Here is a 144,179-nt window from a genome sequence, read left to right as displayed (position 1 = left end):
CAAATATGCTCATGAAATTGTCTCTTCTACCTTTATAGCTAAGCCACTGACCAAAGTATTTAATAAGTCAGTGGCAAAGTGCATGTTCCCGCAAAGCCTAAAAATTGCAAGTTTAATACCACTATTAAAAAAGGGTGATGCAAGAGAACCATAAAATTACAGACCTGTGAGTATTTTACCAACAATAGCAAAAATATTTGAAGTATTCTGTACAACATGTTCATCAGGTTTTCCACAACACACATAATATTATCGTGAAGTCAACGTGGTTACCAGAAGAATAAGTTCACCACAACTGCTGCACAACATCTCTCTGACTATGTGCTAGATGCTTTTGAAAAGGAAGAAACTACAATAGGCATATTGGCGAGACATCTAAAGTATTTTACCTAGTAAATCACGAATTACTTCTGGAGAAATTAGAATTCTATGGGATGAGAGGTACTGCACTTCACTCGTTAAAACACTCTTTGACAAACAAATGTCAGAAAGTGGAAATATCAGTGAAAAAGGAAATAAATTTTACTTAGGTACAAAGAAAGTTATGCATGGTGTTCCACAAGGAAGCATGCTAGAGTTATTACTGTTCTTGATTTATGTAAATGAACTCCCAAGAGACATCCAAAATAAGACCATCCTTTATGCTGATGATACCAATATTGTGATAAAGGGTGCAAATTTAGAAGAATATGTTCTAAACAGTGAAGGAGTTCTTTGTTATTTGATAAATGGTTTTGCAATAATAGGTTAGTATCAAATTACAATAAAACCAATTTTATCTGTTTTAAGAACAGCAAGACCAAACAAAACTGCTATCAGAAAGTTAAGTGAAATTGTCAACATGGAAAAACTGATAAAATATTGCTATGCACAGTTTTATTTCATTATGTCCCCTATGGGACTGAACTTTAGGGGAGTGCATTAAATATGACTAAGATCCTAATTATACAGAAAAAGGCCATCCACATAATGACAAGGCAAAAGAGGCATACCAATTGTAGGCCAAAATTGAAAGATCTGAACATCCTAACACCAGTAAATGCCTACATCTACAGAACTCTAACACTCTCAAAAAAACACAGTAATCTCTATCAAACAAATGAACAGCTACACCAATACGAGTTGCTGCAAACTAAGGTCAACTGAGCATTGAACCAGCCTATGTGAGAAAGGGATTACATACATAGGAATGCACCTCTGTAACTTTCTTCCAAATGACATTACGGAAAAAGAGAACATAAAAAATGGTTCAAATGGCTCTGAGCACTATGGGACTTAACATCTATGGTCATCAGTCCCCTAGAACTTAGAACTACTTAAACCTAACTAACCTAAGGGCAGCACACAACACCCAGTCATCACGAGGCAGAGAAAATCCCTGAGCCCGCCGGGAATCGAACCCGGGAACCCGGGCGTGAGAAGCGAGAACGCTACCACACGACCACGAGATCCGGGCTAAAAAGAGAACATAAATGAATATAAAAATGGTATTAGACAAATACTGACAGAAAATCGATTTTATTCAATTCAGGAATTTTTTGATCAAAGCAAAGTTGTGAATAAATGACTAACATGATTATAAACCTGTGTGATTTTAACATGTATGACTATTAATCTGTATAATAGTATAAATTTGTAATTACACTGAATGGCCAAAGAAACTGGTATAGGCATGCATATTCAAATACAGAGATGTGTAAACAGGCAGAATACGGCACTGTAGTCGGTAACATCTATACAAGCCAAGTTTCTGGTGCAGTTGCTAGATCAGTTACCGCTGCTGCAATGGCAGTTCATCAAGATTTAAGTGAGTCTAAACGTGGTGTTATAGTCGGCGCACGAGCAGTGGGACACAGCACCTCTGAGGCAGTGATGAAGTGGGGATGTTCCCGTATGGCCATTTCACGAGTATACTGTTGCGGCACCACCGTTTAGGATAGGGAAAGCTAGTTTTGTGCAATATTCTGAGTACAAGTTACAGGCAGGTGTGGACCGGATTGCAGTGAGTTACACGTACCAACAGTTGCGAACTAGAATAGTGGCCACAGGGCCATAACATTGCTGAAAGAGTATATGTAGCTGTTTTGCATGTCGCAAATCACAGGCAGAAGGGGGCCACTGGCCAACCTAGCATGTTATAAGTATGTGATGTGAAGCAGCGCATATGGCAAAACAGAGGTGCACAGTTGCATATAAATATGTGCGGGTTTCTAATGAGATTAATTCAAGTGTGGCAGCTCTACTGGATGGCAGAGCGTGTCACACCACCAGCTACACGAAGCAGCAGATGGGGCGCCAGCGTTCTAGTCCGTGGCGCGTCGCTGGTTCGACCCTCTGAGATTGACACGAGGTCCGTAGCCAGCCAGAGGCGGGCCAGTCCGTGGCTTGCTACTGCGGGCAGGTGTCCTGGCTTCCAACACATGCCAGAGGCATCCCGAGGCGAGGGCTACAAATTTGGACGCTGGATTGCGGTCACTTGTTGTAGCCATGATCTCAGCCACACCGGCGAGAAGCCCGCAGCTGGCTGCCTGCAGCTCACACATAGGGGCACTGAGTCGGCAAGGATGCAGACCGCCAAGTCAACTGCTGGCATCCTGAAGACGCAACTCCGCTGGCGTACAAGGCCGATGCACAGTGCGTGCACGGGTTACTGAGGCAGCCATTCCGCGCCAAGCTGTTTCGCAGACAACAAAGTGGTGTCCTCAGCATTGCAGGACCTGGTGACGCAGACCGAAGGGTACAAGGCATTTTAGTTGGAAACAATAAATCACTTGGAAAGCTCAGACAAGTCTTTTACATCTTTTCACTGCGTCCGGTCATCCTGATACATTCAGTGTCATAAGTTGCCACTACATTTGGTGTCAGAATAGCGGATGTCCTCTGTCCAGTACGACGTTCGAGCCCACCGCCTGCATTACATTCACAAGATGTAATGAGTTTTGACCAGTTTTCTTTTGAGTATTGGACGTTTTCTTGCCTTTGTGTGTTTTTGAGTATGGCTCATGGTAGGCCATTTTAGATGTTTTGCATAGGCATATCATTATTATTTTTATGTCAGAATAAGTGTTAGTGTATTTGGGGCAGTAAGATTTATTTTTTTCTTTCATGACATTTAATTACTTTTGTATTGATTTCAGTATGATGCTACCGAGTATGATGATACTGAGGTGTAGGGAGTCAGGTTAAACTTGTACTTAAATGTTTTGTTTCGGGAATAACTGGGAATGAAAGCAACACAATGGCAGAGTCAGGGACACGAGGTGTGTCGGAACCAGATGCGGTACGGATTTTTTTTTGGAAAAGGTAGCACAATTGACAGTGGACAGTACACAGTTGAGATATGAATTGACATCTAGAAGCGAGTGGGAAACCGCATGTGATCAGTCGTTGTTGCCTAGGGTGCAGGAGACTGATCCAGCTGCAGTGGGTGTGATTATTCCATTTTCTGGCAAGGCGTCTGAGGATGTACGTTCATTTGTGGAGGACATGGAGACTTCAGCGGTGATGAATGGTTGGTCTGATAAGCAGTTGTTACATACAGCCAAGATTAGATTAACAGGTGAAGCGAAAACATATGTAAGGTGTTCTGAGGCCTTAAGGAAGGAGGACAGTTTAAGCAGTTGAAGGAGGGGCTTTTACAAAGATACAAAAAAAAAGAATAGCACTCAGTACTTTAGAGAGAGGTTAAGTACAATGTCAAAGAGACAGGGGGAGGCGATGGAGAAATTTGCGGCCGGGATAAGGGAAATTAATGAGTATACTTACGAGTTGGGTCAGAGCAATGAAGCAAATAGTGTTCTGTTGTAGGCGGCTGAGCAGAGGGCACTTGATGTATTTGTGAGAGGGTTACCAGCACATATGTCACGGAAAGTGCGTGAAGGGACTCCGAAAGATTTGTATTCAGCCATTCAGCTGGCAATTCAATGTGAGAAATAGACGTGACATCAGGGGTACGCGAGAGGCAAACAGTGTTTACAGTGGGCGTGAAATGTTCTAAGTGTGATCGTATGGGACATGTGCAGAGGCAATGTACCCAGTCACCGAGGAATAAAGGAAGGGGTAGAAATTGGCAGCAGGGAGGATGGAGAAGTGGGATTAGGAAAGGTGGACAAGCGTTAAACGGCAGAGGGGGCCCAAGACCCACCTAAAGGAGCTCCCATTTAATTTCAATGCTACGAATACGTATGCAGAGGTGGAATGTTCAGTGGTAGGATCCATAGGAACTAAAAAGTTTAAGATTTTGTTGAACACAGGGGCGCAAGTGTCAATTGCTACTAGTGAGCTCCCTACCGCCGTTGGATTAGAAGCAGCCAGCAGTAAATCGTACTCTGAGCTCACTTATTTGTTTCATAGTTTAATTCTTAATTTCTTTGCGTGTTGTTGGGTACTTGCATACTTTAATTCATAAATTTTGGGCGTATTATAGTATTTGAGAGTTGTTTCACCGCGTTTTAGTACCTGTATAGTGTAAATTCGCCTAGTCATCAGTCATCTGTTTGTTTTGAATGGCTTGTGAGATAAAAGAGAGGGAAACAAATTGTTAGGGATGGATAGGGTCTGCGCCTGTTGTGTACGGATTCAGGGGGAAGTGGCCACCGTCCATAAACAGCTGGAAGCTGTGTTGGCCGTGGTCGACAGGCTCCAGGCTTTTGCCCTGGGGCGCGGTGACATTGGGACACCTGAGGTGAGCGCTTTGGCGCCTCTGGAACCTGTAGCATCGCCTGGGATCTCTGATGCCACTGCGCCCTCGGATTCGGACGTCCCTGCCGGTCGACACTTGTCTGACGGTGACTGGCGAACTGTGGCGGGGTCACGAATCCCTGGTCGGAAGGCGAAAGTTGGTGCTGGCCGCAAGGCTGTACCCTTACGCCTCCGTAACAGGTTTGAGGTGCTGCCCACTGCTGAAAGTACTTATGAGCCAGCAAGAGTGGCCTCACCTGTTGTGGCAGTAGTTGGTCTTCCTGAGAGGTCCGGACAAGTGCAGACGTGGAATTGCTTGTTGTTGGGAGCTCCAATGTTAGCCGGGTGATGGAGCCCCTTAGGGATGTGGCAGCTAAGGACGGGAAGAAAGCCAATGTGCATTTCGTGTGCATACCGGAGGGGAGTCATCCAAGTTGTGGAAAGGGTCCTCCCGGATGCCATGAAGGGTACAGGGTGCAGCCAACTGCGGGTGGTGGTTCATGTCGGCACTAATGATGTGTGTCGCTGTGGATCTGAAGAGATTCTCTCTGGTTTCCGGAGGCTATTTGAGTTGGTGAAGACTGCCGGTCTTGCTAGCGAGATGAAGGCAGAGATCACCATCTACAGCATCGTCGACAGGACCGATTGCGGACCTTTGGTACAGTGCCGAGTGGAGGGTCCGAATCAGAGGCTCAGACAGTTCTGCGACTTGCGCCATTGGGTGATGGGGTTCCGGGTTCCGCTAAATAGGTCAGGTGTCCACTACACACAGGAGGCGGCTACGCGGTTAGCAGGGACTGTGTGGCGTGGAATAGGCGGTTATTTAGGTTAGACAGTCTCTGGAAAGATCAAAAAGGGCTCCAGTCTCAAAGGGTACAGGGCAAAGAAACGACGAGAATCGACCAAGTAACAGTCGGTATTGTAGTTGTAAATTGTCGTAGCTGTGTTGTTAAAGTACCAGAGCTTCAAGCGCCGATAGAAAGCACTGAAGCTGAAATCGTTGTAGGAACAGAAAGCTGGCTAAAGCCAGAGATAAATTCTGCCAAAATTTTTACAGAGGCGCAAACCGTGTTCAGAAAGGATAGATTAAATAAAGTAGGTGGTGGTGTGTGTGTGTCTGTTGGTAGTAATTTATCTTGTAGTGAAGTTGAAATAGATAGTTCCTGGGAGTTACTACGGGTAGAGGCTATACTCAACAGCCGTACCAAAATAATCATTGGCTCCTTCTACCGACCCCCCAACTCAGATGATATAATAGCTGAACGCTTCAAAAAAACTTGAATCTCCTTACAAATAAGTACCCCACTCATACTGTTATAATTGGTGGAGACTTCAATTTACCCTCTATTCGTTGGCGAAAATACATGTTCAAAGCCGGTGGTACACAGAAAACATCTTCCGAAATTGTACTAATTGCTTCCTCTGAGAATTACTTTGAACAATTAGTTCATGAGCCCACACGAATTGTAAATGGTTGCGAAAACACACTTGACCTCTTAGCCACAAATAATCCTCATCTAATAGCGAGCGTCATGACGGATACAGGGATTAGTGAAAACCACTAAAAATAAATGTAAAATATATCTATTTAAAACAGCAGATAAAAATTCGCTTGATGCCTTCCTAAAAGAGTGTCTCCATTCTTTCCAAGCTATTTATGTAAGTGTAGACCAGATATGGCTGAAATTCAAAGACACAGTATCGACAGCAATAGATATATTCATACCGCATAAGTTAATAAGAGACGGGACTAATCCACCATGGTACACAAAACGCGTCAGAAGACTGTTGGAGAAGCAACGAAAAAAGCATGTCAAATTCAGAAGAACGCAAAATCCCCAAGATTGGCTAAGTTTCTTGGAAGCTCGAAATTTAGTGTGGAGATCAATGCGATTTGCTTTTAATAGTTTTCACAATGAAATATTGTCTCAAAATATAGCTGAAAACCCAAAAAGGTTCTGGTCGTATGTAAAGCACACCGGTGGCATAAAACAGTCACTGCGCGATAGCGATGGAAATGTTATTGATGATGGTGCCACTAAAGCGGAGTTACTAAATACAGTTTTCCGTAATTCCTTCATGAAAGAAGATGAAGTAAATACTCCAAAATTCGAAACCAGAACAGCTGTTAGCATGGGTGACATAACAGAAGATATCACTTAAGAAAGGCAAGTCTTCTGGTCCAGATGGTATACCAATCAGGTTGCTTTCAGGGTATGCAGACACAATAGCGTCTTTCTTAGCAACCATATTCAACTGCTCACTTGACGAAAGGTCTGCTCCTAAAGACTGGAAAGTAGCACAGGTCACACCAATATTCAAGAAAGGAAATAGGAGTAACCCATTGAATTACAGACCCATTATCACTGACCTCAATTTGCAGTAGGATTTTGGAGCATATACTGTACTCGAACATTATGAATCACCTTGAAGAAAATGAAGCCGGCTGGAGTGGCCGAGCGGTTCTAGGCGCTACAGTCTGGAACTGCGGCGACCGCTACGGTCGCAGGTTCGAATCCTGCTTCGGGCATGGATGTGTGTGATGTCCTTAGGTTAGTTAGGTTTAAGTAGTTCTAAGTTCTAGGGGACTGATGACCTCTGATGTTAAGTCCCATAGTGCTCAGAGCCATTTGATGAAAACGACTTATTGATACATAACCAACACGAATTCAGAAAATATCGTTCTTGTGCAACACAGCTAGCTCTTTGTTCCCACGAAGTAATGACTGCTGTGGAAAAGGGATCTCAGATCGATTCCATATTCCTAGATTTCCAGAAGGCTTTTGATACCGTTCCTCACAAGTGACTATTAATCAAATTGCGTGCATATGGAGTATCGTCTCAGTTGTGTGACTAGATTCATGATTTCCTCTCAGAGAGGTCACAGTTCGTAGTGATGGACGGTAAATAATCGAGTGGAACAGAAGTGATATCTGGCGTTCCACAAGGTAGTGTCATAGGCCCTCTGCTATTCCCGATTCGTATAAATGATCTAGGTGATAATCTGAACAGCCCCTTTGGATTGTTTGCAGGTGACGCTGTAATTTACCGTCTAGTAAAATCATCAAGACAGTGCTGACTCTTGACATGCTGACAGATAATGCGCCACAACAGAGCAAACCCACAGCAGAGTCAGTCGAAGTTTTGAAGAATATTGGTGGGTAGGTCATCACAGAGCAGACCCACTGTAGTCCTGGTAGAGATGGCCAGCAGCCATCTGTTGTGACTGTGCAGGTGCACAATCACCACTGAAGAGTCTTGCGGATAATGTAGCAAGTCCATAAACCACCACTTGTGCACTCACAAAGTTTTTGGAATTGTCCTTAGAACCAGCAATGCTGTTATCCAGTCCCTTGCTGAATTATTAACACACGTGCAAACACTATCAACCCCAACTTCTTACATATTGTGCATTACTATGACCAACAGAAATGTGTGCAGTGAAATGAATGCTTACAAGTTACTTAATTTGATGAACTGGTGTCAATTACAATTTTATAACATGAGAATACAATAACAAAGGTACAGAATACATCATTAAAAACATAACAATACAGATAACATTTGTAGTACAGGCTTTACAAAAGAATCGAACTAACATATACATCAATGGAATTATGACATGAGTACATACATAAAAGATCACAATAACTTTTGAAACATCAACTTCACACATGAGCATTAAACAGAACAGAATTAATAATGTCTAACATCTTTATAAAGTAAATAACATATTATTAATGCCAATTATATTCGAGGATAACAGTATTCCTCATCATAGTGAATGTAGCTTAATATTAAAAGAAAAAAAAATTCTATGAAACTACACAGAGACAGGAAGAAAACAAATACACAAGGGTACACAAACACATAGTGGGATAACACCAATAGGAAAGGACAGGGTTCGTTTTCAGTGTAACATGTGGTACTGCAGTCCAACCCAAAACTTCATATATCTTTCCTCTTATTTCATCCTTTGTTTCCACCAAAAAAAATTCTATCTAAGCATGCTTTCTGTATTTATATGTTCACACATTTCTTACCACAACATTTATTTCCAATAAAATCCTACCTAAACCTGTTTTCTGTACTTTTTTTCGTATAACTTCTCAATGCATTTCTTCCAATTCATCGCAACTCATTCTCTTAGAGGCTACCCCCTCTTAAGCTAACTTAAATCTACTGAGCTCATATGCTAAACTAAGGGACGAGGCAATGCAGCAGCACAAAATAAGTAACACAAACAGCAATGACCAAAAAAATGGAAAATTGCAAAGCAAGCTACAGTAAATCTAAATTGTCAAGCAATGCGACATTACAACTAATATGAGCCAATGTGCAGCAACAAGAAAAATAAATCAGTAGTAAACTGGCTTAGCAGAGTAACACAAAGTCAAATTCAGTAACACTATGCCTGGCAAACAGCAGTAACTTACCCGTATACCTAAACATGACATAGCTCAAGCAGAAAAAATATTACAGTAAAACAACAATGCAGATAAGGGAAATGTATATTCACATCTTAATGTCTATGTAATTAAAGTTGTGCACCACCAGAAGTTATTCTACCAAAAAAGTTACCAAGTACTTGAAAAGAAAATTATGAATGCAGTTCCTGTGAAGGTAAACGTCTTTTTGTGCTCCCTCATTTTTTTTGAAAAAATTATTATTTACTCGATCTGTAGACAGAAAATATTTATATTAGTACATCTATAAAATTTTATTTTAACCAATGCTGCAGTGCAGCTAGAAGCTAGATATTAAACAAAATGAGTAAATAAATACATAAAGGCAAGCCATATGGCATTTCTCTCAATTAGCAAGACAATAGCCGTGAAATGTTTCTCCGTTTCATTAGGCATTTTAGAAAATATCATAAATTAAGAGCTCCACAGTGTAATCATGTTTTCGAGTTTGAGGGTGTCGTATTTACGATGCTTTCTACAAAGGAATGTCAATAGCGAGGCTAATGGCCTCCCTTTTTTTTTTCTTCTCCACCTGCGCCTCTGGCACACACTAATGGCTTTTTTTTTTCCAGGCGTCTGTCACGCAGCTGGGTGCTTACAGAGACCTACCTTTCAGCTGGGCGCCAAAAACGCATTACGCCAAGGTCGCTTACCTTTCTTAACGAAACATTTACGACAGCAGTTTCCGCTACAGTGACAGTCTCATATAAAAATTTCATAGGTCGTGAATTTGCGTTACAAATGTAGAAATAAAATCCTGTAAATATAACATTGTCCAAAAAATTTTCGCTGGCATTGTGATACATTCACGCATTTACACACATTTCATAACTCTTAAAGTACGATGCTTGGTTTCCAACATCCTTTTTCACAAATCAGCGTCCCTAACCACTACTCATTATTCCTTACCTTATTCGTCGACACTTCTTCAATATTTCATCATAACAGATGCGTAGCATATTCAAATAACTCATATAGCATCAGCTTATTGATCATAACCATACCGCAACAGCATAATACACATAGTCATCGTAATAATAACATCATAACACCTCAGTCAACTCTCAAAATCGTCGTAACTTCCTCCAATAATTTCTAAGCCTAAAAAAAATTCTCTGCTCATGTCAAAAGTGTCAGCTGCCTCAAAAGTACTTTAAAAATCATGATCTCATACCAAATACATCATTCATAGCTCTCATAGTATCACAATGGTTCTGAAAAAATATGAACAGTTCACAAAGTACAAACAACATACAATTTCGTAAGTGTGAAGTTATCCAACTGTGTAATTACGTAAACATCTGTCACTGATGTAGTAAAAAAATGTTTATCTCTCAGTTAAATGATCAGATAGCTGTGTAATTTGTGTGTTAGAGAAATATGGTACCGATGTGTAAAGTTGTATAAGCAAATACTATATTAGCTAGGGCTCCTTGTGCTTGCCAAACACATGGTACACAAAGTGAGCGTGTACCCCCCTGAGGATTAATGTAATTATACCCTCAGGTGTTACAGATTACAGCAATGGAATGAAATGTAGCACGGAAAACTTTCTTTGTAATTCAAAAATCTTTAAAAATAAATGTTTTAAGTACAAAAGTAATCACTCAAATACGTGTACTGTAGCGCTAAATGTGCGTCTTGTTGCAACATAATCTGTGTGGAAGTGTCGCAGTTATCGTCCTCCGAAAGCTAAGTTCTACAGAAGTCAATGTACTTACCTCATGATAAACAAAAGTGAAATGCTTTGCGTATAGATATCTTAGTTATTACGCTTATTGCCGTGATGAAGAAAGTACTGTCCTGTAACGTATTGTTGTGCTACGGAAAAGGCAGTCTCATTGTAGCTATACCACAAAAGTTACTACTAAAACATGTTTTACTTTCCAGAAGAATTCAGAAAAACTGTGCAGATATAAAACAGATACACCGCACAAGCAACAATGTAAATTGTGTCACACATTAGTAGCGTCGTGATATAATTGTGTAGCTGTCAAAGAAACCAAGTGCTAAGTCATCTTGAATCCCACAGAAAGTACTTCAAATAAAGAATGTCTTTTCAAGTAAACCAAAATGTTGCATGAAAATCTCATTAGCAGTGCCGGTATATGTTCTAAGTATGTGAGCCTTATAGTCATTATGTAATCGTGCAACTAACAAGCAAGAATGTATACACACAATAACACTGTGTCGTCTGTTCGCAATAACAATGCATTCGTAATTTCTGTTTAAAAATGTTTCCTAGGTTCTAGACTGGATATTTAACTTCAAACATTGTTGCATGTTAACAGTTTCTTAAGTCTGACAAAGCATACTAGAAATGTGAAGTGAAAAGTTTTATGCAGATTATCATTCAATAAACGGTTTTACATGTGAAATGTGGTGTAAACCTTTACTCTTCCTAGTATGCAGAGGTTCAACTTGAACGGAATTATCATGTGGTATACGTCGGTGGGGAATGCTAAAATTTTTCTCAAGGTTAGCGTCTATGTTATTTTTCTCTGAGCCAGCCGGCGCACGTGGCTGCCTGCGGTGCGAGTCATTGTCTGTTCCTTTGTTGGCGCGCGGCGTTATTGGGATTAGGAGACCTAACTTCTACAAATTCACCTTGCCCAGAGGGCCCAGCCCTGTTTAAATCCCGCCAGTTCTGATGAAATTCAGGTCTGTCGTTATGATTATATCGTCTGTCGTCATGTCGGTAGTTCCTGTAGTTTCTTTCTTGTCGGTTAAGTGGTGGAGAATTTCTCCCTGAATTATTACTGCATGGTGGACCGTTGCGTCTAAAGTTATTCTGTCTCCTTGATAATATTTATTTTGGTTCCCATATTGTCTGTTTCTCTTATTGTCTCTGTGATAGTCATTACCACGGAGAGGTGATCTTTCCCTGTAGTTATTACTACTCTGCCAACGGTTGTCATACGGGTGGTGTCTGTTTTGGTCACGATTTGTGTTGTGAGAGTAGCCTTGTCGTGTCAAGTTATTACTTCTTTCATTGCGGAATTGCGACGGATGTGACCTGTAATTGTTGTGTTCCTGGTTTCGCGTTCCGTGATTGTCAGTGTCAATTTCTAATTCTTGTAAGAGTCCCTGAAATGCTTCAATGTCATCTTTGCAACGTCCTGCCAAAATAATATGTCGTAAATTTTCAGGCAGTTTGATTAAGCAAATGCCGATGAGTTCTGAGGGGCTGTATGGGTTTGAAAGATACTGATTCTTATGCAACATGTCTTCAAAATATTTCATAAGACTGGAAAATTCAGATTGTTCGAAACGTTTCATCATTATGATGCTATGTTTTACTCGGTCTTGTGTGGCTTGAGGCCAATATGCTGAGAGGAAGGCATGGTAAAACTCTCCTTCACTGTGGCAATCGTGAATGACCGATCGCATTCTTACAGCTGGTTCATTCTCTAAGTAGCCACACATAAATTCTAATCTGTGCTCTAATGACCAGTTGGGAGGAAAACAATGAGAGAATTGATGGAGCCACGCTTGTGGATGAATGTCGTTGCCAGAATTCTTAAATGTTTTGAATTTACGTGTAGTAATGAACAGCCTATAGTCAAAGTCATCATGTCGGCGAGTCGTATATCGGTCATTGTTACGTCGTTTCGGCGGTTCCATTTCAAAATTCGGTGCACCTTGCCAATTTCTTTCATAATTTCCGAAATGCCCTGTGTTATTATTTTGTGGCTTTTCCGTATTTCTAAGTTCCTCTTCCCGTGTTGGAGCGCGAGTGTCCTCTGAAATATGAAATTTTTGTATTACTTGTGCCAACTGATCTTGTACTTCCCGGATTTCTCTTTTGTATTGCGTATTAATTTGATTCTGATTTTGTTTGAATTTCCTAATTTGTTTGCACTCTTCTGTGTCATTCAGATTATCATCTATCTTCGTAGATAAATTATTGAACTGATCCGAAAGTTTGGCTACTTTCTCCGATAGTGAACACATTTCCTCAGTGTGTTTTTCTGAACCAAGTTTCAGAGTGTCCATTTGTGTTGAAATCGAATCTACTGTGTCCTTTAAGTTTTCCTGAGTTCTTGCAAGTTGCGTAACCGAATCGGTAGATGCAACTGAGTCAATTTTAGCTTGCAAGGTCTCATGATTTTCATGAACAATAGTTTGCAGTTCTTTTATGGCTGCTTCGTGATTCTGTAATACATTTTCATGACGCGAAAAAATAGGTTGGAAATGCTCACAAATTTGTGTTTTTACGTCATTACAGACCTTTTGACATTTCGATTCAATGTTATGTAACTCAGTAGTTAAATCTTCACCTGTTTTTTCAAGTGTGGTGTCTAACTTTTCAAGCTTTTGCTGTGTTTGTCTCTGATTTTGTTCCAGTGTGTCTAACTTTTGAAGCTTTTGCTGTGTTTGTCTCTGATTTTGTTCCATTGTGTCTAACTTTTCAAGCTTTTGTCCCATTTGTTGCATTAATTGTAATAACAATGCACTGGTGTCCGAAACATGTTCCTTAGTGCTTTTCGGCAGTGAAGTTGCACCGGCAACATTCACATTTTGACAAGCGGAAAATGTGTCTTGACTCATTTGAGAAAACGGTGAGAACCCAAAACCTGAGTCTACAGTATTTGCAAAATTGTGTCCTGTCATTCCCGATTCCTGAGGCGAGCTGTTGCCGACCGATCGATCGATAATGCGTCCCTCTTCACTAATTGTTTCACTGTCCACGTCATTGTTTGCCGCCCGCTCCATTTCCCTATGCACAGTTACCAAATTACTACTTTGAATGTCTGTTAATTCATTACTCTGCGGCGCTAACACACTGCTTTCGTCTTCACTGTCATTTATCAGTTTACTTTGGAGCCTAGTATTACGTTTTTCACACGCCATTATTGTCACAATATTTCACACGACAACACAGAAAAGCACAATTTGAAGAGCAAAAATAAGAGAACACATTAACATAACACTGAAAATAATATCTAGTTAATTGCAGCTGCGAAATACTTGGTGCAAATCTACATGCATGCCACAACTGTTTTACTGTACAACAATGAAAGACTGCAACTACAAAGGAGATTTTCTCTACAATTGCGCGCTAGCAATAAACAAAGGCTACACTAATTACACAAACTACAAGAAAAAAAAAATCAGAAGATTCCAGTGAGGTATCCTAGGCCAAGGGTCGACATATGAAACGTCCCCTTTGAACAATTATACACGACAGTCCTTAAACTGACATACAATATTTTGTTAGCGCAACGCAATCTGACTTTCAATAATCCCTACAAAGGAATGGGCCCTGACTAACAGTAAACTATACCTTTCACAAATCACTTACCTCACAAAAATCTTCGCTGCTCAAGCTACTGCAATACAGCGAGCGCCACTACTGCCAGCTAAATAAAAGATTCAAACTACTGAAGGCACTAATTACTGACAGGGATAGTTAGCAAATGAAAGATATTAATAGAGAACAAACAATGTATTTACCTTGGTATCATCATATATAAATATAGCAGTTTATGACAACTTTCAAAACTCCGCCATCTCTCTCCCCACATCCACCACTGCTGGCGGCTCACCTCCAACTGCGCAACGCTACGCGCTGTTCACAGCCAGCTGCCTAACACTACAATGGCGAGTATTACAACAATGCAAAGCAGCCACAGACTGCACCCAGCACAGCCAGTGATTTTCATACGGAGGTGGCGTTACCAATAAAAAACCTAAACAGCCTACTTACACCGTGTAGATGTAGAGTATAATGAGACGAAGGAAGCTAGACCCACCATGTTGTAGGTTGCGTGGATTGGGGGGATAAGGAGGTCACGACTTTGGGGTCGGTGACAGTTGACTTTCGAATAGAGAAAGTCCGATTTGATGCATGCATGGAGGTAATACCATGGGTAAGCGAGAGCTACGACATGATCCTAGGAGTAGATTTCTTGCATCAGCTTAGTGCCAAAATTGATCTTGGACAACGAACTGTGGAACTTGGTGGAATGTTATTTGCGCTAGGGGAAACTGTTGTCAATGCAGAGCTGTCGCGAGGGGCGTTCAACGTAATGAACAAACCAATTGAACTGCGTACATTGGCATTAAGGCTTAATTCGCATGAGTGTATGTCCAGTGGCACCAGGAAGTCGCTTTGGGTAAGTGTGGAGCCAAATCTACCTGTGGATACAGTATGTGTTATTGAACCATTAGAGAATAATGAAGTTTTGGGTCCATTGGGTTGTTTTGTGAAACGTAGTGTTGTACGCGTACAGGAGGGAAACGACGGGCGAGTAGTTCCCGTAAACGTGGATAATTTTAGCGCTGTAAACGCGAATTTGAGGAAAGGGTTTTAGTTGCAAATTTGAATGTGCCAGATGACGAAGAGCGGTGTTCGAGAGGTAGGCGAAGTGATCAACCACTAACTGCCGATAGAACTGCATTGGGTGACAAAATTAAGCATTTGAAAGGAGAAGAAAGAGAGCATAGGGAAGAATTATTGTGGGTATTTAAGGATTTGTTTTTTCCACAAGGGCCGTTACCAGCAACTCCATTAGTTCAACATAGGATACCAACAGGGAATGAAGCACCTGTTTACCGTAAACCATACAGAATGCCGAGGTATTTGCAGCCGATTGTGGAGGATTTCATTGATCAGCAGGTTGCAGACAGTATTATAGAGCGCAGTAATAGTTGCCACGGAGAGGACATTGTCGTTGTGCCTAAAAAAATCCATGGATGGAACTAAGAAATACAGGTACTGTTGTGACTACCGCTACCTCAGTAATAAGACAGTAACGGACACATATCCCATTCCAGACATTTTGGAGACATTGGATGACTTAGGACAGTGTCAGTACTTTTCTACGATGGATTTGACAAGTGGTTATCATCGGTTACAGGTGGCTCCAGAGGATCGTCCAAAAACTGCTTTCTCTTCTCCTGGAGGCCATTACCAGCACATTAGAATGTCATTCGGTTTGAAAAACGCTTCGGCAACGTTTCAGAGGTTGCTAGACAGTGTCCTGATGGGTTTGAAACCACGGCAGTGTCTGGTCTATTTGGATGACATTATAGTATTTTCAGATAGTATGGAGTGACATAGACAGCGGTTAAGAAAATTCTTTATGAAGTTAAGAGCAGCTCGTTTGACGTTGAGCCTGGAGAAGTGTCATTTTGCACAAGAAGAAGTAAAATATTTGGGTCATATTATCAGAGGTTGGTACAGGCTGTAAGGGATGTTCGGGAACCGAAAACAGTTAAGGAAGTGCAGTCATTCATTGGAATTTGCAATTTCTATCGAAAGTTCGTGAAGGGTTTTGCAGATTTAGCACAGCCGTTGACGCGATTGTTATGGAAGAGTGTGAAATTTGAGTGGACAGAAGAGTGTCAGAAAGCGTTTGACAAAGTGAAAGAAGTGTTAACATCAAGTCCAGTCCTTGTGTTTCCAGATTTTGAAAAGGAGTTTATACCAGCATGCGATGTGTTCTTAGTCAGGAAATTGATGGGAAAGAACATCATGTAGCCTATGAGTCTAGGCAGTTGAATGCAGCAGAGAGGAATTACTCAACAACTGAGATGGAGATGCTTAGCGTATCTATGGAATCACATATTTTAAGTGTTATTTATATGGGAGAAGATTTCGGGTAGTGACAGATCAAGCTGCATTGAAGTGGTTGTTGGGGTTGAAGGACTCGTCCAATAGACTCGCTAGATGGGCTGTGAGGCTTAGTGAATTCGACTACGAGGTGGTGCATAAGCCTGGGAAGAAGCACGGTAATGCGGATGCACTAAGTAGGAAGGTGGCAAAAGTAGAAGTCATAGGTTATGACGTAGCAGTATGGCAAGAATTACAGGACATGGACAACGAATGTAAATTGTATTGGACACAGCCACAATTTAATATTTATGACGGTCTTCTGTGCAGGGAAACGAAGTTAGGGCCAAGGGTAGTAGTGCCAGCGAAGTTGAGAGATGAGGTTTTAAAGGAAGCACATGATCACATGTTATCTGGTCATGGAAGGTGTAGAGCGACGAATAGGAGAGAGGCGGAGAGGTATTGGTGGAGAGGTGGGGAAGTAGATGTGGATCAGTATGTCAAGACTTGTACACCACGTTCGCAGAGAGCAGATTTGAGTCGGAAACAGATACAGCTACAACGATTACTGGAAGCGACATGTCCATTTTCCTTGCTAGGGATTGATGTCTTAGGACCTTTCAGGCGAACACTATCGGGGAATAGATTCGTTCTGACAATAATAGACCATTTTTCGAGGTATGTGGAGATGATGGCTATGCCAAATCAACAGGCACCACTGGTCGCGCAAACGTTAGTAAACAACTGGATTTTGAAGTTTGGTGTGCCGGAGACAATAATTACTGACCAAGGGACCAACTTCATGTCGGATTTAATGAAGGAACGGTGTAAATCGTTGAACATAAAGTGGTTGAGAACGAGCACGTTGCATCCACAGGCCAACGGAAGGACAGAACGGGCACACAGAACATTCGGTAAGATGCTGAGTTTTTATGTGGATTCTCGTTACCATCAGCGTCCACCCCCAGTAGCTGAGTTGTCAGTGCGACGGACTGTCAATCCTAAGGGCCTGGGTTCGATTCCCGGATGGGTCGGAGATTTTCTCCGCTCAGGGACTGGGTGTTGTGTTGTCCTAATCATCATCATTTCATCCCCATCGACGCGCAAGTCGCCGAAGTGGCGTCAAATATAAAAAGACTTGCACCAGGCGAGCGGTCTACCCGACGGGAGGCCCTCGTCACACGCCATTATTATTATTATTATTATTATTATTTATTATCGCCATCAGTGGGACGAGTATTTGAAGCATATTGTATGCACATGCAATGCAAAAATCCATACAAACACTGATTTGGCTCCATATGAGGTAGTATTTGGTGAGGCTACAGAAAGGAAGGCTTTGGAAAGGCAGGAAGATGCAGTAAAGAGGAAAGGAAGTTTACCGCAGTATAGAGTGGGGCAATGGGTAATGCTGTCCACCCCCTATATGCAAAAAAGGGAAAACGAAGAAGTTCCTCACGAGGTATCAAGGGCCATACCAAGTTGTTGGACGATAGTACACACTGGGCAGTTACGACCATTTAAGGGTTGCCCGGATGTGATTCCAGGCGTGTCACAGGAAGGAAAGAGGAAGAAAGAGAGAGTGAAGAGATGTGCTAAGCACAGAGAAAACCAGAAACATATAGTATAGCATGATGTACTGTATCCTTTGCGATCCAGAAAGTAGTAGAGTATTTATAGTTTTTTTTTGTTTTCGTGTTATTTATCATTGGGTTTGCGTAGAGTAATTAGGCATTGTATTTTCGTATGTTGTATGTATTTTCGAATATAGCCTGCTGAGGACAGCAGTCCTTTTGGAGAGGGAGGAAGGGTGATGGTCATCCCTGTCCTCAGGTCACTGAAAAGGGTCTGACGTATGTGGAGTGTTGTTGGAGGAGAAATAAAACGCAGTCCTGGAGAAATAAAGGCGTCGAAGTAAATTTTGCGGGAAAGATGCAATAAATATGCGTTGAACCATGTCAGAATCGTACGATTTCCTGTTTAAATTTTTTGTTATCGACAGTGCTGGGTCAGGAAAGTCGTGTTTATTGCACCAGTTCATATAAAGTAATTTAAGGATGAAAGTAGTCACACAATCGGTGTTGAGTTTGGATCAAAAATAGTGAATGTTGGAGGAAAATCTGTGAAGCTACAAATATGGGACACATGCACGGTGCAGTTATTTTTAGCCAGGGGGAGAGCAATAGACTGTAGAAGGGACATTGTGGAGCCAAAATTGAGGTTGCAGCGGATCGGGATGCATTGGATCTTCTCCACCTATTAGAATTTGGTAGTAGTAGCAAGTTGTTTTGAACGGGGAGTATTCGCAGAAGCGAAACATATAGAGCTCGAGGGGAGCGGAATGTTAATCAGTGGAACTAAGTGTAACATTATAGGACCAACCTTCCACCTGGCAGCGTCAATTTCAGGAGTCACGCAGTTGAATGTTACCCAGCCACAGCTGTACTGGCCAGAAGCTACTTTAGAGTTTTTGCCAAGGCAGAATCTGACCTTGTTAAATCAAACTCTGGAGCCAGGTCTGTTGATATCCGTAAACCAGTTCATTTTAGAGCAAGAGGGGCGCATATCAACTGAACAGCTTGTGCAACATGTCACTCAGTATAGGGAAAGGCAACAGCAAATAACGATCATTTTGAGCACCTCTGTGCCAAGAGTGATTGCAGCCTTAACTTTGTTATGTGTTGTTCTCTGATCAGGCGGAGAGCTAATTCCAAGAGGGAACCAAGGTCCCAGTGGAATGGATACCGCGGGCATGAGACGAGTAGATAAGGTTGCATGGGAGCTTAATTATTGAATGAATGCAAAATTTTTATTTGATTTTAGTAGCTGACTGTACAATTATGAAGTCTCGTAACCGGTTGGCCCTGACCAGTATTTGTACACAATCTGACTGCATAGAACAACAACAAAGAATGAAAGAAAACTTCCGTTAACACAATTAATTAATTAAGTCCCCAGCAACTATAAAACCTAGGAAACAACAAAACACAAGTGTAGCTGTTCTATGTGTGGAAGTGTGATTCAACATACACATCTGGCACGGTTCTTCCTCAATAAGACCAGATATTTTAAACACCATTTATACTGAATTAATTAAAAAAACAGAAATACTATAATTGCACATAGAAACCAGAAATACAGTCTAATACAAGAACACGAGCCAGATGCTTTGTTGACTGAACCTGTGACCAAGAGGCATTATTGTTTAAGACATTGAAATAATAAAAAAAAGGAATTTTCTTTACCTTCATATATATTGACGAAAAGCACAGTCTGATCATTACAGCATCCCCAATCCAACAATATCTGGTGTGTAGCCCATCAAAACAATATGACAAGCACTCTCCATGGGAACTTCTCAACAACGACTCACCACTGCTACATCTCAATAGTACTCTCCACCACGACTTCTCGACAAGAACTGCCCACTATCACATCTCAACAAACACTGCCAGTGGAGGCGGCGGAATAAAACTCTTTGGCGCAATCTCTGGCGCTGTGGCTCAGTGTAGCCACCTTTCAAGGTGTTGATCGAGCAGTGGTCATCCAGTAAGGAATTTTTACATTTTGTTTCATGTCATGGTTTCAAGTGGCGCTAGTTCACATTTAAGTTTTCTAATAGTAAGGAAATGTGCAATAGGTGCAGATCCAAACAAGTTAAGAGCTAGTTAAAGATCGATCCAGGGACTGGGTCTTTCCAAAGAGGAGAATAATATAGCGGCACCACCATTTAGGATAGGGAAATTAGTTTTGTGCAATATTCTGAGCACAAGTTACAGCCAGTTGTGGGCCGGATTGCAGTGAGTTACGCATACCAACAGTTGCGAACTAGAATAGAGGCCACAAGGCCATAAAATTGCTGAAAGAGTATATGTAGCTGTTTTGCATGTCGCAAATCACAGGCAGAAGGGTCCCACTGGCCAACCTAGCATGTTATGGGTCCATGACGTGAAGCAGCGCATATGACAAAACAGAGGTGCACAGCCGAGTATAAACAGGTGCAGGTTTCTAACGAGATTCATTCAAGTGTGGCAGCTCTACTGGATGGCTAGGAGTGACACACTACCAGCTACACGCAGCAGCAGATGGGGCGCCAGCGTTCCAGTCCATGGTAGGTCACTGGTTCGACCCTCTGAGGCTGACGCAGGGTCTGTAGCCAGTCAGCGGCAAGCCACTCCATGGCTCGCTACCACGGGCAGACGTCCTGGCTTCCAACACAAGCCAGAGGCATCCTGAGGCGAGGTTTAAAGATTCGGACGCCGGATCGTGGGCGCTTGTTGTAGCCGCGATCTCAGCCACACCGGCGAGAAGCACCCAGCTGGCCACCTGCAGCTCACACCGAGCGGCACTAAGTCATCAGGGAAGCAGACCGCAGAGTCAACTGCAGGCATCCTGATGACCCAACTCCGTTGGCATACAAGGCCGACACACAGTGCGAGCACATGTCACTGAGGCACCTATTCCACGCCAAGCCGTTTGCAGACAACAAAATGGTGTCCTCAACATTGCGGGCCCCGCTGACACAGACCGAGGGGAACACGGCACTGTAATTGGAAAAAATAAATCACTTGGAAAGCTCGGACGAGTCTTAATATGGTGCCTTTTACCTCTTCCCACTACATTCGGTCATCCTGATACATTCGGTGGCAGAAGTTGCCACTACAATACCGTGAATATCAAGAATCTGGAAAAACATCAAATAACCGACATCGCTGCAGCCAGAAAAAGATCCTGCAAGAATGGGAGCAATGATGACTGAAGAGAATCGTTCAACAAGACAGAAGTGCAGCTCTTCTGCAGATTACTGCAGATTTCAATGCTGTGCCATCAACAAGTGTCAGAGTGCAAACCATTCAATGAAACATCATTGCAATGGGCTTTTGGACCTGAAGGCCCACTCGTGTACCCTTGATGAGTGTATGAAACGAATTTTCATGCCTCGCCTGGTCCTGTCAACACCAACATAGGACTGTTGATGGTGGGTAACACGTTGCTTGATCAGACGAGCTTTGTTGCAAATAGTATCGAGCAGATGGACGTGTACTGACATGGAGACAATCTCGAGAATCCATGGAGCCTACATGTCACCAGGGGACTTTTAAATCTGGTGGAGGCTCTGCAATGGTGTGGGGCGTATGCAGTTAATGTAGTATGGGACCCCTGATACACTATGTGATCAAAAGTATCAGGACATCCCCCAAAAACATACGTTTTTCATATTATGTATGTTGTGCTGCCACCTACTGCCAGGTACTCCATACCAGCGACCCCAGTAGTCATTAGACATCGTGAGAGACCAGAAGAGGGTGCTCCGCAGAACTCACAGACTTCGAACGAGGTCAGGTGATTGGGTGTCACTTGTGCCATACGTCTGTACGCGAGATTTCCACACTCCTAAATATCCCTAGGTCCGCTGTTTCCGATGTCAAAGTGAAGTGGAAACGTGAAGGGACATGTACAGCACAAAAACGTACAGATCGACCTCGTCTGTTGATTGACAGAGACTGCAGACAGTTGAAGAGGGTCGTAATGTATAATAGGCAGACATCTGTCCAGACCATCACACAGGGACTCCAAATTGTACCAGGAACCACTGTACGAACTATGACAGTGAGGCAGGAAGTGAGAAAGTTTGGATTTCATGGTCGAGTGGCTGCTCATAAGCCACACATCACGCCAGTAAACGCCAAACGACGCCTCGCTTGGTGTAAGAAGCGTAACCACTGGACGACTGAACAGTGGAAAAAAGTTGTGTGGAATGACGAATCACGGTACATAATGTGGCGATCCGAAGGCAGGGTATGGGTATGATGAATGCCCGGTGAACGTCACCGGCCAGTGTGTGTAGTGCCAACAGTAAAATTCGGAGGCTGTGGTGTTATGGTGTGGTCGTGTTTTTCGTGGAGGGGGCTTGAACTCCTTGTTGTTTTGCGTGGCACTATCACAGCACAGGCCTACATTGATGGTTTAAACACCTTCTTGCTTGGCATTGTTTAAGAGCAATTTGGGGATGGCGATTGCATCTTTCAACATGATCGAGCACCTGTTCATAATGCACGGCCTGTAGCGCAGTGGTTACCCTACAATAACATCCCTGTAATGAACTGGTCTGCACAGAGTCCTGACCTGAATCCTATAGAACACCTTTGTGATGTTTTGGTACGCTGACTTCGTGCCAGGCCTCACCGACCGACATCGATACCTTTCCTCAGTGCAGCACTCCATGAATAATGGGCTGTCATGCCCAAAGAAACCTTCCAGCACCTGATTGCGAGAGTGGAAGCTGTCATCAAGGCCAAGAGTGGGCCAACACCATACTGAATTCCAACATTACAGATGGAGGGCGCCACGAACTTGTAAGTCATTTTCAGCCAGGTGTCAGGATACTTGTGATCACATAGTGTACGTTTACATACAACTCTGGCAGGTCACATGAATGTCAGAATCCTGTCTGGTTACCTGCAGCCATTCAGTTCCATTGTGCATTCTGACAGACTCCGGCAATTCCAGCAGGAAAATGTAGTACCCCAAACGTCCATAATTGCTATAGAGTGGCCCCAGGAACACTCTTCTGAGTTTAAACACATCCGCAGGCCACCAAACTTGCAGACATGAGTATTATTGAGCATATCTGGGATGCCTTGCGACCTGCTGTTCAGAAGAGACTCCATCCTCTCGTGCTCTTACGGATTTATGGACAGCACTGCAGGAATCATGGTGTCAGTTCCGTCGAGCACTGCTTCAGACATTAGTCAAGCCCAGGTCACGTTGTGCTGCAGCACTTCTGCTTGCTCGCGGGGGCCCTACACAATGTTAGGCATGTGTTCCAGTTTCTTTGGCTCTTCAGTGTATGTATTAATTTGGAACTATATATGCAAAATTTAATGTGCTGTCAACTTTAGTTTATAAGGCCTGACAGTGCCTACATGTAAACACACAACATGGATAAACCGTATTACATCAAAATGGCTGCTGAATAAATAATAATAATTATAATAATAATTATGAGTCTCCGATTTTGCTAAGCAGTTCTTCTCTGATCTCAAGGGTGGAGAGGGGGGAGGGGGAGCAAGGGTTCCTCTAAGCCAAAAAACCTCCACGTGCAAGACATACGTACTATGCTACCCCAGCAGGCGCTACGTGAATATAGTGCACGCCTGACCTGTAATGAGAAATCATAAAATTCTCCATCCAACAGCAGAGATGAAGAAATTCACATCCGATTCCGTCACAAAATCATCTGAGACTCTGGTTTCGACTTTGGACTCCATAGCAAGCCACAAGTCCAAGATCAGCCCTTGGTATGACGCTACAAGTTGTCAACTTAGGCAAGTCAAGTTAGCCTTCATCCCACACGCAGTGTTGGTTGCGTTCACCAAATCAGCCATCCACCACAGGGAACTGAGGATGACCTCAGAACACAAGTGGGAGACATCATTCATGATACATGTGCCACTAATTTTAGCCAGTTGCATCCGATGTGCTCAACAGCCGCCAGCAGAGCCTCCTCCACATCTCGGACGAGACTCCATTGGCAAACAAGCTGAGTGCATACTGACATTCTTTTCTGTCCTGCCTGCTATTTCCCTAAGGGGTTCCACTACCAGCATACATTGGAGCTCCCATTTTCTAGTATAGCTGCCCTCTGCACTTGTGTGAATTGGTAAGGGAAATCGGACAGTATCCCAAAAGGAGAGGTATTCTGTGCTGGCTCAGATGTGTTATCAGCTCTGGGTAGCACCTCATACTTGTTGCTAAGGCGAAGGAGCCAGCCATACGAACTGCTCACCTCTTTCACCTTCCGTACAATGACATGTGTATGCACTACAGTCTGCACTCACTATGTAGTGATGATGGTGTTGCATTTCTTTTTGCTTTTGGGTGGCACTTAAATACTGCACTCACTTTGTAACGTAACATGCTCAATGAAATAAAACAGTCTATGTGGATGGTGTCATTCAGTATTGAATAATACTTAGTTTGCGATCTGCTCATTGTTATACAAATGAATAGTAGCTGTACATGAGATAAGTAAAACGTTCTCTGAGGTATTTTGGCTGACAACTGAAAATGAGTAACTCGTAAAAACAAAATTTCATGATCTGCTAATTACAACCGAATGTAGCAATTTCAGATGTTCCTACCAATTAATTGACTTCTATAGACTTGGTGCATTGCTGTTTCAAGATCATATGCATTACGTAACATTCACAAGGCAGGGATTACAGGTACTGATATTTTATTTACCCTGCAATTATACTGTTAATTGAAATCTGGGTGACTACAACAAATCCTAATTGAACTATGAGCTGTTGTACTGAAACATTCGGTTTGCTATCTAAGCTGTTTTGTTACGTTTCAATGGACCGGCATGACGTTGCGTATCTGAAGACACAGCGACAACAAGGTCCCCAGGAATCCGGAAGGTGTCACAGGCCCCATCACTGGCGCCCCGATGTCGCCGCAACATCGAGTCGTAGCTGGAAGCCTGTCCATTGTGGCCAGTGCAGCTTCCATCTGTTTATGGACAGCAGCCTTCTCCTGGTGTCTGCTCAGAACAAGCATAGTCGCTGTCCATATTGTACTGTATTAGAAAACTGAATAAGATCTCAAAAAATACAAACAAAGCGAACAATGTACACAAACTGTTCACAACAATGCAAAGTAAACTCACTCAGCACAAATGATCGAGAAATACACCAACTCATATAACAACAACAACAAAAAAGAAAGCACCACTAGAAATAGCTAAATAATCAGCTACTGTTCACTTTTACTCATACGTTAGTAACGATGTCTCTCAATTTGCGACCGAACCCTCACGATTTTAAAGTTAATCTTTAATTGACCAAATTCCACTATCTAAATGGTCATTTTATTAAATTTGGATAAAAACCTTTCCCCTTATAATTTGTGTAATAGCGGGCACTTCTCTTTGCAACACTTTAGAAGATGTTCCTTCGTTAAATAACTTTGTGCTTTGTACTCCTTGTTTAGAGCGAGACCCTGCTAAGAGCGTTGCACAGTCTGCTCGACCCCCCCCCCCCCCCCCTCGCCACCAACGTGCGTAAAAAAAAAAACTGAGTGCCCCCAACAATGGCCTACGGTTGCTACTGTTCTCTCGCTCGCATTTAAAAATGTGTCTCAACAAGACAACAATAATACTTTTGACAAAACTGTCAAATTTCGTATTCATTGAAACTGTTTTAATCTATACAGGGCCTTGAAGAGATGATTCTTTTGACCTGTGACACCTTGACAACCTTCATGTATACATCATCATGTAATTCCCCATATAGAAAAGCATTTTTGATATCCATTTGCATCCTACATAAATCCTCTTCAAAGACAATGAAGACGATTTTTCTCAACATAGCCAAACATACAACAGCAGTTCATGCTTCATCATAATCATAACTGTTCCTCTGAGCACAGTCTTTGATTACAAGCCTTGCCTTATATCTTTCAATTTCTTTATCTTGACTGCATTTAATTTTGAAGATCAATTTTCTGTCAGTTGGTTTCTGCTCTGGACAGTGTTTTGTCAGCTCCTATACATCATTAAGTTCCAATGACTACATCTCTTTGTTGACCGCTTCCTTCCAGTCGTGTTCATCATATCTCCCTTGAATATCTTCATTGTCTTCAGGAAAATCATCAAAAAATGATTCAGAATGCATGGTCAGTACTGCATAATTGTCAAATTGTGCAGGCATCATTCGTTCTCAGTTGCTTCATTAAAGAGTTTGTACCTTTTCTGATGTCTTGACAAATTCTCTTGAATTACCCAGCTAGCTGACAGGGAGAATAAGTAGAGAAGTAGGAAAAGAAGAATTCTATATGCCAACTGTAGGAAGGCACAGTTTACATGATAATAATAAATGTCGTGTGACTAGGGCCTCCCATCGGGTAGACCGTTCGCCAGGTGCAAGTCTTTCGGTTTGAGGGAGGTGAGAGCTTAGACTTAGAGATATATAAACTGATCCAGTTGATATGGGAGAAGGAGACACTGCCAGAAGAATGGAAATTGGCTGTAATATGCCCAATATACAAGAAGGGAAGCAAAACGGAATGCTGTAAATACAGAGGAATCAGCTTGTTGAATGTAACGTACAAGGTGCTGTCCATCATTATCCTCAGAAAACTGCAACCATTCATGGAGAACAACGTACAGGAGTACCAAGCTGGCTTTTGACCAAACCGATCGACAATAGGTCATATTTTCACACTAAGACAACTGTTTGAAAAACACTGCTTCCAAATGGTTCAAATGACTCTGAGCACTATGGGACTTAACATCTGAGGTCATCAGTCCCCTAGAACTTAGAACTACTTAAACCTAACTAACCTAAGGACATCACACACATCCATGCCCGAGGCAGGATTCGAACCTGCGACCGCAGCAGTCGCGCGGTTCCAGACTGAAGCGCCTACAACCGCTCGGTCACAGCGGACGGCTGAAAACCACTGGGAATATGATAAAAATATCTACAGCCTGTTCGTCAATTTTCAACGTGCATATGACAGCATCCACGGAATAGCCTATACAATGCAATGCGTGACTTCAGAGCCCCTGATAAGTTAGTGAGAATGGTGCACGCTTGTATGGAAGGGTCAAAGGCAGCAGTACAGTGTGTTAACTGTAAGACGGCTGAGATGTGAGGGGAGTGCGGGGAGAGCACGAAGCAAGCATTGGCTGGCGAGGGGAGAGGAGCCGTTGGGAGGAGGGGGGGGGGGGGACAAGGCACGCCTACCAGTTGCAGTGCTGGCACTACAAATTGCGTGTCATGCTTACACGAAAGCAGACCAAAGGCTTATATATATATATATATATATATATATATGTATATATGTATATATATATATATATATATATATATATATATATGTGTGTGTGTGTGTGTTTGTCTATTATGCGCTCACAAACCATTCATCCGATTGCAATGAAACTTTGGTGAAACTAACCGTAGGCCTACCGGTAGGGGTTGTTGGCGACTCCCGAGATGAACCAGCAACTGCCTCTTCACTCATTTTGATAATGTTTAGCAGAACTGCACAGTAAAAACACGCAGAACAGTACAGCGCAAAAACAATAACGAAGCAGACGACAATGTCTACCTCGGACAACACAGTCAGCTACGTAATGTTGGCAGCAGTCGCAACTGCGTGCCTACCGAAGTCTCCCGACGTTTACCGACTTCTACCGATCCAGGACTAGGGAGAGGTCTGCCATCTAAAAGTTTACACACTGTACGTTTCCGAGGAGCCACATCAGAAACATTCAAGATTGAGACATGCCTCAGACAAGGGGATGCTCTCTCACATGTTCTGTTCAATGTCATCTTAAAGAAAGCACTAGGTCTCCAACTGTGCTTCCGCCGTTTTTTCTCGAAGTTCGGGGCTTTATTGTGAAAAACTTACAAAAAATTATGATTCATAGTATTGCCCATCGCCGGCCACTACATCTCCCATTTTTCGGATAGAATACGAATCCCGTGACGGAAGACTTGGGCGTCTTTTGTGGGGATCCATGAATCGATTCAATTGTGCACTTGTTCATATGATAGGAAGTGCTGGTCAGCCAGACTGTATGCCATGGATCGAAAAAGGTGGTAGTCAGAGAGAGCAATGTATGGAGAATACGGCGGGAGGGATAGGACTTCTCATTTCAACGTTTCCATGTATATTTTGATGGGTTTTGCGACATGGGGTCGAGCACTGACTGCTGCAAAATTACCTTTACGTGTCTATCGCTGTATTGTGGCCGTTTGCGTTTCAGTGCTGGGCTCGAACACATAAACTGCTTTCGATAATAATGTCCTGTGACTGTCTTCATGTGTTTCAGTAGCTACGAAAACGTTCTGTCTTCCCCCGCCATGCCGGTCTTCGACATCAAAATCACCGTTCTTAAGGCGTTGAAAACATTCTTTGCATGTTCTTCCACTAAAAGTTCCCTCACCATTGGTCTTACCCAGCATTTTAAGAGCCACAGCCGCAGATTTCATGTTAAAGCAGAAAATTAAAACTTCCTGCAAATGGCGAGAAACGGGTACGTAAATTGACGTACTTAATCGAGAACAACCTTATGATGCAAATCGCAAATCGATTACTATTTTGATGGCATTATGTTTACAGATGTCTAAACTTATTGTATTACACCTATGACCAACCACCTGAGCCCCTATGCCGCTACTGCCATCTATTGCAAAACGGCGGAAGCAGAGTTATGGACTTAATAACGAAAAAGTGTAGGCAACAGGAGTGGGCTGGAGTAGAGATGGACGGTAACTTCAATTGTCTCGCATTTGCAGATGACATAGTACCACTGGCGTAGCGTGAGGGGAGACTTTGAGACTTAGTCTCCCCTGTATTCGTGCTTAAAAAAGATGCAACAGTAATTGATAACAAAAATATTAACAACTTTCTACTAAGAGCACTAAATGTGCGAAGACATCAGTTCTGTAGCCCGCGCCGCCGCACCCTGAGTATTGGTGTATCTGCCTGCTTGGGCCTCGACTGCTCTCAGTCTCTGCCCCCCTTCCCTTACCTGGCTGTGGTAGTGGCATTCTCGGGTCCCCTCCACTTTCCCTCTTCCACGAGGCTGGTGCGCTGCACTTGCTAGCAGGTATCGAGACTAGTCTCTGCCGCTTCTATGCTGGCTTTTAACACGGAAGTGAACAGTCGCGCGGCTTGTGTTCATAGTTATTCTTGAGTGATTTTAGTGCATATTTGCGTTGTGTCGCCAACATGAGTGAGCCAGCAACTGAACACCTTATAGAACTTTTTATAAAAACGTCTTTTTCTACATTAATGCACGAAAAAAAGTGCGAATTGAAGAACAAACGACCTCCTGTAGTTTTAAGTGAAGCCAAACAAAAACGCGCTTTTCAGGCAGCTTGGTACGAAAAGTATGCTTGGCTGACTGCGAATGCAGTTAATAACAGATTATATTGTTATAAATATCTTCTGTTTGGTGGTGAAAAGAACTGATGCAATGAGGGCATTTTTACAATAAAGAAATTTGACAGGGAAGCATCAAATATCAAAAAGGTCACCTGCAGAACAAAGACTCATTCAGTTATTGGGCAAAAGTAGAATGGAACACGCCCTTTCTGAAGCCGCTCGTCTTACAGCAATAAAATACAACAAACAAGTTGCGTCCAGCAGGAGAGTATTGGCTCGTCTTATTCAGGCAATTGTATTTCTTTGTAAAGAAGAACTAGCCTATCGCGGTCATCGAGAAGACGAATCCTCCAGCAACAAGTGTAACTATCTGGAATTGGATTTACTAGCTCACGGAGAGCAGGTAATCCGAGACCATCTATCACCATCTTCAACCTTTAAAGGAACTTCTCCAGATATACAGAATGATGTAACAGAAATGATAACTCTCGCAGTTAATGAGAAAATAAAATCTGAAATTCAGAACTGCAATTTCATTTCGATTCAGTCTGATGAAACATTAGACGTGTCATGCAAGAGTCAAATGAGTGTAATATTCAGGTGCTGTATTGCAGACAAAATTGGGGAAAGATTCGTTGAATTTTACTATGTTTCTGGAGATAAAACTGCTGAAGGTTTGTCAAACATTATTCATGTACTATTGAAAGAATGGAATGTGGAAGGAAAAGTGGTTAGTCAAACATATGATGGCGCTTCAGTAATGGCGGGCAGAGAAAGAGGACTACGGTACAATTGGTGAAGCGGTTCTGTCCCTAGGCGCTGTTTATTCATTGTTACGCACACCAACTGAATTTGGTACTGTTACATGCCTCCAAAATCATACGACATGTACACATGTTTGTAAGTGATCTTACTGCATTTCATTCGTTTTTCAGCAAATCATCAAAACGGACTGTATTGCTAACTGAGAAAGGATTTAAACTGCCACATTCAAGCAACACTCGCTGGAACTTTCGTTCCAGAGCAGTTTCAACAACATTTAGTCATTTCTCAGGGCTATATAGTGTCTTTAATTATCTATTTGATGATACAGACTCTCAATGGGACCCAGAAACTTTGAGCTGTGCTGTGTGAATGAAACGACGGATGGATGATTCTACGTTTGTCTACTTGCTTCGTTTCTACCGAGGGTGCTTTGTTTATGTTGATCATCTCTTTAATGTTCTTCAGTCAAAATCTGTCAGTATAACTGCTTGCCACGACGAAATAAGAACTGTTTTGAGAAACTTACGACAGTTAATAACGGAAACATTCGTTGATGAATGCATTAAATGCAGCTTGTGTTTGAATGGCAAATTATCATTCTGTGACAGTCAAAAAGACATCTCTCAGGGCACTAACTTACGAGATACTGGATTTGCAAATTGTTCAGATGGAAAGAAGGTTTCAAGACATTCCCCAAATTCAGTTTGTTGAACTTTTGAACGAAAAGTGTTTCCCGAACTATCAAAAAGAATTCCCAAAGTTGAAACTGCTTTAATTATTAGAACAATACCCTTTTTTCAAACAAGAACAACTTGAAAAGGAACTGTGTGACATATACACTGATGAGAAAAAACATCTCCAAGAATCCTCTTAAGGTACATTGTCAACAATGATTTAGACTCCGTTTAGGAAGAAACAACGAAGTTCCTGCGTTTGGTATTGACCCTACCCGCAACTACAGCAAGCAGTGAACGAATCATAAGTACTCTTAAACGAGTGAAAAAGTATTTGAGGAATTCAATGTCCAACATCCGGTAGTCGTGATTGAGCACGTTAGCAATAGAAAAGACACTACTTGGAGAGCTATCCAGTGATCAGATCTTTGTAGACCGAGTCATAGATTTATTCGTGGAAAGAAAAGAGAGACGCATTGCACTTGTGTACAAGAAAATGTAAGTGCTTCTTCTCTTGCTGCTGGAGCTCTACAAATTTGTCGTTATTTCTTGAAACAGTTAGTTATTATTATTATTTTATAGTGGCGGTGGTAGTTGTATTAGTAGTAGTAGTTGTTGTTTTATTTGATGCATTTTGTTTCATTTGTTTAAATTATTGTTTATTGTACTATTTTGTCTCCATGTAATAACTGCAGAGTCTCCCCAACCTTTACAACCACGCTACGCCACTGCATAGTACTACTACTTGAATCAAAGCACAAGTCGAAAGGAATGTACCAGAATATGGACAATTATGCACAGAAGGTAGGGCTCAAAGTGAATCGAGACAAAACAGAGTGCATGCAATTAGGAAGAAGACAAGAGCAGGAAAAATTTCTTGAGATAAATGGCAAGATGTTCAAGAGAGTACACCAGTTCAAATACTTGGGATCTTAGTTTACCACAGACAACAACATAAAAATGGACATCAAGGAAAGAATAGCAGTGGGAATGAAATGCATGCATTCCCTCAGAGAGACATTCGGCTCTAAATCGATCTTAGTGAACACTAAGACGAAAATCTACAAAACAGTGATATACCCAGCAGTACTGTACAGTTCAGAAACATGGAGCATGACTAAGCGAGAAAAGGAAAAACTATTAATACTTGAAAGAAGAGTATTGAGGAAGATATGGGGACCAGTTTTAGATAACGGAGCATGGAGGAGGAGGAAAAACGAGGAAATCTACCTTCTGATGCGACAACCAACTATCCTACAGAAGATAAAGAGCAAAAGAATACAATGGATGGGCCTTATAGCCCGTATGCCATATGGAAGACAGGCGAAGATGACACTAGAGGGGAAACCAAACACCAAACGCCCCATTGGACGACCAAGGCAGTGCTGGATGGACGACCTGGTGAAGGACCTAGCAGCCCTGGGAACTGAAGAGACCTGGAGGAACTGGGCACAAAACAGGAAGGAATGGAGGCTGTTTGTGGAAGCAGCGTGTGGTCTGCAGGGCCTGTGATCGCTGGATATCTATCTATCTATGTGCACAACGAAAAACTTTGATCTTCTCCAAATTGAGGTACCTTCCTTACCATAGAGCCATTGGAGTATTTCCTTCCAAGTTTGGGGTTCCACTCCTGTTTGTGATACAGACTGTGTCCAACACTGCTTCTGTCCAGAAACTCTTGTCAAGTTTTGATTTGAGAAGTAAACAACACACTTTATCATAAATATGCCTATTTAGACGTCGAGAAACTTCATTCTGCAGCATCGTATAGCGCATTGGAAACACAAACTGAATGCCCAAGTCTTCACAGAAAGTCTTCAGAGCTATCGATACATACTCCTGCCCAGTGACAGTTCAAGGCCCAGTCTCCATTAGCTGTCACTTGGAGTGCCAAGCTTAGAGGGGCGATAGCGGCAACACAAGTGTCAGATTTCTGTACAGCACGTATCACAATTAGTAGCTGCCACTTTGTGCACGACAATGAGAGGGGTGCTATGGCGCCGAAGTACAAGATTTGTATACAGAGTGCATCACAATTAACTGCAGAAACTAACATCGCCTGTTGTCATAAGAAACGTGATGCATTTTCAAATTAAAATTGCTGGAGATATTGCTTCAAAATTTTTGAAAAACTTCGGCACTTCTAACTTTGTTTCTAGAAAATGAGTAAAGTACTATCATCATCTCATCATTATTTAACAGTTCCAGTTTCCTGGGTACTGGTAATGAGCCTCTTCCACTTCGTCCTGTCCAAATACAGCTGTTAATGGAGAACTTCATCCACTGACCATCCTCTTGTCACTAGATCAGCCTAAAGCAAGTCCATCCATCGGGTTCGACGTCTTCCTTGAGGTCTTTTCCCATCCACCTCTTCAGTAAAGTACTATACAAATGTTAAAATATGCCGTTCATTACTAAATGAATTAGGAATAATTGACCCAGTTAGCTCCTAGGAATAAGTTCTAGTGGTTTGATTGTCTTTATTCTGAGTGTTTTATGCAGCTGTGACGTCTGTTTCCTGTCAATACTTGCATGTCGAATATTATAATCAGACTTGTTAGATTTTGTTTATACTGTCAACTTTATTCTGCAACTGTCGAATGTTGTGGTAACTCAAGCGAGCCAACCTTTTGACCCATCATTCAACAGTCTGTTGGTGAAGCTACATGATACTGAAGTTCCTCATCTACAAAATATAGTGAGTAGCATACATGTTTGACTCACTTCTCTGTGAAAGGGTAAGAACCACGCAGTCCTTCTGTAAAAATATGTTGCAGTAATCACTAATAGTACAGGGAAAAGTGCCATAAACGTAGATGGCACGATATAGAGTGACATGAATTTATTATGCCAGAGCACAATACAGTACATCTACATCACATGAGCTTCTAGACCGAAATGTCTTTGCCATGTCTCTCACAGATACTCCACTCCACTGAAGAGCTACTCTGGTAACTAATGCTGATGTCTTTACAGACCACCCCCTCCTCCCTCACAACCGTAGTGCGAAGCATTGTCGATTGTAGAGACCATGACCAGTTGTGCATGACCAGCTGCAGTGTAGAAAACACTTGAACCACATCTCAGCATCTGGATCTCGGCAGTGGTGGTGTAGAATTGAAATAGCGCCAGATGAGTGGGGAGCTGCTGGGGGTGACTGAAGTGGGATACGCTGGGTGCATGGTGAGGACATGATCTGCCAATTGAGAAGAGGTTAAGCCACATAGTAGACATGTGGCGGTAATTGGTAGACGTGGATGATGAAGTGGGCGACAGCCCGATGAGTGTGTCAGGGTTGCCCCGGCAGGCAACTATTATGAGATCACTGTCAACTAGTTTGACATTGTTATCTTCAGGGATGAAGTGATGGTCATCTACAGTGGTAACTGCCAGGGCGCTGGGCCTGCATGGAAGCTGATGTTATGTTGACATGGAGTTGGCTACCACAGGCAACACGTGGGCTGAGCGAATTCGTACGGCATGAGATGACAGACTCACAAAGAACCCATGACGGTTCGTATCTGTGGAGGAAGACCATCGTTATTTTCCCATTGCATATGATATTGAAAGTGTACAGGCCACATTTAACAGCTGGAAAAAGTCTGGAATATGGTGGCTGTAGGGTTTGCCAGATGATGTCATCATGTAGCATGATGTAGTCGCAGTCCAACACTACTTTGTACGGGACGGTTTTCGGAATTATGTGTGCCGTAGGCGGTGACCTTTGGTTAAAGAACATGGTATTACCAAACTAAAAGCTAAGGTTTATAACTACAGATTGGGCGATAGGTCTGACCCTGTGGAAAACTGTCTAAACATATTAAACAGCAAGAAACATTGCTTGCAGTATGCTCCGCTGTACTCTGCACCAATAACTTCAGTATGGGCAAAAATTATCACATAGCTTCAGTAGTAGGGCAAAGAGAGCATGGCCACACATTGCAGGTTGCCTAAATCAGGGACAAGCATTAATTCAGAGGCAAACCTATTGTTCTCTTTTGATTGACAGGTCCTTAATCTATCGTTCTGCTAAGAGGATTATGACCCCCTTGTGGATAATCCGTCCTTTCGATTGAAAGTTTCTTGACCTCCTGTTCAGTTAAGTGGTTTTCCGTATCACACCTGCTCCTCCCTCTCCTGCTAACCCTCCCTATCTTACTTCACCACCCCTCTGGAAACTCCCCTCGATGATACAAGGTCACTTTTGATATCGGTTTAATTGACTATTTAATAAAATTGATCTCTTAATTATCACCACCTCTCTTGTTTATTTAAACAATTTATGATATATGAGGCAGTGTATAGAACATAGTTTATTTTTTTATTTATGAATTTGGCTGGAAATCGATTGTGGTGTATCAAATATCGTTCAAACAATTTCGAGAATATGTGGAATATTGTTTATATAAACAATTTATAGGATACAAAAAATGGTTTGGAATATCGTTTATTCATTTATTTAAAGAATCTGTCGGGAAATTGACTGCAGTGTATGGAATATTGTTTTTTTAAACAATTTACGGGATAGAAGGTGGTGTATGGAATATAGTTTATTTAGATAATTTGATAGGAAATCGCTTGCAGTGTGTGGAATATTTAAACAATTGCGGCACTTTTTCATTCCAAGCACATAAGGGAACATGTAATTACACCGTCACGGATCGCATAAACGTATCTGAAAAATCCTTTCACGTCTCACCACCTGCGCAGGCTGTCCGCAGTCGAAGCTCGCTGGTGGGACTTGGAAACAACACATTCTCCGCACTGCTGTTGGCTTCTCCACAGCTACATGAAGTACCACGCTAATCCATGAGCAAAAGCGTCAGGTGGTGGTAACCCTTTGATATTAGAACCTGATAAATTCCTGTCAACACACATGCTCTCCCTCCTTCTCACTCTCTCTCTCTCTCTCTCTCTCTCTCTCTCTCTCTTTCTCTCCCAAGGGGCCACACCATATCGTGTGGCAGTGCCAGGTCTGCATGTGCCGTCGGTCGTGGTCGGACCGAACTATAAACAAAGCAGCATCTAGCTGGTAAACCCCAGCTGTGGTTGTCTTGGAAATATCCTCTCATTCTATCTGCTTGAATGCCTAATTAATTAAATCGATACCCTTTGTGTGTGACATTTACTCCTTGGTTCCTATTGGTGGATACTAGGATTAGAATGTTTGGCAGGATTCGATCCTTCACCCATCTGTTTTCCACACCCTACTGGATTTGTTTTCCCTTGCCTCCTATGGGTGGATACTGACACAGGGCATTTGGTATGAGGACCATTACGTTGGAGGTAGGTGAAAATTTCTGATTTCAGCTCAGCTGTATGCTATGTCTTTAAACAATTTGCAGGAGGGGCTGGACAGATACGTGCTTGCAATACAACTATCGGAAACAATAAACCATCTGGCTTTAACATTAAAGTGTGTCTAAGTGCAGAACCATGTAGCCTTATGTGCGCACGTGTTTATGTTCTACAATCATTTCTCCCTTACCTATAACTTCTTGATACTGATCCCAGACAGCAGAACAATAATTTAGGATTGACAGAACAGTTGATTTACATGAAAAGCTTCAAACTCCATCTGTCTGGAACTAAACATGTTTCTTCTTAACTGTCCATTATATCATCACGACATACTCATATCTACTATACACCGATAAGGGGTGCTAACTTCCTCGACATGTGTGTGTCTGGACAGATCTTGTGCACTTGGATTGGTGCCGTGATTAAGACTGATGTGGACTAGTCTTTTTTCCTTCACGAGACTTAGCATGCAGCCTCGTACTTCTGATCAGCAGCAAATTAAATCGGCGACCATGTTGCAGGGAGGGTTGGTCAAAGGCAATGTGGGGAGATCTTTCACTCTCTAACATTTCCGAAGAATGCGAGAATGCTCTGTGACTCTGAAATGCATAGGGAAAGACAGACGTTCGTAATTGTAAATTATGCACTATGATCGATGTGCTAAAAATATGTATATCTGTATAGGGCACCATCTGGTAAACTCTGGTATCTATGTTCGAAAATTAACAACGAATGGACATACTGCACTGTCATCTATCTACATTCACAATCTACTATATAGTACTCGTAAAGTTGTGGAGGGGAGGTTTAACAATGTTACTGAAATTAGCCCCCCCCCTGAACCATGGACCTTGCTGTTGTTGGGGAGGCTTGCGTGCCTCAGCGATACAGACAGCCGTACCGTAGGTGCAACCACAACGGAGGGGTATCTGTTGAGAGGACAGACAAACGTGTGGTTCCTGAAGAGGAGCAGCAGCCTTTTCAGTAGTTGCAAGGGCAACAGTCTGCATGATTGACTGATCTGGCCTTGTAACAATAACCAAAACAGCCTTGCTGTGCTGGTACTGCAAACGGCTGAAAGCAAGGGGAAACTACGGCCGTAATTTTTCCCGAGGGCATGCAGCTTTACTGATGGACAGCTGCATCAAACCAGTCTCAGGACTGAAGACCACAACAACAACAACAACAACTGAAATTAGGGAGCATGCTGTCATATGTCGTGTCCTCGTTCAGTGATGAAATTACGGAATAACTGGTAAAATTGCTAAAATTTATTACACTGTCAGCTGAAAGGTTTATTGCAGTACAATGTCCGATATCAATGGAGTCTTTTCCATCCCATTCATCCACTGGTACACTATTGATTACCACGTAATGACTGACTGTTGCCACTTTTTTTTAGATGTAGAGGGAGTCTTGGTTGGAACAACACCTTCCAAGGACGGCCTGCACGAAACAGTGATCACGTACATGACTGAAATACGATAAATCAATCGAAACCTAACACTGAGACGTCTGCTGCCACATCACTGTGAAAGATGAGCTTAAATGCAGAGGTCATCAATCACCTTCAGGTAGCTGTTTGGAAACACTCCACTTTATATTGGTCCCGATGTCTTACATATTTTTGTCAATAAGAAACACAGCCTAAAAAACAAAATGTATGGCGGTGTATATAGTTGCGATCACACGTTGCTTGGATGTGTTACAGCAAGAGAAACAATGTATAAACAACACAGAGACCCTCTCTTTTGACTGATAGTCTGAGGGATATTGTCCTCCTATAGTACGGGCAATGAGACTTTACACTGGTCTCTGGTGTGATTTCGATTATCAGCCACATGCTCCAACGGATCAATATATATTTATTTAATATGGTCACCACATATGGTCAAGGGCAGCTCACAGAATGTATTTGTTTTCGATTTGTTGGAAGAGAGAGATGTGTGAAATCTTATTGAGTTCTCTACCAGGTGATGCAACAGAGCTTTTCTCTGTTGGATGGCACAAAATAACAAGCATGGAGAGAATGTTTGAGTGACAGCCATGAGTGCTCCCTGAGAGATGTAGATCTCCTTCAACTGCAGTACCTGTATGTAGTATGGAGACACACTGCAATGCAGGAGCAAAATCCTCATCCTTCTTCCAGTCCCATTAACTTTTACACTAACTTGTGTTGCAGGAAAAAGCTTCGTTTGGCGCTGGCCTTACATGTTGTACATGATTGATGGGGCTACAAAAACATGAGTAGTGGGGCCAGGAGAGAGCTGGTGCATTTTGTTAGTGCGGGTTGCCTACATCAAGGGCAGGTAAGCACACAGGGGCACACCTATTGTTTTCCTTTGATTTACAGGTACTTAACCTATTGTTCTGTTAAGTGGTTTTCCATATCGCCACACTTAACCTATTGTCACCCCTCCCACTCCCCTTCCCACCAGGAAAAAGGTGCTGATGCATTTTGTTAGTGCAGGTTGCCCACATCAGGGGCAGGTATGCACTCAGGTACTTAACGTATTGTTGTCCTTTGATTGATAGGTCCTTAATCTATTGTTCTGTTAAGTGGTTTTCCATGTCACCACACTTAACCTATTGTCCCCCCTCCCCCTCTCCAACTCAACCCACCCCTCCCCCTCGCTGCTACAGTTACACTTTCAGGTATGAGTTACTGGAATAGCTCCTGTCACTACTATCAGTTTAATTGAATGCTTAATTAAGTTGATCAATTAATTAACCTCTCCCTCTTGGGTAAACCCCCTCCTCTCCCACCCTCTCTTCTCCAGAAAATAGTGCGAAAAAGACTCAGTTGATCGATCATTTGGAAGGAAATCGATTGCTGTGTATGGAATATTGTTTTAGAGATTTCAAGGCAGTGTATGGAATATATGGAAGGGGTATATTGTTTCTTTATAAAAAATTCAGTTTGTGGGGGTTGGATTTCTCTTGCTCATCATTCTCTGCTGTTTGGAAACATCTCTGTCTTGCAAGAAGCAGTTACATGGGGCAAACATGTTCCATAACCTAATGTTCGGCACTGTACTCTGGGTGTCTTAACCTAATAATGGGGCTTTTGTCAGCACTTAACATATTGTTCTGTTAAGTGGTTTTCCATGTTATCCCCATTCCCTTAAATTATCGTACCACCTTTGATGTCAAATTAAGTAATCAGTTATGCCCTCCCACCATTTTATGGTACACTTTTCGAATTTCACGTGCTTTTGAACGCCATTTCTGGCGCATCCGTCACTGTTACCCACCCCCTTAAACTATTTTACTGCATTTTACATAAAAATTGTGCAAATTAACCTAATGTACTACACTTAACCTGCTGTTTTGCTCCATGTCACTCACTTATGCAAACCCTCCCATTAAGTATTGTACCGCTGACATCACGTTGATTTAAAAAAAATTATGCAAATTAATTAAATCGATATTTTTCACAAGTATGGAGTAGTTTTTTTTTAATTCGCAGTGTCCTATTGGTCGGTGAAATCGATGGAATACAGTTTAAATAAAAGATTGCTAATAGAAAACAACACATCCCGCCACTCGACGTCTGCCGCCACCGCTGTCCCCGCCGCCTCCGCTGCTGCAATCCCTGGCCCCAACCCTACAGCAACAGCAACAGCATCGCTCAGCCGACCATGTGCCACCCTCCCTCAGGCTAGTGGGTTAGGGCTGCAGCATCCCGGCCGCTCGCAACTGCCTGATTCCGCAGTGTCTCCTCCTCCACCGTCATGTCCTCTCCCATCACGTGAGGTACAGCACACACCCCTGTCCGCCTCGCCACAGAGCTCCAAGGTGCGCTCACACATCCCATTCGCGAAACGCCTCCGGGCAGCACGTGTATTTACCGCTGCTGATGCTATACCTGTGGATACTGACATCGCAGATCGCGCTATAGAAAACTGTTCCAGAATAGCACAGGTTGCTTTCTCCCTAGCTATCCTAACAGGACATATGAGCTGTGTCCAGCTGTGCTTACCTGCCCCAGCGTGACTGATGCCTCACTGCCAAACGTATGTGTGCGACTCACCATCTAATTGGTTCTCAGTGTTATACTGACGTCACATGGCTATGTAAAATACGAGCCAAGTCGACCTCTCGGAAATTGTATAGTGTCCTAGAAATAGTTAATGGTCGCTTTTATACACTCCTGGAAATTGAAATAAGAACACCGTGAATTCATTGTCCCAGGAAGGGGAAACTTTATTGACACATTCCTGGGGTCAGATACATCACATGATCACACTGACAGAACCACAGGCACATAGACACAGGCAACAGAGCATGCACAATGTCGGCACTAGTACAGTGTATATCCACCTTTCGCAGCAATGCAGTCTGCTATTCTCCCATGGAGACGATCGTAGAGATGCTGGATGTAGTCCTGTGGAACGGCTTGCCATGCCATTTCCACCTGGCGCCTCAGTTGGACCAGCGTTCGTGCTGGACGTGCAGACCGCGTGAGACGACGCTTCATCCAGTCCCAAACATGCTCAATGGGGGACAGATCCGGAGATCTTGCTGGCCAGGGTAGTTGACTTACACCTTCTAGAGCACGTTGGGTGGCACGGGATACATGCGGACGTGCATTGTCCTGTTGGAACAGCAAGTTCCCTTGCCGGTCTAGGAATGGTAGAACGATGGGTTCGATGACTGTTTGGATGTACCGTGCACTATTCAGTGTCCCCTCGACGATCACCAGTGGTGTACGGCCAGTGTAGGAGATCGCTCCCCACACCATGATGCCGGGTGTTGGCCCTGTGTGCCTCGGTCGTATGCAGTCCTGATTGTGGCGCTCACCTGCACGGCGCCAAACACGCATACGACCATCATTGGCACCAAGGCAGAAGCGACTCTCATCGCTGAAGACGACACGTCTCCATTCGTCCCTCCATTCACGCCTGTCGCGACACCACTGGAGGCGGGCTGCACGATGTTGGGGCGTGAGCGGAAGACGGCCTAACGGTGTGCGGGACCGTAGCCCAGCTTCATCTAGATGGTTGCGAATGGTCCTCGTCGATACCCCAGGAGCAACAGTGTCCCTAATTTGCTGGGAAGTGGTGGTGCGGTCCCCTACGGCACTGCGTAGGATCCTGCGGTCTTGGCGTGCATCCGTGCGTCGCTGCGGTCCGGTTCCAGGTCGACGGGCACGTGAACCTTCCGCCGACCACTGGCGACAACATCAATGCACTGTGGAGACCTCACGCCCCACGTGTTGAGCAATTCGGCGGTACGTCCACCCGACCTCCCGCATGCCCACTATACGCCCTCGCTCAAAGTCCGTCAACTACACATACGGTTCACGTCCACGCTGTCGCGGCATGCTACCAGTGTTAAAGACTGCGATGGAGCTCCGTATGCCACGGCAAACTGGCTGACACTGACGGCGGCGGTGCACAAATGCTGCGCAGCTAGCGCCATTCGACGGCCAACACCGCGGTTCCTGGTGTGTCCGCTGTGCCGTGCGTGTGATCATTGCTTGTACAGCCCTCTCGCAGTGTCCGGAGCAAGTATGGTGGGTCTGACACACCGGTGTCAATGTGTTCTTTTTTCCATTTCCAGGAGTGTATTACCTCTTGTTGCAGGAGCAGGCTTCGTTTCTGTCGAATGGCAAAACACAGTTCTGTTGCAGTAACTCAGCTACGCCTGTTTCTATATGGGTTGCAGGAGGTGGTAGATATAGCTTTCTCTGACTTCTACTCGGTTCTGACTTACATTGGAACAATCACATGTGCAAAGCTGCAGGGACGGTAACGCAGAGTCTGAGGGGTAGTTGCAAGATGTGTAGGGGCTACCTAAAACCATGTTGGAATTTTACTGTAGCAGATAGGTTAGAGAAAGGTGTCTCGTTTTGAGATACGAGAGTGACAGAAATATGATTCACTAGTGACTGTAATCATTGGAGGACTTCCCCATAGGATCCCATGCAGGTACGTGGTTGAATGGAAAGACTTGATTCCAAATCATAGACATTATTTCTACCGAAAGCTTAGCACTAGAGATCTGAAAGGTTAGTGTACATTTCTTATGACCTCAATGATCACACCATCTAATACTATTTGGGATCCTGAGGCGTAGCGTCTTCGCATCGCTCCTGTCACTTGTTAGGACGTTATCGTTATAGGCATGAGTCATCGACAGATGTCACCAGCTGACATGGACCTGAGCAAGGAGGTATATAAACTACATAGAGTGGCTATCTGTGAAGTAACAGCGCTCCCAGCGGCAGCAAAAAGCAACGCCGGCCGTCATTTTTTGAAACGTCTGCATGTCAGTATATTTACATTTGGTGTATAGTACTGGCGTTAGAAAATCACTGTTTTCCGGTTGTAATTTGTTTTAAAAGTCTTATTGACCGATCGCGAATCATGCCCAGTGTATGTGCAGTGTACAATTGCGCTAATAGAAGTGATAAAACAACTGGAATATCATATTTCAGGTATCTAAATGCGTGTTGTACTTAGCATCTTGTGCATCATTTTCGTGTTTAATCAGTATACAAAATGTAAATAAGCTACTGTATACACGTCTCTTTATTTTTAGATTTCCTCTGAAAAAGAAAGAGCTGTTAAGTCGGAGGGTAGCCAATATGAGGCGAGATAAGTGGCTGCCAGGTCAATATAGCTACATAATGCTCGTTTCACTTTGAAGATAGGTACATGTATAGTACAAACGAGAAAAGGCGACTTCTGGCAAACGCAGTACCGATAATATTTACGTTTCCTGACCATCTGCAGAAAACAACTATAGTATAGAGACAACCAAGGAAACGTCCTGTCAGCGAAGAATCAGCTTCCTTATCAAATGAATCAGGTAAAATAGTTTGCTTTTATTTATTTGCTGTATGTGTTATATGTGACTTTTACTATTAATCAATGTATGTTTAAAGAAAAATAAAGCTTAACGATAATACTTCATTTTTGTAGGTGAAAGAGTGAATCAGAATGATCATACAGATCATTCTTATTGTTTGCCTAGCCCCAAAAAATTGAAACAGAATTATGAGGCACTACAGAAAAGGACCCAGAAGCTGAGGAAGCAAGTGAAACATGCAAGGCAAAGTGTTTCGAGAAAGAAGAAACAAATTGTGACATATAAAACAGTGGTTGCAGGCCTAAATAAGAGACTTCAAGATTGTGCTTCTGAAGTGATAGGATGTGACAAAAATAGTGATATTCTGAAGCAACTTTTTGCAATGCAAAACAAATGTTCAGTTCCTGAATATCCTAAAGAAATAAGACAGTTTGCCCTTACACTCAATTTTTACTCCTCCAAAGCTTATAATTATTTGAAGAAGTTTGTTAAATTACCGCATCCTCTAACACTCTGCAGGTGGGCAACTACAGTAAATGGCAGTCCTAGATTTACAGAAGAAAGCTTAAAAAATTAGCAGATGAGGCTCAACGTAGTTCAGGACCTATTTTAACTGCACTTATGTTCGATGAGGTGGCTCTTAAAAAGGACTTCATATGGGATGGTAATAAGGTCTGGGGTTATGTTGCTTAGGGCAAGGATGTGAGGAAAGTGATGACAACCAAATAGCAAAAGAGGCACTAGTGTTTATGGTCACTGGCATTAATAAGAGTTGGAAAATTCCTGTTGGCTATTGTTTCCTTAATGGTTTAACAGCAAGTGTGAAACTTAATTTACTGCAGCAGTACCTCCGTAAATTGGAGGAAATTGATGGAAAACAGGTTTCATTGCAATAAAATGTATCAAAAATAGTTTTTATACTGCTTCAAAGGATGTATTCAAATTGTTAACAGTGGCAGAAAGGGTTTTCAGGGACTGTCAAACCTTAATATGGAGGAAGAACTTCCTTCTGTAGTTGTGTGTGAAATTGTTCAGGATGTTGGGTGACAGGCCGAATTTATTTACTCGATTTTGACCATCTAATGGTGCCAGCTGAATTTGGAGAAGAGTCACATTACTTTTTTCTAGTCAGGATGCTGTTAAAATAGTATTTTAATTGTAGGTTACACCATTTGTGCAAAAACCAGGCCAATGGAAGAAAGAGGGAAACATATTCGGCAAATATATAGAAACTTATATTGTTTAAGGGGCAATGAAAGGTCCTGCACCGTCAATTGATCGTTTTTGGACCTACTGGACTATTTAAAATTTTTTTGACCTAATCTATATGGCGTTGCAGCGAAATGAATTGCAACATTTCGTAATAAACTTCTCAATTAATCGATGTCAGAAGTATGTTTCATTTCTTTTAGCCTTCATCACTATATGTTTTACAGGAGAGAAATCAGATTGTCAGTGCAGATTGGCTTTTTTTTTACGCCATGCGTTGTAAACAATAACAACATTCAGTATTAGCAGACGACGTGTAGGCTGCACCTTGACGTTACAAGACATGGCGGCTCAGTTTTCAAGTTGCTTCAAAGATGGCGGTGCCATAACCAGTCTATGTTGTTTATATAGGTCGTTGGACCTGAGTTACAGAGCTGCACGAAGTTGTACTAGTAGGCGGCAGAGGTCAGCAGTTGACGGACAGTGCTAGCAGTCGTAGTCAAAACAGTGTTGTAAAGTTATGTTTGACTGATATTTAATGTATTTGCATAATTATAATTGTTTTATATGTGTAGTAATTAGCAGTGTGAGTGTTGTATGAGTGAAGAAAAACAGAAGTAAATGAAAATTGTTTTGTTTATTCACGAAGTACCAGTTAAACTATACAGGGGATTTATTATAATTAAATGTGCAGTCAGTTCATGGTACTAATAAATCGTGAGTAGAACACAAATTAATCGATAATTTCGGAAGGAGTAATTTTATATTTGATACTTTTCTAAATTTATTTATTTGACAATTGCCATAGAAAGAAATGTTTTACAACGATTGGTCATTGAAGTAAAGCGCGGGTTAGCGCGGCATAATACTGCAACCTGATTTGCTGTTTGTGATATCAGCCAATCAGAAAAATGCAGGCTCGCGCCAATCTATGCTGGGAACAAAGCCTTTGGTGTGATCTAGGTCAGTCGGGGCTGAGGGTTCGAACTAGTAACATGTTATTGAAAGCAGCTCCGACGAAAGTACTATAAAATCGCGGAAAAATGCTAATTACGAGTTCGCGAAGTAGTACAAAGTGTATTTAAGTGAACGGTATAGTAGAAGTCGTGTGGAATTTCGGACGGAATATGAAAATTATTGCTTTTGACTGTGAGTTAAAACAGCGTGGCGTGTTGTGCGATCTGAGACTGGAACAGGTATTACGTATAGAGCAGAGTTCACAATATTTGAGCGAGCATTTTCATAACTAAACGATCTAGTGAACTCTATTAACTTCGGTAACGGGTGTAAATACCATAAACTGGCTATGTGTAAGATTGTGGTGTGCGTGGGAACTTTACATTGTGTAGCCACTTAGTACGGACTTGGCAGTATTAACTGTGATCTTTATCGTAAAAATACACCTGAAAATTTACATTGCCAAGTTAAAACTTTTATTTCAGTAATAGCCACATCCCGTTTACCGGACAGTTCTATATATTTTGCGACCTGCAATAGACAGTAGTGGTCTAGTATTTTCTACTACAGCTTTTAGCTAGACAAATGAACATTGCTGGACATTGGTAGGACAAGAGGTAAAAAAGAAACGTGCCGTGCCGCAATCCTTCTCAATCAATCATCGCCTATAACTCAGTGGATATATCACAGAACCTCTGACATGGCATCAAGACAGAATACGTTACAAATACTGGAGAAATATCTAGCGGTGGCAGTGTGAGGGAGTTGCAAACCACACTTCTTAGCTGAATCACTTTCAAAATGCGGTAATTTTATTACGAGGTTGCATCGTGGGCTACATGTTGGTCTGATACTATACACTGTAGCGATCACCGTCTCGGTATTTGTCTGGAAAAACTACGTGATTCATAGGTAATGCCATACGTAGATTTATAAAGCCAGTATAGCTTTTAACATGGGTTTTTGTGTGCACATGTAGAACGAAGACCGTTGTGGTTCAAATGGCTCTGAGCACTATGGGACTTAACTTCTGAGGTCATCAGTCCCCTAGAACTCAGAACTACTTAAACCTAACTAACCTAAGGACATCACACACATCCATGCCCGAGGTAGGATTCGAACCTGCGACCGTAGCGGTCACGCGGTTCCAGACTGTAGAGCCTAGAACCGCTCGGTATTTCCGGCTGGCAAGACCGATGTGACAGTAACATACAGTAGTTGTTGGGATCGGGTTTTTTAACATCTGACGGTTTGTAAGACGATTAAACGTTTCTTTCTAAGATGTGGTGGTGGCACCCGCAAGAAAAACTTATGAGACATGTCCACCCAATGCTGATTTTCGGTCAGTATTGTTTCGTATCGCCAGCGATCAGTTATTGACGAAGTATTATACTTAGTAGTAGCAGGTGGTGCATGATAGATTCACCTTGAGCATTAGGCTTATAAAGTATGTCTTTGTGTTCCGACATATGCAAAGGAAATGACTGTGGAATACTGTGATAGTAGAGGGAAGAGTAGGTCAAGTCATAAGAATGGTACAGATATTTCTATTTCCAGAGCCACAGCCATCAGCAGGGTGTATTTCCGATACTTCGCTCATTGTCAAATGTCGTTCAGTTGAGACCGCGATTGTAACATTTAATTGTAAAGTATAGTGATAACATATATATGTGACCGGTTTTCTAGGATGATTCTGCCTATGTGTGCTTGGCATGCGTCTCAGGTGACAGAAATTCTTCACGTTTGCCGTTAACAGCAGGGTCTGTTCGAATGGAGAGGGCTGTTGGAATGTAGGAATGTAGATGACTTAACCATGTTGTCCTCTAGACGACCGAATAGCGAACTAATACTTAGTATGTTTTGGATAGCTTTCATGATCACATGGAAAATTGAGAAGATTGAATATGGATGTGTGTTTGTGCTGGACCGTTATTCCCTCCCATGTAAATTGTTTGGTTGACTGCTTCTGCACATTTCGCGCTTTTATTTAGTAGAGGTAACATCGATTGTGGTGTGAGCAACTAGAAGGTGGAAGACACATTTGTTGGTTCTCTATACATGAGAAACACGTTAGATGAATTTGTAAATTATATGGATGATTCGGAATCTGTCACATTAGTGACATCAGTATCTGCGAGTGGAAATATCAGCTTACTCTGTTTCTAGTTCTCAGGTAAAGGTCTTCGCAGATGGGATAAGTTTCTAGTTACTCAGTGGTCTACAGCACGCTCCACCTCGCTTAAGTTTGTGGTTTGTAGAGAAACAATTTCCAGTCTACTGTATATCTTCGGAATTATATCGCGTGAGCGGTACTGCTATGCAAGCGATATTGATATGTGTTTGATATCGAGAAGTACAGCAAAAATTGTGTGATATTCTTGCAAACCATGCGAAAATATATGTGTTCTTGTAATCACAGAGTCTGGAGATATGTGTAGGAAAGCGAGTAAGCAAGCAGGTCCAGACCAGAAATAGTAACGCATTTATGCCGAGGGGGAAACGAGACGGGCTTTGCACAATGGTTCTAAGAGTGACTTCGATCCACTCAGGGCGCTCTGGTCATGTATGGGATTGGATGACCGCCCTACCTCGCGGAAATATCTAGTGCCGTGAGTATATCTACGGTGCAAGTGTTTATGCTGTCTGTCTTCATGGTGTGTGTATGAATGATGTAAAAGGGGTGATTCTGGATGGTGCAGGATACGAATTGTATGTTCACTATACTGACATGATACACAGTGATATATTGCTGAGTTGGAGATCGGTTTCATGCTCTAATATTTAAGCTCCTCTCCTCATTCGGATAGCAGTGTAATTGAGTAAGAGTCTTTCCACATTTGACGATATGAAGGGTACTTTGCAAGGTTTAATTTTGGTAGCAATATGACTATCTGTATAAAATAGTTTTTTGTGGCTGAAAGTCTCATCTACAGAAAGAAAAAAAAAAAGTTGAACGGTGCTTCCACAATAATTCGGCCAGTAAATTCGTTAAGAATCAATCATAGTCCCCATTCATTCACAAGACATCCATTGTGCTGGGATATAGGAGTCTCTACATAGCGGTGAGAACATTTGTGTATGTCGAAAGATGGAAGGATAAGACGTGATGGACAGGGTCCCACGTTAGGACCATCGGAAGGAATGCATTCAGCGTTAATTCTTGCTATTTTCGTAAACAGTTTCTGTTAGGTCAAGATTTTCCATGCGGATAAACTGAGATATCATAAAAGCTCCTACAAAAGCGACCATTAACTATTTCTGGGACACTATACAATTTCCGAGGGGTTGGCTTGGCTCTTATTTTACATAGCAGTAAGACATCAGTTAACACTGAGAACCAATTAGATGGTGAGTCGCCACGCAGACGTTTTTGCAGCGAGGCGTCAGTCACACTGGGGCAGGTAAGCATGGCTGGACACAGCTCATATGTCCCATTAGGATAGCTAGGGAGAAAGCACCCTGTGACATTCTGGAACATATTTCTATCGCGCGATCTGTGATGTCAGTATCCACAGGTATAGCATCAGCAATAGTAAATACATGTGCTGTCCAGATTCGTTTCGCATATTGGTTCGGTGTGAGTGCACCTTGGAGTTCTGTGGCGAGGTGGACAGGGGTGTGTGCTGTACCTCACGTGATCGGCGAGGACGTGACAGCGGAGGAGGAGACGCTATGGAATCAGGTCACTGCAAGCAGCCTGGTCCTGATTGCTGCAGCCCTAACCCACTAGCCTGAGGGAGAGCAGCCCATGGATGCCAGAGTGATGCTGTGGTTGCTGCAGCTGGGGTAGCGTCGGGGCCAGGGGTGGAGGTGGCGTCGAGTGGCGGGATGTGTTTTCTATTAGCGATCTTTTGTTTAGACTGTATTCCATCGATTTCACCAACCAATAGGATGCTGCGAATTAAAAAAACTACCCTATACATGTGAAAAATATCGATTTAATTAATTTGCATAAATTTTTTGTATCAACATGGTGTTAGTGGTACAATAGTTAGGGGAGCGTGTATATGAGTGGCTGACATGGAGCAGAACAGCAGTTTAAGTGCAGTTCACTAGGTTAATTTGCATAATTTTTATGTAAAATGCAGTACAATAGTTTAAGGGGGTGGGTAACAGTGAAGGATGCGCCAGAAATGGCTTTCAAAAGCATGTGAAATTCGAAAAGTAGTGGGAGGGCATAACTGATTACTTAATTTGGCATCTAAGGTGGTACAATAGTTAAGGAAATGAGGGTGACATGAAAACCACTTAGCAGAACAATAGGTTAAGTGAGAACAAAGGCTCAAGCTTTAGGTTAAGACACCCAGAGTACAGTGCCGAACATTAGATTATGGAACGTGTTTGTCCCATGTAACTGCTTCTTGCAAGATGTAGATGTTTCCAAACAGTAGAGAATGATGAGCAAGAGAAATCAAACCCCCACAAACAGAATCTTTTATAAATAAACAATATACCCTTTCCATATATTCCATACACCATCTTGAATCCTCTAAAACAATATTCCACACACAGCAATCGATGTCCCTCCAAATGACTGATCAACTGAGCCTTATCCTACTATTTTCTGGGGAGGAGAGGGTGGGAGGGGAGGGGGTTTACCAGAGGTGGAGAGGTTATTTAAGTGATCAAGCTAATTAAGTAATCAGCAAACTGGTAATAGTGACACAAGCTATTCCAATAACTCAGACCTGAATGTGTACCTGTAGCAGCGAGGGGGAGGGCGGGGTTGGGTGGGAGAGGGGGATGGGGGACAATAGGGTAACTGTTTTGGCATGGAAAACCACTTAACAGAACAATAGATTAAGTACCTGTCAATCAAAGGAGAACAATAGGTTAAGTACCTGGGTGCATACCTGCCCTTGATGTAGGCAACCTGCACTAACTAAAGATACCAACACCCCCTTCCTGAGGGTGTAGGGGAGTGGGATGGGAGACAACAGGTTAAGTGCGGCAACACGGAAAACCACTTAACAGAACAATAGGTTAAGTAGCTGTCCATCAAAGTAGAACAATAGGTGTGCCCCTGAGTACATACCTGCCCCTGATGTAGGCAACTCACACTAACAAAATACACCAGCTCTCTCCTGGCCCCACTACTAATATGCTCCCATTTCCACTGAGTGGTCAAAACATGGTCCTGTTGCATTAACTCAGCTCACCCTGTCTCTCCACAGGATGGAGGAGGTCTTAAATAAAGCGCTCTCCAACTTAAGCTCAGTTCCAACTTAAATTGGATCGATCACAGCAACAAAGCTGCAGGCACGCTGAGACATCCGAGACAGAGAATGACAGACAGTTACAAGATGCATAGGGACTGTCTAAAACCATGCAGGAGTTTTGCTGTATGGAGTCCTTAGCAGACAGGTTCGAAAAAGGTGACTCGTTTCAAGATATGAGAGTGGTACGAATATGATTCACCAGTGGCTGTAATCATTAAAAGATGTCTCCATAGGATCCAAAGCAAGTATGTGATCGAATGGATATACTTGTTCCAAATCGCAGACATCATTTCTACAAAAATCGTAACACTATCAGTGACTCTTGTATGTGCCTATAGAACCACGACCGCTTTTTGTGCAGGCTGATAGTAACATAGTCTTTGTGATCGTGTTTTTAATAGTGCGCTCCTTACACCAAATACATGTTGCCAGCAGTAGGATCCTTCTGTGGTCACCTTAAAACGTAGTTTCTCAGTAGTGTTCCCCAAAAACATCATCATTTTTCGACCAGAGATTCCCACTTGAGCTACCTGATGAGCGTAATCCGACTGCAGAAAAAAAAAATACCCGCCATGCACAGCGACTGTCATGTTCAGATTAATTAATTAGCCTATCAGTTTAACACCAATGACGTGCCGCCTGGCGGGTAGAGACGATGGCTAGGGATATGATTCGGGAGTGTGACCTGTAATCAGCGTTTTTTTCGTTGCGGCGATATTTTTTAAAGAAATTTCAATCTCACACCTCAACAGAGAGAGACGATCATCATAATGAAATCAAGTGTATCACCGAATTTATAAAATTATATGTAGTATAAAAATGATGTTTACAACTTCTCTGTGCTCTAACCTTAAGAGAATTCGTATATGGCGAGACATTTGCTTACTTTAAGGGAGTTCGAAAGTGAGGAGGCATACTGTGGAAGAGGTAGATCTTAGCAGTTCAACATGAGCCAAAAATCAGTTTAATGTTATAGTCCTGTGCTGCAGGATGTAACAGATATTAAGTTTATTAGAACAGTTTTTTTTCCTACCTGATGAGCGAGTACTTACGGGAAATGTTTCCTATGCCACCCTGTTACAGGATTTTCACAAGTAACGATACTTTGTCGATGTGAAAACGCATGTATGCCCCAATATCGTCTGTCTCCGAAAACAACGTGCATAAAAGGGGGAAATCTACAGATCGCATGAGAAATTCTAGATGTATGGCCAACAACATCGCTGACTCAGAGTGTGTAAAGTGGACTTTTTAAGCTGGGGGTGGGGGTCTATGTTGGGGTGGAACTGATTAGAACTACAGTATACATCCGAGCCGCAGCTGTTTGTTTCGCAGTGCACCGAGGCTGCCAGCGTTTGTTTCGCTGTACATCGTTGCTGTCGGTAGGATTCGTCACTAGGTTTCGGCGACCCAAAGCTGCGAATTAGGTCAGTCTGTGACAGGTGGCTAAGTACAAAGAATGCGCCAACCTGCCTGATCTTGCTTACGAAGTGACCAGTGTGCTGAGTGAGAGGAGACAGGAGCGAACGTGTGCGTTGCACGAGAGAAGACTCAAAATGACAGGTGTTTGCGCTGGACATATTGATAACACCTGCATTCCTGCCACTCCAATCGTCCCCAGATACTCTCCATGGCCGGGGCTGGTGCACTCTGGTATCTAATCGGGTCCACGATTGCGGCTGCGGTCGTTGTGGAAGTTTTCACCGACCTCTGAGCATGAGCGCCGGTAGTCTATGGGGGATTGGCGCACAACGTGTAGACCTCGGGACATGAACGTGTGGGAAGTGTGAGTGTTTTATCGACCTCCGACATCTAGCCATACAACTACTGCTGTGGACCGGATCGTGGTTTCAGTGTGTCTGTTTATTGCTTCCCAATGCATCGCATTGGACTCTGCCTTGCAGAGGTATTTGTTGTTGTTGTCATTATCCCATCACATGATAGACTTTTCCTCCTCCTGAATGCAACAGAGAGAACCAGTTTAGGAATTCTATAGTGCTTTAAAAATACATTAAGGAAAGGCAAACCTACGTTTCTAGCATTTGTAGACTTAGAGAAAGCTTTTGACAATGTTGACTGGAATACCGTCTTTCAAACTCTGAAGGTGGCAGGAGTAAAATACAGGGAGCGAAAGGCTATTTACAATTTGTACAGAAAGCACATGGCAGTTATAAGAGTCGAGGGACATGAGAGGGAAGCAGTGGTTGTGAAGGGAGTGAGACAGGGTTGTAGCCTCTCCCCGATATTATTCAACCTGTATATTGAGCAAGCAGTAATGGAAAAAAAAGAAAAATTCGGAGTAGGTATTAAAATCCATGGAGAAGAAATGAAAGCTTCGAGGTTCGCCGATGACATTGTAATTCCGTCAGAGACAGCAAAGGACCTGGAAGAGCAGCTGAACGGAATGGACCGTGTCTTGAAAGGAGGGTATAAGATGAACATCAACAAAAGCAAAACGAGGATAATGGAATGTAGTCGAAATAACTCGCGTGATGCTGAGGGAATTAGATTAGGAAATTAGACACTTAACGTAGTAAAGGTGTTTTGCTATTTGGGGGGCAAAATAACTGATGATGGTCGAAGTAGAGAGGATATAAAATGTAGACTGGCAATGGCAAGGAAAGCGTTTCTGAAGAAGAGAAATTTGTTAACATCGAGTATAGATTTAAATGTCAGGAAGTCGTTTCTGAAAGTATTTGTATGGAGTGTAGCCATGTATGGAAGTGAAACATGGACGATAAATAGTTTGGACAAGAAGAGAATAGAAGCATTCGAAATGTGGTGCTATAGAAGGATGCTGAAGATTAGATGGGTGGATCACATAACTAATGAGGAGGCATTGAACAGAATTGGGGAGAAGAGGGGTTTGTGGCACAACTTGACTAGAAGAAGGGATTGGTTGGTAGGAAATGTTCTGAGGCATCAAGGGATCACCAATTTAGTATTGGAGGGCAGCGTGGAAGGTAAAACTCGTAGAGGGAGACCAAGAGATGAATACACAAAGCAGATCAGAAGGGTGTAGGCTGCATTAGATACTGGGAGATGAAGAAGCTTGCACAGGATAGAGTAGCATGGAGAGCTGCATCAAACCAGTCTCAGGACTGAAGACCACAACAACAACAACAACAAGAGTGCTTTAACAACCCAGTCGCAACATCAGATTCCTGATTGATCAATTTGTTGTTTCCGATAACTGTATTGTGACCATGCATCTGTACAGCCCCTCCCACAAGTTGCTAAAGGACATAGCATGCGACTGAGCTGAAATATGAAATTTTCAGCTACCTCCAACGTAATGGACTTCCTACCAAATGACCTAACCGTGTCAGTATCCACTGATAGGTGGCAAGGGAACACAAATGCTTTAGGGTTTGGAAACTGGGTGATTGCAGGATCGAGTTCCGCAAAACATTCCAATCCTAATATCCACCAATAGGGAGCAAGGAAAAAATGTCTTACACAGAGGGTATCGATTTAATTAATTAGTCAGTCAACTGGATAGAGTGAGGGAATAATTCCTGGACCACCACAGCTGGGGGGTTTGCCAGGTAAATGCTGCATTGTTTACAATTCGGTCCATCTGTGACCGACAGTTCATGCAGGCCTGGTGCTCGCACATGACATGAAGTTGCCCCTTAAGAGAGGGAGAGAGAGAGAACATGTGCCGCGACAGGAATTTACTGGATCAATATCAAAGGGTTACCGCCACCTGATGCTTTGGCTAATGCGGTGCTTCACGTAGCTGAGGAGCAGCCAGCAGGCGACAGCAGTGCGGCGAGCCTTCTGGTGTTTGCTAGTCCCTGCAGCACACTCCGACTCCGAGCAGCCCGCACAGGTGGCGAGAAGTGAGAGGGTTCTTCAGTTACGTTCAAGCGATCTGTGGTAGTGTAATTATATGTTTCCTTATGTGACTGGAACGAAAAAGCGCCACAATTGTTAAATTATTTCACACAGCTGCAAGTGATTTACTAACAAATTCTTTAAATGAACTATATTCCATTCACCACCATATATCGCCTAAATCAGGGCTTCCCAATGTGTGGTCCGCAGACCCATTTGGGGTCCGTCGGCTCTTTCTAGGGGGTCCACGGCCAGCTTTCACCAAATCGTGTATAATAATGAGTAAAATTAGAGAATAAAAATGTGAAAATCAACTTCATCACTATTTTATTTTTCGTGTGAAAAACATGTGTACTTTTACTTCAGGTCGTGTTCCCAAGCAGTCTTTGCGGTTCCTAGGTGAGAACGCATACACAGTTTAGTGCCGGAGAATACGGCTTCTCTGATCGACTGTTTCGCAACAATACGGGGACCGTTTGTGCCCCGGCTCACGGCGCTAGATGCGCTGAAACCTTTTACGCATGCGCGGAGCGATCTTTGTCGACCAATCACAGCGCTCGCTGGCACGTATGCGGCCCCATGCATCATTAAATGGTAAACTTGCTTTGTCAGTGCACTACCTATTTCATAAGTCGATTTTTGAACAGTTTATTACTTCTAACATGGATCGGTGGCTCAAGTCAGGATCATTGAAGAAGGGTGCAGTTTCTCCATCGCCTTCAAAACAAGGGAAGTTTCCAGTTGAAATGAATGAGGAGGGAGGACGACCAAAGGAAGAACAATCACAAGAAGCTCCACAGCCGCATGTGTTATGTGAAAATAACCTCCTTTGCCAGAATTGTTTCATTTGAGAAAAAAAGTCTTATATTCTGTGAAATGCTTTGTCTTCTTATATAGAAATAAGAGAGTCTGTTTGTTAGTTTTCCTAATTTGTTTACAGTCGAGGCTAACTGCCACGATATAGTGTCCAAGTAGTAGTTGAAGTTGTCAGCTGTGGCTAAACTGTTGCCATGCCGCCTGTCACTTGCCAGCTACCAACTGACAGTACACTGTTGCAACACCGCCTGCTAGCTGCCGGCTATGGACTGACAGCTGCCATTCAATAGATACGCAAAGACGTAAAAATAACTAGACTGTTTACATGGGCACGAAAATCGATTGTGGAACTGGGGGGGGGGGGGGTTGTTTGGGAAAGGAGATCAGACAGCGAGGTCATCGGTCTCAACGGATTAGGGAAGGATGGGGAAGGAAGTCGGCCGTGCCCTTTCAAAGGAACCATCCCACCATTTGCCTGGAGTGATTTAGGGAAATCACGGAAAACCTAAATCAGGATGGCCGGACGTGGGATTGAACCGTCGTCCTCCCGAATGCGAGTCCAGTGTCTAACCACTGCGCCACCTCGCTCGGTGCGGAACTGGAAAACGGCTTTATAGAAGCAGATTTCCAGAATCGATTTTGAAGGGTTTACCTGACCAACCAAAAGCAGAACTGGGTCATCAGCTTATGAAACCCGGTTTTGGAAATGCACGTAAACTGGGTGAATGTATTCCCACACATTGCACAACAGATGTCACAATAGGCCTTTAAAGGCAATTCCTTCGCCTCTTTCCTTTCATGATGTGTTTGTGTCCCGAATCATGGGTCTGCCTCTTTTCTTCACAACAGCGCTTAATGGCCGAGCAGTCTAAGGCACCATGTCGTCATGGATTGCGCGGCCACTCCGCCGGAGGTTCGAGTCCTTCGACACACACACACACACACACACACACACACACACACACGACTGTTACGAAATATTCCTGCTCCTAACACAACAGCAGCCAAACAGTGGAAGTGAACAGACCACAAGCAGCAGCTTGTCAACAGCGAACAGTTTAGACGTGACGTTGATTGCTCTAGGAGGAAGGCAGCTGCAACGTGTGAAATGTCAATTACCAAGTAATTTTAATCAGGCTATAGTGTGTTGAACAAAGGGAATAAATCCACTAGTAAGTGTCTGTATACAGTGGTAATTCAAATTGGATCATTAATTTCAAGTTGTTTTCATTCATCTCTAAACCAAAGATTATTGATACTTCAGGGGTCTGGGGGGGGGAGATGGGGGGGGGGGGCATTGGGAACATGGCACTTGCAAAAAGAAGCTTTCAGCTTTCAGTTCCCAAGGGTTTCGCTCTGAAATTTAAAGTTAATGTGCTCTCGACTGACTAGGGGTCCGCCATGTATTTTCGATTGAAGAAGGGGTCTGCCAGCTGAAAAGGTTGGGAAGCCCTGCCCTAAATCATTTAAAAAAACAATATTCCATACACTTCTGCCAATTTCCTGACAAATTCTTTAAATCAATGAATAAACTATATTCCAACACTTTTTGTGTCCTATTAAATTGTATATATAAACAATGTTCCACATATTGTAGAAATTGTTTGAACAATATTTGATACACTGCAATTCATTTCCCATCAAATTCTTTAAATAAATAAATAAATAAACTATATTCCATACACTGCCTCATATCCCATGAATTGTTTAAATAAACAATATCCCACACATTGTCTAAATTGTTTAAGCAATATTCCATACGTGCAATTGATTTCCAGCCATCAATTGAGTCTTTTCTCACCATTTTCCAGTGGGGATGGGGAGGGGAAGGGCTGGGGGGTTCCCAAAGGGGAGGAGTTAATTATTTGGTTGAGTTAATTTATTAGTCAATCAAATTGATATCCAAACTGTGCATGTATCATTGATGGGAGTTCCCAGAGTGGAGAGGGGGGAGGAGGAGGAGGGGAGGAAGGGGTAGGGGTAACATGGTAAACCACTTAACCGAACAACAGGTTAAAGACCCAGAAAGTACGGATTATCATCAGTGTGTCATAATCCTCTTAGCAGAACAATAGGTTAAGGACTGTCAATCAATGAGAACAATAGGTTTGCCCCTGAATGTATGGCTGCCCCTGATGTAGACAGCCCGCAATATGGGTCCATGCTCTCTTTCCCCTAATATTATCTTCTGTGTTGTATTTAAGAGTTTTCTACAACCTGTCTACTTGGGCAATAAGAACAGAAAAGTTGACTGTTGCACAAGTTAAAAAGGACAATGAAGATCATGACAATACTATAAACTATGTTCTGTCTGCCTGCAGTTCTAATTATTTACCTGTAAACTATGTCAAGACTGTTAACATTCCAATGAAGACGATGTAAGCATTATGCAGAAAAGTTATATTAAAGCTAGAGAAACATATTTTCTCAGTCCAAAATATTATTCTCCACAATATCGTCCAATATAGATATTAGCGTATTAGTATTGGTTCCTATAAGCAACGTTATTCCACAAGTCTCAAGAAAAGGTACCTTGAACAGTAATCACATGTGGGAGAGGGAAAATATCTATTGCTTTAACCCCTGGATATGTTACGTTGTGACATGCATTATAGGACTCATTACCTTCAGTGAGACAGTGATAGTTTATTAGTTTTCATACTGGTGTGACTTGGAATAAAGAGTGAATAACAATTTAATTGTTGTGTGATGTCAGAGAGTCTATCTCAAGCACACTGAAAGAATATTGCGGCAGTTTCGCCTATCCCTTGGTAGTATCAATAGTCATTTCTCTATAAAGAGCAGAGCCAGTGCATCAGAATTCATGGTTCAGCATCCACGGAATGTGTTACATTCAGTGCTGATGTCGTGGGTACAAAAATGTAAATTGATTTTTTTCGTGACTTAATTAAAGTCTTTACCACATAACTTGTATATTTTCACCAGTGTTGAATGCTTGGTATTAGTGAGCTGTTGGAGTGCTGAAATTTCTGAACTCATTGTCATGTTGGAAAACTACACTCTCCAGCATTATGGTGGTTATGGTTCATATAATAAGTCAAACTAAACCTCACTAGTGTAAATACCTTCTGTTCACACACCATTAAATTGTTAAACAGAAAATGGTCAAGTGTACATTTGTGAAAATAATTTGTAATGCCACTAGATTGGATTAACGTTAATTGAAGGTCTATGTGGCACAATTTATAACTGCCCATTTGTACAGTGAACTTCTTGTGTTCGTGCTGTAACTAGCTGAAGTGACTGGTTGACATGTTGACAGTATAACTCAGTACATTTTAACTGATTACATATCTGCAGTGCCAGAAATTATTATGTAGAATATATGTGACATTAGCGTGAACAATTCCGCCAGTTTTATATATTCTTGGTCCAATATACTTCAATGTGTACCAGTGATTATCACTGTGTGTTCCCCCAAAGTGCCTTAACTAATAAACATTATAGCATTATACTCTTAGCTCGCAGTGGGAGCAGCAGGAGGAAAACCACATGGGGAATCTGGTACATGGAATTTAGGGACGAAATCGTAAAATATCCAGTCCATTTGCCTCTGTCAACACAGCCTTTGGCAGTAATAACATGTGGGAGAGGGAAATGTCTACTACTTTAACCCCTGGACACGTTATATGGTGACATGCATTCTAGGGCTCATAACCTTCAGTGAAGCAGTGATAATTTATTGGTTTTCATACTTGTGTGACTTGGAATAAACAGTGAATAACAATTTAATTGTTGTGTGATGTCAGAGAGTGTGTGTACAGTACAGTGCAAGGAGCTTTAGATTGCAGTAATATTACCTCCCTGAGTGCGGTGCAAATAATCTATGTTGCAAAGTGATCCTACTTCTCATGCTACGTGACCTACTATGCAAGTGACTCCCATTAACAACGCAAGCAACAACAGGCGACCATTGCGGTAGTTTCATTCAGCTGCCATTGGAGGACACATCTTCATGTCAACGCATGCTTGGAGAGGCTGTGATATGGCAACACGCTCCGCTGAATGAACAGATAAACTAAGGGAGTTGTACCGCAGCAGTCTCTCGCAGATTTAAGTCCAAAACCTTAACTGCCTTCCAGTTCACATTTTGATTAAATAATGTACGGTAGAACAAACAGTAATCATTGGAATAATGATGACAATTTGTAAATTTAGTGTTATACTGTGCCATTTGTCAATCAATAACCTAATTGTCTTTCGGTAGTAGCTTACGATATTTGTTATGCAGTGCTAAATCAGAATTAAATCTAGTGCATATTTTTAAAATACGTTTATTCTTGTGTCATTTGATCGTATATACGTCTGGTGTGCTTCTCAGTACTGAATTGTGGCGTAGAACTTATAGTGATGCAATTTGATTTGTTGTTCTGTTTTGAGTACTGTAGAAGGGAGCTATTGTGATTCAGTTTTTCTGCTACATTTTTCTAACCGTGTAACACATTTTTAATTCATTATATCAGACAACAGTCATGGTAATGGTCAGAGAAAATAATCTGATGGTTGCAAAAACTGAAGTAGGCAAGTGTGAGATTGTAGAGCACTTGCCCGCGAAAGGCAAAGGTCCCGAGCTCGAGTCTCGGTCCGGCACACAGTTTTAATCTGCCAGGAAGTTGTCATTAACTTGGAAAGTCCGAGTGCTGAGTCGTCACATATACTAGACACGTCCAGACGAGAAGCTTGTAGGTATGGGTCAGACAAGCTCACAGTATCGATGAAAATGTTAAATTAGGGATTTGCAGAGGGAAACCAAATGAGTAAGCGAATGAAGAAGGAACTTACTCCAAAGATTTGATAATAGCAATAAAGCTGTAAAGAAAGTGGGTAACGAGTGTAATCAAAATATAGACGAGCTCATGGCTTGGTTATATCTGCAAGTCACAGATTATATATAACGTTGTGAGAAGAACAAAACCGGAATCGTTGAAGTGCAAAACGAAATCAGTTGAAAAAGTGCAGTTCGCGGTGAACATTGGAGAGACTGGAAATGGGAAGTGAACGAATGTCAACACAGGTTGCAAGCCGTTGACAAGGAATTAAAAGATCGCATAACTATTCCAGAATGAGATTTTCACTCTGTAGCGGAGTGTGCGCTGATATGAAACTTCCTGGCAGATTAAAATTGTGTGCCGGACCGAGACTCGAACTCGAGACCTTTCGCGAATAGGTGCTCTACCATCTGAGCTACCCAAGCACGACTCACGCCCCGTCCTCACAGCTTTACTTCTGCCAGTATCTCGTTTCCTACCTTCCAAACTTTACAGAAGCTCTCCTGCGAACCTTGCAGAACTAGCACTCCTGAAAGAAAGGATATTGCAGAGACATGACTTAGCCACAGCCTGGGGGATGTTTCCAGAATGACATTTTCACTCTGCAGCGGAGTGTGCGCTGATATGAAACTTCCTGGCAGATTAAAACTGTGTGCCGGACCGAGACTCGAACTCGGGACCTTTGCCTTTAGCGGGCAATTGCTCTACCATCTGAGCTACCCAAGCACGACTCATGCCCCGTCCTCACAGCTTTACTTTTGCTAGTATCTCGTCTCCTACCTTCCAAACTTTACAGAAGCTCTCCTGCGACCCTTGCAGAACTAGCACTCCTGAAAGAAAGGGTATTGCAGAGACATGGCCTATCAGCGCACAGGAGAGCTTCTCTAAAGTTTGGAAGGTAGGAGATGAGATACTAGCAGAAGTAAAGCTGTGAGGACGGGGCGTGAGTCATGCTCGGGTAGCTCAGATTGTAGAGCACTTGCCCGCGAAAGGCAAAGGTCCCGAGCTCGAGTCTCGGTCCGGCAGACAGTTTTAATCTGCCAGGAAGTCGCATAACTATTGTTGTGTTGAGTCAAGACGCTTACGTAAGCCATGTGGAATAGGTGTGCGAAGTGGTAACCAAGAACCGATCACTTGTTGCAATATTAACCAGTAGGTTAAGCAACAGGTGAAAAAGTAAATGAAATCGTTATTAGGACACGTGGGCATAACAGGGGGCAACATAGTAGGCATAAAAAATAACGAAGTCTTCTTGAGTTTCGGGGATTTTAGAAAAGTTGTTTGAAATAGAAGATGGCATCTGAGGGACTACTACGATAAATTCAGAGGTGTGCTGTCTAAACTATAGGACGAACAGACGAAGATACGCTTTGCTGCATCGAGAATGAAGAGCGAAGCTGGTATCTGATGAAAGAGAATCGGAAAAAAATGCGAGACGTATGCAGACTTCGCAAAACAGTTCTTAAGACAATACTGTGAATGAGAAAACAGAATGACATGTGGAACAGCTTATACCAAGGTAGAAGGTTTGCTGGAGGATGCGACCGAAATCTAAAGAAATTTTTCCAGGATTATAACGTCAACATGCAAAACGGAAAATACGACTGATGTGACTGGCGATTTGATGGCGGAAAATGGCAAAGAGCCTGTCTATACTATGCAGCCTGTAACAGAAGTAGACTTTTTGGAACTGGGTTAGAAGTCTGTCAGCTTAATGTCATGGAGTAGAACCTGTCTTCAAGGAGACCAGAGTAAGGACGAAAAATATCAAGCTTTCCTGTGAATGGTGCATGTATTATAAGCGATTTGGGCGGAAAAAGCGATATAATCAAAGAGCAAATCTTAGTTACAATGAGGCTAAGTTGTGAAGATTATGAAGCACTGGCACTTGTAGTGCATGGGTTAGCACTGACCGTAGTATTGTGTGTTGAGTAGTTGACAGAGGAAAAACACATCTGAGTTTTGAACAAGGTTGTGTAGAAGTGGAGGGGGAAGGAAAAGAAGCTATTATTGATTTTAAAGAGAGAATTAATGTTAGGGAGATGGTACAAGTGAATGAGTTGCATGTTTATCTAAATTGCAAGTAGTCTTGCAAAGTAGATAGGAAGGCAAGGCAGATGCAGACGATCTTGAACTTAGCTGATCAGAAACTCAAGTCCCTAGAACAGCAAAAACAGGAATAAAAGAAAGATTTGATATAGATCCATAAAGGATGTATGCATGTTTTCTTGAGTGAGCCAGGAATGATAAAGATGTCAGAATGTAAGTTCCAGGCGAGAGAACGCGAATCATTTTTTGTACACCCATGTGCAATCCTCCAGTTAATACTTGAATCAGTGGCAGAGGAAATTCCAAAGATACTGAGGATGGGAATTGTCAGTCAAACAGCCAATATAATAACCCGTTATTTGTGGTAGAAAAGCAAATGGTGATGTCAGAATCGTACTGGATGCATGCTCAGAGGGGGAAAGACCCAAAAATTTAGAAGAATTACTCCATCAGTTTCAGTTTTTAGCGATATCGACCTGGGGTAAGAATATTGGCAGCCCCTGTTGCACAAGGATTCTAGGTATTACACAGGATTCTTGTATGTAGGATGGAACTGTCTGTACTGTGTACTACAATTTTGTTTGAATAATTCCACGTCAGATTTCGTAAGATCATTGCGCAAAGTTCTCGGTTAACACTTAATTAAAAAGGTGATCATATATGTAGGTGATATTTCAATTGCAACTCCATTTTGGGAAGAACATTTGATAATAACTGAGAAGATGTCATGGTTTTTAAAAAGGAGGTTGTAACTAAAATATAGAGAACTCGGAATTTAGAAAGTATGAAGTTAAGTTCTTGGGACAAATTTTTCAATAGACAGGGAATCAATCTGTTGGTAAAAAATTATAAGCAGTTAATAATTTATCTGCACCACATTAACGTGCGCACGCTTAGAGGAATCCTCAGCCTGAGTGGACAATACACAAAGTTTATAAGTATGTTGAACTTGTTAAAAAAAACAAGGCTTTATCGCAATGGACTGAAGAATGCCAATGGAAATTTGAAGAAATTAAGTGACAGTTGCGTAATCTGTAATTAGTATCACATCCAGACTTGAATAAAGAGTTCTACATGGCCTGTTACACTTAAAATTCTTGATCAGGTGTAGATCTGTACCAACTCGACGAAACTGATGATGATAACAAAAATGTTCAAATGTGTGTGAAATCGTATGGGACTTAACTGCTAAGGTCATCAGTCCCTAAGCTTACACATTACTTAACCTAAATTATCCTAAGAACAAACACACACACTCATACCCGAAGGAGGACTCGAACCTCCGCCGGAACCAGCCGCACTGTCCATGACTGCAGCACCTTAGACCGCTCAGGTAATCCCACGTGGCGATGATAACATGAAAACCATCACAGCAAAGCTCTTTCAAAATGGGAGTAGCAATATGATCCCATGGGGATTCACCAGTTTTAGATATCACTAAGCAGACAGAGTCACTAATGAAGTAGCGAAACGTAAGGCATTGTACTTTCCAAAATACCTTACCAGATGCACTTTTGAGGATGTCAGTTGGTATAGAAGCTATCAATGTAAATAGTCCAAAAGGAGAGGAACTGGGTATTAATTTACTTAAAGAAGCACAGTATGAATCCTATTTGATTAAGTTACTTAAGAATATTTGAGGGGAGCAAACCAAAGATCCAGCATTGAATAGCGTTAAAATGAAGCATGCTTGTTCAATGGAAGAGAAATTTAGAAAGAACTACTTGATTCATCTAAATATTCTTTATCGGTGCGTGAATGAGTCATAACAGGACTGGAGATAGTGTATTCCAGAACATGCAGCTGCAAACTTGGTGTGATGCACTCGCCTGAGTAAGGCACATCTTGGCGCAGATTAATGTTTAGAGAAGCTCAAAAGAGAATGTATATTTTTTGGAATGATTAAAAAGATTCGCAAGATTCTGCACATGTGTGGTGTAGTTCAGAAGGTGGAAGACAACTGCCTTTAGACACCAAGGACCTATGTACTCTACAATACAAAAAAGCATAACGGATGTTGTGACGATAGATTTACTTTGTTCTCTTCCTCCCCACGGAAATTTCATGTGGGTCATGATGGTGCAAGAGGTGTGTTCAAAGTATGTGAAGTTCTTCCTGCTGAGAAGAGCAAATAGCAAGATTATGTCAGTAAAACTGGCGAACCATTGCGTCACAAACATATGAAAGCCTAAATGTATTCTGATAGACAACAGTCAACAATTTATTTCAAGAGAGCGGAAAGCAATGCTACGGAGGAACAACACTGAGGGAGTCTTAATGGCTCTAACCCAGCAGCAAGAATTATGAAAAAAGTGGACAAACATATGGCCAAAACAAACACTGTTAGTGGAAGTAATATATAGAAGACATTGAAGGATTGATAAACAGCATGTCACATGTCACAAATGGATTCGCATCATGTGAAATTCTGCTTAATCGTGTCCTTGCAAGTATATTTTTTGAAGTTTTAAGTAGTTCTCCTGCCACAAATCGAATGGAGAATGAAAAAATAGACTCAATCTTGGAACAGTTAAATGCAAAGGCTCAGCAGGGAAAGAAATGTCAAGATATGCTAGTGTACCTCATTAAATATGAAATAGGGGATCTTTTGTTAATTAAAATTCATGTAAGTTAGATGAAGGTGAATGAAAAGATACACAATTTTCACCACGAGAACAAAGATCCATATCATATTGAGTGTCCAAATACTGTCATCCTGGATACACAATTTTCACCATGAGAACAAAGATCCATATCATATTGAGTGTCCAAATACTGTCATCCTGGATGCCATGAACTCTGGTAAAAATGATGGCAAGTACCAATTTGAGAACACCAAGCCTTATGATTGGGAACATGGGTTGTGATAACCATGTTAATTATTTCTAGCCACTATATGGGGCAGTATAAATCTGCAGTTATGTGACTATGTAGTCAGCTTAGTTTGTGCACTCACATTTCCTGAATAACATGGAATATTATATTAAATCTTGTGTCATTAGTTAGAAAAAAAATTTCTTCTGTGTTAAGATCTATGGATTGAGGACACCCAAGTAGAGTGATAGTTTGTGTAGTATTGATAAGTTTAGTCATTCTACATAATCTGACATAGTGCCTGTATTTTGTGTATACAGGGTGTCCCAGGAGGAATGGTCAGTGCTCAGGGATATGATAGGAATGATCACTCGAAGTAAGAAAGTCAAGTAAAGATGGGCTATAAAACACACACTTTACGAGCTATGAGTGCCGCTTCATCTTCGATACTGTGAAAAAATGTCTGCTACTGTATGCTCCTTGTTTTTTAATATTTTGGGAGGAGGTACTGTGGACCAAAATAAGATAAAAGCTCCGGTAAACATGGGTTCTAAAATGAATGTCCTAAGAGCTATGAGCATTTGTTCATCTTTGCTACTGTGAAACACATCTGTTCTGCTGAACAAGTGCTCATAGTTCTTAAGGAATGCATTTTAGAGCCAATGTTTACTGTACAATGTTTTCTAGTCCTGGTCCACACTGTCCCTCCGAAAATATGAAATGCAAAGTAGAAGAAACTTGTTTCAAAATATCGAACATGTGGTCATGGCCCTTAAGGTATAAATCTTAGAGCCCATGATTATTATACTTTTTTGCTTGGAAAAATCGTTCCCATCTTAATCTTCAATACTGACGATTCTCCCTGGGGCAACCCGTATATAATAAGATTTGTAATGTGTATGCATTTTTGCTTCGAGTGAGATAGATGGTTGGATTATAGATGTTAATTACTATAATCGTTCAGCAAGATAGTGTATATTTGCAAAGTGCACAATATTTGTGATGTGTACAAGTTCATTTGATGGTTTTCCTATGTCACTTAATTTCATTTTTTGTTACTTAATATTAGCTGAGTGCACTGCAAGGGCTAATATTGTCAAATGTAAACTGAATGTATGATGCATAGGTTAGGTGTAGGTCAGCACTGACAGAGCACTGAAACAATTGTTTCATGTACATGGTGGATGGATTACAGTGAGGCAGAGGTGCTGATATACTGAGTGGGTGTTGAAACTGTCATATTCTCTAACAGCAGCCTCTGAATCTGCGTGGCTGGTGCCACAACAAATCATCCCTCCTCACTTCTTCCAGTAAACAAACGTCCATTGGTATGAGCAGTGAGTAGCGAAAATTTTGCTTGTGTGGATGGCTGAGAGCTCATATGCGAGTGCATAATTTTTTCGGTACTATCATCTACATATAATATGAGTGTATTCTTCGTGGAGCTTGTGTAATTGTACTTCCTTTAAATAATATATTTTGTTGTATATGCTTTCTTTGCCTTCGTGACTTATATCTGACTAATAATGTAATTTCGTTTTCCTTATAATGGTCAGCACTCCAGATAGATCTGAATATGTATATAATTTCTTTGACATGAATTATAATTTTATATTTTCTTAATTTTAGTCTAATTTTCATGGTATACCTACGTGGTTATTAACCAGCTGTGGCTGCATTCATGGGACAGTGTACCCTGCTCTCTCGTCTCTGCTACTGGAGGGACATTATTTTTTGTTTCTCCAGAATTCGAAAACATTTCTGTGTTGGAATTTAAGCATATTGAAGTTTCACCTATCTCATGGCAGCATAGATAGTCGCCTCTTGGAGAGCGCAGATAGTGGTTGTTGAGACTCATGGTTCAGGCTCCATGAAGTGTGTCACATGGAGTGCCAAGTGCAGTTTGCAGCATTTTGATGAATTAATTAAAGTCTTTACTACAGAAGTTGCTTACATGAGTGTTGACTGCTCAGTATTAGTGAGTTATTTGAGTTCAGAATATTCTGAATTCGTGCTTACGTCATGTCATGAGACAATAATCACCACTGTCATAACAGCTATGGAACAAATACCACGGACTGGATTAAATCTAAGTGAATATGCTGAGCAAAAGAGAGACGTATAATTTGTCAAAACCCATGAGAATAGATACCTTTATTTTGAGAACTATACCAATAAACTATGCCGGCCGGTGTGGCCGAGCGGTTCTAGGCACTTCAGCCTGGAACCGCGCGACCGCTACGGTCGCAGATTCGAATCATGCCTCGGGCATGGATGTATGTGCTGTCCTTAGGTTAGTTAGGTTTAAGTAGTTCTAAGTTCTAGGGGACTGATGACCTCAGATGTTAAGTCCCATAGTGCTCAGAGCCATTTGAGCCAATAAACTGTCAAACAGCTGCATCATAAACACTCATATATGCACTCTTGAAAATTATTAGTAATGTGACTATGATGGATTAATGTTAACTGCAAGAACTATGTTACATATCTAAAATTATAGCAGCCTACACTGAAGAGCCATAAACTGGTAGAGTCACGCGTATTCAAATACAGAGATATGTAAGCAGGCAGAATACGGCGCTGCGGTTGACATCGCCTATGTAACACAAAAAGTGTCTGGCGCAGTTGTTAGATCGGTTATTGCTGCTACAATGGCAGGTTGATAAGATTTAAGTGGGTTTCAACGTGGTGTTATAGTCGGCGCACGAGCGACAGGACACAGCATCGCCGAGGTAATGATGAAGTGGGGATTTTCCTGTAGGACCATTTCACGAGTGTACCGTGAAGATCAGGAATCCGGTAAAACATCAGATCTCCGACATTGCTGTGGCCGGAAAAAGATCTTGCAAGAACCGGACCAGCGACGACTGAAGACAATCGTTCAACGTGACAGAAGTGCATCTCCTCCGCAAATAGCTGGAGATTTCATTGCTGGGCCATCAACAAGTATCATCGTGTGAACCATTCAACGAAACGACATCGATATGGGCTTTCGGAGCTGAAGGCCAACTCTTGTAACCTTGATGACTGCACGACACAATGCTTTATGCTTCGCCTGGGAACGTCAACACCGACATTGGACTGTTGATGACTGGAAACATGTATCCTGGTCGGACGAGTCTCGTTTCAAATTGTATCGAGTGGATGGGCATGTACAGGTATGGAGACAACCGCATAAATCCATGGACCCTGCATCTCCATTGTGCATTCCGACTGACTTGGACAATTCCAGCAGGACAATGTGACAGCCCACATGTCCAGAATAGCTACAGAGTGGCTCCAGGAACACTCTTCTACATATACATCCACATCCATACTCCGCAAGCCACCTGATGGTATGTGGCGGAGGGTACCTTGAGTACCTCTAGCGGTTCTCCCTTCTATACCAGTCTCGTATTGTTCGTGGATAGGAGGATTGTCGGTATGCCTCTGTGTGGGCTCTAATGTCTCTGATTTTGTACTCATGGTCTCTTCGCGAGATATACGTAGGAGGGAGCAATATACTGCTTGACTCCTCGGTGAAGGTATGTTCTCGAAACTTCAACAAAGCCCGTACCGAGCTACTGAGCGTCTCTCCTGCAGAGTCTTCCACTGGAGTTTATCTATCATCCCCGTAACGCTTTCGCGATTACTAAATGATCCTGTGACGAAGTGCGCTGCTCTCCGTTGGATCTTTTCTATCTCTTCTATCAACCCTATCTGGTATGGATCCCACACTGCTGAGCAGTAATCAAGCAGTGGGCGAACAAGCGTACTGTAACCTACTTCCTTTGTTTTCGGATTGCATTTCCTTAGGATTCTTCCAATGAATCTCAGTCTGGCATCTGCTTTACCGACGATCAACTTTATATGATCATTCTATTTTAAATCACTCCCAGATAATTTATGGAATTAACTGCTTCCAGTTGCTGATCTGCTATATTGTAGCTAAATGATAAAGGATATTTCTTTCTATGTATTCGCAGCACATTACACTTGTCTACCTTGAGATTCAATTGCCATTCCCTGCACCATGCGTCAATTCGCTGCAGATCCTGCTGCATTTCAGTACAATTTCCATTGTTACAACCTCTCGATATACCACATCATCATCCGCAAAAAGCCTCAGTGAACATCCGATGTCATCCACAAGGTCATTTATGTATATTGTGAATAGCAAGGGTCCTACGACACTCCCCTGCGGCACGCCTGAAATCACTCTTACTTCGGAAGACTTCTCTCCATTGAGAATGACATGCTGCGTTCTGTTATCTAGGAACTCTTCAATCCAATCACACAATTGGTCTCATAGTCCATATGCTCCTACTTTGTTCATTAAACGACTGTGGGGAACTGTATCGAACGCCTTGAGGAAGTCAAGAAACACGGTATCCATCTGGGAACCCGTGTCTATGGCCCTCTGAGTCTCGTGGACGAATAGCACGAGCTGGGTTTCACACGATCGTCTTTTTCGAAACCCATGCTGATTCCTACAGAGTAGATTTCTAGTCTCCAGAAAAGCCATTATACTCGAACATAATGCGTGTTCCAAAATTCTACAACTGATCGACGTTAGAGATATAGGTGTCTAGTTCTGCACATCTGTTCGACGTCCCTTCTTGAAAACGGGGATGACCTGTGCCCTTTTCCAATCCTTTGGAGCGTTACGCTCTTCTATAGACCTACGGTACACCGCTGCAAGAAGGGGGCAAGTTCCTTCGCGTACTCTGTGTAAAATCGAACTGGTACCCCACCAGGTCCAGCGGCCTTTCCTCTTTTGAGCGATTTTAATTGTTTCTCTATCCCTCTGTCGTCTATTTCGATATCTACCATTTTGTCATCTGTGCGACAATCTAGAAAAGGAACTACAGTGCAGTCTTCCTCTGTGAAACAGCTTTGGAAAAAGACATTTAGTATTTGGGCCTTTAGGCTGTCATCCTCTGTTTCAGTACCATTTTGGTGACAGAGTGTCTGTACATTTGTTTTGATCCACCTACCGCTTTGACATAAGACCAAAATTTCTTAGGATTTTCTGCCAAGTCAGAACGCCTCTCGCATAGCCTCTCGCATAGCCCTCCTCACACTACATTTCGCTTCGCGTTATTTTTGTTTGTCTGCAAGGCTCCCCACGTGTGCCTACTCGGACACTGCTGAAGGAGCGGCCACATGTCCACTGACAGGCAGAGCGGGCGATGCCACACGGCCATCCTCCACATTGGCCCTCCGCCTCGTGCGGCGTGAACGTTGCTGAACCCGCCACTCCCCTTGGGGAGAAGGTGGCGCAACCGCGCCCGGTACCCGCGAAGATGTCTCGACAGCAGGGACAGTGGGTGAAGCATGTAACACCTGGGGTGTACCATGCGACGCACCAGACTCCCCACTGCCGCTACACTCCGAGGCAGCAGCTTGAAGACGGCTGACTGCAGCGATCAACACATTCAGCTGTTCGCGAACAGTGGCCAGCTCCTCCTGCGTCCGTACACTGCAGTCGCACGTCCTATCCATCCTAAGAAATCAATTTACTGTAGAGAGTTAATCAACTTTTAACTGGACTGCTAATTCACTAAAGGCGACTGATAGTTGACTAAACTGTGGTTGCTAGACACTTCTTGTAGAAAACAATGAAAATAGCACTACCTGTCTCTTGACTGTATTGAAAACAAACACTAGCACTACTGGCACTATGGTTGACTAAAGGGACTCTCTCTGACTGTATTCAAAACAAACACGAAAAATATGGAACACTATTACTAGCACTCGACAATTAAAGCTTCCTAAAAGCAAAAACACGCGGAAGAAGAAGTGGCAGGTAAGGAAAATACAGTTAATACTTAAATTAAAGTAGCTCGCTGCACAGCAGACGTGAAGCAGACGGCAGTTACGACGACACTTCCACTGGCCACCAAACTCCCAGACATGAACATTACTGTGCACATCTGGGATGCCGTGCAGCGTACTGTTCAGAAGAGATATCCACCCCCTCGTGCTCTTACGGATTTAAGGACAGCCCCGCAGGATTCATGGTGTCAGCTCCCTCCAGCACAACTTCAGACATTAGTCGAACCCAAGCCACGTTGTGATGCAGCACTTCTGTGTGCTCTTGGGGGCCTACACAATATTGGGCAGGTGTACCAGTTTTTTTGGCCCTTCAGTGTATTTGGAAAGTGGATTGTATGTACTTCTGTGTTGCAAGTAATTGAATTGAATGATTAACACTTCAACAGTACACATCAGCATATTTCAAATGACTATGTGACTGAAATGCCAATATATGACCTTGTAGATCATATGATAATATTAGTGTGAGCGGTGCAGCCCATCTTGTGAGTTCATCATACAATGCACTTCAATGGCTTCCAGTTATATGTGACTATCAGTGTGTAGTTCCCAAACTGCCACAACTAATATAGAATTACCGGATTCTGTAGTTAGCTGGCAGTGGGAGTATAATCATGGAACCATGTAGTGGAATTTAGGTACATGGTCATATAGTCACCAATTCATGTGATTGTGTTTATGTAACGTTGAGTAACAGTCACATTATGAAGAGAGATTGTATCTACTATTTTAATGCCTGGAGTTAAACCATTCTTTCTTAAATAAATCATTTCTTTATGTCAAGATAATGCAACTGGAAATAGAAGAATCGAAGTCAAACAACGAAAACTGAAATATATAGCAAAGACAACTGCCACAAAATAAGAATACAAACAGCTACTGGAAAAAGACGAGGCCATTACAGATGTGTAAGCAGGGTTTACAAATTACTTCGAACACAGTGTTGACAGGAAGTGCAAAATGGCTAAGCAGGAATGGCTAGAGGACAAATGTAAGCATCTACACTAGGGGAAAGATAGATACTGCCTACAGTAAAATGAAAGAGGCGTTTGGAGAAAAGAGAAGTAAATTTCTGAATATCAAGAGCTCAGATAGAAAACCAGTCCTAAGCAAAGAAGGGAGTGCTGAAAGGTGGAAGGAGTGTATAGAGAGTCTACACAATGGAGAAGAACTTGAAGGCAGTGTTATACAAATGGAAGAAGACATAGATGAGAATAAGGTGAGAGATATGATACTGCGAAAAGAATTTGACAGAGCATTGAATGGCCTAAGTCAAAGCAAGGCTCCAGGAGTAGACGACATTCAGTCAGAATTAATGACAGCCTTAGGACAGCCAGCCATGATAAAACTCTTTCATCTGGTGTGGAAGATGTATGAGACACGCGAAATACCCTCAGACTTCAAGAAGAATTTAATAATTCCAGTTCCAAAGAAAGCAGGTGCTCACTGGTTTGAATATTATCGAGCTATCAGTTTGATAATTCAAGGTTCACGGGTGCAAAATACTGACACGAATTCTGTGTAGAAGAATGGAAAAACTGGTAGAAGCCGACCTCGGGGAAGATTAGTTTGGATTACAGAGAAATATAGGAACACGCAAGGCAATAATGACGTTACGATTTATTTTAGACAAGCAGGTTAAAGAGGTTTATAGCATTTGTAGACTCAGAGAAAGCGTTTGACAATTCTAGCTGGAATACACTCTTCAAAATTCTGAAGGTAGCAGGGGTAAAATACAGGGAGCGAAAGGCTGTTCACAACATGACCAGTAACCAGATGGCAAATATAAGAGCCGAGGGAATGAAAGGGAAGCAATGGTTGAGAAGGGAGTGAGACAGAGCTGTAGCATAACCCCAATGTTATTCAATCTGTACACTGAGCGAGCACTGTGGGAAACCAAAGTAAAATTTGTGGAAGGAAATATAGTTCAGGGAGAACAACTTTGAAGTTTACCAAAGACATGCTAATTCTTTCAGAGACAGGAAAGGACTTGGAAGAGCAATTGGATGAAATAGACAGCATCTTGAAAGGAGGCTATAAGATGAACGTCAGCAAAATCAAAACAAGGATAATTAAATGTGTTTGAATTAAATCAGGTGATGCTAAGGAAATTAGATTAGGAAATGAGACAGTCAAAGTAGTAGATAAGTTTTGCTATTGGGGCAGCAAAATAACTGATGATGGTCGAATGTGGATTGACAATGGCAAGAAAAGTGTTTCTGAAGAAAAGAAATGAATTAGCTATGAATATAGATTTAAGTGTTAGGAAGTCTTTTTTTTAAATTTATTTGTGTGCAGTGTAGGCTTGTAAGGAAGTGAAATGTGGACGATAGACAGTTTAGACAAGAGAAGCTTTTGGAATGTGGTGCTGCAGAAGACCATTACGGAATACAGGGAGTAACTCACAATTGGTTCACCTCTTACTTTAGCAACAGGCAGCAAAAGGTCATTATTCACAATGTTGATAACGGCTATGATGTGGGGTCTGAGTGGGGTACTGTCAAGTGGGGGGTCCACTCCTGTTCCTTATTTATATAAATGATATGACCTCTAGTATTACAGGTAACTCTAAAATATTTCTGTTTGCTGATGACACTAGCTTGGTAGTAAAGGATGTTGTGTGCAACATTGGCTCGGTTTCAAATAGTGCAGTTCATGACCTACGTTCATGGCTTGTAGAAAATAAAGTAAAACTAAATCACAGTAAGACTCAGTTTCTACAGTTTCTAACACACAATTCAACAAAACCTGATGTTTTAATTTCACAGGATGGGCATATGATTAGTGAAACTGAACAGTTCAAATTTCTAGGTGTTCAGATAGATAGTAGGCTGTCATGGAAAGCCCACATTCAAGATCTTCTTCTAAGACTTAATATTGCTATTTTTACTATTTGAACGGTATCAGAAGTGAGTTATCGTTCGACACAAAAATTAGTCTACTTTGGTTTTTTCATTTGCTTATGTTGTATGGTTTTATATTTTGGGGTAACACTTCCCAATCTAAAAGGATATTTTTGGCTCAGAAACAGGCGGTTAGGGCAATAAGTGGGGTAAGTTCACAAAACTCTTGTCAACTGCTGTTCACAAGTCTGGGTATTTTGACACTGGCCTCTCAATACATATATTCCTTACTGTCATTTCTTGCAACAATATTAGCTTATTCCCAAGAATAAGCAGCTATCACTCGGTTAATACTCGCAGAAATCAAACCTGCATTTGGATCGGACTTCCTCAACTCTTGTGCAGAAAGGTCTGCAGCATCCATTTTCAGTAAGCTACCACTCGAATACAAAAATCTTAGCAGTAATTCAAGAGCTTTCAAATCGAAACTGAAGAGTTTCCTCATGGGTCACTTCTTCAATTCTGTCAAGGAGTTCCTTGAAAAATTAAGCTGATTCTTATTGTATTGTTGATTGCGTTTACTTAAACTTATGGACTGACTTTTTTCGGGTTCATAAACATTTATTTTTATCTGTCATTACTTTTATGTAGTAATTTCATGTACTGACACGTCCCATGACCTTGGAGATTTGCTCCTCAATTTGGTTCTATGGAACTTGATGTGTAAATAAAATTAAAGATAAAACAATGCTGAAGATAAGGTGGGTAGATCATATAACTAATGAGGAGGTAATGGACAGAATTGGGGAGAAAAGATATTTGTGGCACAGCCTGACTAGAAGAAGGGATCAGATGACAGGACACATTCTGAGATATCAAGGGATCACCAGCTTGGTATTGGAGGAAAGTGTGGGGGGCAAAAATTATAGAGGGAGACCAATAGATGAATATAGTAAGCAGTTTCAGAAAGATGTAAGTTGCAGTTGTTATTCGAAGATGAAGAGGCTTGCACAGGATAGAGTAGATTGGACAGCTGTATCATACCAGTCTTTGGATTGAAGACAACAACAATGACATGAAAAAATATAGATACAAAAGGGAAACTCAAGATATCTGCATTTACTGCAAATAGCCTACAGTCAGCTCCCTAAAGCTAGTGGAGAGGTAGCTCACAGACTAGTCTTACCTGTACCTGGTGTATGGTGAGCAACTTAACGTGTTTAATCAGGTACACTGCTGGCTGCTGCCCTCCCTCATGTGTACAGCCATTGCACACTGGAGCTCCGAGTCAGCTAGAGGTGCTGGCCGCATGCACACCGCCTGAGGCTGGTGGGCTCAGTCACTGCTATGGCTAGCATGGCGCCAAGTGTAACCCATCCTGCAGGCATCTCATGACAGGCAACGGAGTGGTAGCAGCACGTGAGGGCTTCCCATCGTGGTGCCCCCAGGGGCTCAGCATTCATTTGCTGGGTACGGGCTTGGCGACCCCGGGGTTCCTGAGCTGGGGACTGGTAAGCGCCGCCAGTCCCCTGTCACCGTAAGCTCTGAGCATACTTCAGCGACCACCGTGCGGCGCGGCGGTGGAATGTTGTGTGTCTCAGGGAATGGGGATCTTGGCCTGACCGCCCGGGTCGCGAGGATGGAATACACCTCTATAAAAAACCCCTCAATCTCAAGGTGTGCTGCGCGCCGATGAGATGCATGGCTGTTGAGGTGGAACAGTCGTTAGCGGGCGACCTCTGGGGAGTCTGCCGCACCTCAGTTGTATAAGGCTTACCTAGGCACGCGGGGCTCTGTCTAGGTGGACTCCTAGTTCCCTAGCTGCTCGTGGGACCGAGATGGAACCCTCGAACTTTTCTTCTTCTCCCCCCAGCGGAAAGGGTGGACCGCTGGTAGGTTCTAACACCCAATCTCACAAGAGGGCTCGTGTCGCCAGTCCTCCTGATTCGGGTAGTAGTAGTAACAGAACGCATGCTGCTTCGCAGAATGTGTTTCTTATAATTAAAAGAAAAGATGGGAGTTTCGACAAAGTTTCGCCATTTTACATCCAGAAAGGCTTAGAAGGTATTGCTGGTACATTAAAATCTGTAAAGCGCTTGCGAAATGGCACCTTGTTGGTTGAAACATCTAGCTTCCAGCAAGTCCAGAACCTTCAGAAGGCACAATTTCTTGGGGAGTTTGCGATTGAGACTGAATTTCACAACACCTTGAGCTACAGCAAGGGTGTTGTGACTTGCCGAGATCTCGTTGATATTCCCCTAGACGAACTGAAGGCTGAATGGTCCCGGGAAGGAATTGTCGACGTGCAACACGTTATGAAACGGGTGGATGGTGCTCTCCTGAAATCTGACTCGTTCATCCTTACGTTTAACAGCACCAAATTGCCCGAGCATGTGAAGGCAGGTTTCCTACGTCTCAGTGTACGGCCTTATTACCCCAACCCCATGCGGTGTTTTAAGTGCCAACGCTTTGGACACACTACTCTCGGCTGTAGAGGGGAAGCCACTTGTGGGAATTGTGGTAAAGCCGCCCATGAGGGAGTTGGTTGCTCCTCTCCTCCCAAGTGTGTGAACTGCTCTGGGGATCACCCTGTGTGGAGTAGGGAATGTAGAGTTTTCCTTGAGGAACGGAAGATCCAGGAACTTAAAACCACCAAACGCATCCCGTATGGTGAGGCAAAGAAAATTTACAAGTCCCTGCAGCCGCCCACGTTCGCTGCTTCCTTTTCTTCCGTTCTGAAACAGCCAGTCTTGAAAACTGATGCCGCTACACAAACGGAGGTTGCTACTGTCAGCACTAGCACCTGCGTTTGTCAATGTACGTGTGCTGCTGCTGTTCCTGTGAAGCCTGCTGCTCCTCCCCGGCCTTCTGACCAGGCCGTGGTAGCTGACGTCATGGAACTTCCTGCCCCTTCCCAGGTCCAGTCTTGTGCAATGCCCAGCGCTGCTACACCCCCTACTGCTTCTGAGGTTTTGGCTCCACTGCCACCTCTGGCCAGAAAATCGAAGCCCAAACCAAAGGTGAAGACTCGACCGCTCAAGGAGACTGACGTTCTACAGTCTGCTGATGTTGATGTCGTTCTTTCTGACGTCTCTCTCGACTCCTCTTCAGAGGCGATGGAGGTTGATGTCAGACTGGGGCAATCATCTCGCCCCAAAACTGAGCCTCCACCTGTTGTGGGCTCTCCTCCCCGACAGAAAGTGAGACTGAAGGTCCTCCCACCCTGATCGATGGCTCCCATTATACAGTGGAACATGAATGGATTCCGGGCACATGTGGAGGAACTGCACCTCCTAGCACGGCAACGCCCCCTGTGCTTGTGTTTACAGGAAACACATCTAAAACCCTCTGATGCTCCTGTACTCAGGGGCTATACGTTGTATCGCAAAGATGACCTGACTGGAGACAGAGCCAAAGGCGGAGTCGCCGTGTTTGTCAATAATGACCACCACTCCTCTGCTCTCCCCCTGGATACTGACCTGCAAGCAGTTGCAGTTGCAATTCATTCCCGTCGAAGGCTTACTGTTTGCTCCCTTTATTTACCCCCTCTGGATGCAATGACCTTAGACGCTCTCACAGATCTTATCGACCAACTCCCCCGCCCCTTTCTCCTCCTGGGAGACTTCAATGCCCATCATGTCCTGTGGGGTTCCACTTCTCTTTGCACTCGAGGTCGAATTTTGGAGAGCCTCCTCACATCTCAAGTGTTGTGCATCCTTAACACAGGTACTCCAACTCATTTCTCTGCCGCTACTGGGTCATTCTCAGCCATTGACCTATCTTTCTGCTCTCCCGCCCTCACCGACTCTGTTCACTGGGAGGTCATTGACGACCTTCATTCCAGCGATCACTTCCCCATCCTCATTCATCTCCTGGATGGTGTATTGCTGGAGCAGAGGCCGCCATCGTGGATGGTTGGCAGGGCTAACTGGCCTCTGTTCACTCGATTGGCTGTCTTTGAACGCCACAACAGCGTACAGGAATGGGTGGATCACATCACACTTGTGATCCATCATGCTGCTGACCTGTCCATGCCACAGTCTTCTGGCCCTCCTAAGCGGCGCCTTGTGCCTTGGTGGACGGATGAGTGCCGTTCAGCCATCCGGGACAGGCGTGCGGCTCTTCGCCGATTTAAATGCCGCCCAACAGCAGTCAATCTTACCGCCTTTCGCATCGCGAGAGCCAGGGCACGCCGTGTCATTAAAGAGAGCAAGAAAAGGTCATGGCAGGAGTTCCTGGACTCCATCAACCGTTCCACTTGTTCCACAAAAGTATGGGAAGCCATCCGGAGGATTTCCGGTAAACGCAGCCGTCTACCAATAGCTGCAGTCCTGAACCAGGGATGCCTCCAAACAACACCCAGAGCCATTGCTCAGACGCTGGCAGAGCATTTTGCACAAAGTACTGCCACTGCAACCCAGGATCCAGCATTTCGTCGCTACCGTGCGACTGTCGAACGAGCGAAGCTGGACTTTCGGTCGAACAATTCTGAGGCCTACAACTCCCCTTTCTCCATGTGGGAACTTGAATCGGCACTTACTGCGGCTTCTGACACCGCACCAGGTTACGACCGCATCCGGTACTCCATGCTTCGCCATCTGCCAGCGGCGTCAAAGGAAATCCTCCTCGAATGTTTTAATCTCATATGGCGGACGGGAGTTTTCGCCACCTCGTGGAGGGAGGCAATCCTCATCCCTCTCCTCAAACCAGGAAAGGACCGCACATGTCCCAGTAGTTATCGTAGTATCGCCTTGACAAGCTGTGTCGGAAAGACCCTGGAACGGATGGTTAACCGTCGTCTGGTCTGGCTGCTAGAGACCAGACAGCTCCTTAGCCGCTTTCAGTGTGGATTCCGAAAATTTCGATCCACAGTCGACAACCTGACCCTCCTCGAGGCGGCTATTCAGCAGGCTTTCCTCCGTCAGCATCACTGTATCGGTATCTTCTTTGATATCAGTAAGGCATATGATACTACTTGGAGACACTGTATTCTTGCACAACTGCATCAATGGGGCTTTCGTGGCCGCCTCCCTATTTTCATTCGGTCTTTCCTGTCTCAGCGGTTTTTTCGGACCCGCGTTGGTAACACACTGTCTGATCGCTTTGAGCAAGAGAACGGTGTCCCCCAGGGCAGTGTTTTAAGCGTTACCCTCTTTGCCATAGCAATCAACAGTATAACGTCTACAGTGCGGAGTCCAGTACAGTGCTCCTTGTTTGTGGACGACTTTGCTGTTTTCTGTTCCTCCTCTAGTGTTGCATCCGCGAGCCGTCAATTGCAACTAACGGTGCGGCGGTTAGAGGAGTGGGCTGCAAAGACGGGTTTTAGGTTTTCTGCCGATAAGTGTGTTTGTGTTCATTTTAATCGTTCTCGTCGTCTTTTTACGTTGCCTGCCTTGCATATGGGGGATACTGTCCTACAGTTTGGAGACACAGTGCGGTTTCTAGGCCTAATTTTTGACTCCAGGTTGTCGTGGTTGCCACACCTACGTGACTTGAAAGCCAGAACGCTGAAGGCACTGAACATCCTCAAGTGCCTCAGCCACAGGTCTTGGGGAGCGGACAGGGCGCGTCTCCTTCAGTTTTATCGAGCTTTCGTGCGCTCACGGCTGGACTATGGCTGCACAGTATATGGGTCAGCGAGGCCGTCTTATTTGCGGATCCTTGACGCTGTTCACCATGCTGGGATTCGACTGGCTACGGGTGCTTATCGGACCAGTCCCGTACCCAGCCTCTGTGCTGAGGCTGGCGAACCGCCACTTACCATCCGGCGGCAGCTCCTGCTGGTGCGCCAAGCTTGTAAGTTTCTTGCAGCTCCCAGCTCGCCTGCTCACCATCTTGTTGCCCATCCACCTCTGGATCGCCTTTTTTCCCGCCGTCCCCGGGCTACGTTGCCGTTTGGGATCAGAGTGCACCGTGTGCTTGAGTCCCTCGGTGTGGAGTCTGTACAACCCCAAATCCTGGGTTTTAACCGCCTGCCACCCTGGTTACTGAAGAGGCCACGTGTGATTTTAGATTTATTGCAGTACAAGAGAGATTGCACTCCTGCCACCGTTTTTAATGCCGCATTTTCTGCTATTTTATCTGAGCACCACGACTATGTAGCTGTTTTTACGGATGGGTCGAAACAAGGGGATTCCGTGAGTTGCTCAGTTGTTTTTCCGGATCGTGTCCTCAAGGTCCGCCTGCCTCAAACTTTTACTGTCTTTGATGCAGAATTGTCTGCGATCTTGCGGGCACTGGAGCCGATGAGACTTTCTTCCTCTCTTAAATTTCTTGTCTGTTCCGATTCACTCAGTGCCCTTCAATCCTTGCACCGTTTGTATCCGGCGGATGAAGTAGTCCAGACCATCCAGGATGCCCTCCTCCGACTACAGCGACTAGGGAAGGTTGTAGCTTTCTGCTGGGTTCCGGGGCATGTCGGCATTGCTGGGAATGAATGGGCAGATCTCGCAGCCAAGGAGGCGTGTCTTGATCCACACGTATCTCAGTGTGCTATCCCGTTGCACGCACTCACCTCGCTGTTGAGCTCCAGAGTCATGTGTCGGTGGGAGGATGAGTGGCTGGAAGTGACTGACAATAAGCTCCGTCTAGTCAAGCCCACAACGCGTGTGTGGTGTACTTCCTTTCAGCCCCATCGACGGGACGAGGTTCTCCTCACTCGGCTTCGAATAGGCCACAGCCCTATGACGCATGGCTTCCTGCTCCGGCGAGAAGACCCTCCATTGTGTGGTGCTTGCGGCGTCCAGGTCACTGTGAGCCACATTTTACTGGATTGTGTTTTATTTTCTGACCAGCGGGCCTCGGCTGATTTGCCAGCGGACCTGCCAACTCTTTTAGGCAACACTCGGACGAATGTGGTTAAAGTTTTAAAGTTCTGTGCCTTGTCAAATGTTTTTACAAAGATTTTAGGGAGCGGATTTTAATTTGCTCACTGTGTGACAAGCTCGCCCATCTTTTCTGTAAGTGCCCAGCCAATGACACATTCCTGTGTCATTCTTGTTGCTCTGTTTTCCCTTCCCTTCGGTTATACTTTCTTATGTAGTAATTTCCCTCTTTTCCTGTTTTCTTTGAATGTGTTTTTCAGTTTTATTAGGTCTCTCCACATTCGTTCCTTTTAATGTGTGTCAGGGCGCTGATGACCTCGATGTTGAGCGCCCATAAACCCCAACACACACACACACACTCCCATCGTGGTATTTGCTTAGATAATAAAATATTCCTTTCCCATTCCATCCTGCAACATGCATGCAGTAGTAAGTGCTTAAACATTATTTACAATAATCTGCATGTGTCTTTGGATGATGAATTTGAAAAGTAACCCTGATGATGTTGTCTGGTGTGAGCACAAGCTCCCTACAGTGGCTATGGGTTTTCAAAAGTTCCTTATCCATGTTTAACAACGATAAATGTTATAATACACTAAAATATATCATTAAGTCTCTTTGACAAGGAAACTATCTCACATTTCATACGAGTGTATACTTAGTACAGCTTTGGTGATGTCTTTACGGCGTTTTCAACTTAATACTGGTACACACACGTCTAGAGAAACGTTCCTACATAAACAGACTATACTATCTCTCGTGGATTGTTTCAATTTACCTACCATTTTTTTTACACTAGACTGTGACCACTGTAATGTCATAGTGTCTGACTTACCTTTGGCAGCTATGTGTGATAGTGATTTCACAGTGTGTCACTCATACTGAGTCATGCATTGTAGCGATAAAGATTAGGTTGGCACAAATGTAGAGCCAGCCATATTGGATCATAAATTATGTTATTTAAGAAAAGGCTATCTTGGAAAAATATTGGGCAGCCACCTTGGTTCATAAGTTAGATCCCAAATAACCGTAGCATAGCAGCACAAATGGCCTTCTTGAAGACAGAGGAGGGGGCAATGGAGGGGAAAGTTGGGAGATAACGATGAGAGGTGGGTTTTTCTTGCATAAGGGACGTAAATAATTGTGTTGAAACCTGCTCTGCTTCACTACTCACACTGTCGCATCCTTTCCACCACTCCTTCCCCCACCAAGAAATGTTCTCATTAGTTGGTTTTTTTACCTACTTCTTTACGTAATAATTTTATTATCTTCCATGGTTCAAAATATTGTAGAAACTAATTGGGTTTAAAACAGAACATTACATTCTTATTTGGTCAAAAATTTAACCATTTTAAGGTTTATAAAACTACATAAAGAGGTGTTTTTTGAATCTGCCTTTCAAGCTTTCCACCAGTGACTGGCTCACCCTTCTAGGCCTTTGATTGTTATGTAAAAGACATGAAGGCGTCCACATTCTCCCCCGACTGCAGTACTGCAAGACAAGATGTTATTTAATTTTGAGAAAAATGTTATTTCAATATATCAGTACCGTTACAGTCGCTAAGTAGCATCCAGAAATCTACAGTTGGACAAGCAAACTGTGGGTCTACTAGCCAACTGTAAGCTAACGAGCATTTTGCACTCATTTAAATATATGGCCGAAAGAGCAGGACTTCAGGAATTGTGAAACGAACCCTGTCATTAAGGACCATGTGCCACAATGAGCACAGATTTACTACGAGTTGGGGAAACTCACAGACGTCTATTGCCTATCGAGGCCTAAGCACTGTAGTGTGTGTGTGAGACAGACGAGAACCTACACTACAGGGAAACCCAGTAGAAGCCGTTCGTGGCCAGGGAGACATAGCAGTGTTAAATATGGCAGACCTAAGATCGGCAATAAAGGGAAATATTTATAAAAACTATTTAGTTCTGTAGTAATCCAGGGAACGAAACCTCAGTAATTTTAATCTACCATCCTTCATAAAATTTCATGGTGATCCCAATAAAACTTGAATATCGGTTATATCTATAATAGTTTAGGATTTACTGTTAAAGTGAAATTAACATGTTTTGTAACAAAGACCTGAATGCTAAAATTTGAACGCTCTCTCTTGATCTTAACGATCGACCTTTCATACAGAAGCGCATCACTAAAATGACAAATATTGTAAATATTAATTTTGTAACCTTATTTGCTTAAAAGATATAGTAAATTTAAACTATCAGTATTTTTAGTTAAGCATCAGATCATCATTCCCTCCACAAAAAACATATTGAATGCTGACAGCATGACACCATATTGAATCTTTAGATAATAGAATATTTGTTGTAGAGTTTAGTGCACTATAGTTACTTTTGTTCTTTATTTATTTTTAAGAAAGTACATTGGTGCAAGGCTACTGGCCGTGGCATTCAAAGCTAAGAAGGAAATTGTATTGATTTAAGTAAAAGAATTTAACGTTTATCATGTAATGGATATTATTGTTACTTTATTTAGAACATGAAAGTGGTCAAGCTTTGATTATTTAAAAATGTTAAAATGTAAATAATGTAGAATAAGTTGTAGCCAATCAGATGGATGGCCTCAGGAAAGGGAACTGCCCCAGTCAGTTGAGCAAGGATATTCGGAGCGCGGGAAACGCGGTCGGGGACAGACAGAGGGTCAGTGCTGGTGCAGACGCGAAAGCTGACAGGTCGGCTGGAGACACCGAAGTGGACAGATCGGATTGAGACGCGAAAGCGGACAGTCGGTCTTTAAACTGCTGCAAAGTGAAACAACTCAGAAAATTTCACGTTGTGTGGTATCATGGGACTTTGTCTCTGAGGGGTGTGCAGCCGTGCATAGTAGTGGGACAAGGTTCGTGCCACCCCACTTCCCATTGTTGCCAAATTTATTCAAGATGGCGGCGATGACGTCATCCAAGATGGCGGCGTGTAGACTTGGCAACAATGCATGACGTCATCCAATATGGCGGATTTTGGCGGGAAAATAGGCCAATTGGGCTATCTCCACTAAAGAAACTCTCCAGAAAAAGGTAGTAAATTTGAATTTTGGCGGGAAAATAGGTCAATTGGGCTTTGTCCACTAACCTAACCCTCCAGAAAAAATTGGCACCAAATTCAAATTCCAACATGATAATGCCCGCAAAACTGTACTTGTCTTTGTTAGTATTCATTATTATTGATTATCGTCTACTAACATTCATTATCCATTATTATTATTTATTATTATTTGTATCATGCACATGTGTATGCGGTCCAACTGGCTTAGCCCATATCTCAGCCACCAGGGAGTGCCACTGTGACGTCATTCAAGAAGGCAGATTTTGGCGGGGAGAAAGCCGATTGGGCCACATCCACTCAACTACCGTTATGACCTTAAATTCTGCTGCACATTCAGTCATTGTCAAACCATTGCCATGTGTTCGATCATCGAGATGAATGTGGGTGATAGGGCAGCTTTCAATAACTGCATTTCATGTAGACAATCGAGGCAGGACTGTGGCCACAGTTCACTACATGAGGTGTGGAAGCATATGATAATGGAGGAGTGTCGGAGGAATTAGTACAAGAATTCTGTTCAGCAGATTTCGGCAATGCAGAGGGATGGAGGCGGGATGCATCCCATAAGCAGCATATGCTCATGTGCATGCGCAAACTGAAGACATATTTACCATCAAGCATTCACTCTTCCAAAATGCAAGAGACGTTCAATTGATGTCAATTCACTTCAGTCTAAACATATTCGTATACTCCGTATATACCATTGAAGACCATCCTGCAGAATGTGTTCTATCGATGAGTTATTGGTGTTTGACCGTGATGAGTTTAACAGCTGTGTAGTTTGCAAGCATACAGCCGAGGACTGCCTCCATAGCCTCCTACATGTGGAATGGAAGCGCTCATTAATGCTCGAACACATGAACAAAAATACTGTCCTCCAAATAAATTCCTTGCAGCGAGATGCTATAAAAATGCATTCCCCATCTCATGGAAACATCTGCTATTGTTGGAACTGCTTGCCTTTTCTAAAGCCTACATCTAAGCTCCCAACCCAGAAGAGACAACTGCCTCTTATCCAGCAGAGCGAAGAACTGATCTAGTTCACGAGTTCACCGCTAGAGTACACTTCAATAGGTCACGTAGTCACATCATTCAGCTAATAGGAGCACAGCATCATGATGACGTAGGTGGCTTGTATACAAGAAGGACTCAGCAGCTCCTTGATCTTTGTTCCAGTCAGTCAGTCAAGATGAAGCGTCACTCGCCACAGCAGAATAGGAGGAAGAAGCAGCAGAAAAGTAAATCCCAAAATTATTAATATTATTAATATTAATATTATTATTATTATTATTTCTATGCCAACAACATATGATGCTTATGAATATTCGTCTTTGTCCTGTAGCTGCACCCGTGACGCCAGCATCAGCAGGTTCCAGCCTGTCCCGGTCCTGTCCTGTAGCTGCACCCGTGACATCAGCATCAGCAGATTCCAACCTGCCCCGGCCCACTCACATGTAGACCTCGGACTCGTCCACGCAGGATCCTGTAGAACAGCTTTATTTTGTATGCATTTCCCCCCTCCCTGCCCTCCCCATGTCGTAATTGGTGGGAATAGGACGCAGTCTGTACTGGGCTGCTGGATAGGATGGACATACATCTTCATTTTGTACGCATTGTTTATTTCAACAATTTGAGTTGTCATAGGCAGTAGGTCTATCCAGTGTGTTCACCATGAGGTCCAGATTCCAATTGACCTAACTCACAACACAACTATCAGAGAGTGGTGTTGTCCCTCCCCTCCCATGACACAGTACAAGATGGCGATCTGTGGGAAAAATGGAGGGAAAAGGACTCACTCTGTGTCCAGCTGCTGGCGTGGCAGGATGGACGTAATTGTTTACTGTGTTCAATGGATGAGTTGTCTGTGCAGGAAAATGAGGAGTATACTAGCTAAAGCCATACGTGTGAGGACTTGTCAATAGCATTGACATTTGGTGAAGATGGATATGTTTCATGAAATAATGAAGATGCAGCCGGATGGGGCTAAGCTACATGTCGCAACACATACTGATAAATACTTGTGCTGTAACTGTAGGTCATTCAATAAAAGTCTAGTAAGGGTTACGAAGCGCAGGAGGCAAGACGTTCGCCCACACCGGGGCGTGGCCTCTTCGAACCGGCGTGGAGACTTGGGCAGGGACCGTACTGGCTCATGGCATGGACGTGTGGTAGCTGCAGAGCCACACGCTAAGCACTTCCCGCTGCATTGGAAATACCCTGCTTCCTGCTTCCCATCAATAGTGCACAGATACCGTTTGTCGCTGACATGAACTGCTTCAGGAGTTATTACATCTGGTGTTGCAAAATATTGTCACATACATAATTTGAAAGTGTCACGGGAACTCAATATACCATTGCATAAAAAGAGAGAGGGAGCTTCGCGGATGATGTGAGAATATTTAAACAATTACGCGTGTTTTACTCCGAGAAATATCACCAATGGCGCACCTGAACACAGACTCTAAAAAGTTCATGACACACTTGCGAAACCGGTTCTGAGACACTTTGCGCGCTTTTGTGGGAAATACCCTTGTCTTTGAGCACAAGCTCCTTCAGGAGTTGCTGAATCCAATCGAATACCTCTCTAAAAGCACTTTCAAAAATATCGCTGCACAGTAGTTTGCTTCAATTTTGCGATGTATATCGCCACACTTGAACACAGATTCTAAAAAAAAAAACATCACGGCACACTTGTGAAATCTGCCTGAGACAAATCATACGCTTTTGTAAGAAACAGATCCCGAAAACGATATCAGCTGCAATATCTGATTTTACACACCAAAACATGATATTTGGAAGTAGGAACAAATTGTAACTCTAAACAGAATGCACACTACTTTTAGAGTCCTAGCTGCTTGTTTGAAGGCACTGCGAGAGAGAGAGAGAGATTTCTGAGTCCTACTGCTTCTGTGGTGTTCAACACATTACTGAAACGGTGAATGGGCTTAGTTTATATTTGCTACTGCTGTAGTCAGGGATGTTATTTTACACAATTCTCCAAGCGAACACTGGTGTCTGAGCACAGATGGGAAACTCAGAACAATTCGAAGCACTGTCCTACAGTCGAGAAAAATGGCTGGAATTTTCGGTGAATTTCCTGCAGCTGCTGGTCTGGAGATGCTCTACAGCCACAATGGCGGATGACGGACAGCATCTCACCAGAGATGGATGGTCTACTTGGATGTGTCTCTGATCACTCGAACAAAGAAGATGTCGCGTGACTCTCAGACGCCACAGAACTTTCTGTAGATCCCATCTTGTTCAACATTCTCTGTAGACGCTCCTATCCACCGCACAAAGGATGTCTTATGAATAGAGTATTCTGATTGGTTCTTACTGAATTTATCTGCCAAATTGCTGCTGCTGCCAGTGTGGGAGCACTCTCCGCCATTTTTTTCTGCAGTCGGACAAATTACGAGACTTTCAGCGGCAAAAATATTGTGTACACATCGAAAAAAACATACAGCAGTCATATCGTACTGACAGTTAAACCGTACGAAAGTGGTCTAGTGAAATACGGAAACTACCACCAAAGACACTTCTTCAATTGCACTGCTATGCTACTGTCGAAGAAAGCATGATTTTTTCAGTGCGAAACCCATCTCCAACCATGTTGTATCACTACATACCATATCGATGTAATAAACACTACTCGTTTTCTGCACCATACAAAATCATCACTTCTGCATCCTGCATATAGCTATCGACCACCAGTCACTCATACATAGACTGCAAGGACGGACAGATCACAAAAACATAAATTCTTGCGCCGTATATAGATCTTGAAGCACTAAATATTTCTTGCGAGCTCTGTCAGTCACCCACTGTGGTAGTCATGAGTCAAATGCCCCGACACGTGATCAGAGCGCCCTCAGTGGACCGCAGTCATTCTCCAAACTGGTGTACAAAGGCTGGGCTGGTTCCCCTTGCACAGAGATTTTAGTGTTTCCGGCCCAGACCTACTTGTGTGGTTGCTGCCATGCTTTCTACAGCCATCTCCAGACTCTGTGATTACAAGAACATATGTTTTTTTAATTGGTTTGCCAGAATATCATACCATTTACGCGATAATTCTCGGTAACAGTCACACAGCAATATACTACCCATCGCTAACAGTATAATTCCGAAGATAAAGACTGAAAATTATAGCTCTAGAAACCCAAAACTTTAGCGAGGTCCAGCTAGATGGAAAGTAAAGCAAACTACTGAGTAGCAAAACACATATCTTGTCTGTGAAGATCTTTACGTAAAAACTCGAAAAAATATAGAGGAAACTGGTTGTTCCATTAGTATTTTTTTTTAACGAATACCAGTGTCAGTGACATAACAGATTCCAAATCATCCTTGTACTATACACGCTCAACTAAGGTGTATCTCATTTCTAGAGAACCTGCAAACGACGTCTCTTCCAGCTTTGTTCCCTATCTAGCTGCACGCAACACACACCACAACCAATGCTCTCTCAAGCAAATTTAGACGGGCAAATGGCAGAAGCAGTCGACTGGACAATTTACATTGCAGGGAATAACTGTACACCGCAAAAACTCGCCTATATTGAATCTTCTCAAAGAACACACGCGATCTCAAAGGCTGCCTCACAATTACTGAGTATCAATTTGCTATTCAGCTGTCTAGAGGGTGATACGGTTAGCTCAGCTACATTCCTGTACTCCAGCCATCCAATTCGGATGGCTCCCGCCGTAAGCTGGAAATAGTTGGAAATGTCAATCGTTCCAGTCACAGGCTACCGCTGCAACGTGCGCTCTTGTTCCCAGGCAGAATCGTTCTAGGAAACCAGCCACATGCGTTTTATCACTGTACTTACAACTAAATATTGCGATTATAGCCTCATACTGATAACATTCAGCAATGAGCGAAGTATCGGAAATACCGCCTCCTGACGACGGTGGCTCTGTAAATAGCAAAATATGTAGTAGTCTTATGACTGGACATAATTTGTCATGTAAAAAAAACCTTTCATCCCCTTATGGCTATCGCATTTTTCCACGTCAAATCCATACCTTCCTTACGACAGGAGACAGCTATTTTCTTTGCACATTTAGGAACACACACATACTTTATAAGCCTGCTGATCACAGCAAACCTATCACATATCCCCCACTGACAATAACACTTCCCCAGTAACCGAATGCTGGTAAGGCTTAACAACACTGATCAAAATCGGCGATGGATGGATATGTCTCATTTGTTATTTCTTGCGAGTGGTATCAGTAAGTCTTAGGAAGAGAGATGTAATAGTCTTATAAGCGACCAGCTATTAAAAAAACACGATAGCAACGACTATGTTACTGTCACAAGCGGTCTTCGTTCTGCTGGTGCACATGAATACCCATGTCAAACACATACAAGCGTTAGAAGTCGAGGTGTGGTATAGCTACACTGTACTTACATTGTATGATTACGGCCACTAGTGAATCGTATTCGTGGCACTCTCATGTCTCGAAATGGGTCACCTTTTTTGAACCTATATGCTACAGTAAAACTTCAACAAGGTATTGTAGGCTGCCCCTATACATCTTGTAACTGTTCCTCCGTTCCTGTCCCACCCTCCCTGCAGCTTTCTGCATGTGATCTTTCCAATTTAAGTCAGAAATGAGCAGAAGTAAGAGAGGATGATATCTGCCACCTTCTGCAACATGTGTAGAAACTGGGTGCGCTGAGTCAACGTGACAGGACCACGTTTTGACTATTTGGTGGAAATGTGAAAATCTTGTCATAGTTCCGCCAACTACGAGGTCACTCGAAAAGAAATGCACGCTATTTTTGTAAAAATACAGTTTTCATTCTGCAGGTGTGAAAGTTTTACAGTGTCTAGATACATCCTTCCCACTTGTTTTCAAACTTAGTTCAACCTGTTCCCGTGAGTGGCGCCGTCACAGCATGTCTTCAAGATGGCTGCTACACTTGACGTTTGTCAGAAGCAATGCGCTGTCATAGAATTCCTGTGCTGTGAAAACGAGACGGTGGGGAAACATCCACAAGAGGTCGAAAAATGTGTATGGAGGTGCTGCTGTGAATCGCAGTACAGTTAGTCGGGGGCAAGCAGATTACGTGATGAAAGCGGCAATATTGAGGATTGTCCTTGCAATTGTAGGCCTTGTACTGCACACACACCAGACAATGTGCAGAGAGTTAACGAATTGGTGACTTCTCACATACGCATCACGGTGAACAAATTGTCACACTACGTTGGGATAGGGGAAGAAAGTGTTTGCAGAATACTGAAAGCGTTGGCGTTAAAAAAGGTTTGTGTCAGGTGGGTTCCCAGGCTGTTGACAGTGGCTCACAAAGAAACAAGAAAAACGGTATGCAGTGAACTTTTGGAACAGTACGAGAATGGTGGAGATGAATTTCTTGGAAGAACTGTGACAGGTGATGAAACATGGCTCCATCACTTTTCACCAGAGATGAAGAGGCAATCAATGGAGTGGCATCATGCAAATTCACCCAAGAAAAAAAAAATTCAAAACCACACCTTCTGCTGGAAAAGTTATGGCTACGGTGTTTTTCGATTCTGAAGGATTCTTGCTTTTGGACATAATGCCAAGTGGAACCACCATAAATCCTGATGCATATGTGACGACACTGAAGAAACTTCGAGCTGACTGAGTCGTGTTCGACCACATCAGCAAAAGCAGGATGTTTTGCTGTTGCACGACAATGCACGGCCACATGTCAGTCAAAAAACCATGGAAGCGATCACAAAACTTGGATGGACAACACTGAAACGCCCACCTTACAGTCCTGGCCTGGTCCCATGTGACTATCATCTCTTTGGGAAACTGAAAGACTCTCTTCACGGAACAAGGTTTGAAGATGATGACTCCCTTGTGCATGCTGCCAAACAGTGGCTCCAACGGGTTGGTCCAGAATTTTACCGTGTGGGTATACAGGCGCTGGTTCCAAGATGGCGTAAGGCAGTTGAGAGGGATGGAAATTATGTGGAGAAATGAAAATATTGTTCCTAAAGGATGTATCTACACACTGTAAAACTTTCAGACATTTAAAATAAAAGATGGATTTAAAAAAAAAATGTGTGAATTTCTTTTGGAGTGACCCTCGTATGTACGATGTGTAAGGCCAATACCAAATGAAGCTTCCTCCTGCAGCGTGAGGTAGTAGTAGAAAAAGACAGTACGAGATCAGGAAGAAGAAGGACGAGGATTTTTCTACTGCATTGAAGTACGTTCCCAAACTCATACACGTACTGCAGTTCGAAGGAGATCTGCGTCCCTGATGGTGTATTCACGTCTGTCAGCCAAACATTCTCTCTATCGTCGATATTTTGTACAATCCAATGAAGCATAAAAACTATGAACTATAAAAACTCCGCTAACGTCATCTGGTAGAGAAATTGATAAGTTTTTACTGCATCCCTGTCTTACGATATATACATATATACATATATATATATATATATATATATATATATATATATATATATATATATATCGAAAACAAATACCGAATATGTGCTGGTATCAAGCAAATGTGCTGAGCTCCACTAAGTATATAGGTGTTGATCCACTCGGTGATCGATGTCGCCTGCACAGACCAGTGTAAACCGTCATCACCTGTGCTGTAGGAGGACCATATCCCACAGACTATCAGTCCCAAGAGAGGGTCCCTATGTTATTGTTTGATACATTGATTTTTTTCTGCTGTCTTCCAAGAAGCATATGGCACAGCTTTGTATACCGCCATACATTTTGTTTTCTCCACCACTACTCCGGGGTCTCAGCCAGGTTCTAAACTAAATTAAAATTTTTCGATTCATTGGCTCAGACTGAAAGCTAGACATCGCACAGTGTAAATCATGTTGCTGCTGCTCCCATGACACACACTCACACGCACACACACACACAGGATTATTTTAAGCAAAAAAAACTGTTACAACATGTGAAAGAGTTTTGTGGCATTCTGGAGCGTTTCCAAACAGCTGTCCAAAGGTGATTGTCAGCCTCTGCATATAAACTCATCTTTCATAGTGATGGTATAGCAGATGGCTCAGTGTTCCATTTCGATCGATTCCTCATACTGCTGTCATGTATGCTATCACTGTTTTGGGGCTACCCATCTCCAGAAAGTGTTGCCCCTCCACAAAGACTCTTTCCCCATCTCAAAAAAGCGATGTCAGTCTGTTATTATGTGCTAACCAACAGCATACCACTGGGTGGGTGGGATGGAAAAGACACCGTCGATGTATGTCAATAAACAACAACAAAGTTGATAACGTGATCAATTTTAGCAAGAATTACAGAAGAATGCTGAAGATTAGATGGGTAGATCACATAAATAATGAGGAGGTATTGAATAGGATTGGGGAGAAGAGAAATTTGTGGCACAGCTTGACTAGAAGAAGGGATCAGTTGGTAGGACATGTTCTGAGGCATCAAGGGATCACCAATTTAGTATTGGAGGGCAGTGTGGAGGGTAAAAATCGTAGAGGGAGACCAAGAGATGAATGCACTAAGCAGATTCAGAAGGATGTAGACTGCAGTAGTTACTGGGAGATGAAGAAGCTTGCACAGGATAGAGTAGCATGGAGAGCTGCATCAAACCAGTCTCAGGACTGAAGACCACAACAAAAAACAAATTTTAGCAATTTCAATGCTAACAAATGATGCAGCAGCATGCCTCCCAATTTCTGCATCATCGCTAAAACCACCCCTCCTCTACTTTGAGAGTACCATACACTAGCTTACGAATGTAGACAGATGACTGTGCAGTTCACCCATTCATTGTTAATTCTCGAACATATACCACACACCATCCTACATATTTCTAGCACGTTGATCATAGTGCGTGATGTACGATGTTTCCCTATGTGGATGGGAGTCACAGAGCTTTCTCACATTCTTAGCATAAAGTTAGAGATTGAAAGATCTCCTCACATTGTCTTTGAGCAACCCTCCCTGCAACACTGTCACCGATTTAATTTGCAGCTGACCAGAAGTAGACCGCTAAATTCCACGTCTCGTGAAGGGACAGAGCAAACTGAGTCTGTAAGTGCTGTTATGCACCAATCTTACTCACAGCACCCATTTCTCCAGATGAACACATGTCGAGGAGGTTGGCACCTCTTATCGGCGTACAGTAGATATGAAAGTGTTGTGATGATATAACAGATGGTTAAGAATAAGAAGAAACATTAGGTTTAATGCTTGATGGAGGTCCAGACAGATGTAGTGTGAAGCATTTTCATAAATCAACTGAGCTATCAGTTCTAAAGTATTGTTCTGGTGTCCTGTGTCAGTACCAAGAAGGCATTGGTAAGAGAGAATATAAATGCTGTGTCGTTTTTGTGACTAGTTGAATAATGAAGTGTGCAGCACTGCATGTGGGGCAACGGCCTTGCCGCAGTGGATACACCGGTTCCCGTCGGATCACCGAAGTTAAGCGCTGTCGGGCGTGGCCGGCACTTGGATGGGTGGCCATCCGAGCCGCCATGCGCTGTTGCCGTTTCTCGGGGTGCACTCAGCCTCGTGATGCCAACTGAGGAACTACTCGACCGAATAGTAGCGGCTCCGGTCAAAGAAAACCATCATAACGACCGGGAGTGCGGTGTGCTGACCACACACCCCTCCTAACCGCATCCTCATCTGAGGATGACACGGCGGTCGGATGGTCCCGATGGGCCACTTGTAGCCTGAAGACGGAGTGCAGTACTGCATGTAATATAACACAAAAAGGCTCTCAATGGCTAAGTGCAAATACTCGTAAGTAAACTTCATAGTACACAGCAAATGCAATTTACAACAACTGTCGCCACGCGGGATTAGCCGAGCGGTCTAGGGCGCTGCAGTCAAGGGCTGTGCAGCTGGTCCCGGCGGAGGTTCGAGTCCTCCCTCGGGCATAGGTGTGTGTGTTTGTCCTTAGGATAATTTAGGTTAAGTAGTGTGTAAGCTTAGGGACTGATGACCTTAGCAGTTAAGTCCCATAAGATTTCACACACAACAACTGTCTGTTCACTTCTCAGAGTTCACTAAACGATGTTCCCTGTCTATGCCAGCCCTGGACGAAGATCTACAACCACGTGGCTTAGAGCTGCTCTTCCCTCTCCCAAGTAGGCTTCTGTCCGTTGTCGCCTGACCATTGGCAGATTGTACTCGGCCGACAATTGGCCGAGGTGAAGTCGATATCTTCGTCCTCAGCACCGTCCGTTGGGTTGGCTTGGGTTGTTTGGGGGAAGAGACCAAACAGTGAGGTCATCGGTCGCATCGAATTAGGAAAGGATGGAGAAGGAAGTCAGCCATGACCTTTCAAAGGAACCATCCCGGCATTTGCCTGGAGCGATTTAGGGAAATCATGGAAAACCTAAATCAGGATGGCCGGACGCGGGACTGAACCGTCGTCCTCCCGAATGCAAGTCCAGTGCGCTGACCACTGCGCCACCCTCCTCGGTCTACAGCGCCATCTGTGGCCTTGGTGGAACTCGCGCAAGTGGTGAGTCGCTATGGCACTGGCCGCAGCTCGCATCTTTCCTTCTTGGCTGTGTCTTGTTTGGATGACACAGCAATAAACACATCTACTCTTACGGCTATCTGGTTCCACACTTAAGACACGCTATACTGTCAGAGAGGTGCGGTTTTCGACCTATTAGTCGTGTGGATTGCAGTGCTGTTAAAATTCCAATGTAAGAAATATATTTCCAGTGCATGAGATACATTCTCCTTGGAGGTTTCTCTATCACAAACTATGGTGACAAACTGTAAAATGAAGAAACTACTACCTTAAAACATTGATTCTTTGTGACACAAGTGCATTATAACTTTCCACAGGTGTATAGCACCCATTGTTCACATCCAATCACGGTTCAGAAATTATAATAATCTCGCATTAGTCCTATAAAAAAAAAAGAACGTTAGTAACAGAGAATACCTCTTACAAGGAAACAGACAAACCCTTAGCAGCAGTCTTACTGCCACTAACTACATAAACATGACATCTGTCAAGCAGATTTATACACAGGGATTGCAGTACCTCACAAACATCTCTCACTAACTTAGAATCACCGTAGTTGTGAAAGTGAAGACTAGATTTTATGCTCAAGATAAGGCAGGGGAATGGAGTACGTCACATAAATCTTCATTCGTCTAGAGCAGGGTACCAAAACAGGATGGACATGTTTCATCATCATCGCACTTAAGTTGGAGATCCTCTGATGACTGGGAGGTTTGGTGTTGACCATCGCAGGTAGAAAGTCCCCTAAGTCACACGTAGAATGCAGGTCATGCCACACATCTGATTCATCCTGACAAAACAATGGAAAAAATGGTTAAATGACTTGCAGCAACATCTCCCTCTCTCTAGAATGATTCATTAATCTGCTGTTAAATCACACCTCGTTACAAACCCATCACAACCGATCACTCCATCCATTTTCTGTCATCCTTTAACGCAGATGCAAGTCAAGTTAGAGGCAGATGGTCCTCTTTCTTCCAAATCAAGTCGGATGTGTAACTATTACCTCAATAGACATACAGTAGAATGCTGCCATACAGCAACTGTTTGTTAGCCAACACCGCAAGGTTATGACTCGCAGTGAGCACAGAGAAGAACATTGTAAATACTGTTTGTTACGGTTTAAAACACCTCATCAGAGAGGGTGGGGCAGGGACTATGTGCCAGCTACAAGATGTACAGGGGATACCTAAAAAACCACATTGGAATTTTATTTTAGCAGATAGGTTCGAAAACGTGACAGATTTCAAGATAAGAGAGTGTCACGAATATGATTCACTAGTGGCTGTAATCATTAAAAGACATCTCCATAGGACCCAACCCAGATTTGTGGGTAAATGGAAAGACTTGATCCCAAATTGCAGGCAGCGTTTCTACCAGAAAGCGTAACACTATAAATCTGAAAAGCCAGTATATTGGCCAGAGGATTTTGTACATTTCTAGCGTTGCATTTTTAAAGTCATTCGTTACATAGCACACCATCTGCTGTATGTGATCATTCTCAATCAGCCATCATCCTCCCTTGACTATAACCCAGTGGATATTTCGCAGAATCTGTACATGGCATCGAGATAGAATGTGTTAGAAATACTGGAGATATATCTAGTGGCGGCATGAGGGAGATGCAAATGTCAGTTTCATACCACGTTCCTAAGCCGAATCAATTTCTAAATTCGCTGATTTTATTACGAACTTACACCACTGGTGACGTGAACCGCACTTTCGGTCTGTTATTACACACCCCAGCGATCACAATCTATATTAAATGTAACATTAGTTGTGTGGAAAACCACTTCATTCGGAAGCAATACCATACCTCGATTTCTGAAGCTTGTATAGTTTGTAACATGGATGTTTGTGTGCCCGGGAGAACCAAGACCACTTGTGGGAGTAACATAGTCGGAGCGATCGTGTTTTTCAATAGCCGGTCGCTTATAAGACGATTACATCTCTCTTCCTAAGACATACTGATACCACTCGCAAGAAAGAAACGAATAAGACATATCCATCCATCGCAGATTTTCGATCAGTATTGTTCGGCCTTACCAGCGTTCGGTTACTGGAGAAGTGTTATTGTTAGTAGGGGATATGTGACAGATTCACTGTGATCAGCAGGCTTATAAAGTATGTGTGTGTTCCTAAATGTGCGAAGAAAATAACTGTCTCCTGTCGTAAGGAAGGTGTGGATTTGAGGTGGAAAAATGCAATAGCCGTAAGAGGGTGAAAGATTTTTTTACAAGGCAAATTATATCCAGTCATAAGACCCCTACATATTTTGCTATTTACAGAGCCACCGTCGTCAGGAGGCGGTATTTCCGATACTTCGCTCATTGCTGAATGTCATCAGTAGGAGGCTATAATCGCAATATTTAGTTGTAAGTACAGTGATAAAACGCATGTGGCTGGTTTCCTAGAACGATTCTGCCTGGGAACGAGAGCGCGCGTTGCAGCGGTAGCCTGTGACTGGAACGCTTGACATTTCCAGCTATTTCCAGCTTACGGCGGGAGCCATCGGAATTGGATGGCTGGAGTACAGGAATGAAGTTGGGCTAACCGTGTCACCCTCTAGACAGCTGAATAGCAAATTGATACTCAGTAAGTGTGAGGCAGCCTTTGAGATCGCTTGCGTTCTCTATCGATATTTGAGAAGATTCAATATAGGCGTGTCTTTGCGCTGTAAAGTTATTCCCTCCAATGTAAATTGTCCAGTTGACTGCTTCTGCCATTTCCACGTCTTAGTTTGCTTGTGAGAGCATTGGTTTTGGTGTCTGTTGTGTGCAGCTGGATAGGGAACAAAGCTGGAAGAGACGTCGTTTGCATGTTCTCTAGAAATGAGATACACCTTAGTTGAGCGTGTATAGTACAAGGATGATTTGGAATCTGTTATGTCACTGACACTGGCATTCGTTAAAAAAAATACGAATGGAACAACCAGTTTCCTCTATATTTTTTCGAGTTTTTACGTAAAGATCTTCTCACACAAGATAAGTTTTTTGTTACTCAGTGGTTTGCACTACTTTCCATCTCGCTGGACCTCGCTAAAGTTTTAGGTTTCTACAGATATAATTTTCAGTCTTTATCTTCGGAATTATACTGTCAGCAATGGATAGCATACTGCTGTGTGATTGTTACCAAGAATTATCGCGTAAATGGTATGATATTCTGGCAAACCATGTGAAAATACATATGTTCTTGTAATCTCAGAGTCTGGAGATGGCTGTAGAAAGCATGGCAGCAAGCACACAAGTAGGTCAGGGCCGGAAACACTAAAATCCCTGTGCCGTGGGGAACCAGCCCAGCCTTTGTACACCAGTTTGGAGAATGACTGCGGTCCACTGAGGGCGCTCTGATCACGTGTCGGGTCAGCGTATGAGCGGGGCATTTGACTCATGACTACCACAGTTGGTGACCGACAGAGCTCGCAAGAAATATTTAGTGCTGCAAGGACTATATACGGTGCAAGCATTTATGTTTTTTGTGATATGTCTGTCCTTGCAGTCTATGTACGAGTGACTGGTAGACGATAGCTATATGCAAGATGCAGAAGTGATGATTTTGTATGGTGGAGGAAACGAATAGTGTTTAATATATCGATATGGTATGTTGTGATAGAGCCCGATTGGAGATCGGTTTCATGCTGAAAAATTTAAGCTTTCCTGGACAGTAGCATAGCAGTGTAACTGAAGAATGTGTTTGGTGGTAGTTCCCGTATTTGACTGGACCACTTCTGTACGGTTTAACTGTCAGTACGATATGACTGCTGTATGTTGTTTTCGATCTGGACAATATATTTTTGCCGCTGAAAGTCTCGTAATTTGTCTGTCTGCAGAAAAAAAATGGCGGTTAGTGCTCCCACACGGGCAGCAGCAGCAGTTTGTCAGGTAAATTCAGAAAGAGCCAATCAGAATGCTCTGTTCATCTATCTACAGAAAGTTCTGTGGCGTCTGAGAGTCACGTTCTCGTCTGTAAGACATTGCTTCGAATTGTTCTGATTTTCCCATCTGTGCTTAGACACCAGTGTGCTCTTCGAGAATTGTGGAAAATAACATCCCTGACTACAGCAGTAGCAAATATAAACTAAGCCCATTCACCGTTTCAGTAATGTGATGAACACCACAGAAGCAGTAGGACTCAGAAATTTCGCTCTCTCTGGCAGTGCCTTCAAACAAGCAGCTAAGACTCGAAAAGCAGTGTACATTGTGTTTAGAGTTACAATTTGTTTCTACTTCCTAATATCATCGATTTGGTGTGTAAAATCAGATATTCCAGCTGATACAGTTTTCGGGATCTGTTACTTACAAAAGCATATGAAGTGTCTCAGGCAGGTTTCACAAGTATTGTGATGTTGTTTTAGTGTCTGTGGTCAAGTGTGGCGGTATACACCGCAAAATTGAATCAAACTACTGTGCAGTGATGTCTTTGACAGTGATTTTAGAGACATATTCGATTGGATTTAGTAACTCTTGAAGCAGATTGTGCTCAAAGACAAGAATATTTCCCACAAAAGCGTGCAAAGTGTTTCAGGAACGGTTTCGCAAGTGTGTCGAGAACTTTTTAGAGTCTGTGTTCAAGTGTGGCGGTGGTGGTATTTCTCGGAATAAAAAACGTGTAATTCTTTAAATTCTCTCACACCATCTGCAAAGCTCTCACTCTTTGGCTGTTTGTACATTTAGTCCCTTTGACAACTTCAAGTTATGTATGTGACAATATTCCGCAATACCATATGTAACAACTCCTGAAGCAGTCTGTGGTCAATGACAGAGGGTATCCATGCACTAGGGATGGGAAAGAGGAGGAGAGCTGCAGGTATTTCCTATGCCACAGGAAGTGCGTTGCACTGCGGCTACCGCATGGCTGTGCCGTAAGCCAGTGCGCTCCCTGCCTCTTAGAAGAGGCCACACACTGAAGTGGGTGAATGTCTTGCCTCTTGTGCTTCAAAACACTGACTAGACTTTCATGAACGATCTACGGCTACAGCTCACGCATTTATCAGCATGAGTCGTGAAATATAGCTTAGCCCCATCCTGCTGCATCTTCATTATTTCATGAAACATCATTGCTATCGAGGATTGCGTCACGATAGGGGAGAGTGGGAGGGGCGACACTGCCCTCTGGTAGCTGTGTTGTGAATTAGGTCAGTTGGACTCTGGACCTCATGGTGAACACAGTTGATGGAGCTACTGCCTATAACAATCCGAACTGTTTAAATAAACAATGCATACAAAATAAAGACTGACATCCATCCTAACTGACAGCCCAGCACAAACTGAGTCCTTCTCTCACCTATTGCGAGATGGGAGAGGGTGGGGGCAGGGGAGGGGGGCAATGCATACAAAATAAAGACTTATGTCCATCCCATGCAGCAGCTCAGCACTGACTGAGTCCTTTTCTCATCAGTTTCCAGATGGAGGAGGGAGGGGAGATGAGGGGAGGGGAGGGGAGGGGTTGATGGTAGTTAGGTTAGTGGAGGTAATCCAGTTGTCCTATCTGCCTAGTAAAATTTGAATTCCCACCATGATGTCACTGCTATGTTGCAACATCTGTGACCACAATCTTGGATCCGCCATCTCGAATAAATTTGGGAACAACGCAGAGTTGGGTTGTGCCCCCATTGTCCTACTACTGGTGCCTCCTTACAGTCCTTCAGGCTTCACGAGGAAGACCTGACTGCAGTCTGAAGTGGTTGCTGGTCAGTGCTAGACATGAAGACACCAGTGGTCTATCAACTGGCGGAGGGGACAGAGTTACTCCAAAGGCGAAAACGAGAAGCTGTGAGAACAACTATTTATTGGTGCCCTTCACGAAAAATACAATCAGTGGTGAAGAGAGTCCGCATTGTGTAATTTGTTTAACCGTTACAGCTCCTGCTAGCATAAGGCCTAACAAGTTATAAAGACATCTTGAAACCCAACATCCTGAATTAACGGGAAAACCAAAAGAATTTGTTGTCAGGAAACTAAATGCTTTATTCACTACCCCAAAGAACGAATACGACTTCTAAGTCCCTTTTAGACTCTTACCAGATTTTGCATAGGATTGCTAAACTCAAGAAACCACACACTGTTCCAGAAATTCTGGTTTTACCAGCAGCGATTGATATAGCACCGATAATGTTTGATGACTCATTTGCTCAACGGCTGAAAAGTACTCCTATCTTTAACTACACAGTACATAGAAGAATTTCGGACGTTTCCAACGACTCACTCGAGCAGTTAACCTACAGAATGCGCAACAACTGTTTCCACTTCAAGTGGACAAAGCAACCGATATTCATAAATACGCTGATTTGATTGCTTATGTTTGTTTCGTTGATGAGCTTAACATTCGAGAGGATTTTTTTTCCTATGAGCCAGTACTGAAAACAGCTACAGCTCAAAGCCTTTCTCACATGATCAATACCTTTTTTAATTAAAACAGGATATCATGCAATAAATGCTTAGGAGTATGCAGACGAAGCTCTTTCATTGTCTCAAATTCATGGTCGGCTGCAAGCGAAAGTTAAGAACTGTATCTCCTGATGCACTATTGACTCACTGCATATGTTGGGAGGCTCTGGCCGCCAAAGAACTTATCTCTCCCATACATGAAGTGCTCCAAAGGGTTTTAGAGCATTTCATATTATTAAGGAAAATTTTATAAATTCAATTACTCTTAAAATGCTATGTGAGGAGATGTATGCTGAAGACACTCAGTTGCTCTTTCTTTTAGCAATGCTCGATGTCTTTCAAGAAGTAAAATACTAAAAAGAATGTTTGAACTGAGGAATGAAGAATTCTGTTTCTTAAACGAGAAAAGTCACTCTCTGGGAGACTTACAGCAACGAAGGTTTTCTGCTGAATATGGTTTACCTCAGTGACATTTTTGAGAAACTAAATATTGTTAACACATCATTTCAAAGTAATCAGGCAACTGAACTATCTCGAAATGAAAAAGTCAACGGGTCAATAAAGAAATCAGTTCTGTGGCAAAACCGAATGGAAAGTGAAAAGCTAGAAATATTCCCCACTCTGTCTCACTGTTAGAGAACACAGATAATCCGATCCTTCCAAAGCAGAGTGAAAGCCTACTTCTTCATCATTTTGCAACACCAAAACCTCATTTCGAAAAGTACCTCAGAGACGATTTTGATAAATTTAATTGGATTAAAAATCCGTTCAAAAATGTTCCTGGACCATCTATATCTAAATATAAAAGAGAAAGAAAAACTTATTGATCTCACTTGTGAGACTTTACTGAAGAGTACATTTAACGAAATGTCTTTGTTGGGGTTGGGGTTTTAGATACATATTAGGGAGGAATTCTCAACACTCAGCCAAAATGTCATGAAGATACAGATTCCTTTTGCAGCAAACATACTTGTGCAAGACTAGCTTTCGGCTTTGGCAGCTATAAAGTCAATGCTGATTGTAAGCAAAGAATTTTGAGTGGCTGTTTGAACTATTACACAGCATCTTCAGAAACTGTCATCTCATAAGCAATCTCAACCATCACGTTAAATTATGTAATTTAAATTTTTGTTTTGCTCTTGTTAACCTTGTTTGCTGAATTGTAAATTTTGTTCATTTCGTATTTTTGAATAAATGAAAATGTGACAAAAATAAACAATTTGTTCCGCATTTTTGTTATAACAATTCATGTAGTTTTGTTTCTGTAGCGTAAAGTCCTTCTAAACTGAATTTGGTAATACGGACAATATGTGAAGAATATATGAAAATTACTATTTTTATTAATAAAATAGGCTGGCGGGGGGGGGGGGGGGGCGGGGGCGGCCGGGGGGGGGGGGGGTTCCCGACACTATTTTTCATCGTGAATGGAGGCCCAGAGGAAAAAAGTTTGAGAATCACTGCTCGAAGACAAACAGTTCGTAGTACTGACACATCCACATACCAGTTGGCGAGTATGTTGGCAACAGCAACTACACTGACTTTGTACATCACGTCAGTCAGCTAGTATTCAGGGATAGTGACACTGAGTTCAGTTTCGATGTAGTCTCCCTCTTTTTTAGAGTTCCACCTTCTGATTCCTTGGAACTAATCACAGAAAAGTTCGAAGGTTGTTTCACAGAACTTTTAAGGCACAGACGGCCCTCATCAAATTTTCCCTTCGATGGAAATTATTATGAACAAACCGATGGCGAAGCAAATGGTAGTCCACTATCGCATATCGTGACGAACAAGTGGAAAAGTTGGACGCAAATGCACTAAATTCCGTCAATTTGAAACAAACGTGTTTCTATAGCTACGTGGACGACAAGTTTGTGGTGTGGCCACATGAAGCGGAAAAATTTTGAAGAGTCCCTGAAACATTTAATCTCTGTCTATAGTAATATAAAATTTGCTATGAGATTTAAAAAGAGGGCCAGTTCCCTTACCTCGATGCGTTAGTTAAGAGGAGAATGGACAGATTCCTGGGTCACAGTGTATATAGAAAATCTATGCATACTGACATCAATCTCGATGCCTTCACCCCAGATCACGTAAGAAACGTGATCTGGGCCTTCACCCTCCACAGTCTGTCATAAAGAAATTTGGGGCGAATGACTCTGGCCCATAAAGCTCAAACACGCGCAGACAAGGAGAAAATCCCCCAAGGACTTGAAACGCTTATGAATAGTGTTCCGAAAGAATACATACTAAAACCGTCATGCTTAATGGGCATTGCAGTCAGAATCAAGGACTCTTGAGAAAGAGACTGAGACTCAAACACTCAAACTGAGGGAGAGAAGCCAGGAATCGCTCCTTGATCTACCTTACGCTGGCCCTGTATCCAGAAAAATCGGAAGACTCTTGCGGAGACGTAGTATACAGTGTATTTCGCTCGCTTCAACAAAGATAAAAAATCTGACAATGAAATTTTCTCTTTGTAGTGGAATGTACACTGGTATGAAACTTCCTGGCAGATCAAAACTGCGGCCCAGACCGAGACTCGAACTACCAAATTTTAATCTGCCAGTACGTTACATCAAAAGTCTTCTTTGCAATGTTAAAAGTGATCCAGATCTCCGAAATCCGGGTGTGAATCGCATACTATGCGAATACGGCATGTCTTATATGGGGGGGGGGGGGGGGGGCATATATCAGAGTACGCATCTACATACCAGCTGCCGAACATGTGAAGAACTGCAACTATGCTGACTTTTTACATTACATCAGTCAACTACTACTCAGGGGTACTCTGATACGTGGTTCTGAGGACACAACAGGGGTTGCTGACGCAACTACTTAGATCTGCAGATGATCCAAACTGATCGAAACCTTTAATCTAATTAACAATGTGCAGCTGAGATGGAACAATAAATGAGAATTATGTTTTACGATCAGTTGTCTTAGAGTGCTGCCTTGAATATAACTATGAAATGAAACACATTGAAACCAATATTGTGGTGTAAAGGTCAAATTTATGGAACAGCATGATTAAGGAGTCTAATAAAATAAAGCTGTCAGAAGACCTAAAAGACTGGGATAGAGATTTCATTGAAACAAGAGTTGGGTCCTGGCTATCGCATCCACCAGAGACGGATAACGCTGAGGGAATTTTTGTACCACGGGGTATCAGTGTGGGCTCAGAAGAATAAAAGAGAACCTAAGAGCATCGTGGGCATCGGGAATCGAACTCAGATGGGTGTTGCAGCTGCCATGACGATGATAGTGAAGATACTGAAGAAGAAGAAGAAATGATGACGCGACTGTTGCTAGTGATGAAGTTGTAGTATTAGTGTCTAAAAGAATGAAGTGCTAATGGCTGCAATAACAAAACGTGAAACTTGTTGTTGTTGTTGGTATCTTCACTCCAGAGACTGATTTGATGCAGCTCTCCATGCTTCTCTATCCTGTGCAAGCTTTTGCATCTCCGGCTAACGAATGCAACCTACATCCTTCTTAATCTGCATAGTGTGTTCATCTCTTGGTCTAGCTCTACGATTTTTACCCTCCACGATTCCCTCCAGTACTAAATTGGTGATCCTTTGATGCCTCAGAACATGACCTACTAACTGGGCCCTTCTTTTTGTCACGTTGTGCCACATACTCCTCTTCTCCCCAATTCTTTTCAATATTTCATCATTAGTTATGTGATCTACCCATCTAATCTTCAGCCTTCTTCTGTAGCACCACATTTCGAAAGCTTCTATTCTCTTCTTGTCTAAACTGTTTATCGTCCATGTTTCACTTCCATACATGGCTACACTCCATACAAATACTTCCAGAAAAGACTTCCTGACACTTAAATCTATACTCGATATTAACAAATTTCTCTTCTTCAGAAACGGTTTCCTTGCCATAGCAAGTCTACATTTTATATCCTCTCTACTTCGACCATCATCAGTTATTTTGCTCCCCAAATAGCAAAACTCATCTACTACTTTAAGTGTCTCATTTCCTAATCTAATTCCCTCAGCATCACCCGACTTCATTCGACTACATTCCCTTATCCTCGATTTGCTTTTATTGATGTTCATCTTATTCCCTCCTCTCAAGACAATCTCCATTCCGTTCAGCTGCTCTTCCAGGTCCTTTGCTGTCTCTGACAGAATTACAATGCCATCGGCTAACCTCAACATCTTTATTTCTCCTCCATAGATTTTAATTCCTACTCCCAATTTTTATTTTGTTTCCTTTACTGCTTCTCAATATACAGATTGAATAATGTCAGTGATAGAATACAACCCTGTCTCACTCCCTTCTCAATCACTGCTTCCCTTTCATGCCCCTCTACTTTTATAACTGCCACCTGGTTTTTGTACAAATTGTGAATAGCCTTTCGCTCTCTGTATTTTACCCCTGCCACCTTCAAAATTTTAAAGAGAGTATTCCAGTCAACATTGACAAAAACTTTTTCCAAGTCTACAAATGCTAGAAACCTAGTTTTGTCTTTCCTTAATCTATCTTCTAAGATATGTCATAGAGTCAGTATTGCCTCGCGTGTTCCAACATTTCTACGGAATCCAAACTGATCTTCCCCAAGTTCTACTTCTACCAGTTTTTCCATTATCCTGTAAGTAATTCCTGTTAGTATTTTGCAGACATGACTTATTAAACTGATAGTTCGGTAATTTTCACATCTGTCGACACCTGCTTTCTTTGGGATTGGAATTATTATATTCTTTTTGAAGTCTCATACTTCTTGCTCACCAGATGGTAGAGTTTTGTCAAGGCTGGCTCTCCCAAGGCTATCAGTAGCTCTAATGAAATGTTGTCTATTCCTGGGGCCTTTCTTGACTTAGGTCTTCCAGTGCTCTGTCAAATTCTTCATGCAGTATCATATCTCCCATCTCATCTTCATCTACGTCCTCTTTCATTTCCATAATATTGCCCTCAAGTACATCGCCCCTGTATAGACCCTCAATATACTCCTTCCATCTTTCTGCTTTCCCATCTTTGCTTATGACTGGTTTTCCATCTGAGCTTTTGCTATTCATACAAGTGGTTCTCTTTTCTCCAAATGTCTCTTTAATTTTTCTGTAGGCAGTATCTATCTTACCCCTAGTGACCTCCTTACATTTGTCCTCTAGCCATCCTTGCTTAACCATTTTGCACTTCCTGTCGATCTCATTTTTGAGACGTTTGTATTCCTTTTCGCCTGCTTCATCTACTGCATTTTTATAATTTCTCCTTTCATCAATTAAATTCAATAACTCTTTCGTTACCCAAGGATTTCTACTAGCTCTCGTCTATTTACCTACTTGATCCTCTGCAGCCTTCACTATTTCATCTCTCAAAGCTACCCATTCTTCTTCTACCGTATTTCTTCCCCCTGTATTTGTCAATCATTCCCTAATGCTCTCTCTGAAACTCTGTACAACCTCTGGTTCTTTCAGTTTATCCAGGTACCATCTCCTTAAATTCCTACCTTTTTTCAGTTTCTTCAGTTTTAATCTACGGTTCATGACCAATAAATTGTGGTCAGGGTCCACATGTGTCCCTGGAAATGTCTTACAGTTTAAGACGTGTTTCCTAAATCTCCGTCTTACCATTATATAATCTATCTGAAGCCTTCCAGTGTTTCCAGGCCCGTTCCACATATAAAACCTTCTTTCACGATTCTTAAACCAAGTGTTAGCCATGATTAAGTTATGCTCTGCGCAAAATTCTACCAGGCGTCTTCCTCTATCATTCCTTACCCTCAGTCCATATTCACATATTACTTTTCCTTCTTTTCCCTACTATCGAATTCCGGTCCCCCATGACTACTAAATTTTCGCCTTCCTTTATCTAAATGAATAATTTCTTTTATCGCATCATACATTTCTGCAATTTCTTCATAATCTGCGGAGCTGCTTGGCTTTTAAGCTTGTTCTACTGTGGTAGGCGTGGGCTTCACGTCTATCTTGGCTACAATAATGAGTTCACTATGCTGTTCGTAGTAGCTTCCTGTGCTCTTATTTTGTTATTGATTACTAAACCTACTCCTGCATTACTGTTATTTGATTTTGTATTTATAGCCCCATATTCATCTGCCCAGAAGTCTTGTTCCATTTTCTAACCTACCTGCCCGATTAAGAGATCTGACATTCCACACTCCGATCTGTAGAACGCCAATTTTGTTTCTCCTGGACAGCCTCCTGAGTAGTTGCCACCCAGAGATCTGAATAGGGGACTATTTTACCTCCGGAATATTTTACCCAAGAAGATGTTATTTCCTTTATAACCAATTCTGTGTCATTCACTGGTCATGGCACGACAGAAAATGTCAAGTTTACATTAATATTGCTGCAATAAAATACAATATTGCAGTCTAACTAATAATATTAAAACGAATACCATAAAACATTAAGTTAAAAACTAGATAACAAATTACTTTACAATAATAAGACAATCAATATCAGAACACAGTGTAGTAAAACAGCAGAGCTGCAGCTCTTTTCGTTGGCATTGCGTTGCAGCCCAGATGCAGACTGTTCTGTTAACAGAGAAGTATCCTTAAATACTGTGCAAAGGTTGCTCTATTACTATACACACAATTTTAGTTCCAAAATGTTCGCTTGGTAAAGACTCAATATCCTTAGGTAAAGTATTAAATGACTTTAGGGCCACCACAGTGAAGCTGTTCTGTGCCTTAGTTAATCGACATCTTAGCCTGTCTATACTGTCTTTATATCGAGTGCTGTGTTGATGAACTTCATTTCTCTTTTTGTAGGTCTCATGATCTGTGAAACTTCCTGGCAGATTAATACTGTGTGTCGGACCGAGACTCAAACTCAGGACCTCTGACTTTTGCAGACAAGTGCCTTACCATCTGAGATACCCAAGCACGACTCACGACCTCTCCTCACAGCTTTACTTCCGCCAGTACCTCGTCCCCAACTTTCCAAACTTCACAGAAACTCTCCTGCGAAACTTGCAAGACAACCACTTCTGGAAGAAAGGATATTGACACAGCCTGGGGGATGTTTCCATAATGAAATTTTCACTCTGCAATGGAGTGAAGATTGGAAGGTAGGAGACGAGGTACTGGTGGAAGTAAAGCTGTGAGGGCGGCTCGTGAGTCATGCGTGGGTGGCTAAGATGGTAGAGCACTTGCCTGCGAAAGGCACAGATCCTGAGTTCGAGTCCGGCACAGTTTTAATCTGCCAGGAGGTTTCATGTCAGTGTACACTCCGCTGCAGAGTGAACATTTAATTCTCATGATTTGTTTTTGTGTGAACAAGGCAACTGAGCATATGTTGCCTGAGAAAAATCAGAACTGCTAATCTGGAAAAACTGGTTTACAATGGTCAGTTTTTTTTTTGCTTGAGGTAATGATCCTCATTGGTTTCTTTTGCAATAAAAGCCCATACTTGTAGCTTGCAAAATGGCCCCACAGTAACACAGTAATAGTCCATAGCTGATGTGGCTATGAAACATTGCAAAGTGTGGTGTCACCGCCAGACACCACACTTGCTAGGTGGTAGCTTAAATCGGCCGCGGTCCATTTAGTACATGTCGGACCCGCGTGTCGCCACTGTGTGATCGCAGACCTAGCGCCACCACAAGGCAGGTCTCGAGAGACGATATAGCACTCGCCCCAGTTGTACAAGGAGATTGCTAGCGACCATACGGACGAAGCCTTCCTCTCATTTGCCGAGAGCCAGTTAGAATAGCCTTCTGCTAAGCCCATGGCTACGACCTAGCAAGGCGCCATTAGCCTTACCTACTTTGAGAGTTATAGTATAAATGTCTCAAGAAGAATGCTGTAGTCATCAAATAATAAAGTTAAGTATAAAGCAGCTACGTACTTTTCTTGCTACCATTCAATAGTTATCCTGTTCCAGAATTGACGCCCGTCGGCGTGAGTGTGTACGCGTGCCTTTCTATCGGCTACCCGTCACTGTGGACTGGCTGCCTTGTCAGTCCACTTCACAAAGTATATTGTTAGTAAGTACTATTAGTTAGTAAGTGTTCACATTAATTACTCCTTTCCATCGTACAGAGCGTTATGTGCTTCATTCTGCACTTGACCCCGGTTCAGATAAGAGTCACCGAAAATTTCCGTCTTGTCTTCATCATAGCCGAACTGTCTCCCCACCTGGGTTCTTCATGTCACGGCTTTTTTCGACCAATAGGAGCGTTCCTCTAATTTTGTGGAAACTCTATCTACCAATCGCATGGTTCCTACCATTAAACTGCGTCAAAACTTTGGCTCTTTTCTCCTTCCTAGCGCGTTTCCACCAATCGGACGTTTTGTGCCCGTTTGAGACGCCTAAATGCGTACATTGACTCTCTCACATGTGTACCACTCGCTGGACACGTGATCTAAAATGCGCCACTGGTCTCGTTTTGTATCCATTTGGAATTCCGAAATGCAGTTTTCAAAAAGCTTTCTTTCCTGTCCTCCCTCATATGGGCCGTTATACTCACTCTCCCCTTCTGAGTCACCTGATCGGTCGTTACTTTCCGCCTGGGACACCCCTTTAAGTGGTTTCCATTGTACCCCTCGTAGCGCGGCCTTGCCTCTGCGTCGTCCCTCTGAATTCCAAACTGAAACGCCTCTCGCTGCTTGTTTCACCTTCCACTCAAACATGTATTATAGGAACAGTGTGTTAATTACCGTCACTTGAATGTCAACCCTTTTTGCATTACATACTGCTAGGCAAATTTGCACATTACCGCCGAATTAAGTTAGGTGCCATATTCACCTTCCTACCTTCATTTATTCAGCCACCTTACAGTATTACACTTTTTGATTTCCTCAAGAAGTATAGAACCTGTGGGGGTTTGGAACATATATGTTTAGTGTGCTGCTGCCAGGTTAGATTCATATCAATGAAAAAGTTCAGAAGCTTAACAGCTGCTTTGTCAACCAGTGGATCAGTATCACTAAGGCTACATGGTCTGTTTTGTCTCCATTAATTTTCGTCTTGTTCGTGATCAACCAGGCCTTGGTGTCACTGAATACTTCTGCTTGCTGAACAGCCTGAACTACACTACTGGCCATTAAAATTGCTTCACGAAGAAGTAATGCAGATGATAAACGGGTATTCATTGGACAAATATATTATACTAGAACTGACAAGTGATTACATTTTCACGCAATTTGGGTGCATAGATCCTGAGAAATCAGTACACAGAACTACCACCTCTGGCCGTAATAACGGCCTTGATACGCCTGGGCGCGTACAGGTACAGCTGCCCATGCAGATTCAACACGATACCACAGTTCATCAAGAGTAGTGACTGGTGTATTGTGATGAACCAGTTGCTCGGCCACCATTGACCAGACGTTTTCACTTGGTGAGAGATCTGGAGAATGTGCTGGCCAGGGCAGCGGTCGAACATTTTCTGTATCCAGAAAGGCCCGTACAGGTCCTGCAACATGCGGTCGTGCATTATCCTGCTGAAATGTAGGGTTTCGCAGGGATCGAATGAAGGGTAGAGCCTCAGGTCGTAACACATCTGAAATGTAACGTCCACTGTTCAAAGTGCCGTCAATGCGAACAAGAGGTGACCGAGATATGTAATCAATGTCACCCCATACCATCACGCCGGGTGATAGGCCAGTATGGCGATGATGAATACATGCTTCCAATGAGCGTTCACTGCGATGTCGCCAAACACGGATGCGACCGTCATGATGCTGTAAACAGAACCTGGATTCATCAGAAAAAATGACGTTTTGCCATTCGTGCACCCAGGTTCGTCGTTGAGTACACCATCGTAGGCGCTCCTGTCTGTGATGCAGCGTCAAGGGTAACCACAGCCATGGTCTCCGAGCTGATAATCGATGGTGCTGCAAACGTCGTCGAACTGTTCGTGCAGATGGTTGTTGTCTTGCAAACGGCCCCATCTGTTGACTCAGGGATCGCGACGTGGCTGCACGATCCGTTACACCCATGCGGATAAGATGCCTGTCATCTCGACTGATAGTGATACGAGACCGTTGGAATCCAGCACGGCGTTCCGTATCACCCTCCTGAACCGACCGATTCCATATTCTGCTAACAGTCATTGGATCTCGACCAACGCGAGCAGCAATGTAGCGATACGATAAACCGCAATCACGATGGACTACAATCCGACCTTTATCAAAGACGGAAACGTGATGGTACGCATTTCTCGTCCTTACACGAGGCATCATAACAACGTTTCACCAGGCAACGCCGGTCAACTGCTGCTTGTGTATGAGAAATCGGTTGGAAACTTTCCTCATGTCAGCACGTTGTAGGTGTCGCCAGCGGCGCCAACCTTGTGTGAATGCTCTGAAAAGCTAATCATTTGCATATCACAGCATCTTCTTCCCGTCGGTTAAATTTCACGTCTGTAGCACGTCATCTTCGTGGTGTAGCAATTTTAATGGCCAGTAGTGTACCTTCTCCCATTTTGAGGACAAAAGCTGTATCAGCTGCAAACTGCTTCATGTGCCCATTGAAGCGTATGTCATTAAAAAATTTAAGGACTACAGAGGCCCTGTTAAGGGTTCCTGCTACTCGACGCATTTTAACCTCATTTCGCCTGAGTCTGCTCCTTGCACTGTACAATCTTTCGTCTGTTATTTACTTAGGATTTGAGAGTTCATAGAACAGTTCCCTCAACACCATATGATCTTAGTTTGATGAGCAAGGCCTTACGTGGGATAAAACGGATGACTTTCTAAGGTCACAGAGAACCGGTGCTACAGACTCCTTGCCTTTAAAACCCTGACTTCCATTTGAAAGTAAGTCAAGTTCTGAACTGTAGTGGACTTATCCTTCTGCAAGCTGTGCTGCGTGTAATAAAAGACGTGATTTACTTCAAAATAACTTAATAACTGATCTTCCATTATGGTCTCCACGACCTTAGCTAGCACTGGTATGGATTCAAACGCACGGTTAAATGAAAGAAACATACCTAAGTCACGTTTTTGCTTAATAGCACAGACCCTTGTGGAACCTCTTCTCCTAATGGCGGGATAGTGGATTACATCGCTGTTACCTTGACACTAATTGATTTACTTCCATACATATTCTGCCGCTGAAGTTCTCTCAGAAGCTCCTTTCAGTCCCCACAGAAAAAAGTATATGGTTCTATTAGGAAAAAACAAAGTCGGTGTTGTAATTCGGTGATTATAAACGATAAAAATTACTTGCGGACCTCTTGAAATCCGCCAAACTATCGGCTATAGCGTGACGGAAACCGCACCTCAATATACAGGGTGTTACAGAAAGGTACGGCAAACTTTCAGGAAACATTCCTCACACAGAAATAAAGAAAAGATGTTATGTGGACATGTGTCCGGAAACGCTTAATTTCCATGTTAGAGCTCATTTTAGTTTCGTCAGTATGTACTGTACTTTCTCGATTCACCGCCAGTTGGCCCAATTGAAGGAAGGTAATGTTCACTTCGGTGCTTGTGTTGACATGCGACTCATTGGTCTACAGTACTAGCATCAAGCACATCAGTACGTAGCATCAACAGGTTAGTGTTCATCACGAACGTGGTTTTGCAGTCAGTGCAATGTTTACAAATGCGGGGTTGGCAGATGCCCATTTGATGTATGGATTAGCACGGGGCTATAGCTGTGGCGCGGTACGTTTGTATCGAGACAGATTTCCAGAACGAAGGTGTCCCGACAGGAAGACGATCGAAGCAATTGATCGGCGTCTTAGGGAGCACGGAACATTCCAGCCTATGACTCGCGACTGGGGAAGACCTAGAACGACGAGGACACCTGCAATGGACGAGGCAATTCTTCGTGCAGTTGACGATAACCCTAATGTCAGCGTCAGAGAAGTTGCAGCTGTACAAGGTAACGTTGACCACGTCACTGTATGGAGAGTGCTACGGGAGAACCAGTTGTTTCTGTACCATGTACAGCGTGTGCAGGCACTATCAGCAGCTGATTGGCCTCCACGGGTACACTTCTGCGAATGGTTCAACCAACAATGTGTCAATCCTCATTTCAGTGCAAATGTTCTCTTTACGGCCGAGGCTTCATTTAAACGTGACCAAATTGTAAATTTTCACAATCAGCATGTGTGGGCTGACGAGAATCCGCACGCACTTGTGCAATCACGTCATCAACACAGATTTTCTGTGAACGTTTGGGCAGGCATTGTTGTTGATGTCTTGATTGGGCCCCATGTTCTTCCACCTACGCTCAATGGAGCACGTTATCATGATTTCATACGGGATACTCTACCTGTGCTGCTAGAACATGTGCCTTTACAAGTACGACACAACATGTGGTTCATGCACGATTGAGCTCATGCACATTTCAGTCGAAGTGTTCGTACGCTTCTCAACAACAGATTCGGTGACCGATGGATTGGTAGAGGCGGATCAATTCCATGGCCTCCACGCTCTCCTGACCTCAACCCTCTTGACTTTCATTTATTGGGGCATTTGAAAGCTCTTGTCTACGCAACCCCGGTACCAAATGTAGAGACTCTTCGTGTTCGTATTGTGGACGGCTGTGATACAATATGCCATTCTCTAGGGCTGCATCAGCGCATCAGGGATTCCATGCGACGGAGGGTGGATGCATGTATCCTCGCTAACGGAGGACATTTTGAACATTTCCTGTAACAAAGTGTTTGAAGTCACGCTGGTACGTTCTGTTGCTGTGTGTTTCCATTCCATGATTAATGTGATTTGAAGAGAAGTAATAAAATGAGCTCTAGCATGGAAAGTAAGCGTTTCCGGACACATGTCCACATAACATATTTTCTTTCTTTGTGTGTGAGGAATGTTTCCTGAAAGTTTGACCGTACCTTTTTGTAACACCCTGTATATTGCACAACGAAATTAAAAGATCACTTTTTCGAAACATCTTAATTCCCACCCATTGCGACACTTAATTTTGAAATTCGGCTCGAAGGTGCATACAAACTCGACGACGCTTAAAACAACAGAGTGCCTACAGTTGCAAAATATTTCCACAGCTCAGTAGTTCATGAGACGTGTAAGGTGCGTTAATAATGTCACATAGGCACCAAATTTCACCAAAATGCTGCCCAGTGCCACTGTGGAGGTGTCACACGATCGGAAGGTCGTAATTCTCCTTTTCACCCACATTTAACCCCTTCTTTTGACTCTGCGATGGAAGACAGAACAGCGAAGCCCACATGGTTTTCTTATGAGTAGCCAAAGAAAACATTCCAAACTCTCCGCCACTCAGAATCGGTACGAAAAGGCCGCAAGTGGTGGCACGAAGGACGTCAATGAAACCACACCTTTCCCTGGGGCGTCGATTTCCACACTTTCCGCGGTCGAAAAGGAAAGTTCGCAGTGCTATGAGCAAGAAGAAGACGTTCTTCATAACCTTTGACACTGCTGACACCCTCGGGCATATAAACCCTTCTCTAAGGAAGTTGTGGGACTGCTTCCCCAATGAACGTGGCCGTGCCCATTAGGATCCCAGCACCACCGCCATTTTCGCTCCCGTATGCAAGTTGTTTACAATTTGTACAAAAACCAGATGGCAGTTATAAGAGTCTAGGGGCATGAAAGGGAAGCAGTGGTTGGGAAGGGAGTGAGACAGGGTTGTAGCCTCTCCCCGATGTTATTCAATCTGTATATTGAGCAAGCAGTGAAGGAAACAAAAGAAAAATTCGGAGTAGGTATTAAAATCCATGGAGAAGAAATGAAAGCTTTGAGGTTCGCTGATGACATTGTAATTCTGTCAGAGACAGCAAAGGACCTAGAAGAGCAGTTGAACGGAATGGACAGTGTCTTGAAAGGAGGATATAAGATGAACATCAACAAAAGCAAAACGAGGATAATGGAATGTAGTCGAATTAAGTCGGGTGATGCTGAGGGAATTAGAATAGGAAATGAGACACTTAAAATAGTAAAGGAGTTTTGCTATTTGGGGAGCAAAATAACTGATGATGGTCGAAGTAGAGAGGATATAAAATGTAGACTGGCAATGGCAAGGAAACCGTTTCTGAAGAAGAGAAATTTGTTAACATCGAGTATAGATTTAAGTGTCAGGAAGTCGTTTCTGAAAGTATTTGTATGGAGTGAAGCCATGTATGGAAGTGAAACATGGACGATAAACAGTTTAGACAAAACGAGAATACAAGCTTTCGAAATGTGGTGCTACAGAAGAATGCTGAAGATGAGATCGGTAGATCACATAACTAATGAGGAGGTATTGAATAGGATTGGGGAGAAGAGGAGTTTGTAGCACAACTTGACTAGAAGAAGGGATCGGTTGGTAGGACATGTTCTCAGGCATCAAGGGATCACCAATTTAGTATTGGAGGGCAGTGTGTAGGGTAAAAATCGTAGAGGGAGACCAAGAGATGAACACACTAAGGAGATTCAGAAGGATGTAGGTTGGAGTAGGTACTGGGAGATGAAGAAGCTTGCACAGGATAGAGTAGCATGGAGAGCTGCATTAAACCAGTCTCAGGACTGAAGACCACAACAACAACAACAGTTTAATTGACACCCTTGATACCACCCCCTGCTACCTTCCCGCGCCGATTCTGAGCGGCGGCGTGTTTGGAATGTTTTCCTTGGCTACTCATAAGAAAACTGACCTCTGTTGTAGAAGCATCAAAAAGAGGAGTGAAATGTGGTTAAGAGCGGCTGTGGCGGCCTTCTGTCGCGCGTGTGAGGTGGCATTAGGCAGAAACCTGGTCAAATCTGATGCCAACGTAACATCATTAAACCACATTACACGACACATGAGCTTCTAAGCTGTGGCCTTATTTTTTTTCACAAGTGTCGAGACTTAGCTGCTTGAAGCATCATTGAAACCGAGGATGAGATCGCAGGGCGATGTGCTTTTGTACCGTTACAAAGGATCGTTTTGCGCACCTTTGAGCCAAATATTAAACTTAAGCGTCTGAGTGGGTGGCAGTTATGGAGTTTCAAGAAAGTGACTCTTTAATTTTGTTGGGTAGCGTATTTATTCATTCTAGATATATCTGGGGTGTCCTGTCTTAGCTGTCTCGACCAGTATATACACATATAGGGTGTTAGGGGTATAGGTAAAAATGCTGTGATCATTGGTACCTTAGTATGTACCCAATAAAATGTGTTAAATTGTTTTTTTATCTGTGTCTAACATCTTCCCACAACCACGTCACATAATTTACTACCTGATGTTTTCTGCACAGTCGTAACTGCACCGCGAAGTGGGCTACGCCTATCACTATAGACTATCCATTTTCCGTCACGCGTCCACAGTACTTGATCAGCTGCCCAGAGGAAAATGAACATTAATGGCTTACTTGTGCCAGGTGTGCTTGGAGATGCTAACCCACCAAAAACATACTTCTCATAATGGCTATAATTATTAGCCTGCAAATGATGTAAACACTAGTGTAATTTTGTTCAATGCACTGCCCTCAGTTATCAAAACAGTTATGGCTCGTTAAATCTTTGATGCAACGCCCAGTGACAACAGAAAGCACCGGTTTGTTTCCTATTACCATCAAAACTATTTTTAATCGGAATTTTACATGCCTATGCGACAGAGCGCTCCCAATTAGTCTAATGCGATATTCGCTTTATCGATATGTATTAACAAGGACAGTAAAACATGAAGAATAAACTGCAGTCAGGTACCAACTCAGTAGCGCTGGATACATGGCAGTAGATGTCAGCATGGACCAGGGCAGAGCTTCGCTTCGGGAGTACTGGATGTTTTTCATGTTTAACTTCCCTGTTAACACATATCGATGAAAAGAATATCGGACTAAAGAAATCTCGGGACCATTCTAACGAATCGGCGCATGAAATTCTAGTTGAAAACTCATTTAGTTTTTAATGGCAAACAAAATGACGCGTCCCCTAGACAATGGACGTCACATGAAAAACGTGGTGAGCGCTATTTTATAGGGCTGAATCCAGCAGCACAAAGCAAAAACTAAATTGCAAATATCTGCTGAAACACCAGAGAAAACGCTTTTGACGACTCTTACGACAGACACTGATTTAACTGCTATTAGGTGTTATCAACTCGCTTCCCTCCCTCTGCAACAATTTCGAAAGGACAACGGCCTGCCCTGTGATGCACAGTTTGGCTTCCCGGGGATTCACTCCACACATTATCGATTCCTATGGCTGATGAAGCTGGCGACGTGGCCAGTGGGGCACTATGAGTACCTAGTGGCGGAGCTGCTTCACTTCTCTAGAGCTTTCGATAACCTGCAGTACAATGACCGCTGGCCGGAGTGGCCGAGCGGTTCTAGGCGCTACAGTCTGGAACCGCGCGACCGCTACGGTCGCAGGTTCGAATCCTGCCTCGGGCATGGATGTGTGTGATGTTCTTAGGTTAGGTTAGGTTTAAGTAGTTCTAAGTTCTAGGTGACTGAAGACCTCTGCTGTTAAGTCCCACAGTGCTCAGAGCCATTTGAACCATTTTTATGAGTACAACGACCTCATGCACAGGCTACTTGTGCAGGGAATATCTGTGTCATAAGACTGCTTACCGCAGTACTACTTGAATGGATGCGGAATCTCAACAGCATGCCATATCAGAACAGGAGTGCCACAGCAGCCAGCTGTTGGGCCCATCAGGTATTTCCCTCTTCACCATCAACATCACAAACATGCTGAGAGACCAGTTGCATTATACACTGTAGCACGTTGCACTCTTTACAAGAAGCTTCAATATGCAGTCGCTGCCCCACCGAATGCAGCCGGCCTGCAACGAGCTTGGAGTCTCGGGCACAAAAGGCGGCTCAAGTTCAGCACAGGCACAAGCCAGGCAACGATCGTCTCCAAGAAGAGGCTGCCAGACGATCTACAGCACTGTGTATCATGGGTGGCCCTATTCTTTGGTCTCACACTGGCAGATATCTTGGAGTCAGTCTGAAATGGCAGTAGTATGGCAAAGGGGGTATGAGCACACTTTTTGATATCAAATTGCTATCAAATTAATTATGCAAATTAATTAATTAATCAATGAAATACCCCCACCTCTGATGATATCATAGGTTTTCCCCAGCTGGTATGTGTCCCCTTCCCCCTCCCTCTCCACTTCCCTACCCTCCCCCAACGCCTCACACCCAGAAAAATGGTGGTAAGTTTAAATTTTGCAGAAAAATTCAAGAGAATGGCGGGAGATTCAAAACTTCTTGATAAATTCGTATATTAGTGGGAAATTCAAATTTATTGGCAGGGATATTACATTTTTTATGTATACCTTGACATTCGGAGACCAGCTAACCTAGTTCATAACACTGCTGGCCCTCCCCACTCCACTCTATTCCACTCCCCTATCCCCCCCCCCTTCCACCTCTCCTCCTCCGCTTGTGTTGGAGCTTCAGTTTGTGCTGAGCTGCTGGATAGGATGGACATAAGTCCTTTTTTGTACGCAGTGTACAATATTAGTTATTTAATCAATTTGAGTTGGGCGCAGGTAGCGGCCATTGATTGAGCACTAGACAATAGCTCTGTCCAGTTTCGCCAATTACTGCTGGATGTGGAGAGGATATTTCTACTGTTTGTCTAGCAGTAGAGAGTTAGTCCAGCCAATAGCCCTATATGGGAAGGGTGGGAAATAATAATAAGACAGCAACCTGTCACTCAGTTTAAAAAATCCACTTTACATAATCTGAAATGGGAAGGTTGTTTATTCAATACATCTCGAGTTCCTCACATGACGTGTAGATTCGTCATGTTTATACGAGTTATTTTCGAAGACACGTCGCTAAAGTATCGTTATTTGTTGTGAAAGTCTTGTACAACACTATGGTATACACCATATTTCCTCTAAGTATTTTCTCATCAGGTAAAAAAATATTTTTTCTTATCAGCTTAATATCAGCTACATCCTGCATCACAGGACTAGAATACTAAACTCATTTTTGGCTCATGACAAAGTGCTAATAGCATGCTCTATCTCTGTCACAGGATGCCTCCTCACTTTCGAAATCTCTTAACGTAAACAAATGCCTCATCACGTACGAAGTGTCACAAGGTTGAGAGCACACAGAATTTGTAAATATCAGGTTAATACTACTCAAAAAAATGTTCAAATGCGTGTGAAATATTATGGGATTTAACTGCCAAGGTCATCAGTCCCTAAGCTTACACACTAGTTAACCTAAATTATCCTAAGGACAAACACACACACACACGCATGCCCGAGGGAGGACTCGAACCTCCGCTGGGACCAGCCGCACAGTCCATGACTGCAGCGCCTTAGACCGCTCGGCTAATCCCGCACGGCGTTTATACTACGTATCATTTTATAAATTCGATAATATAGCTGATTTTATTACGATGGTCATCTCTCCCTGTATAGATGGAAGATTGAAATTCTGTTAAGAGATCTCACTGCGACGAAAAAACGCCTGATTTCCACTCCAGCTCTTGAATCATATCCATGGTACTCTGGCCCTCGCTGTAACCTGCACGATACCACATCACTGACATAAAATTGATGGGCTAGTTAATTAAATTGATCATGAGTGTGCCTTTGCATAGTGAGAAATTTTTATTGCAGGCGGATTACACTCCCCAGGTAACCATTACAGACGCTTCCATGATGTTGCTGGAGGCTTCGCACTGGCTAGGTAGTCACTTCCACCGATACCAAAATGAGTGGTAACCATCGTCAGATATCTGAAGACAAACAACGCTAATTGCGTTCTGTCTCACAGTTGCCTCATCATGCTGCTGGAAGTAAGTCACTCACAAGGGAACCTCCCCATCGCACCCCCCTCAGATTTAGTTATAAGTTGGCACAGTGGATAGGCCTTGAAAAACTGAACACAGATCAATTGAGAAAACAGGAAGAAGTTGTGTGGAACTGTGAAAAAATAAGCAAAATATACAAACTGAGTAGTTCATGGGAAGATAGGCAACATCAAGGACACTGGGATCGCAGGAGCGCCGTGGTCTCGTGGTAACGTGAGCAGCTGCGGAACGAAAAGTCCTTGGTTCATATCTTCCATCGAGTGAAAACTTTAACTTTTTATTTTCAGTTTATGTGACAAACTCTTATGTTTTCATCACTTTTTTGGGAGTGATTATCACATCCACAAGAAAACCTAAATCGGGCAAGGTAGAAGAATCTTTTTACCCATTCACAAAGTGTACAAGTTAGGTGGGTCGACAACATATTCCTGTCATGTGACACACATGCCGTCACCAGTGTCGTATAGAATATATCAGATGTGTTTTCCTGTGGAGGAATCGGTTGACCTATGACCTTGCGATCAAATGTTTTCGGTTCCGATTGGAGAGGCACGTCCTTTCGTCTACTAATCGCACGGTTTTGCGATGCGGTCGCAAAACACAGACACTAAACTTATTACAGTGAACAGAGACGTCAATGAACGAACGGACAGATAATAACTATGCAAAAATAAAGAAAGTAAAATTTTCACTCGTGGGAAGACTTGAACCAATAACCGCTCCTTCCGCAGCTGCTCACGCTACCACGGGACCACTGCGCTCCTGAGCTCATGTTCTCCTTGTTATTGCCTATATGGCACATGGACTACTCAGTTTGTATATTTTGCTTATTTTTTCACAGTTCCACACAACTTCTTCCTGTTTTCTCAATTGATCTGTGTTCAGTTTATCAAGGCCTATCCATTGTGCCAACTTATAACTAAATCTGAGGGGGGTGCGATGGGGAGGTTCCCTTGTTAGAATCATTGCGGTATACTGCTCCTGAAATAATCCTGCGAGATCTGGCAGTCTATGGAGGCAGCAGGATGTTTCATTCTCTTCCCCACATCTGCGACGCACCCGCCCATCCCCACCCCACCACTGGGTCGCATGTGAACACCTGCCACCACTGCCTCCGTGTCGCGAAGCTCCACCTTCACGTCAAAGCTGTACCGCACCCGTCCGACAACCCACTGCTCGCCATGCTGGACTGCTGTTAATGATTCTAGACTCGTAAAAGTTGTCCTAACCTTCTCAGAAAGACTGGGCACTTAAATGTCGCCAGGGTAAACACCAGGATGTTGAACAATATGCTCCCACTCATCCCTCCTGCAAACCGAAACGTTGTGAGATGTGTGTTCGAAATGTCCCGTAAAGGCTGACGCAGTGAGTAATTACAAAATACCTGTCTACTGACCGCCACATCCAAAACATATACGAGTCTACAGACCCACGTTTCCCTCAGAATACAGCCCTATAGAAGCGTTCCTATTGGCTCCCGCCAAATTAGTGGGTAAACAGTTCGAGAACTCAAATGGAAATCCCTGGAGGGAATGTGACTTTTTTTTTTTTCAAGGAACACTGTTGAGAATCAACATTTGAAGCTGACTGCAGAAGGACTCTACTGTCGCCAACATGCATTTCTCGTATGGACCACGAAGATAAGAAAAAATAAATTTGCGCTCATATGGAGACATATAGATAGTCTTTTTCTCCCTTGCTCTATTTGCGAGTGGAATATGAAAGGAAATGACTAGTAGTGATTCAGGGTACCCTCCGCCTGTGAGGTATTCATATAGATGTGGATGTCAACTTAGTTTACCTATCAAAGTGTCAGTCCCTCCAGTTATAGGCACACAAAACTCACGGAAGACTGTTGTCTCTTATTTATCGGGAAAAAAAAGATGGAACTTCTGATGCTGATTGTCTCTCTGTAGAAACCTTGGTATTAGCCCCTGATTTTCTCACTACAGTCACTTCAAGAGACGTATGTAAGAGGCTGTAACATGTTTGCACAAAATACTTAGAAGAAACGATAAAGAGATCACCTCTCAGCTCCCCTTTCGTCAGAGTCCGCTTACCTGCCGTAATAATATTTGAATCCACCTGATTACGACAAGTAAGAGACATCCCCGCCAAGTTACAGACCCTGCAAATTATCTCGAAATCCCATCTCGTTCCGACAGCACTGTTCTATTAGTTAGAAGACTGTCTAGTGCTCCAACCATCACTGTAGAAAGCTATCACAATGAGAAAAATAGGACACTAATTCACAGGAGGAAATTCATAACCGTGCAGAGTATACATGGACTGTCCAAAGAAATTCAGAACTAGAACACCTACAATTCGTTGATCTCGAATGACTGTCTACAAATATCCAGTTGTAATGCTGTCCGAATCTTCATTGACAGCACTCCCTCTCTCTCTCTCTGCTTCTCTCTCTCTCTCTTTCTCTCTCCCTCTCTCTCTGCTCGCTATTTTTGTGACATCCACCAGAGTAAAACTTCGAACTATAAAAACTTCCAGAATGAGATTTTCACTCTGCTCCGGGGTGTGCGCTGATTTGAAATGTACTGGCAGATTAAAACTGTGTGCCGGACCGAGACTCGAACTCGGGACCTTTGCCTTTCGCGGGAAAGTGCTCTACCACTCTACCTTTGCCGCGAAAGGCAAAGGTCCCGAGTTCGAGTCTCAGTCCAACACATAGCTTTAATCTGCCAGGAAGTTTCTTATAAAAACTTCGCTAACGTTAGCTGGGAGAGAACTCAATAATATTTTACCATATCTCTCTCCTTCGATATATCTGAAAACAAATACCGTCTGCATGTTGACATCGACCACATGTCGTGATCCTATTAAATATACATGTATTGGTCCACTGGAAAGGCGACCAGTGATCTAAGTCGTTTCCACGGACATGGGTAAAGTTTTGTCGCCTATACATGGACTTTGCCGTTGGTGGTGAGGCTTGCATGCCTCAATGATACAGGTAGCCGAACCGTAGGTGCAACCACAACGGAGGGGTATCTGTTGAGAGGCCAGACAAATGTGTGGTTCCTGAAGAGGGGCAGCAGCCTTTTCAGTAGTTGCAGGGGCAACAGTCTGGATGATTGACTGATCTGGCCTTGTAACACTAACTAAAAACGGCCTTGCTGTGCTGGTACTGCGAACAGCTGAAATCAAGGGGAAACTACAGTCGTAATTTTTCCCGAGGGCATGCAGCTTTATGGTCGAAGTAGAGAGGATATAAAATGTAGACTGGCAATGGCAAGGAAAGCGTTTCTGAAGAAGAGAAATTTGTTAACATCGAGTATAGATTTTGAAACTTCCCCTTTGAACAATTTTACATGACTGTGCTTAAACTGACACACAATGTTTTTAGCGCAACGCAATCTGACTTTCAAAATTCCCTACAAAAGAATGGCCCTGACTAACATTAAACTATACCTTTCACAAATCACTTACCTCACAAAAATCTTCGCTGCTCAAGCTACTGCAATACAGCGAGCGCCACTACTGCCAGCTAAATAAAAGATTCAAACTATGGAAGGCACTAACTACTGATAGGGATAGTTAGCAAATGAAAGATATTAATAGAGAACAAACAATGTATTTACCTTGATATAATCATATATAAATATAGCAGTTCATGACAAATTTCAAAACTCCGCCATCTCTCTCCCCACATCCACCACTGCTGGCGGCTCACCTCCAACTGCGCAACGCTACGCGCTGTTCACATCCAGCTGCCGCTGCCCAACACTACAATGGCGAGTATTACAACAATGCAAAGCAGCCACAGACTGCACACAGCACAGCCAGTGATTTTCATACAGATGTGGCGTTACCAATAAGAAAACATAAACAGCCTACTTACATAGCCCCCATGCTCCCCACAAAAAAATTTTACAAATTTTTTTGGGCATTGGCCAATACATATTTGTTAAAATTTTTTTCACAATTACAATAACAAAGATATCAAATGCACACACTTATTGATACAATGTTGGTCAAAAGCTAAAATTTTCTCACAGTCTATAAAGATAGTCCTGATTCATCACAGTAAAATAGCAGTGTTTTTCTCAAAGTCTGAGCAGTAAAAGAAAATGCACACAGAAGTAGTGGATTTCCATGCTGTCTTGAAGAAGTAGTATTGTCCTTCCAACGGAAAGACAGTGCTGACTCTCGACATGCTGACAGGTAATGGGCCACAACAGAGCAAACCCACTGCAGAGTCAGTCGAAGTTTTGATGAATATTGGTAGGTAGGTCATCACAGAGCAGACCCACCGTAGTCCTGGTAGAGATTAAGATATTGGTGGGCCACCAGAGGTGCAGACCCACTGCAGTCCTTGTAGAAATAATGGTATTGATGGATCATCAAAGATGTAGACCCACTGTAGTCCTTGTAGAGATAATGGTATTGGTGGGCCACCAGAGGTGCAGACCCACTGTAGTCCTTGTAGAGATGTCCAGCAGCCATCTGTTGCGATTGTGCAGGTGCACATTCACCATCGAAGAGTCTTGCGGAGAATATAGCAAGTCCATAAACCACCACTTGTGCACTCACAAAGTTTTTGGAATTGTCCTTAGAACCAGCAATGCTGTTATCCAGTCCCTTGCTGAATTATTAACACACGTGCAAACACTAACAGTCCCTACTTCTCACATATTGTCCATATACTATGACCAACAGAAACGTGTGCAGTGAAATATTACTTAATTTGAAGAACTGGTAACAATTACAATTTGGTAACATAAAAATACAATAACAAAGGTACAAAATACATCATTAAAGAACATAATAATACAGATAACATTTGTAGTACAGGCTTTACAAAAGAATCGAACTAACATATACATCAGTGGAATTATGACATAAGTACATACATAAAAGATCACAATAACTTTTGAAACATCAACTTCACACATGAGCATTAAACAGAACGGAATTAATAATGTCTAACATCTTTACAAAGTAAATAACATATCATTAATGCCAATTATATTCGAGGATAACAGTATTCCTCATCATAGTGAATGTAGCTTAATATTAAAAGAAGAAAAAATTCTATGAAACTACACAGAGACAGGAAGAAAACAAATACACAAGGGTACACAAACATATAGTGGGATAACACAAAAGGGAAAGGACAGGGTTTGTTTTACTGCAGTATTTTGCATAGAGATCTCCCTTTGTTCATCATTATTCCGAAAAAGTCCTATCTAAGCCTGCCTTCTGTATTTTGTTCACATCCTCTGTCAATAATAGTTTTTCTCCACTGTACAGTATCCTATTTCTTATAAATTTATAATAGTTAGTTTCTTATATAGTCTACCCCCTCTTAAGCTAACTTAAATCTACTGAGCTCAGATGCTAAACTAAGGGACGAGGCAATGCAGCAGCACAAAACAATTAACACAAACAGCAATGATAAAAAATACAAATGGCAAAGCAAGCTACAGTAAATCTAAATTACCAAGCAATTCAACATTACAACTAATATGAGGCAATGCGCAGCAAACAAAAAAATAAATCTGGCTTAGCAGAGTAACACAAATTAAAGTTCAGTAGCACTATGCCTGGCAAACAGCAGCTTATATCTAAACATGACATAGCTCAAGCAGAAAAAATAGTACATTAAAGATAAGAATGCAGATAAGGGAAATGTATAATCACATCTTAATGTCTAAGTAATTAAAGTGGTGCACCACAACAACTTATTGTAAAAGAAATATTACCATGTACTTGAAAAGAAAATTATGTGTCCAGTTACTGTTACTAGTCCCTTCTTATTGTTCTTTCCTTTCCAAGTGCTCCTTTTTTTAAAGAATGTGGATTACAAAATTATCATTTAATAGATCTGTTGACAGAAAGTGTTCACATTAGCAAATGCATCTAAGTTTATTTTATAAAACTAATGCTATAACACAGCTGGAAAACAGGTATCAAATGAAATAAGCAATTACGCAAACCAAAGCATACAAATATCATTCAATAGTCATGTGACATTTCATAAGTCAGTAGCTCTCAACTCTCGTAGAAAGACACTTGTCATTATCAGGTTTGCAGATGTAAGAATATTTCCCATCAGTTTATAAGCATTTCAGTAAGTAGCAGAAAGTAGGTGCTCCACAATATAATCATATGTTTCCAAGTAATGAGCGTGTCTTATTTGCAATGCTTTCCACAAAGGAATGTCAATAGCGAGGTTAATGGTCTCTCCTTTTTTTTTCTCCACCTGCGCCTCTGAAAGGCTAATGGCTTTTTTTTTTTCGGGCAGCTGTCGCCCAGGTGGGTGCCCGCGACGCATTACGTGCAGGTGGTCACTTAACTTTCTTACGGAAATATTTACGACAGCAGTTTCCGCTACAGTGACAGTCTCACATAAAAATATTTCACAGGTCAAGAATTAGCGTTGCAAATCTGTAGAAAGAAAATCCTATAAATATAAGTGTCCAAATAAAATATTCGTCAGCATTGTGATACAGTCACGAATTTACGCACATTTCATAACTCTTAAAGTACGATTCTTGGTTTCCAACATACTTCTTATTCCTCATATACGGTAGCATCATCTTATTGATCATAAACATATCTCAACAGCATAGTACACATCGTCGTCGTAATAATAACATCATAACACCTCAGTCAAATCTCAAAAACGTCGTAGCTTTCTGCAATAATTTCAAAACCTAAAAAAAATTCTATGCTCATTTCAATAGTGTCATCTACCTCAAACGTACTTTAAAATCATGCTCCCTTACCAAATACATCATTCAAAGCTCTCATAGTATCACAATGATCCCGAAAAAATATGAACAGTTTACAAAGTACAGACAAAATACAGTTTTATAAGTGTGAAGTTACCAAACTGTGTATTGCGTAAACATGTGTCACTGATGTAGTAAAAAAATGTTTATCTCTCAGTTAAATGATCAGATAGCTGTGTAATTTGTGTGTTAGAGAAATATGGTACCGATGTGTAAAGTTGTATAAGCAAATACCATATTAGCTAGGGTTCCTTGTGGTTGCCACACACATGGTACACAAAGTAAGCGTGTACCCCCCTGAGGATTAATGTAATTATACCCTCAGGTGTTACAGATTACAACAATGGAATGAAATGTATTACGGAAAACCTTTGTATCATTGTCCTTGAAATATCTTTAAAAATAAATGATTTAAGTACAAAATTAATCACTCAAACACATGTACTGTAGCGCTAAATGTGCGTCTTGCTGTAAGATAATCTCTGTGAAAGTGTCTTAGTTATTGTCCTCTGAAAGCTAAGTTCTGCAGAAGTCAATGTACTTACCTCATGATAGACAAAAGTGAAATGCTTTGCGTATAGATATCTTAGTTATTACGCTTATTGCCATGATGAAGAAAGTACTGTGCTGTAACGTATTGTTGTGCTACAGAAAAGGCTGTCTCCTTGTAGCTATACCACAAAAGTTACTACTAAAACATGTTTTACTTTCCAGAATAAAACAGAAAACTGTGCAGATATAAAACAGATACACTGCAAAAGCAACACTGTAAATTGTCACTCATTAGTAGCGTCGTGATAAAATCGTGTAGCTGTCACATAAACTAACCACTGTGTCGTCTGGTATCTCACAGAAAGTACTTTAAACCCAGAATGTATTTTCAAGTAAACCAAAATGTTGCATTAAAATCTCATTAGCAGTACCAGTATGTGTCCTAAGTATGTAACCCTGATAGTCGTTACGTAATCGTGCAACTAACAAGCAAGAATGTACAAATACAACACTGTGTCGTCTGTTCACTATAACAATGCATTCGTAATTTCTGTTTAAAAATGTTCCCTAGGTTCTAGACTGGATATTTAACTTCAAACATTGTTGCATGTTAACAGTTTCTTAAGTCTGACAAAGCATACTAAAAATGTGAAGTGAAAAGTTTTATGGCAAAGACAAAGTTAAAAAGCAGATTATCTTTCAATAAATGGTTTTACATGTGAAATGTGGTGTAAACCTTTACTCTTCCTAGTACGCAGAGTTTCAACTTCAACGCAATTATCATGTGGTATACGTCGGATTCTGTATGGTCCATTGTAAACTAGAAAGAATTTGTGACTCAAGTGTTTCTTCTTATGTGACAATGAATGAGCTTTAATGAGAACTTTCTGACCAATATACAATTTCTTTGCATTTGCTTTACCGTGTAGTTTTCTCCTTTTGTCTGCTGCAGATTTTATATTTTTAAGAGCCAAATCAATTATGTCTTTGTGTCGAAGTTTACGTGTATTCGGGAAAGGTACAAGCTCTCTGATTCTGTTCGGTGGTTCTTCATTCTTCAGTACAAGAGTAGGTGGTAAAGCAGTGGAATCATGAGGCATTTCATTCAGCACGTTTTGAAATAAGTGTAAATATCTGTCCCAATGCTGATGCTTTCTGTGACAATAAAGCCTACAAAGCTTATTGATTTCTTTCATAATCCGTTCGGAGGGGTTACAATGTGGTGAGTACAATGAAATAAAAACAGGTTTGATTTTATGGTTACGAAGCATGCGTGACCAAACAGCAGATCTAAATTGCGGTCCGTTATCTGAAATGACTTTAGCAACGTGGCCAACTTCACGTAAGAAATTTTTAACAAAGGCGTTGGATACAGACCGTCCAGTGGCTTTACGTAACGGTGTGAAAGAAACAAATTTTGAAGTAAGTTCAACAGCGACTAGAATGTACGAAAATCCATTAGATGTTCTGACAAGCGGTCCCAAGAGATCAACAGCAGCAAATTCTTTTAATTTAGAAGGAATGATAGGAAACAACGGAGCACGATGTGAGACAGTAGATGGTTTCGCCTTTTGACAAAGTTTACAAATAGACAAGACTCTTCGAATTCGCTTTTCCATATTGTTAAAATAACAAGTCGTTCGAAGAATATGATAACATTTTCGTGGGCCAAAATGTGCGTAGCTGAAATGAATGTACCAAATGAGCTTATTAACAAAATCGTCAGGAATGCAAAGTACCCATAGCTTGTCATCAACAGTGCAGCGTTTGAACAGTATGTTGTTTCTAACCAGATAATAATGCCAAATCTGTGTGTGTGTCTTTTCATGCCATTTGCTCTTGATGTCTTTCCAAATCAGATCTTTATCTTGTTCATGAGCAATGTCCTTTAAAGATGTGGTGATGAAGTTTTCAAAGGCGACTTTCTGAATGTAAAGAATACTGAAATTTTTCTCGAGGTTGCCTTCTGTGTTACTTTTCTCAAGCCCAGCCGGTGCGCGTGACAGTGCGTCCGCAACAATGTTCTCCTTGCCGGGAATGTAGACTATTGTGAAGCGGAATTCTTGCAGAAACAATGCCCAACGTTTTAACCTGTCATGATTTAATTTTGAAGACACAAGAAATTGTAATGCACGATGATCACTATATACTTTTACGTGCTTACCAGAAAGAAAGAAACGGAATTTGTTAAATGCCCAAACGATAGCTAAAGCTTCTAACTCAGTAACGGAATAATTTTTTTCAGATTTTGTTAGCACTCGGCTAGCAAAAGCAATGGTTTTCTGAATGGTAGTGCCAGTTTCTATGGCTTCTTGAAATAAATGGGCACCAAGACCGACTTTAGAAGAATCCGTGCTAAGGCAGAAATCTTGTGACAGATCTGGATGAGCTAAGATTGGCGCGTTAAGTAGCGATTCTTTCAAAGAATTGAATTCCAACTGTGCTTGTTCGTCCCAGTTCCAAAAAGTATTTTTTCCAGTGAGAGAACAAAGTTTTGGTGTAACAAGAATTTGCATATTCAGAAAACGACGGTAAAAATTTACGAGACCTAGAAAACTGCGGACTTGTCTTTTTGTGGATGGCACTGGAATGGCTCTGATTGCTTCTAACTTTTCAGGATCCGGCTGAATCCCTTCAGAAGAAATAATATGTCCCAAAAACTTCACCTTTGTCCTACCGAATTCAGACTTTTCCAAGTTAACTGTAAATCCAGATTCTGCAAAAATACGTAACAAACTGTTGAGGATGCGATTATGTTGTTCCCATGAAGCTTCTGCTATCAGAATATCGTCCACATATAAGGTGATGTGACGTTTTAAGAACTCAGGTAATATGGAATTTAGCCCGCGAATGAATGCTGCTGAAGAAATGTTCAAACCAAAGGGAAGTTTCCGAAACTGATAACAAACGCCGAAACAAAGGAAAGCTGTGTATTTTCTACATTCTGGATGAAGTTCGATCTGATAAAAGCTGGATCTGAGATCAATGGAAGACAACACTTTTACACCATTAAAATTTTGAAGAAGTTCTTCTAACGTTTGCGGCCTGTCTGTTTCAGGAATAATGATCGTATTGATTTGTCTCGAATCTAAGACAAGCCTGATCGATCCATTTTTCTTCTCAACAACATGTAATGGATTGTTGTATGAGCTTACTGCAGGCTCAATAATGCCCTCATTAAGCATAGATTGTATTTCTGTTCTAACACAGTCCCTATAATGCGCCGGAATTACGTATGGTCTAACACGAAATTTAGTATGCTCACGAACACGAAATTGGTATTGAAATCCCTTGATTGTTCCTGTTTTATGAGTAAAAACTGTGGAATGTGCTTGTAAAATCTCAAAAAGGTCCTGCCTATCATCATTACAATTCTCAATTGTTTGAATTTTATTCTGAATTAACTTATTAGTGTCAAATGCGCCGTCGATATCATCCCTGTCAGTACTTGCAGAGTGATTGTTAGTGTCTAGTTCCGTAGAAAAGTCCGAACTGTTGTCTAACAGAAGGTAAAGCCGATTAATTTCCTCGTCATGGCTTGAGAGCCAATCCTCAAATTTCAAAGCTATTGACTTACCTTCTTTCTCTAAACTTATTTCAGCATCGTGAAAGTTTAAGATTGCTTTGTATTCATTCAAAAAGTCTACTCCCAATATAATTTCCGTCGACAATAATGGAACAATGAGAAAGTTCATAGAGAAGCTGTGGCTTTGACAAAAGAATTCTAAATTGGTTTGTTGGCGTACATCTACACTTTTTCCAAAGATTGCACCTTGTAATTTAATCTTACATAACGGAAGTGTGGGGCAATCGTTCGATTTGTTGCATTTGCTAAAGGCTGTTTCACTGATTACTGAAATGGGACTGCCAGAGTCAAGTACTGCCGTAAATTTTACGTCATTTACTGTAATGTGAATCACAGGATATGCAATGTTGTTATGTTTTACGTCGTGTTCCTGGAGTAAGATGTCCCTAATGTCTTCCATTTTTACGTAATTACTAGCTACGGCAGATGCGTCGTTAGTGTCATAAGAACGTTTTGTGGCTGCCAGCGGTGTGAGTCATTGCCTATTGTCTGTTTGATGGCGCGCGTCGTTATTGGGATTTGGAGACCTAACTTCTACAAATTCACCTCCTCGAGAGGGCCCTGCTCTGTTTGAATCCCGCCAGTTCTGATGCAATTCAGGTCTGTCGTTACGATCACATCGTCTGTCGTCATGTCGGTAGTTCCTGTAGTTTCTTTCTTGTCGGTTAAGTGGTGGAGAATTTCTCCCTGAATCGTAACTGCGCGCTGAACTGTTGCGTCTGAAGTTATTCTGTCTCTCTTGATAATAATTATTTTGGTTCCCATATTGTCTGTTTCTCTGATTGTCTCTGTGATAGTCACTACCGCGGAGAGGTGATCTTTCCCTGTAATTATTACTACTCTGCCAACAGTTGTCGTACGGGTGGTGTCTATTTTGGTCACGATTTGCGTTGTAAGAATAGACCAGTCGTGTCCAGTTATTGTTTCTGTCGTCACGGAATTGTGACGGATGTGACCTGTAATTGTTGTGTCCTTGTCTTCGCGTTCCGCGATTATCAGTGTCAATTTCTAGTTCTTGTAACAGTCCCTGAAAAGCTTCAATGTCGTCTTTGCAACGTCCTGCCAAAATAATGTGTCGTAAATGTTCAGGCAATTTGATTAAGCAAATGCGGATAAGTTCTGAGGGGCTGTATGGGTTTGAAAGATACTGATTCTTATGCAACATGTCTTCAAAATATTTCATAAGACTGGAAAATTCAGATTGTTCGAATCGTTTCATCATTATGATGCTATGTTTTACTCGGTCTTGTGTGGCTTGAGACCAACATGCTGAGAGGAAGGCATGGTAAAATTCTCCTTCACTGTGGCAATCGTGAATGACCGATCGCATTCTTACAGCTGGTTCATTCTCCAAGTAGCCACACATAAATTCTAATCTGTGTTCTAATGACCAGTTGGGAGGAAAACAATGAGAGAATTGATGGAGCCATGCTTGTGGATGAATGTCATTGCCAGAATTCTTAAATGTTTTGAATTTACGTGTAGTAATGAACAGCTTATAGTCAAAATCGTCATGTCGGCGAGTCGCATATCGGTCATTGTTAGGTCGTGTCGGCCGTTCCATCTCAAAATTCGGTGCACATTGCCAATTTCTTTCATAACTTCCGAAATGCCCTGTGTTATTATTTTGCGGCTTTTCCTTATTTCTAAGTCCCTCTTCCCGTGTTGGAGCGTGAGTGTCCTCTGAAATACGTAATTCTTGTATTACCTGTGTCAGCTGATCTTGTACATCCTGGATTTCTCTTTGGTGTTGTGTATTAATTTGATTCTGATTTTGTTTGAATTTTCTTATTTGTTCATACTCTTCTGTGTCAGTGAAGGCTACGGGTCTTGTGTCATTCAGATCATCATCTACCTTTGTAGATAAGTTAGTGACCTGATCCGAAAGCTCGGCTACTTTCTCCGATAGTGTACTTATTTCTTCAGTGTGTTTTTCTGAACCAAGTTTCAGAGTATCTACTGTGTCCTTAAAGTTTTCCCGAGTTTTTGCAAGTTGCGTAACCGAATCGGTAGATGCAACTGAGTCAAATTTAGCTTGCAAGGTCTCATGATTTTCATGAACAATAATTTGCAGTTCTTTTATGGCTGCTTCGTGATTCTGTAAGGCATTTTCATGCCGCAAAAAAATAGGTTGAAAATGCTCACAAATTTGTGTTTTTACGTCATTACAGACTTTTTGACATTTCGATTCAATGTTATGTAACTCAGTAGTTAAATCTTCACGTGTTTGTTCAAGTGTTTGTTCCAATGAGTCTAGCTTTTTAAGATTTTGTTCCACTGTGTCTAACTTTTGAAGCTTTTGCTGTGTTTGTCTCTGATTTTGTTCCATTGTGTCTAACTGTTGCTGTGTTTGTCTCTGATGTTGTTCCATTGTGTCTAACTTTTCAAGCTTTTGTCCCATTTGTTGCATTAATTGTAATAACAATGCACTGGTGTCTGAAACATGTTCCTCAGTGCTTTTCGGCAGTGAAGTTGCACCGGCAACATTCACATTTTGACAAGTGGAAAATGTGTCTTGACTCATTTGAGAAAACGGTGGGAACCCAAAACCTGAGTCTGCACTATTTGCAATATTGTGTTCTGTCATTCCCAATTCCTGAGGCGAGCTGTTGCCAACCAATCGATCGATAATGCTTCCCTGTTCACTACCTGTTTCACTGTCTACGCCATTGTTTGCAGCCCGCTCCATTTCCTCTATCAGTAGTTAGTGCCTTCCATAGTTTGAATCTTTTATTTAGCTGGCAGTAGTGGCGCTCGCTGTATTGCAGTAGCTTGAGCAGCGAAGATTTTTGTGAGGTAAGTGATTTGTGAAAGGTATAGTTTAATGTTAGTCAGGGCCATTCTTTTGTAGGGAATTTTGAAAGTCAGATTGCGTTGCGCTAACAAAATATTGTGTGTCAGTTTAAGGACAGTCTTGTATAAATTGTTAAAAGGGGACGTTTCATATGGCGACCCTGCCAGGATACCTCACTGGAATCTTCTGATTTTTTCTTGTAGTTTGTGTAATTATTGTAGATTTTGTTTATTGCTAGCGCGTAATTATAGAGAGAATTTCCATTGTAGTTGTAGTTTCTCATTGTTGTACAGTAAAACAGGTGTGGCATGCATGTACATTGCACCAAGTATTTCGCAGCTGCGCTTTAAATTAAGTAGACATTATATCCATTGCTATGTTATTTTATTTTGCTCTTCAAATTGTGCTTTTCTGTGTTATCGTGTGAAATATTGTGACAATTATGGTGTGTGAAAAACGTAATACTAGGCTCCAAAGTAAACTGAGAAATGACAGTGAAGACGAAAGCAGTGTGTTAGCGCCGCAGAGTAATGAATTAACTAATGTTCAAAGTAGTAATTTGGTAATTGCGCATAGGGAAATGTAGCGGGCGGCAAACAATGGTGTAGACAGTGAAACAGGTAGTGAACAGGGAAGCGTTATCGATCGATTGGTCGGCAACAGCTCGCCTCAGGAATCGGGAATGACAGAACACAATATTGCAAATACTGCAGACTCAGGTTTTGGGTTCTCACCGTTTTCTCAAATGAGTCAAGACACATTTTCCGCTTGTCAAAATGTGAATGTTGCCGGTGCAACTTCACTGCCGAAAAGCACTGAGGAACATGTTTCAGACACCAGTGCATTATTATTACAATTAATGCAACAAATGGGACAAAAGCTTGAAAAGTTAGACACACTGGAACAAAATCAGAGACAAACACAGCAACAGCTTCAAAAGTTAGACTCATTGGAACAAACTCTTGAACAAACGCGTGAAGATTTAACTACTGAGTTACATAACATTGAATCGAAATGTCAAAAAGTCTGTAATGACGTAAAAACTCAAATTTGTGAGCATTTTCAACCTATTTTTTCGCGGCATGAAAATGCATTACAGAATCACGAAGCAGCCATAAAAGAACTGCAAACTATTGTTCATGATTTTCATGAAGCTAAAATTGACTCAGTTGCGTCTACCGATTCGGTTACGCAACTTGCAAAAACTCAGGAAAACTTAAAGGACACAGTAGAAAGACACATGGAGGAAATTAGTTCATTATCAGAGAAAGTAGTTGAACTTTCGGATCAGCTAAATAATTTATCTATGAAGGTAGATGATAATCTGAATGACACAAAACCGGTAGTCTTTAATGACACAGAAGAGTATGAACAAATTAGGAAATTCAAACAAAATCAGAATCAAATTAATACACAACACCAAAGAGAAATCCGGGAAGTACAAGATCAGCTGACACAGGTAATACAAGAATTACGTATTTCAGAGGACACTCACGCTCCAACACGGGAAGAGGGACTTAGAAATAAGGAAAAGCCGCAAAATAATAACACAGGGCATTTCGGAAGTTATGAAAGAAATTGGCAAGGTGCACCGAATTTTGAGTTGGAACCGCCGAAGCGACGTAACAATGACCGACATGCGACTCGCCGACATGATGATTTTGACTATAAGCTGTTCATTACTACACGTAAATTCAAAACGTTTAAGAATTCTGGCAACGACATTCATCCACAAGCGTGGCTCCATCAATTCTCTCATTGTTTTCCTCCCAACTGGTCGTTGGAGCACAGATTAGAATTTATGTGTGGCTACTTAGAGAATGAACCAGCTGTGAGAATGTGATCAGTCATTCACGATTGCCACAGTGAAGGAGAATTTTACCATGCCTTCCTCTCAGCATATTGGTCTCAAGCCACACAAGACCGAGTAAAACATGGTATCATAATGATGAAACATTTCGAACAATCTGAATTCTCCAGTCTTGTGAAATATTTTGAAGACATGTTGCACAAGAATCAGTACCTGTCAAACCCATACAGCCCCTCAGAACTCATCCGCATTTGCTTAATCAAATTACCTGAACATTTACGGCATATTATTTTAGCAGGACGTTGCAAAGACGACATTGAAGCTTTTCAGGGACTGTTACAAGAACTGGAAAGTGACACTGACAATCGCGGAACGCAGGAGCACAACAATTACAGATCACATCAGTCGCAATTCCGCGATGAAAGAAATAATAACTGGACGCGACAAGGCTATTCTCACAACACAAATCGTGACCGAAACAGACACCACCCGTATTACAACCGTTGGCAGAGTAGTAATAATCACAGGGAAAGATCACCTCTCCGCGGTAGTGACTATCACAGAGACAATCAGAGAAACAGACAATTTGGGAACCAAAATAATTATTATCAAGGGAGACAGAATAACTTTAGACGCAACGGTCCAGCGCGCAGTTACGATTCAGGGAGAAATTCTCCACCACATGACCGACAAACAAGAAACTATGTAAACTACCGACATAACGACAGACCTGAATTTCATCAGAACTGGCGGGATTCTAACAGAGCTGGGCCCTCTCGGCAAGGCGAATTTGTAGAAGTTAGGTCTCCTAATCCCAATAACGACGCGTGCCAACGAAGAGACAAAAAATGACTCGCGCCGCAGGCACCCACGTGCGCCGGCTGGCTCAGAGAAAAATAACATAGACGCTAACCTTGAGAAAAATTCGAGTATTCTTTACCGACGTATACCGCATGACAATTACATTCAAGTTCAAACTCTGATTACTAGGAAGAGTAAAGGTTTACACCACATTTCACATGTAAAACCGTTTATTGAAAGATAATCTGCTTTTTAACTTAGTCTTTGTCATAAAATTTTTCGCTTCACATTACTAATATGCTTTGTCAGACTTAGAATCTGTTAACATACAACAATGTTTGAAGTTAAATATCCAATCAAGAACCAAGAGAACTTATTTAAACAGAAATGACGAATGCATTGTTCTAGTGAACAGACGTCACAGTGTAATTGTGTGTGTACATTCTTGCTTGTTAGTTGCACGATTAGAACATTTACCAGTACTGCTAATGAGATTTTAATGCAACATTTTGGTTTACTTGAAAATACATTTGGGACTTAAAGTACTTTCTGTGAGATTAAAGATGACTTAGTATTTGGTTTCTTTGACAGCTACATGGTTATATTACGACCTACTAATGTGTGACATAATTTACATTGTTGCTTTTGCGGTGTATCTGTTTTATATCTGCACAGTTTTTCTGAATTCTTCTGGAAAGCAAAACATGTTTTATTAGTAACTTTTGTGGAATAGCTACAATGAGACTGCCTTTTCCGTAGCACAACAATACGTTACAGCACAGTACTTTCCTCATCACGGCAATAAGCGTAATAACTAAGACATTTATACGCAAAGCATTTCACTTTTGTGTATCATGAGGTAAGTACATTGACTTCTGCAGAACTTAGCTTTCGGAGGACTATAACTACGACACTTCCACAGAGATTATGTTGCAACAAGACGCACATTTAGCGCTACAGGACACGTATTTGAGTGATTAATTTTGTACTTAAAACATTTATTTTTAAAGATTTTTGAATTACAAAGAAAGTGTTCCGTGATACATTTCATTCCATTGCTGTAATCTGTAACACCTGAGGGTATAATTACATTAATCCTCAGGGGGGTACACGCTTACTTTGTGTACCATGTGTGTGGCAACCACAAGGAACCCTACCTAATATGGTATTTGCTTATACAACTTTACACATCGGTACCATATTTCTCTAACACACAAATTACACAGCTATCTGATTATTTAACTGAGAGATAAACATTTTTTTTTTACTATGTCAGTGACAGATGTTTACGTAATTACACAGTCGGGTATTTTGTCTGTACTTTGTGAACTGTTCATATATTTTCAGAACCATTGTGATACTACGAGAGCTTTGAATGATGTATTTGGTATGAGATCATGATTTTTAAAGTACATTTGAGGTTGATGACACTATTTAAATGAGCAGAGAATTCTTTTTAGGGTTTGAAATTATTGGAGGAAGCTACGACGATTTTGAGATTTGACTGAGGTGTTATGATGTTATTATTACGACGACGATGTGTACTATGCTGTTGAGATATGTTTATGATCAATAAGATGATGCTACCGTATATGAGGAATAAGAAGTATGTTGGAAACCAAGAAACGTACTTTAAGAGTTATGAAATGTGTGTGTATATGCGTGAATGTATTACAATGCAGACGAAAATTTTTTGGACACTGTTATATCAATAGCATTTTGTTTCTACAGATTTGTAACGCAAATTCTTGACCTGTGAAATATTTTTATGTGAGACTGTCACTGTATTGGAAACTGCTGTCGTAAATATTTCCGTAAGAAAGTTGAGTGACCACCTGCACGTAATGCGTTGCGGGCACCCACCTGGGCGACAGCCGCCCGAAAAAAAAAGCCATTAGCCTTTCAGCGGCACAGGTAGAAAAAAAAAAAGGGGAGGCCATACTCCTCGCTATTGACGTTCCTTTGTAGAAAGCATCGTAAAAACGACACGGTCGAACTTGAAAACATATGTTTTTATGCTTTGGTTTGCGTAATTGCTTATTTCATTTGACATCTGTTTTCCAGCTGTGTTGCAGCATTGGTTTATAAAATAAACTTAGATGCATTTGCTAATGTGAACACTTTCTGTCAACAGATCTATTAAATGATAATTTTGTAATCCACATTCTTTAAAAAAAGGAGCACTTGGAAAGGAAAGAACAATAAGAAGGGACTAGTAACAGTAACTGGACACATAATTTTCTTTTCAAGTATATGGTAATATTTTTTTTACAATAAGTTGTTGTGGTGCACCACTTTAATTACATAGACATTAAGATGTGAATATACATTTCCATTATCTGCATTGTTGTTTTTACTGTAATATTTTTTCTGCTTGTTTAGGTATAAGTTGCTGCTGTTTGCCAGGCATAGTGTGATTGAATTTGAATTTACATTATTCTGTTAAGCCAGTTTTACTAATGATTTATTTTTATTGTTTGCTGCACATTGCCTTAGATTAGTTGTAATCTTACAATTGCTTTGCTAATTTCTTAATGCTGCTTGCTTCGCAAATCTGCGTTTTTTTTTATTGCTGTTTATATTAATTGTTTTATGTGCTGCTGCATTGCCTCGTCCCTTAGTTTAGCATCTGAGCTCAGTAGATTTAAGTTAGCTTAAGAGGGGGTAGACTATATAAGAAACTGACTATGGAGAATAGGTAAAGACTGCATTGCAAAGTTATATGAAAAAGATTTGGGCCCAAATGAGTATTGTACAATCAGAAATAATTATTTTGAAAGAAATATGAACAGAATACAGAAAGCAGGCTTAGATAGTACTTTTTGGGAATAATGATGAACAAAGGGAGATCTCCATGCAAAATACTGCAGTAAAACAAACCCTGTCCTTTCCCTTTTGTGTTATCCCACTATATGTTTGTGTACCCTTGTGTATTTGTGTTTTTCCTGTCTTTATGTGTTTATCTGATAAGAATTGTAGAATTTTTCTAGTCCTAAGCTACATTCACTATGATGAGGAATACTGTTATCCTCAAATATAATTGGCATTAATAATATGTTATTTACCTTATAAATATGCTTACACATTATTTATTCTGTTCTGTTTTAATGCTCATGTGTGAAGTTGTTGTTTCCAAAGCTATTCTGATCTTTTATGTATGTACTCATGTCATAATTCCTGTAACACTGACGTATATGTCTATTTCTATTCTTTTGTAACGCCTCTTTTACTACAAATGTTATCTGTATTGTTATGTTTTTAATGATGTATTTTGTACCTTTGTAATTGTATTCTCGTGTTATAAAATTGTAATTGACACCAGTTCATCATATTATTAACTTGTAAGTTACATTTCACTGCACACGTTTCTGTTGGTCATAGTATATGGACAATATGTGAGAAGTAGGGACTGTTAGTGTTTGCACGTGTGTTAATAATTCAGCAAGGGACTAGATAACAGCATTGCTGGTTCTTAGGACAATTCCACAAACTTTGTGAGTGCACAAGTGGTGGTTATGGACTTGCTATATTATCCGCAAGACTCTTCAATGGTGATTGTGCACCTGCACAGTCGCAACAGATGGCTGCTGGCGTCTCTACAAGGACTGCAGTGGGTCTGCATCTTTGATGGCCCACCATTACCATTATCTCTACAAGGACTGCAGTGGGTCTGCATCATTGATGGCCCACCATTACCATTATCTCTACAAGGACTACAGTGGGTCTGCACCTCTGGTGGCCCACCAGTACCGTAATCTCTACCAGGACTACAGTGGGTCTGCTCTGTGATGACCTACCTACCAATACTCTTCAAAATTTCGACTGACTCTGCTGTGGGTTTGCTCTGTTGTGGCCCATTACCTGTATGCATGTCAAGAGTCAGCACTGTCTTTCCGTTGGAAGAACAACACTACTTCTTCAAGACTGCATGGAAATCCACTACTTCGGTAAGTGATTTGTGAAAGGTATAGTTTAATGTTAGTCAGGGCCATTCTTTTGTAGGGATTTTTGAAAGTCAGATTGCGTTGCACTAAAAAAAAAATATTGTGTATCAGTTTAAGGACAGTCGTGTATAATTGTTCAAAGGGGACGTTTCAATTTAAGCGTCAGGAAGTCTTTTCTGAAAGTATTTGTATGGAGTGTAGCCATGTATGGAAGTGAAACGTGGACAATAAACAGTTTAGACAAAACGAGAATACAAGCTTTCGAAATGTGGTGCTACAGAAGGATGCTGAAGATTAGATGGGTAGACCACGTAACTAATGAGGAAGTACTGAACAGGACTGGGGAGAAGAGGAGTTTGTGTCACAACTTGACTAGAAGAAGGGATCGATTGGTAGGACATATTCTGAGACATCAAGGGATCACAAATTTAGTATTGGAGGGCAGTGCGGAGGGTAAGAATCGTAGAGGGAGAACGAGAGATGAATACACTAAACAGATTCAGAAGGATGTAGGTTGCAGTAGGTACTGGGCGATGAAGCAGCTTGCACAGGATAGAGTAGCATGGAGAGCTGCATCAAACCAGTCTCTGAACTGAAGACCACAACAACAACAACTGGAGGAAAATTATATTGATTATCAGTTATAAAGAGAGGGTTCTTATATTGTTTTTTCATAATCAGTTTGATACACTGTTTTTGCTGTAACACATCGAAGCGGAGTGTGTTTAAAGCTGTGTACACAGCCACACTTTTTTTTCTACCATGACTTCGAGGTCTGAGTCAAGTGTTAAGGGGCTCCGGAAAGGCTCAAAATCATGAAAAGTTCAATTTTTACTTTTTTGCGTTTTCTGAATCTGCAGACTATTACCTTTTAATAGATATATAATTTATTCAATTCCGAAGGCTACAACTATTTTTAAATTTTTTTTGAAATGTGTTCTACATGGGCGTGACCCACTGTGGCGCTGTTAAACTGCTGTCAAATGGTGTTATTATTAACGTCCGTGTTCATCAGGTACATTTTAGTGATGTGAGATAAAATATGTGTTGTGGCTAACCTGTGATGGTTCAATATATATCGCTGGTGTGATTGTCGATTGTTTCATGTTTATTTACTCTGTCGTTATCTCGAAAATATTCGTAATTAATTCTGTTTCTTGAGTCTCTGTTTTGTTGAAGTATAATAATGAGTAAAAGTAAAGTTATTAGAAATCCTCTGAAGGCTTTTAAGAAAAGGAGAAATGTTGGAAAGCCAAAGGTATGTGTTATTACTGTAAACAATAAAGACGATAACCAAGTGAGTGAACCTAACCTCTCAAGTGCACCTGCCCATAGCAGTCAAAGTGGGAAAGAAAATACTTCACAGAAGAAGCTTGGTTCAATGAGTGAAAACTATGAATGTTTTATGGGCGAATCGGATGTGAATGAAATATTTGATATGTCGGTTTTCAAAGGAATTTTTTCAAACTGTGTAAGATGTATTCATTGTAGTGAAGTTGGTCTGGAACTCTCCATAATAAAGCACGTAGGACTTGCTAGTGAAATACAACTGAAATGTGATAAGTGTTCATACATGACCACCTTTTGGAACAGTGTTGCAGTAACTGCAACTGAAGAAAATGGTAGCAAAATCTACGAACACAACAACGAGCGATGCTTGCTTTAGACAAGGAACGCCTTCGGGCTGCAGACAGGGCTGTAAAGAGTCTAGAAATACAAGCAAGAGTAAACAGGAGGAGGAACAAGAGGAAGCTGGAGGAGGAGTTTGCAGAGGATGAAGATAATCCATCCTATGGACCTGGAATGCACTAAAAAGTTAATCCAATCTTTGTCGCTCGATTCCCAAAACTTTTATTTTCTCATACTAATTACATGTTTTCTAAGGATCTTCCAAACATATTTGTTTCAAACCTTCAGTAAATGTTACACAGTACCTTCTGCATAATTTAACACAGCCTTTTTCCAAAAAACTGTATATTTTTGAATATATAAATAAAAAATTGCAAAAAAATGTTGTGAATTTTCATTACAATTGAAAAAAAAATCATCTTTAATAAGTGAACTAAAATTTTGTAAAATCCCTGTGTTAAGTTGTAGCCCATATTCCAATAAATAATCTGTAAAAAGTTCAACTTCCTACTTCAAATACTTTGTGAGGAAAGATGTAATTTATAAGCGTTATTTTAACATTGCAAGTATAGGGCGTTCCGGAGCCCCTTAAACTGATATTGCGACGTTTCTATCCATTGGTTCTCACAGAAAGCTAGGCATCGCACAGTGTTAACTATGCTGCTCCCACAACACATTTGATGGTTGAAATAAAGGACAGAGGTCGTGTTTCTTATTGACGAAAATGTAAAAGACACCGCAGCATATGGAAACCGGGAGCGATTTCGGCATTGTGGAGCGTTTCCGCACAGCTATACCTCTACATTTAATCTCATCTTTCACACTGACAGCCTAGCAGATTTCTTGGTGTTCCATTTCGAAGAGACCAAGGGCATTGATTCCTCATATTGCAGTCATGTACACGACCACTGTTTGGGTGCTGGTCATCCCGGCATGGTGTTGCTCCCACCAAGACTCTCTCCACCTCAAACAGTCGGTGTCAGTCAATCATTATGTGGTAATCAACAGCGTACCAGTGGACAGACGGCATGGAAAAGACACCGTCCATATGGGACAATGTACTGCAATACGCACCACAGTTGATAGTGCGATCAATTTTAGCAGTTTTTCCGTAATTTCAATACCAGCCAGTGACATGGCAGCATGCTTTCCAATTTCTGTATCTCTCCAAAACATCCCTCCACTACTTTGCGAGTGCCGTATACTAGATTGTGAATGTAGATAGGTGACTGTGCAGTACGTCCATTCATGGTTAATTATTGGACATATACACCAAAGTATCCCAGACACCGTCCTATACTGATGCAGTTAGGTTATCTACATATTTCCAGCACTTCGATCACAGTGCGGAATTTGTAATTACGATTGGCCATCTTTTCCATACATGGATGTGAGTCAAGAATATTCTCACATCCCCACTTGTCTTTGATCAACCCTCTCTGCAAGACTCACCGATTTAATTTGCAACTGACCAGAAGTAGGAGGTACTGTAGTCACCACAATCCATGTCTCGTGAAGGAACAGAGCAAACTGAATCTGTAACTGCTGTTCAGCATAGACTGTTCCGCACCAATCTTACTCATGGCACAAATCAAAGTGCGCAAGATCTTTCCAGATGTGCGCATGTTGAGTTAGCATCCCTTATGGGTGTATAGTGGATATGAGAGTGCTGTGTTGATGTAACAGATGGTTGAGAAGAAATAGGTGGTTTATGCGTGCTGAAACTCCAGGTGGACAGACTTTGAAGGATATCATGTAAATCAACTGTGTTATCAATTCTGAAGTATTGTTCTGGTGTCTGGGGTCAGTAGCAAGAAGATGCCAGCCAAGAGAGAAATGATCGTAGAACATAAACACATGCTCTCCTAAGACTACACGGTTCTGCACTTAAACACACTATAATGTTAAAGCCATGTGGTTTCCAAATTTTAGTCATGCAGAGTGCAACACTCTTAATAGTCTAATACAGGACATATATGTCCAACATCTGACATGCATCCACCCTGCAAGTTTTCTATCCCACTCACTATGGTGATAAATTTTAAGACGATAAAACTACTTCCTTCTACACCAAAGAAAAACATATATTCTCTGTGATACATTCATAAAACAGTTTTCCAGAGGTGTATTACACCTGCTGTTCACGAATGTCAAGCCCAATTATGGTTCATAAATTATGGAATGTTCACGACAGTCCTATAAAATGATCATTGGCAACTGAAAATGAGTACAAAGAAACAGTGACATCTTACGAGGAAATAACACCATAGTAGCCAGAGGAGGTGTAGCAGTCTTATCACAGGTTTCCACCGCCCTTGGTGACCTTACTCTTCCACACACAAGTCATGGTCCAATGTTACGTTGTATTGCTCATGTGCGGGATAATATGACCGTTTTGCCTTGACACCAAGTCTCTAGAATGCCTCCTCTTTCCACTGTTAAGATGTGTGTATGTAGTATCAGTCCACTCTCCTCCAGTACACGCAATTTTATTGATTTCGGTCAGTACCCATTTCATGGTATTTTTTCTATAATTTTATGCATTTTCAATCAGTTCCCATAATTTTGTTAGGTTTTCGCGATTTTGCATATTTCATCGTATTCCCCTCAATTTTACGTATTTCACATTAATTTTTCGTGACTATACCGAGTTTTCCTCGAACTTTACCGATTTTGTGTCACTGTTCACATTTCTAGACAGTTTTCCATATGTAAATGTTCAGATTGCTGGCATATACCCATGTGTTGTTTGAGTTTCTACGAGAATATTTGCACGTCTTATAACCCAACTTACTAAAAAGTTCTAAGACTTCCTCTCTCCCCAATGAGCCACAGGCATGCATTTTGAATAGGTAGATCATGAAAATTATACTAACCTTCGCTTCATACCTATATGAGGCTCAATGAGTGATATCAGATGATGGATGTATTGGGAACTTGAAGTCTGGAAATAATTCCGTGTACTGCTCTGACCCATCAGAGAGCTTGTCATCAGACTCATGTAGTGCTGCATTTGATGGAAACTCAAAGTCTGGGAACTGTTCTACATGTTCATTTCGCTTCCACTCCATCATGTGGCGATCTGCAACAGGAAGTTGACATGTGTATAAAGTTGATCTCTGTTGAGCTCAGATTTTATTTTTGTCATAAGACGCCACAATAGCATGTGTAACAGATACCTGACGAGTGTAAACTGACTACAGGAAAAATTACTCACCAAGCAAAGGGACTCTCATGATCAATTTAACTAATTAGCCTATCAATTTGATACTAGTGACGTGGTGCTTCAAATGGTTCAAATGGCTTTGATCGCTATGGGACTTAGCATCTGAGGTCATCAGTCCCCTAGAACTTAGAACTACTTAAACCTAACTAACCTAAGGACATCACACACATCCATGCCCGAGGCAGGATTCGAACCTGCAA

The 144,179-nt window shown here is 42.2% G+C and overlaps 1 pseudogene; it reads left to right on the top strand.

Moving 5' to 3' along the window:
* The first annotated feature begins 92,772 nt into the window (after positions 1-92,772).
* On the top strand, positions 92,773-92,890 carry LOC124546084 (annotated as a pseudogene).
* Positions 92,891-144,179: the final 51,289 nt, after the last annotated feature.

This window comes from Schistocerca americana, chromosome 8 (genome assembly GCF_021461395.2).
Source record: "Schistocerca americana isolate TAMUIC-IGC-003095 chromosome 8, iqSchAmer2.1, whole genome shotgun sequence".
Taxonomy (NCBI): Eukaryota; Metazoa; Arthropoda; class Insecta; order Orthoptera; family Acrididae; genus Schistocerca; species Schistocerca americana.
The sequence above is the reverse complement of the archived record's forward strand: the minus strand, read 5'-3'. Positions and strand labels throughout refer to the sequence as shown.